We start from the raw sequence: 143,640 nt of genomic DNA on the forward strand, positions 1-143,640 counted from the left end.
ATGTGCAGATTGCCAAGCACTTTTCAAATATGTCAGACTGTATGAAATGGTCCTTGAGTACCACTGAACGAAATTGGTCTTTAGAGGCCTCACTGTTTCTTTAATGCCTTGTTTGTATATTGGATACCTGGGTATCCATGTGCCATCCTGGATGCTAGGCTACAGTGATGGACAGGGCAGATAAAGGAACCAGGAGGAAACAAGAAGATAAATGTTTCGCTTGGGAAGAACGTTAACATGGAAAACTGATGCTGAAAACTGACTTGCAGGTTCAGTTTATCTGGAGAAAGACACAGGCCTCTAGACAGGCCTGCAGTTGCTAGCAGGGGTGTTGGAAAGCCATTGGAGAGTCTGGTGCAGATCCTGTGCAAAAGGCCATGGACTGCTTTCCTTCTCCATAGCCAGAGCAGTGTGCTTGGTGACTTGGGTATGGGAGCCAGTGCTCTCTTCCAGAGAAGCTGGTGGCTAAGACTGGGGACAAGGAGATAGAGAGGATATTTGAGATGTATTACAGTGGGAGAATGAATTTGTTGATGATTCTAATAGGATATGGGGGAAAAAAATACCCAGACTTTTGGCTTGGATCCTTTAGTGGGGAGAAGATGGTGGGTGGTGCCTCCTATTAAGATCTGGCAAATAGCAAGTTTAGCGGGTAGGACTAGCCCCTCTCCCTTCCTGGAACTTCCGTGAAAATTGCTAAGGGAATATCTATATACAGGAACATTGTTTTGGGGTCTGCCTCACAAACACTTAGAGCCTTTTCTCCCAGATTGCTTGTTCTTCTGGGGTCACCCTAAGAGGCTTTTTAATGTGGTTCCACATTATTTGTAAGTGTTCTCTTTGGATAGTAATCAAGCATTTCCTGTTTCGTGTTATTCCACCCATCTAAACATACAAAACAGTTCTGAGAGTCATCTTAAAATCCAGACGTCTGCCATTAAATCTCGTGACCACTCAGACTGGGTTTGTCTAAAACCGTCACTAAAACCTTCAAAAATCGCTTGAGCCTAATAGCACACTATTTCAGTTTCAGGCTGGTAGGAAAACACTTCGTATTCATGTGCTTGGCAGCCTTGGAAAAAAACACAAGGAAAATTGCCAGATCCTGATGCCCGTTTCCCAAGCTGACCAGGTACCAGGGGTCATTTCTAACCCTGTCATGGGGACTGTGGTAGATGGAGCAGCACAGCATGGTGCCGCCCCAGGAAGGACAAAGGCCCTCATGTTATCATCCTAGAGGTTCGTGCCCAAATTCAAAGTTCTTATAATGTCACACCCTGAACTTTTGAAACCCTCTTGCATTGAAGAAGTATAGGAAATGTATCCGCGATGGAAAAGTAAGACAACAGCAAATAGAGTAACTTCCTTTTTGTTCTCAGGAATCCCAGTGTGAGTGTTTTGTAGTTCAGGGTAAGGTGGTCTGCTGTGGAGACACCTCGGAGAATGAATCGTCTCTGTGGTGGTCGTGGTGATAAACAGTAGTGCTGGCCGAAGCCAGCTTTCATTATAGGCCTTGAGGACTGGCCTACGCTGGAGAGATGGCCCAGTAGTTAAGTGTATAGGCTGTTCTTCCAGAGAATGTGGGTTTTATTCCCAGCACTGACATAGCAGCTCATAACCACCCGTAACTCCAGGTCCAGAGCATCCGATGCCTTCTTTTGGCCTCTGTGGGAACCAGACATCCAAGGAGAGCACAGATATGTATGCAGGCAAAACATCCATACATATAAAATAAAAATAAAACTTAATTTTATTAAAAAAAAAAAAAAAGAGCTAGCCTGTGAACCCAAGACACATTGTTCCCTAATTACTACCATATCTCATAAACCTTTACCAGGTATATGCAAAACTGATACTTTGCATAACAACAGAGCAACAGTGTAACCAGCAAACTGGCATTGATATGTGCCATCTACGAACCTCATCCATATTATATCAGTTTTCTCCTGTTTTTTTTTTTTTTTTTTTTTAATTATTATTATTCTTTTTACAGATAGGTCTGTGTGTATGTGTAGGCCAGAGGTCAACCGCAGGTGTCATTCCTCAGGAGCTTGTATTTTACTGGTCTGGGGCTCACTACATGGGCTAGGCTAACTGGGGGGCCAACAAACACAGTATGATTACAAGCCCACGCCATCATACCCAGCTTTTTATGGGAAGCTAGGGAGCCAACTCAGGTCCTTATGTTTTCGCAGCCGAGCTACCTCCCAGCATCTTTACAGGATCTTTTTTTTTTTTTTTCCAGAACAAAAGTTTTTGATATTGATTAATTTTTCAGTTTATCAGTTTTATCTTTTATTGATAATGGATAGTTTTAGTGTGGACTCTGAGGAAGACTGGGATTCTGGGTCCTCCTGCTTACAATGTGCAATGGCAGATGACCGTGAAAGGGCGCTACAGGAAGGTGGACACCAGGATGAGAGGTTCTTTCAGCTCCCCTCTGCTTTGGGCTCTGGGGTGTGCTGCCTGGGAACTGCCTGTTCAGCAGGGTTTCTGCCCCAGGGTCGCCTGTCCCTAGTAAAGACAGAGAAATGATGACGGCACGAAACGAGAAGAAACAAAAACTTCCTAAACCATGGAAGGCATTTTACCCTCTGGCCGTCTTAAATGGATGACTTTCCAACCTCTCCCGTGCCCCAAGCAGCTCATTCTCCAGTCTCAGTTTAGGAGGGCGGGGCTTTCCTCCGACTGCCACGCCCCCTTCTCTGCGTGAGTTTTGCCTTGGCTTCCTTTGCTGTACAACCTACTTGCTTTCAGCACAGTACCAGTATAGCACAGTGCCAAGGATAGGTAAGAATGAATTCAAGTATTGCCTCAGTAACATGATGGTTTGGTTAAAGTCTGTTTCTAAATGCTGCCCATCCCGGCCTCATTTCTACTGACAGACTGGACCGTGCAGTTCCTGATCGTCAGGGGAAAGGGACCTTTTCGCGGCCACCAGTGGCCCCCGCCTCCTCCCCGAGGAGGCCACGCCACTCCTCTCCCTACCCTTATACGTTTCCGGAAAGCACAAGTGTCTGTAACGAAGATGTCCAAGGGTCCAGACCACATGGGTTGAGAACAACGAGGGGAGATGCTAATTTTCCCCACTTGAGCAGCGATTTGGTATGCATGTTGAAGCAGCAACGGCGCCTCATTAGCGCCGTTATCACATGCTAATAAAGAGTGCTCACCCCAGGCAGCTCAGCACTGAGGGAACCTCCCCCAACTACCTTAGTATATATAGAATAGAGATGTAGATGGCTGTGCTTAATATCCAAAAAATTCTTATTTCTACCTGACTTTAGGGAAGCCAGGAGGCTTTAGCTGTGGAACTGAGCCCTAGCAGTCTGAGTTCCTCTCTGAAGAATGTCAGTTTCCTTGCCCACTACCCCCACAGACTGAAATAGGAGCACGAGGGCCTTCTTGTTCCTGACTGATTAAAGCCCACATCCTCTATTAGTGCCGTCAGAGCTGTGCCTCAGGGCCCAGTAAAAGTATCCCTATGCTCTGCAGGGCTCAGCTGTAACCTAGCCACGCACTGGTCTCTCCTTCTCCATTCCTCTCTGTGATGGACACCCCCCCCCAGAAAAAAAAAACCCTTCACTTTTTAGCATAATTTGGCACGAGGTCATCTTGAGACCTAATTCAGAACCTACTGGCCAAGTAGACTGCCTTTGCTGGCTAGCCCGACAGGTCCCCTCAGATAAGGAGGGAGGGAAGTAGGGTGTGGGGCTCAGCAGGTACTGGATAGAGGTGGTTCAGAAAGCACCAGGAACTAAGTCCCGAGGTGGGGAACAGAGCGTAGGGTATGTGTGGATGCTCAGGTTCTTCTCTCCTTCTCTCCGTGCTTGGCAGTTCCGATTCCCGAACTTGAATGATGAGAGTCGCTTTGGTTTAGTGAAAACAGGCAGCCATGGGGAGAGAACTGACAGTTGGTGGGCAGGAGGACAGAGTAAGGGCAGAAGAAGTGGTACCAGTTGGCTCCCTGCTGCTGCTCTTCGGAAATAACTGCCCAGTGACTCGCCCTGGTCTTACCACCTCCCGGTGCTTCTGGCTGGAAGCAGAAGCTCATTAGGACGCCTCTGCCCCTGCTTGCAGCCTCAGAGCTCCTCCACAGGCCTCGGCAAACTGAAGCTGACACACTGGATGGATAGGGTGAGCGGTCAGGCTTAAGCTGCAATAAGGTCCTAAGATGCCTTCCCTTCTAGGATGCTCAGAAGTAATTGGCTGGATTCTCTTCCTCTTCCAGTTGCAAGTTAGAAATTCCAGAGAGAGTCGTGATGTAACCTGGTTGTCAGCGCTGTCATGGCTTCTGCTGTGACTCTAGGTGACGGGAAGCCAGTGGCACCGTGCAGTGACCTGGGCAGAGGGGGAATGTGTGTTCTGTGCATCAGAGCATCCAGTTCTTTTGGAATCCTGAGGCGCGAGGAGCTGCCCCATGCCCTGAGACACCTATATCTCTAAGGAGCTGTATCCCTGCTCTCTACCCACTTACCCAAGTGTGACAACAGAGTGTTCCCAAATACCCCCTACGGACAGAGTCACCCCCACCCTGGATGGAGGCCACCGCTCTAGAGTAACAAACATTATGTTCAGGTTGGCACTCTTGAGAGCTGTGGTCACTTGTTTGCTCCAAGTGTTTGCTGAGTTAGGCTCAGGTAGAGGAACACAGTGTTTCTTCATCTTTTCCTCCATCGGCCTTTAAACTGCACCAAAGGAAGCAGTGTAGCCAAGAGCACAGGTTTTCCACCTCAGATCTCTTTACCGAGTATGAGCTGTGTACTCTAGTCATGGCATTCAGGTTTTTTGTTTTGTTTTGTTTTGTTTTGTTTTTTTCTGATCCCCAGTTTCCACCATTTGGTACTCAGGACAACTAATTCCTACTTCCTATGTGGAGGATTAAATTGCATTTTCAATACAGAGTACTGTGTCTGGCACTTAGTGGCTGTCTTGTATGTTTAATCTGCTGTAATTAAATGCCAATAACAGGAGAGCTTATAAACAACAGGAATTTGTTTCTTACAGTTCTAGAGTCAGGGGAAGTCTAAGATGAAGACACTGGCATATAGAGTGGCTAGTAAGGGCTTGCTTTTGGTTTGTGGAAGGTACCTTCTAGCTGTGTCCTCGTATGTCAAGCAGAATTAGCTATCTCTGAGGTCTCCTTTATAATGGTACTAATATTTGTGAAACTCTACTCTCAAGCTCTAATCATCTCTCAAAGATATAATCTTTTTAATAATAATAATGATTATCTCACTGTATATCCTTGGCTGACCTGGAACTCACCATGTACATGAGACTGGCCTTGAATTCATTAGAGAGATGTCTCTCCCGGGAGTGCTGGGACTAAAGGTGTGCACTACCATGCCTATCAAGAACCAACTCCCAATGACATCACATTGCAGGAGCTTCGATAAGTGAATTTTGGGAGGATACGAACATTCAGACCATAGCAGTCTGTATCCAGTTAATGATGGCTGTTATTCTCAAGTACTTTAAGAGTGTGTTCTATAGATTTTAAGCAAGTTAGAACTGGGGAGAAGAATTTAATTGCTGCTGTCACATAAAATAGGAATGGAACAGTTAACTTCTATTGAATTACAATTTGTTTCATAAGCATGTATTGAATTCCTTCTATAATCTAGGCACTGTACTAAATACATGGCATAAGATATTAATAAATAATCATCTCTGTCTTTAAATGTCTGATGTGGGGATAGAGAGGCAGATAGATCAAGCTGCTCATCAGAGCAGAGCCACTGTTTATTGACAGAAGAACATGAGCAGCCTGTGTGAGCATTCACCTTAGTGGATGAGAAAGAGGCTGGCTGTGTTATGTGCCCCACATTTCTCGTTCCTGTAGATAACACGTTATTACAGTTTTCATGGTCTTCTGACTTACTGTCCCTGTGCTCTGCAGCTTTCTATGCTCTCTTTCCACCCAGCTTTCACCATTCAGCTGAAATCCAAGCTCCTGTCATGCATGCCTTTATAAACAGAAAAAAAGATCCTGTATTTTAAAAGATCCTGTTTCTTTCCTGAAACTTTTCAAAATACTCAACAGCATGCAGAGTAAAATTGTCATCAAAACAGTTGAATAATGCTAACTCAGTATAATGCTCATTAGTCTTTTTGCATGTAAGTATAATTTTTGCACAGCTGATATCTCATGAATAGTTTTTGTTGTTAGTTGAAGTATGTCTCTTCCAACATTAGGAAGGCTGAGCCTCAGGATTGAGCATTTTGAATCTAGCCTCGGCTGTTAAGCAAAAGTGTCTCAACAACAAAAATAAACAGAATCAATTACTGCTGATATATTACTACTTAGTTTTCTTCACAGTGAGTGACACGGTTGGGTGGATGCCATTAACTATCACTCAGTGATAGTTCTCCCAGGTCATGTTCTCCCAGAAGCAACAAGATGGTTTGGTTGAAAAAAATAAAAAAATAAAAATTAAAAAAACCCTGCCAGGCAACCCCAGAAGCCAAATGGGACAAGAAGGTACTAGAAAAGGAAGAAGCTAAGCAAGAGATGGTTTCAGGGCCAAGTCCCACTACAGAGCTCATGGGCATTTTGGAGTCATTTACAGCGAGACCAGGAGTCAATGGCTATTAGCCTTCTGGGAGGAAATGGTGTCTGTAAACACTTAAGGCCCACTAAGAAAAGTGGGCTTTGCTTCCCCCTGGCAGTTGTCCAAAGGTAGCAGGTGCAAACAGTTAGCAACAGCTCACAAAAGCTAGAGGGCAAGTGTGCAGAGCTGCTAAAAGGCTACCCACAGTGCTGCTTCCATCGGAGATGCAGGTTGCAATTAAAATTGCCAGTATAGCTATTTATTGCAATGATTTTGCTTCTAGAAATAATCAGTTTTGGACCCAGATCTTCTTTTATTCTCTTCAGTTGGTTGATGGAGTTTGCTGTTTAACTGGTAAATGCTTTTTTTTTTTTTTAAGAATACATCTTTATTTCAGAAATATTTTTAAATCAATTTTTTCTTAAAGCCCTTGGCCTTCATAGTTTGTCAGGATCAACTTAAAGAGCACTGGTTTCTCATCAGTGGATAGCAGACCTATAGACAGCATCAGTATTATTTCAAAGGACCAGTGAAGTTATGTTCAACGTCTGGCTTTGAGTATAGACTAAATAAACAATGTCTCAGTAGGAGATGGGGCAGGGGGCAAAACAAACAAACAAACAAATGTGTTTTAGGCTCAGCCAGGCACTTGTCACCAAGTATGAGGACCTAAGTCCAACAGAACCACATGGCAGAAGGAAAAAACTGATTCTTGCAAATCGCCCTCTGATCTCCACTAGCTTGTCGTGCACACCCTTCTCACACAAATAATTGAAATGTAAAGCTTTTTTATTAAGGTATTCGTGAATCTATGATTATTTTGTATCTCCCAAAATATGGCATCTATTACACTTTTTTTTTTTTTACTTTATTTTTTTTATTTTCTTCTTATGAAACAAAGTTGTTTTACTGTTCGTTAAAGACTGTGAGTCACTGGTCTGTGTCGCTGTAGTACTAGAGTCCTCTCTTAGTTACTGCGGACCTCACCATCTAAAGCATTAGAGATTTAATGGCCTAAATCCACATATCCACATACTGAAAGGCATATCTTCCCAATATGATTGTTTCTTTTCAGTAGGGAGGGGAAAAGATACACCCCCTCCATCAACCCACCATTATCAACAACTCTATTCTTTTTTTATACCTCATTTAAAAATACGTCACCCAACTCTATTTCTTATGTTAAATCAACCAAGGAAGAGTGGGTATAAGGGCAAATCAATAAGGGAGCGTGTAGGTTTGAGGAAGCAACATGCTAGAAACAGAAGAATCCCAGAGCCTTCACGGTAGGCTGTTTGTCGGACTGAGAAGACATTATGGAGAGAAATGGAGGGCAGAGAGGCGGGACACCTTCAGGACTGTCAGCTGCTCAGTCCAGGCACCTGGCGTTGCTGTAACCGGCACAGTTAAAGAGACTCATTGATTCTACCCATCAGTGGTATACTTTGATCAGTTCACCAATTTTTAATATCAGCTGATTCCCCAGCCTGGCTTCATCCAATGACCTCCTATGGCTTTCTTAGCCGTGGGAGACAAGCCAATTTATGCGCAAGCGGTCTGCCTTTCAGGACTTAGATACACCCTAGAGAATGACATAAATAAACGTGGACTCTTCATTGTCTCTGTCTCCCAGTATTGCTGCAGTTTTCTTAGGATTTATGAGATGGGGCCATTCAGATGTGATCTTTCAATACTGTTTTACTCTAAAAGGAGCCAGAGAAGTAACTGGCTGTATGTGGTACAGGAATGTACAGATGAACCTAGGGACATCTTGTCAAATCAGAAGACAAGGAAGCCGAGGACACTACACAATTAAATTGAATGTTTCAAGAATCAACTTGAAGTGACTTGTTTTGCGTCTTAACAAGATTAATATTTACAGTGGATCAAGCCCCTGGAAGATGTTGTTTTAAGAACATGAATTTTTAATGACAAGAAAACAAAACAGAAAACTCTGGTAAACCCAGAATTGTATAACAAAGTCATCTAAAATTGAGGACTGTTCTGCATGTTTGTCCCAAATTTACCCCCCCCCCACACACACACACACTGAATTGCAGGGTAGTCAGCTACCTGAGATAGAAAAAAAGAGGTAGAAAACCTCTTTTTTTTATCTGTATTCCTACTAGTGAACGAAGGGAACTTAGTTATCTTAGTTATTACAGCACCTACCATGTTGGACCCCCTTATAAAAAAAGGGTACTTGTAGCCAGGGCAGTGATCCACACCTGTAATCCCAGTACTCAGGGAGGCAGATGCAGGCAGAGCTCTGTGAGTTCGAGGCCAGCCTGGTCTACAAACAAGTCCAGGACAGCCAGCTTTACACAAAGAAATACTGTCTTGAAAAACCAAAGGCCAAACAAACAAACAAAAACGTGCCCGTGCAACGATCATGATACAAAAGCAGAACGATTAACCAGTCTCCCGACCCTAATACTCTATACTGTGTCGTTACAACATGGTCTTCAGAAGAACTGACTCGGTAGAGCTGATCAGGGGTTGTTAATAACCTCCCAGGAAGTAATCTTTCTCTTCTTCAGGCCATACTGTCTGACTCTACCAACTTTCTCTGAGACAGAGGAATGCAGTTATCCAGTGGGTATCAGGACCAAAGTTAAAAATAAAGCAACTTAACAGTTTTTTTTTTTTTTTTTTTTTTTTTTTTAAAAAAAATAAGTAAATATTTTTTTTTTTTTTTTTTTTTTTTTTTTTCTGAAAAATCTGGAGCGCTATTAACTTGTAATTGCTGGAGCTCATGGCTATCTTGAACCAAATAAAATGGTACATATGACAGAATACAATTAGGACAGTGTGAACACTGGATAATTGGCAGAGTGAAGAGTTACTGATTTTTGCTAGTTGATAAGGATATTGTGGCTTTATATCCTACCTAGGATGTATATTAGAATGATCCTGGATGCTGTTATATGATGCCTATAATTTGTTTCAGAGTAATTTTTGACTTGCAAAAGACAAGCCACAAATTGTTGGTCATTCTCATTGCTAAATGTTGAATACTATGGACTTACATTTTCTATTTATTTTATGTCTATTCAGGATCTTCCATGATACGGTGTGTATACTTGTGTGTAGGCATACACACATGTAGCTTATATTGTTAGCTCTTCCAACATATTTTAGTGAGTGATGGCGGATAGACTAATATCCTTTCTTTAGACACTCTTGGGTCCCTCAGAGCAGATAAGAAACACCTGTAAAGTCTCACTCACAGCCTGTAGACTTGTGTCATGGTCCATTCACACCAAAGCATTTACATACAACTTGCAGTATTGAAGAGAGCATGTGGACATGGCATTTATCATCTTGTCTGTGCTGTAGATGAGGTATATTTTATATAAAAATAGTTTGTTAAGTAGGAAAAAAAATGTCGCTGTTTGCAGGGCTATTTCATTTTCTGTTATTTAGTCGGTTGGCAATGAGCCCTTCTAGGGGTCTGTTTGCAAGTCCTTATGCAGCGCAAACTAGTGATAGACATGAGCTTCTCAGGTGAGAGGCAGAGAGAGCTGCAGAGCTGCACATGACCAGCCCCCAGGGGGTCGGCACTGAAGCAGGACATGTGTGGTGAGACTGACGCCCAAAGCACCAGCACTTTTTTTTTCCACATTTCCTGTGAATAACTCTAAACCCAGACTTGCGTGTGCTCTTTCCTGAATTTCAGTTTCCTCAAGTATTTTTGGAACACAAAACCCTGAGCAGTGGGATTAGGCCCTCGCTTTCTGCCTCTGATATAGTGTGTACCCGTTGGTAAGGCTCTAAATAGACCCTGTGGGCTCCAGGGCTCTAAAGGCCCCTGGTTCTATTTTCTGTGAGCTTCCTGTCTAGTAGGAAGCGGGTGGGATAATTTGAAAACAAGCCAAATGAGAGGTGCAGAGAGGGATGATATCTTCAGAGAAGGGGGTGAAGAACCCATTGGAGGCAATCTGGAAAGGCGTAAGATGCTATCCAGAAGAGCTGGGAAAGCTCTGATGGTCACTAAGCGAACGATAGAAAAGCAAAGGGAAGGCCAGGGCCATCAATAGAAAACAGCCCTGAAGGAGGAGAACTGGGAAATCTTGTAGGCGAATGGTCTCCAAAGCCCACCAATGGAGAATTTTTTTTTTTTCTTTTTAAGACCAAAAGAGTGTCAGGAACAATCAGGTGGAAAGCCTGACAGTGAAATTAGCAGAAATTGCAGCTTTGCCCGTGTAAAAGTGACAGTTGAAGCCATTGGGTCTGTGGCATGTGTTTCTCTCCCGTCTGCCATCAGCAAGTGACACATTTTTGAGTATGCATTTTGAATTTGGCGTTTGCAAAACTAGCAGCCCATTATTTACTACGCTAAACCATGCTCAGCGCTCAGAGCAGTACCCAATTACTTCAGGAACATTCCCCTCGCTGGAAACTGAAAGGGCTTGGAGCTGGAGAAAGCCAACATTTGGAAGGCTGTGCCTGTGGCGGTAGCTTTATTGGTAGGCTTATGATCTCCCTCAATGATGGCCTAAAGCACGCGAATTGCTTTTTATTGTTGAAAAAAAAAAAAAACGTTATTCACGAAATTGAAACACTCGAACAGATTTATGAACCTGTATATCTACGTTCCCCAATACATTTGGGCCAAACACTTATTCTTTCTCTCATCCCAAAGTTTGAAGAGTGATTTCTTAAAAAAAGAAAAAAAGAAAGAGATGTTATATTCTTCCGATTGCAGGATTCTGCTTGTTCTAGAGACAAAGCATTTTAAAACCAGCCACACTTACTTCATGTAAAATACTATCTATTGGGGTATGAGTATATTTCATTATTTGGACTCACTCAAGCCTGAAGTGATTTATGGATCCACAGCTGTTCTTCATGCTCATGAGCTTATTCTTAGATGTGTGTACAAGCCAGGTGAGTTTATATTTGAGAGAATTTGGCCAAGCAGAAGTTAGCCCAAAACATCCATCAAAAATAGCCCTGATTCCAAGTTCCACAGAGCCTGGAGACAGCCCAGTGTGCTTTTATGAAGCCGAACATGGACATCTCTCAAAAACTTCCCCAGGCAAAGAAATCAGGAAAAACACTGCCTTTTTCTTTTTTGGGGGGGTGGGAGGGGTGGGGTGGGGGGGATGAGGGATTATAACTGAGCAACATTCTGGTAACTAAAGTAACTTTGGGAGACTGTCCATGCTGATGCAAGATATTAGGGCTGTTAAGGTTTTTACTTTCATTTGTCCTCCTCCTCTCTCTCTCTCCAGCTTTCAGCTACCATTGGCAAGACAACATGATGTCCTTTTGTGCCTTTTGAGTGTACAAATCCAGCTACTTATTCAAATATCCCCTCACCCAGCAGAGTTGCTGAGGAGTCATTAGCTGAAATTGATGAGGTCAATGGGTACATGGATTCTACACAATCTTTGTATTTTCAATCACTCTGTGGTGTGTTAAGTTTCAAAGGAGAAATGCATTTCCTAAGGGAGAAAGAGGAGGAGAATCAGAGCTCACTCGTAGGAGGACTGAGGAAAGCTCCCATGGTCAGGACTTGGAAGTCCTCCAAAGGTCCAACAGGCTCCAGGAAACTCGGGCAATTGTCATGGTATTAGAGGCAGTCCAAGGTGCCAGAGTCAAAATAAGGGCCACCACTGACCACAGCAAATGGCCACGTGGGAGTGTATGTAGGTCACTTACACATTTTGAATTTAGACGGGCTGAGTTTACACAATTATTTTACAACTAAGCTCTGGAGAAACCCCAAATGTTCTGAATTTTTTGAAGTCACCTATTTCACAATGTGTAAGGAAATCACAGCATCACAACATGTGCTTTAAAATGGTATGTCCTCAGTGGCTCTCATTGCACATGGATAGCCAGGTGGGGAATTCCATTTGTGCTGACCTTCCTTGCTTTACACGGATGCTGGCATTTTCTTGGGCAAATTTTGGAGTTCACTGTGACACCCAGGACACAAGCACTTCCTCAACCACATTCAGTAAACTCTAGTTTGATGCAATGAAAAATAATAAAATTGGAAATTGGAGCTTATAACCCCTGGGCCTCAGTCCCACAAGTAGTTTTTGAGCATCAGTCATGCATGCATGACCTGATGTGGGAAGTTCCCAAAACAGGGAAGGGTAGTCAGGAAGACACAGTTTGCCCAGTCCTGCCTACACTTCATTCTTTTCCCGTGTGGCCACGGATTTCCTCTCTCCAGGTCACCTGTCTCTTTCAATGCTTCCCTCTGTAACCTTCCACAGGTGACAAGGGGGTCAGATTGGCTCCCTGGGAGATTTGTGACTAGTGAGACCTCAGGCTTCTAAAGTAGGGACCAAATTAGTAACATCACAAATCCTGCCTTTGTTTTTGCTAAGTGCTGCTGTTGAGTTCTAACTTAATGGAAGTGTTTGCTTTCCCATAAATGCGTGTAAACTCCTACCTCTTGTCATAGCCAGAGAAAGCTCAGTCAGTGGCAATCAAGGACCGAAGCATATTTAAAGCAAATGGCTGTAATTGAAATTCTCAGTGTAAGCAATGCCACAGGCACGGTTTATGGATTTACCAATTGTTCTGCCCTGTTATAGTTTTAAAGCTGCCACTGAAATTTGTTTTAATTAACAGGCCTGTAATTTAAAAAAAAAAAAGTTGTATGTGGTACAGTAAAAGTCTGTGTGGTTATAAGAAAATCTCGACAACCTGACCCATTCCCTCTGTACTGCTGTCTTTTTGCTTGACATGCTCTTCCCTCATCCATGCAGGGCTGGTTCTTTCTTTAATCTTCAGTTGTCCTCGTCTATGTTCCTAACGCAGAGGTGACATTCCCTGTGATTCCCTCCCCTGGTCCCTCATTCACCCACATTGCTTTGCTTTATGATCCTGGCTTCTGGTCTTCTCTGAAGTTACCTAATAGTTTGCTGGCTTCTTTTCTCCATGTCTCTAGAAGGACACATTGAGAAGGCCAGGGTCATGCCCATCAGATTTACCCACAAGCTTTACAGTTGTCTGTCTAGTACTTATAAAGTGGCTTGGCGCACAGAAGACCCTCGGAGATGATGCTTTAAATGATTGACAGTTCATAAGAATTAAATAATGGTTGTAGCCCAATGTCTGGTATATACTAAGGACCTAGCAGATGGAAGTTTTACTTCTCTCCAGCCTTCTCCATGCTTTAGAGGCTGACTTAACACAGCATTCAGTGATCATGAGCACAAAAATTCAGGTCTAGTCGAGTACAGAGTACTCACCCCTTTGTGCTCACAGAAGAGTGATCTATTTCTGATTTTTTATTTTAAAATAGGCTGTCCTTGTTGGAAGGCATCATGAATTGGCATTTCCCCTTCTTCGTCCTGACCACAGTGACTTTGCCCTCCGTGTACTCCCAATTCAACTCTCTGTCGCTGGAGGAACTAGGCTCTGACACAGGGATCCAGGTTTTCAATCAGATCGTTAAGTCACGGCCTCATGAAAACATCGTTGTCTCCCCACATGGGATCGCATCCATCCTGGGCATGTTGCAGCTGGGGGCCGATGGCAGGACAAAGAAGCAGCTCACGACAGTGATGAGATACAGCGTGAACGGTGAGTGTGTGCTCTCTTCCCTCATTCGTGAGGCCTTGCCAGCCGTCCTGCATGCGAAGGGACATAGCTTGGTCTCTGCTTAATCTGAAAAGCAGGACAGCCAAGAGGAGTCATGCCATGCCATCTGGAACATAGAGCCAGGGCCTTCTAAAGGAAAGATGGCATGCCCGATGTTAGGTATTGCACTTTTGGTTCTGTAGCTGTTGGGTTTTGTGCTCCCTCTGTCCACTGGCACTACTGTTTTCTCATCCCTTGGGGGAAATCTTTTGTGTTATGAGCATTCCTTATGAAACAGGTCCACACTAGAGCATGGCAGTGTGGGACACTTTTGGTGGCAGAGCTGCCCTGTACTGGTGGTGATGGGGTGATGTGAGTCCTTATGTGTGATGGAAGTGCACAGAATTGCTCACACACATGCACGCACATGCAACAAGCATATATGAAAAGTGAGTCAAGTCAGAATGAGCTCTGTAAGGCTACATTACAGTTTCCTGATACGGTCACCATGACATTGGGGAAAAAACTTGATTAAGGGCACAAGGAATGTCCCTTTTCTGTGTTTTTTAATTTTTAAAAACTCATTAATTTTGGGGGGTGGCATGCATAAGTTCGTGTGTATGGGGGTGCAGAAATGTGTGGAAACTAGAGGTACATGTTGGGCGTCTTTCTCCATCATGTTTCTTATTTTTTGAGTTTGCCAATGCAGTGAGACGAGCTGGCCACTGAGCCCTGGGATTCCACCTGCCTCTGCCTCCCCAGTGCTAGGGTCACAGGTATTTACCACCTGGTTTTATATAGATGCTAAGGGTCTTGTGCTTATGTGAAGCACTTTAGTGACTGAGTCATCATCCCAAACTACCCTGTCTGCTGATCTAAAGCCACTTGTAAATCTGAAGTGGAAAGCTAAATGACTTTAAACAAAACACACAAACAAACAATCTAAGGCCCAGTCACTAGACACGGTAACTAACATATGCTTGTTATCATAGCACTTGGGAAGCAAAACAGAGGGATCAAGAGTTCAAGACCAGTCTGGCTATAGCCTATCTATCTCGAAACAGTGAAATGAACCTGGAAGTATAGCTCAGTGCTAGGGGGCCTGGTTTGATATTTAGTTCCACAAAAGCACAAACAAACAAACAAACAAAATATTAACAATATTAACAGATAAGGCACTGTGAGAAAGGCTTGGTGTTATTGAAAGAAAGCTTATTTTGAATCACCTGTTTAGCCGTGTTTGCAGGCAGTATTTCCCTGTAGGTTAGCTCTTACTAGCCTTCTCTCCCTTTCCATAGCTGTAGCACCCGAGGGAACAGGACTGACTGCTTCTGAGCTCTCCTTTGCTGTCAGGCACACTGAGTGAGAGCAAGCCATGTTTGACATGAAGGTGGCAGTTACCTCATTGGAAAGTGAGGGAGATTTCTCACCATATCCTTTCTCTCTCTTCTAGTGATGAAATTCTAAGGCTCTTGACTACATTGGCTCCTGTGGCCAAGATATGGCTAAATGGGTGGTGGAGGAAGACTTTTCCTTGCCTCTAGCTGTTCCCACTTCCTTTGTGTTTTAGTGTAACCCTCACCAGGGCTGAGGTCCCCATGTGCCCAGTGGTACCCTCTGTCAGCAGGGGTGAATTTTGCTTGCTTTTGTAGTTTGCCTCCCTGTTAGATGTGAGGAAGGGCTGAGTTCTTGGGACATAGTGTTCTGTCCCTGCCTGGGAAGTTCAGGGCTGTTGGTGATTTATACCACCTCTATGAGTCACTGCTTAAATTTATGTCCTTTCTTGCTGCCATCCAGGGCCTGTCAGCCAGCACAGTTCCAAAATAGCAACTGGGGTTGTGTCTTGTTGTTTGCCTGCTCTGTGTTAGTTTGGTTTTAATGTTGCTCCACTGTGATTTTAGATGTGCATCTTCATGACGTTGGCCTGTTGGCTTCCAATCCACCTCCACCTCTTCTCCAGAACTGCCAACAGTCATATGTAGAATGTGATGTCAGGCTTCATGATATACTCATTCAGGCTGGAGGCCATGTTTGGGGCTGTAAGGATTCGCTGTGGTGATGTTCACCTAGGAAGAAGTGAGCCTATTTGGGGTACATATGAGGGTGTGGGAGATGTGTAATGTAGTCATTACTCTTACTCATTGCTGGGATAAAACAGCCTGACAAGAGCAACTCAACGAAGGCAGGATTTATCTCAGTTCGCAATTTGGAGAGAAAACGATGGCAGCAGGAACTGGAGGCAGCTGAGCAGGAAGTAAAGAAGAAATACCTGGTGCTCAGGTCACTTTGTCCTGTTTTATTACGCCTGGGACCCCAGCTCCCATGACGGTACCTCCCAGGTGCAGGTATCTCCTGGGTATAGAGTGAGTCTTACCACCTCCGTTAACCTAATCTGGAAACTCCTCCACAAACAAGCCCTGAGGTGTGACTCTTAGGTAAATCTAGAATCTGCCAAGTTGGTAGTTGATTATCCCGAGGAGACACTGTACTTGTAGATGGAGTAGAAGCAAAAGTGCCAAGGCTGGCACTCGGCCTTGGAGGTGTCTTTTGGTACCCCAAAGCCTGCTGTTCTGCATAAAACGGCTTCCCTGTAGCATGGAGCGGAGCTGAGTGAAGGTTCTGAAGCCCCATCCACAATGTAAAGCCTTCCTTGTGAACCAGGGGCCGCCCTAGCCCTGGCACTCATGGAATCTGAGGGACGAGCACATTAAGAATGACAAGGCAGCCCTCTGGCACCATCAAGGTGACTCTGGCAGGGTGCTTTAGGGCAATATGATTTTGAAAAGACCCCAGCTAATTAGTATAGTCCTGGAATTCAGCTCCCTGAATGAGAAATCCATCTCATCCTTATGGCATTTTTTTTTTCTCTTTTTCGTGCCCCCAAACTAAATGGAGCATGAATGAATGGCCCATGTAAAATAAAGCTTATGTTGCCATAAAATTAATTTCTTTACTTTCCAAGCTCAATATCAAGTAAAAATCACAGTGTTCTGGTTGGCGGCACATGACAATTTGTAACAGTCTTCCTAATGCTTATTTTATTCATTTTCTTTTCTCCAAATAGAAAAAAAAAATCACATCGTTAAATCCTTGGCAAGAAAGGAAATAGTGCTTCAGAATGATAGGCAAAGGAGTCTGGATGAGGAGGCTGCCATTCATTTCTTCCATGGCTGCCAGTCCATGGAAGAAGGGAGTCCAGGGGAGACCAGCATTCATGCTGACCATAGAACAACATCATGACATACCTGCTTGGTTCTTAAAAGAACTTTCATGGCTTATTTTAACACTGTCCGAGCCTCCAGAGATAGAGGCCCCTTTCAAGGCAAATTAGTTTCTCATAACTCCTATCTTGTTGTTTTGTTTATGCTGTGGTACGAATGATAAGATTTTTTTTTTGGTGCATGCACTATGTCTACTTGTCTGTGTGAGTTTAAGAGCACACATGTCCTTGGCAGCTCAGTATCCAAGTGGATTTCCTAGTAAGGGGAACAGGGACTGTCTCTGACATGAACTCAGTGGCTGGCTCTTTGAATCACCTCCGCCTGACGGGGGAGCAGCCTTACCAGGCCACAGAGGAAGACAATGCAGCCAGTCCTGATGAGACCTGATAGGCTAGGGTCGGATGGAAGGAGAGGAGGACCTCCCCTATCAGTGTATCAATGGACTTGGAGGGGGACAAGGGAGGAGATGAGAGAGGGAGGGAGGGGGCTACAGCTGGGATACAAAGTGAATAAACTGTAATTAATGTAAAAAATAAAAATTTAATTAAAATAAAAAGCACACATGTGCATCCATGTGAGGATTAAGAGCTGATACGGAGTTTCTTCCTTGCTTGCTCCCAACTGTAAATATTGAGGCAGTGTCTCCACTTGAACCCGAAGCTCACCAAATTGGCCTGCTAGCCAGCCAGCTCTTCTTAGTGAATCTCCTGTCTCCACCTCTTTCCGGGTGCTGGAATTTTAGGTGGGCTGCCGAGCCTGGCCAGCATTTCTGTGGGTGCTGGGGATCTGAACGCTAGTCCTTATGGATTGCAGGACAAGCAGTTGACCTGCTAAACCATCTCCAAGGAGCCTTGTTATCTGAACAGGTCTTGCTTTGTAGCCTAGGGTGACCTCAACTTAAACTCATGCCTCGCCTCGTGCCTCAGCTCCCAATTCCTAGAATTACAAGTACGAGCCTCTATGCCCAACAAGAGGTTTGTTTGTTTGTTTTAATATGTAAATTGTCATAAAATATTGCCATGTTTTCTGATTTCTCCTTCAGGAGTTGGTAAAGTGCTGAAGAAGATCAACAAGGCCATTGTCTCCAAGAAGAATAAAGACATTGTGACTGTAGCCAATGCCGTGTTCGTCAAGAATGGCTTTAAAATGGAAGCGCCCTTTGCAGCAAGGAACAAAGAGGTGTTTCAGTGCGAAGTGCAGAATGTGAACTTCCAGGACCCCGTCTCTGCCTGTGATTCCATCAATTTTTGGGTTAAAAATGAAACCAGGGGTGAGTGGCTCTCCTATTTCATGTGGGTTCACATTTTGTGAATGAAAGGGTGAGACGCAGAGGTTGTGGCTGTAGTCCTCAAGACCAGCGGACCTCAGGAACCAGCTGGACCTAGGCAGGCTTTTACCATGGGCCAGGTCTCAGTCTGCCTGCCTTCCCCACTTCACAATTGCTGTTCACTCTCTAGGGGTTTTCTCCTGCAGGACGGACAGTGTATAAGAACACAGCCCTCAGCCTCTTTCCTTTGCCTGCCATACCCTGCCTCCAGAGCTGTTACCCATGGGTTCTTGTCTGTTCAACAGGTTTCACAACTTGTATCCCCTGTTTTTGCACCCAGTGTTCCCTTGACCTGGAACAGCCTTCTTTTTTTTTTTTTTATGTTTTTTTTTATGTTGTTTTTTTTTTTTAAGATTTTTTTTATTTGTCATGTATAGAGTGTTCTGCCTGCATGTATGCCTGCACACCAGAAGAGGGTACCAGATCTCATTATAGATGGTTGTGAGCCACCATGTGGGTGCTGGGAATTGAACTCAGGACCTCTGGAAGAGCAGGAAGCGCTCTTAATCTCTGAGCCATCTCTCCAGCCCCTGGAACAGCCTTCTTAGGCTTGGGCATTATTTCCTTGTGACCCCGGCCTTGTTTGCGATGGCTAAGCTGTAGGTGCCTCACTGGCTTTGTTAGGCCCGTGGTTACGTTGTTTTGAACCCCTCCATTTTCAATATCGCAAAATGACTACTTGTTTTTATGTCTCTTCTCATTAAATGGAGTTTTCCAGGATTTGGTGTTTCAAATCTGCTGACTTATTGGCCGGAAGTCTCAGGGACATCAAGCTGGAGCTTAGGGCCTATCACAACAAAACAAAGCTGTTCTGGCTTCGTTTCTGTTGCTGTGATAAAATATCCTGATAGAAAGCAGCTTAGGGAAGAAAGGATTTATTTTAGCTCACAATTCCAGATCACAGATCATCATTGCATGGATGGTGGGGCCAACATTTAAAGTAGCTAGTCATATCCCGGCCACTCTCTTGAGCAAAGAGAAATAAATGCACGCATGCTCAGTACTCAGCTCCCGCAGTCTGGAGCCATAAAACCAGGAAATGGCGCTGTTCTTTCACACTGGGTCCTCCTGCATCAATTAAAGCTGTCAAGACGGTCCTTTCTTGATTCATTCTTCCCAGATGATTCTATGATTCTATGTTGTGTTCAGCTGTCAGTTAAACTCACAGATGGTGAGAGAGGAAATGTGCTCTCGGAGTTAGAGTCATAAAAGAGTCAGAGACTCAGTAGGGTAAACTCTTGTCTTTGGGGAACAAACGTCTCTGAAGCTAGTTGCTGGAGCACCTGAACTAGCGTTACCCAAGGGCATGTTTAGAGTAGAGTTCCCTGGGCTCTGACTTCCTGGGGAAGAATCTCTGAGGGAGGGGCAGGGTGTTATGTTGTTGTGTAGGCAGTTCAACTGGCCTGCCCTCAGGGGCCTTTAGGGTCCTATGATATCATCTGGGCCAGGTACTTCAGGTATAACCAGTCTGGTCACTGCGACTCTGACTCTCTCTCTCTCTCTCTCACTCTCTCTCTCTCTCTCTCTCAGTCTGTCTCTCTCCTGTCTGCTCTCTCACTCACTCGCTATCTGTCTGTCTCTGCTCTCTCCTTTTTCTCTGTGGGGCATCCCTTCCCCCCCACCATGTCTCTCTCTCACTGTCTGTCTGTCTCTCTCCTCTCTGCGCTCTCCCCTTTCTCTGTCAGGGCGCCCTCTTCCCCCACATGTCTATCTGTCTGTCTCTCTCTCTCTCTCTCTCTCTCTCTCTCTCTCTCTCTCCATCCTCATTCAATAAACTGTTTAATATCATAACTGTTGCATATACGTGGCATCATTTTTTTAAAAAAATACCAACACAAGGTACCTCTAGTTGGGCTTGATCACCCATCATCCTACTTACATGTGTGTAACTGACCATCTCAGAGGAGCTAATGGAGAGTGGGAAGAAAGATGTGCAGGAAGTGGAGGAGAAGCAAAGACTTTCTCAACTGTTCTGCAACTGGAGTGTACTCCAAAACCCACGCTGCTGTCAGAAGAGCGATAGCATATGTGCCCAGGGCTGGTTTTGGGCTGCTGGATCCTGCACTTCTGGTGGCAGCAGCTGGCAACAGATACACACAGGAATGGCTCTTGGTCCTGATGCTAGCTATGTGACAACATGTCTTTGTATCCCATGGCCTTCTTTACTTGTGAAAAGATAATGTTGCATCCTATGGGTGTACCATCTGACGGGGCCCCTGACCACCTGTTCTGGGAACCTCAAGCAGGGTTTTTCATCTCTATCAAAGCCAGATCCCTATAGTAGTTTGTTCATTGTTTATTGGCAGTACTCTGATGGAAAACAGGCTTTGCACCAGGCTAAACAAATGCTCAACCAATATGTGATGTCCTTAGCCTTTGACTCCCTCCTAGCTTGAAATGAATTTCATAGATTTTATATACATGTATACACACATGTATATATGTGAATATATATATATATTCACATTACACACATAAACAAATTTTTTGTTAACAAATTAAAAAGTAATATAAGGGAAAACAAAATTTATAGTTGTGGTTAAATAGCTATACATTAGGGTTCAAGTTCACATGAATGCATGATACATATTTTTTATTTTGCTATTTTTGCCGAGTTCTCAGGGTAAGTGTGAACTGGCAATAATGGACTAAGTCAGGTTATGTTATACCATGACACAAGAAACACAAGTTGTCACCATTGCTGAAGCAATTTTTAAAGAATTAGGCAAAGCAAGAGACTTTATGTATCTCACAGTTATAATAAGCCCAAACAGGCTGTTTCCCGGACTTTTCTGCTTTAATAACAAACAGACCGATCTTTCACTTCTTGTCATTAGCAATTATCATGACATAATTGAGAATCGGTGAACCACACAGGGCTCAGCGAAGACAGTGGCTCCCGGCTCTTAGCTACCACTGTCATCATTACCTGATGCAATTTTTTAAAATAATGGTGTAAAATTCTTGGTAGATTTCCGAACTTGTCTCATAGCAAACAAAAATGGAAATAGTTAGAGGTGGGAGCTGGAAAGATGGCTCAGCTCTCCACTTGCAGAGGGCCAGAGTTCAGCAACCATGTTGGGCGGCTCACAATTGCCTGTGACTTCAGGTCCAGGGCAATCCAACAGCCACAGGCTACCACAGGTATCTACATGCATATGCACGTTCCTGTACAGACACATAAACGTGTAGACGTAATTTAAAATAGTAAAAGTCCGTCTTTTCTCTGAGTGAGGCGTTCCTCGTTACTCAGGGCTGTTTGGAACAGCACAAAACATGTGGCATGCCTGGCCACTCAAAACACTCCCACAGAGCCCCAGACAAACAACCTCTGTCTTCAAATTGCCCAGCTCATCTGAGAAGGTGAGCTTTCTGCAGAGAGAGAGAGAGAGAGAGCTAGCACCAGGGTCCTCTGCTCACTCTGTGACAGGTCTGATATGGGTGTCTGTGCAGCCTCGGCTTCTCCCTGCCACAAAGGCTCCTCTCATCCAGCCATCACAGACCTTCTCCCCACTCCACCATGCGAACAGCAGTCTGGAATGCTTCCCATCCTGGTTCCATACATAGCCCCTGTACGCGTCTGTGCTGCAGGCTCTGCTCCGTTCATTCTCAACCGATGTTCTGTTTCGCCATTTACGAATCAGCGGTATAACCTTGGCAAGGTGTCTTCACACCCCGTGTCCCCTCAACCCCATGCCCCAGCTCCTGATTTTGTGGCCGTTGATATATTAGTTATAAGTGCCAGGAGGAAAGTTCCGTGACGGCTTTTTTGAGTGAGACATAGGAAGCATTGAGCATAGGGTCTGGCCCCCTCACAAAGCGTGAGCTGTTTTCACAGTGGCTGGCTCAGTGGTTCTCAACCTTCCTGATGCTGTGACCTCTTAATATACAGCTCCTCATGCTGTGGTGACCCCCAACCATAAAATTATTTTGTTTGCTACCTCATAACTGTAATTTTGCTACTGTTACGAATCATAGTGTTTTCCGATGGTCGTAGGTGATCCCTGTGAATGGGTAGTTTCACCCCCGTGGGGTCTGGGAAGTCCTGCTTGCTGGAGGCCCTATCTGTCAGTTCAGATGTAACTTGTATTTGTTGCCACAGACTTCAGTGCTTTCACTGCAGGGAGTCTGTTAAAATCGAAGCTTTATGCTTTTCCAAATCCTTTTGGCATCTAGTTGTGATACTGAGGTCTTTGAGGGAGAAATTTGTTTACTTATTAAGGAGCAGACCTGGTGCATGCTGAGTAGATGGATGGAGGATAATCAATATACATTTATGGCAACACCAACAAGTCTCTCATGTGCCCTCTTACCTCTACCCTATTTCTTGCTGCTTTTTCTTTGTCGTTTCTCTTTTTATTTCATCTTTCATCACCTTGCAAGTGGTGATGTAAGGCAATATATTTCTGTGTTTGTTTTTTACTTTTTCTCAAGACAAGGTATTATGTACCCTAGGGTGGTATTGAACTTGTTATCTAGCAGAGGCTTGCCTTGAACTCCTGATTTCTTTTGCCTCCAATTCCTGAGAGTGCCTGGGTTACAGGTTTGTACTGTGATACCCAACACCCAGCCCTGAATCACTACTTATCTCTGTAAAATGGGCTGAGGTTTCTTCTGCCTCTTGAGCCCCTGACTACATGTGTTAGGAGAAAAAGAAGTACAGTTTGGGGGGGGGGGGTACAGACATATTCTAACTGGCTAGAATAAATACCATCATGATGACTGGTGACACTAGCCCTCAGGTTCTGTGGAAAGTGAGGGGCAAGATGGAGAGGAAGAGGAGGGGCAAGGGGCATGGGTTAGAAAAGAGAGGGATGGATTCAGTTGTGTAGTGTTCTCTGCATGGGGCAGAAACAGCACCCTAAGTCCTGAGTGTTAGCTCCAAGGAGTGCTGGTGGAGGAGCCTTTTTGCAGAATCCAGCCTTGTACTGAACTGAATGAATGATGGCTATTTATAGCGTGTAGATTTGTTCCAGGACCAGGCTTAGGTGGCTTTGATGCCCTCTTGTGGAAGAGTACTGAAGACACTACATGTCGGGTACCCAAAACTTCCCCTGTGCTGATTACCAGCTTCAGAGGTTTTCAGAGTATTAGGTAAGGAACCCTTTTTAAACACACACACACACACACACACACACACACACACACCTTTAAACCATCCAAGACCAAACACAAAGGACCCTGAGCTTCATGCACAGATGGCTTTTGGAGGATCCCTCCAATACTCTGAAGTGAGAAGAGCCTATTTGTTCCTTCACTACTGATGTGAATGAGATGGAGCATCCTGGCATTCCAGCAAGGGAACACTGCCTTCAAAGCAATTTCCTGTAGGCTAACTCCATTTCTTCTCATCTCTGTGTTCTTGGAGCCTAGCTTGGTGCCTGGGTCTTAAATGAGGACATGCTATTCAGTCCCCGATCTTGTTAGAGTCAGTAGGAGGCTTACGATGCCCAGGGATTGATTCCAAGTGTTTCTCAAGCCTTAGAAGAAACGAAGTTTAGCTCTGACATTTCACAAGCTGGAGTGTGCACTTTGATGGAGACTGCATGAACCTAGTGGTGTAAAAACAGACAAAAGCAAAAACTGCTCATCTCGTGAGCACCAAGGACCCGCAGCAGCAGCAGCCACATGACAGTGTCAGTTAAAAAAAAAAAAAATCTAAGACAGCTTTTAATTAAATATAGCTTATTTTAGATGTATAAAAGTTTTTTAAAACAAGGGGTTTACATGATCATTGGTAGGGTGTTTGCTTCCAGTGCCATACAAAGTGGATGTGGTGCCACACACTGAAATCCCACCACTTAGGAGGTGGAGGCAGGAGAGTCAAAAGATAGGCAGTCTCAGCTACGTAGGGAGTTTGAGGCTAGACTGAAGCTACAGGAGTCCAGATGTCTGATTTAAGTTTGTTTGTTTATTTGTGTTTTTTTTTGCATTCGATGAAAACATTAATCTATTTTAGTTTTTTACATTTATTATAATTATAAAACTGAAGTACTTTTTTTAAAATTTAATTTTTTTAAAAAAATTATTCACTTTATATCCTGGTCATAACTCCCTCCCATCTCCCCTCCCAGTCCCACTCTCCCTCCTTGTTTCCTTATCACCTTCTCCTAGTTTTCAGAAAGAGGGAGCCCTCCTGCCCTACCAACTGACCCCAGCCTATCAAGCATCGTCAGGACTGCCTGCATTCTCTTCTTTTGTAGCCTGGCAAGGCCACCCTGCCAGAGGGGAAAGTAATCAAAGAGCAGGGAACAGAGTCTATGTCAGAGACAGCTCGTGTTCCCCTTACTAGGGTACGCACATGACTAGGGTACGCACATGGAGAGTGAGCTGCTTATCTGAGCTGCTACATCTGAGAAGGGGGCCTAGGTCCTCCCCAAGCGTGGACCTTGGTTGGTGCATCAGTCTCCACTGAACCCCCCGCCCCAGGCCCAGATTTGTTGGCTCTGTTGGTCTCCTTATGGAGCTCCCTCTGGGTCCTTCTCTCTCCCCCTTCTTCTATAAGACTCCCTGCACTCTGCCCAAAGTTGGGCTATGAGTCTCAGCATCTGCTTCAATCCCCTGCTGGGTGGAGTCTTTCAGAGGCCCTCTGTGGTAGGCTCCTGTCCTGTTCCTTCTTTGCAACACTGCCAGTGTCTGTTCTGTTTGCCCTTCTGAATGATTTAAGTCTCTTTAAAAAAAAATTTTTTTTTTCTCCATGACTCTGCAGCTAGCAGCCATTTGCCTTCAATGCATTTCCATTGTTGATATTTTCCCGTGTTCTTCACAGGCATGATTGACAACCTGCTTTCCCCGAATCTGATCGATAGTGCCCTTACCAGACTGGTCCTCATCAATGCGGTGTATTTCAAGGGTTTGTGGAAATCCCGTTTTCAACCCGAGAGCACGAAGAAACGGACATTCGTGGCAGGTGATGGGAAGCCCTACCAAGTGCCCATGCTGGCCCAGCTCTCTGTGTTCCGCTCTGGTGAGTGTGCACTGGGTGAAGTCTGTTCTAGAACGTGCTAGTAGCAGAAAGGCAAGACTCTCAAGTGTTCTCTCCTCAAAAGCAGATCTATGCTGGGGGAAAAATAAAAGCTGCTAGAGGTGACTCACGCCTGGAATGCCAGGATGCCAGAGCATGGGAGGCTTCTAGGAGGCAAGAGTTCTTAAAGCATGTGATAAGTCTTTGTACCATTCAAAAAAAGAAAGAAAGGAAAGAAAAAATTATTAACATGTGACTTACATAGGATTCTGGGATAAAAATGTAACATGAAAAGATAATTAACAAAAACCAATACAAAATGGACATTAAACATATGAAGGGACCTGTCAAGTTACCATTGGCAAACTTACATTACTAAGTAAAAATTATTTCTTTTTCACTTCTCATGTTATCAGAAATTAGGAAGGCTAATAAAACCCACTTATGGCCACTCATGGGATGGTCATGCCCCTTGAGCAGTGCTGGTGGGGTGGACCTGTTATCTGAAGGACTCTGTCTACGTCATTATCCCAGCAGCCCCACTCCAGAGAACTTACTTTGCGAAGATAATCACACACTGGCAAATCAACACAAGCCCGACACAAAGCTACTTTCAGAGCCCTTGGTTCTGCATCTTCAGATTTAAGCTACCTCAGATGGAAAAATACTAAAAAGAGAAAAGTTTGCTGCAAATCAAACATACAGATATTTTTTCTTGTCATTGTCCCTAAACAGTTGAACAAAGCAGCAGTTCACATTGCATTGAGTATTTTAAGTAACAGATGGTTTAAAATATTCAGTAGAATTCATATAGGCTACATGGAAAGACTACATTGAATATGAGGGGGTTTTGGCATGTCAAACACTGTAGACCTTGAAACCTCTCTATGCTCTGGAACACAGGTGATAATTAGATTTAGATCAACATAAATAGAAAGATTATGTGGAGTGTGTCTGATTTCCAAAGGCAGGTTATAAAACAGTAGATGCTGATGAACAATGGTTACCCAAATACTTTCTGTCCATTTGTCTATACAGATATGTCTTGGAAAATGTTCAGTAAATGTTCTCAGTGGTAGGACTTCACATTGATTTTTCCTTACTTAAAATTGAAATTTCCTGTGTATGGATGTATGCATGTCAGTATGGTGTGTGTGTGAACAGGTGTGCCTACCTGTGGATGGCAGAGGAGGACAGCAAGGGCTGCTCTGTCACATTCCACTTCATTCTTTTGAAACAAGATCTCTCACTGAGCCTGGAGCTAATGGTCGAAAAACTCCAACAAACTTCCTGTCTCCCAGTTTTTATATGGTTGCTGGGGATTGGAACTTAGGTCCTCATGTTCTCCTCCCCTCGCTCCAGCCCCTGAATTTTCTTTTTAGTGAGCACGTATTATCAACCTTAAAGCCAGAGTGAAGAGTCAGTCTCACATATATAGCATTGTTTCCTCGGCGCAGATAACTATGACTGTTGTTAACATTTCACTTCATCAGCGCTTTCTTGATCCACCTTAAATCTCTTTTTCCTGTCTGTATGTCAGGCTTCAAGTCTCCAGGGAGCTGGAGACTTTTATTTCTTTTTAAATTCTGTGTATGCCGGTGTGCAGGTGCCCACAGAGGCCGGAAGAGGGCATCAGATACCCTGGAGCTGGAATGTCTGAGCTCCCATCCTCTCCTAGGACAGGAGACACTCTGAACCACTGAGCCATCTCTCCAGCCCCTAAATACCCCCTTTTCAGATTCAGTCACCTGTTTAGATGTGATCCTCTAGACAGGAGACCCTGTTGTAGTTCAGTCATGGCACCTGAATGTCCCATCAGAACACTTTTTCATCTTGTCAGTCACCAGTCTTCTAGGAGCAAATTTTCCAAATTTACTATTCGATAAATATTCACTGAGAAGTAGTGTGTACTTAGAACACCACAGGGAGTCCTTGCAAGTGCCTGAGCATGGTAAATAGCTCCTTTCGCCTGAGAGTCATTCCAGTCCCACTGACCTCCCCCTCCTGGGCTGTGCTGCTCGGGAACACCCTTGAGATGCTGGCAGCACCTCCAAAGCGTATTCAGACAGAAATGTTTTAGTTTAGATGGATCTTTATACAGTCTGCATTCTATTAGAAACAAAACAGAAGGTTAAGATGCAAAGATTCTTTAGATACCCCTCTGGAAGACTCAGACATGCAAGGTTTTATAGGCGTATCGTAGGCTCTTCCTGAGAATATAGTGTGTCCTCAGAGAGAAACACCTGAGGGCCTGTTCTGAGTTCAGAACTGGTTTGTCCAAGAACATACATGTGTGCTTTACCTCAGGTGCCTACTTTTTGTGCATTTTTTGTGGTGCTGAGGATCAAACCCAGGGCCTTGGGCAGATTTGACAAACAGTCTACTATTGTACTGCATCCTTGATATAAATGCATTTTTTATTAGTGAGGTTAGAGGGGGGGGAGACAAGACAGACAGACACACACACACACACACACACACACACAGACACACACACACACAGACTGACAGACTATGAGAATCGCGTAAAGAATGAAAGAAGGCTGGGAGAACATCCCCCTCTGCCTTCCCTAATTCACTCTCTCCTTTCCCACCTCCTTCACCCTGTCTGCAACGGGCGGGCGGTGCCTTCTTATGGAGGCCCCTTGCTCCCTGGCTTTCTAAGGGAGTGGCCAGTGAAGAAACAGCAGGTGAGGGAGGAGAGAAGGACTGGGACATTAATCCCTCCCCCGTCTCTGACAGTGACACCACAGCTGCAGCTTTCTTACCCCTACAGAGTCTCAGCTCCTCCCAGTGTGTGATCATGTGATCAGGTGCACTTTCTCTCCAGGTCACCCTACCCCCTAAGGCTGGGGATGGTGACCACTGTTCACATCCTATCTGTACCAGTTTCCCTGTGTTCCTCCCATGCTTTCTATGCCTTCATTAAGCTCTGCTTCGATGACCAGCCTGATGGCACGTCTGCTTCGTGCGCACTCTGACTGCTGTGCTGAGCTCAGGACAGAGCATGTAAGTGTTCCTCGTTCCTCTATCCCATTTCCTTACAAGTCAGTACAGCCAGCAGCATGCACGCATCCTTCTCATCCTCCTTTCCGTGCCCGTCATCGGGTCTACCTGGAATCCCGCAGCCTGGCGTCTGGCTTCTTTCTAGATTATGTGGCATCTCTGGAATGTTATGTCATTGGCATCTCTGAGGAGACCCGCTTGGTCACATCAAAGCAAGATAGTGGAAAATAAAGAGGGAGAGAAATGCTTCTGACTTGTGCCTCCTAAAGAATAAGCCTGAAGCCAGGCATGGTGGTGCACAACTTTAATCCAGAACTCATGGAGGCAGACACAGGTGGATCTCTGTGAGTTCGAGGCCTGCCTGGTCTAGCCTTCAAGGCTAGACTTATTTATTTACTTATTTAGGAAGAGCTTTGAAGTGTTCTTTAGTAGAATAGTAAATTTGGAAAATTTGCTCCTAGACCTCAATTTGCACTTGAGGTCAGCCTGGAATCTACGGAATCTCAGGTTCACTGCAAAGCCAGCTGCCACATATAAAAGCAGAAAGAAAACACATTCCAGTAATCCGACTTCCTGGGATAAAAACCGCTATTAAGTGCTAGACATATAATTTTTGACCTATTCTATGAATATATAGAATATATTTGAAGCCTTTTGCATACATAGGATTACACTGCAATGTTTATTCCATAAACTGTTTTATTCATTATTCATATCAAGGAACATTTTTTTCATCAATTTGCTAGAATTTACAAGACCTTTTTTTAGCTACACGTTATTTCATAATATAAACTTACATAATATTTTCCGGCTAGTCGGTTACTTTTTTTTCCCTCTAATAAATAATCACTGAGTTTTCTTATGCATAAATTTGTGAAAGCTTTTATCACTATTCCTAGAGGAAATCTGCTTAAATAGGAATTGCTGATCAAAGTTGCTATAAATGTTCAGAGTAAATGTTGGAATTTATACTGTAGAGACTTTACCCTGGTGGGGGAGGGGCCCAACAGATAACCAGACTGCTGTGTGTATATGTGTGTACATACTCATATGTATGCAGGAGCATCTGTGTCCAAGGGTGTGTATGGAATCCAGAAGTCCCCGTTGGCAATAATCCTCAGTTACTCTCCACCTTATTTTTTGAGGCAGGGTCTTTCACTGAACCTGGTGCTCACTGATTCGTCTAGGATGGCTGGCCACTGAACCTCCAGGAACTCCCCCACCCCGCCCCCCGCCTCTGCTTCCGCAGAGTGCAAGTTTGCCACCATATCTGGATTTGTATATGGGTACTGGGAATTGAGCCTGGGGTCCCCATGCCTGTGTAGCATAGTCCACCTGTCTCTAGTTTCCTTTCTTCTCTGTGTCCAACTCCTATTTATTCAATACTATTCTTCCCCTTTGGCTGTCTACTTGGTTGTAGTTCCCAAGGCTACTTTTATTCTTGTCCTTGCCTGCCAGTTCTCCAGACACAGAAGTTTTATTGACTCACCCAGTTGTTTAGGCCTCCTTTCTTCCCCACCAGTTGTCTCCAAGCCTACTTTGGACTTTAGTCTGTAATATAGACAACCAAACTCAAGAGGATCTATTTGTTGTTTCCACACACATTTTTTTGGTTTCGATTCAAGTGGGATCAGGAAATCCTCTTTGACTGTTAGCTAAAGGTCATTACAAGGATGGCTGTCTATAACACTTTCCTGATAGTATTTAGAATATTCTCCTTGGTTTTACAGACCATAAAGCATTTGTAGCGTTTTGGTGAGTTTAGTGAGGTCCTTCCTTGTAGGACTTACCCCAGGAGGAATCAGATTATTACAAAGGCCTTTCCAGAATAAAAGCTCTCACTCTAAAAGGTCTCCAATCTTCACATTTTCTTTCATACTTGACTCTTGACTAATTATGTCATTCATCTAAGAGAAAAGGCTTCCTGCTTCCTGTGTTACACACTGCAGATAGCTTCCTCACAGAAGAGCACACAATGTACTTTGCAGGCGCTGAGTTTTAGGTGGCTTAAATAGGATATGACAGTTAAAAGGAAGACCTTTGGGACAACCAGAGGCCCCATGCCCTGACCCCAGCTCCCGAATGTCCTTTCCTGTGTGACTTGTCCTAATGGGCAGGTGTCATACCCACTCCCTCAGGTGTGGTTTCTCATGTAACTCAGCTCTGTGTCTAAGCTCTGAGGAGAAACCAGTTGTTAAAGAAGTAAGGCAGCTGGGTATCACCCCGGCTTGTGGTCTGCGATCCCTGTATCTGGCTGAGACAGAAGGATCTTGCACTTGAGGTCAGCCTGGAATCTACGGCAAGATCTTGCTTCAAAAGTAGGTTGGGCGGTTACAAAGCTGCCCCCATCAGTATGAACGTTTGTGCCGTCTGCCAACTTGCGCTGAGTATTAGGTATGTATACTGTCTCGCAGGGTTTTACTGAAGTCATTGACTGAGTGAGCTATTCGGATTGGCTTTGAATCCAGGTTCTAGGACTCCAGCCTGTGTTCTCAAACCTCACATTTGCCCTGAGTAAAAGGCTGTAGGGGGTGGGGTGGTGGCAGTAAGGAAGTCCCTGGGAGGAAAGAGAGAACAGAAGTGTCCATCTGTCTCCCGACTTCTCAAGCTGCCAAGTACAGCGTGGGTATGGACAGATGCAGCCTGCCTACCGGCCATGATTACCCAGTCCTGGGGTCCTGTGCACAGGTGGAAAGAGGTCAGACCTCCAGCAGATGTGTGACTACACAGAATGGTTAAGGCGTTCTGGTTCTACTGGTTGATAGTGGTGTATCCAGTCAAGGTTGGGTTAACCTGCAAGCCTGCCTACCTCCCCACTTCCCACACACTCCAGCTCATATTTCTCATCATTCATAGCTTCAGCCCTCTTTAGCTGAATTATACCCACCTCTGTAGCAATTAATCTCTCCAGGTCTTTGTTTTCGGCCCCAGAGCAGTAATTTAGTAACCGTTTCCTGCATTTCACAGTTTCTAAAAATTAGCCCCATTAGAGCTAGAGACTTCATGTTTTCTTCAAGGATTAAAGGGTTCATTAGGAAGTGATTTTTTTTTTTCTCACTTTCTCGTTGATTTTTCAGTTTCTACTGAGACCGTTTTATTACTCGGGCTAAAAATAAAGAATATTAACTTTGATTCATGGGTAGTCCCAACCTAGAATCCAGGCTGCTGTGAGCTTATAGCAATTCCAAGCTGAGTTGGACCACACTGGATTCCTAGGCTATATCCTGCCATATCCGCTGCAATTTCTATGGTATCAGGTATCCTAGCACCTTTAACTGTTTATATTTTATGGATGAAAGTGCTTGTGACAGAACAAAGCTTGCTCTCTTTCTGTCTTTTTTTTTTTCGTTGACCTCCTGTCCTCCTTCTCTGGAGCTGTGGCCTGTTCAACCCCGTGGGGTTGCATGCCCTTAAATCCCAGCACTTGGGAGGCAGAGTCAAGTGGATCTCTGTGAGTTCGAGGCCAGCTGGGTCTACAGCATGAGTTCCAGGAAAGCCAGGGCTCCACAGAGAAACCCTGTCTAGAAAACAAACAAACAAAGGCCATCCACCAAGAAAGATCCAGTGAAAACCACAGGAGCTTTTTTCCTCTTTTTTCTTATGTTGTGCTTCATGTAGAGGAGGAAGCAGAGGACCCTATAGGTATCCTCCTTGCTACTGCATAGGTTATATTTTTTTTCTCATTTTGTCATCCCCACAACATTGCAAGGTCCATACTTTAATATGCTGATATTTCCATGTATATGGAGGAATGGCACAGGGATGCCGTGACCCCTCATCAGACTCAGGGTTTCTCTTTAAAGGTTTGGTGTTCAACCAACACTTTCAAAACCCCCATCAATTTAAAAATGCAAGCAGAGACCTTTTCACTGCTCAGTTATGCTGTGCAGTTGCTGCCTTAATCCATTGTCTGTTGCTGTATTAGTTACTTTTCTTGTTGTTCTTTAAAAAAAAAAAAAAAAAAAACAACAAAAAAAAAAAAAAAAACACCTGACAAAGGCAGCTGAAGATAGGAAGGGCTTATTTCAGCTCACGGATTAAGGGTATAGTCCATTATAGTGGGACATTAACAGTGGCAGGAGCATGAGGCAGCCGGTCATACTGCGTTTGCACTTGGGAAACAGAGGTGAAATCTGATGAAGTCAGCTAGCTTGCTCCTTTTTTATTTTAAAATCAGTAACTATGTGAAATGATGGATGTGCTAACTGGCTTCACTACAGAAATGATTTTGCTGTGTCTTGCCTATGCCATTGTATTGCACACCTTAAACACAATATAACATATTTTCTAAAACGAGGTAACATGTAAAAAAATTTTAAAAAACACCTCAAAAAGTACCTTTAATTTATTCTTTTACCCACATAAAGGTTAACTTCTTCTAAAGCACTGCTGAGTACCTAATGATCTACTTACATTCTATTCAGCAGAGTTAAAGTGAGTCTCCCGATGCCCAGAGGCATTCTGTCTAGACTGGAGACTGAGAATTCAGCCCCAGGGAAGAAAGAAGTCATTGTCCTTATCTTCGTCCTTCTGAGGAAGCTATTTGTAGTAAAGGGAGCATTACAGGCTGAATTACTGTCCCCCCTTTCCCGTGGCTTCCCTGGTGACCGCCAGCTACTTGTGCCCCATCGTCAGGAATACACTAAGTCTGCCTCTGATTTCTTTAGGGTCTACCAGCACCCCGAATGGCTTATGGTACAACTTCATTGAGCTGCCCTACCATGGCGAAAGCATCAGCATGCTGATCGCCCTGCCAACGGAGAGCTCCACCCCACTGTCTGCCATCATCCCCCACATCAGCACCAAGACCATTGATAGCTGGATGAACACCATGGTGCCCAAGAGGATGCAGCTGGTCCTGCCCAAGTAAGTGCACCTTTTCTTAAAAGAAAGGATGCACTGCTCAAGGGATATCAGTCAGACTGCATAGTAAAAACAAGGCACTAGGATGGTTTCCTAGGAAGTGCGTTTTGGAGAAAACGAGGCAGTGTTTCCTGAAAGCCTTCTCTGAGACCCTGCAGTGCCTGTTTGTGTGGGATGATCTTAAATGCATCCAAACACACTCTTATAAAAAGTTGTTAGGCTTAGAAGTCAGGCTACAGTTCAGAGTGGTGAAGGGGTCTTTTGTATCAGAGTGTAATCCCAATACTCAGGGAGGCAGAGACAGGTGGATCTCTGTGAGTTCGAAGCCAGCCAAAACAGCCAAGTCTACATAAAGAAACCCCATCTCGGGAAAAAAAAAAAAATCTATTTGTAAATATGTACTATTTTTGTCACATTTGAGTCATTTGCAGCATTTTGATCCTCTCCTATATTTTCTGTTTTCATGTAGGTTCACAGCTGTGGCACAAACCGATTTGAAGGAGCCACTGAAAGCCCTTGGCATTACTGAGATGTTTGAGCCATCAAAGGCAAATTTTGCAAAAATAACAAGTATGTCGAGTTTAAAACTTCAACTTCAAGAAAATGTTCCAGGTCTTTATTTGCTCAAAAAGAAAAGTCAAAATCAGGAGTATGTTGCCCTAAACCTATGCAAAGTTTAGCTCAATGTATGGCCGAAGGATGCTGTTGATTGCGAACATGTCAATCAATCAGCTTTCATCATTTGCTCCCACATTTCATATGAGGCCCGAGAGACTGCAAGGGAAATGACTTCCTACGTGATTGCCTGTTACCCAAAAACTTGTGTTTTGTTTTTTTTTTTGTTTTTTTTTTTCCCTTCCTCCATCCTGGGACTTGAACTCACATCTGTGTGCTTGCTAGACAAGTGCTCTACTGCCAAGCAACACTTGTGATCACAGGGTTTGCTCTTAGTTAGGACTTAGTTGCTCTTTATTTTCAAATACAAATTTTCTCTTAGGTTTGAAAAAGAAAAGTGAAGATTTTTGAATTCTCAAACTTTAGCTTACTTCTACGGGGCAACTGTGGGCTTGCCTTGTATCCAGAAATGTATTTTGCCATGTCTGAAATAACTACTTCAATACGTCTGAATAAGACTGTCCTTCACCCATGAGTAAGCATGACTAAGACATGCTTAGTATCATGTCCCTGTATTTGCCATCTGATGCAACTCTTCCTGGAGTTGTTTGAATGGGTCAGATCTCTGGCTTCTACATTTAGAACACAATTTCCAATGAAAAGCTATAGCGTGGATACGCAAAGTACTCCAGTGTGTATTTTATCCAGGGGTAGAGAATTTGTTTCGTTACCAGCTCCAGTTGCATGCTCAAGAATATCTGAGTATCTCCTATGGGCTAGGCACCTTCTACATTATCGTGACCCCTCCCCCCCACATACACATGCATACACCTTCACTGGAACCGTAGCTCCTCTGATCTCCCCGTTCCCCTTTCCTTCCTGGTCCCCAGCATGACCTGTTAGAAATGGATATCGTGGTTCAGATCCAGACCTCCTGAATCACACCTTTATTTTAATGGGATCCTTGGCCTCCTAAAGTTTGAGAAAGATGCACTTCTTGTTCAGAATCAGCTACTATAGTCTGAATGCTAAACAGGAGGCACAGGGGCCCTGAATCTCTGCAAGCTATTCTCTTTTACCTCGAGAGTGACCCGAGCCGTATTAGCATGCACCTGGTCACAACTAGCCATATTAGAGCTGGGTATTTGCACAGACAGGGCAAAATCAGGTGACCCCCAAAAGCTCTCTCGATCTCTTCATCCGGACCTGTGTCCCATGCTGACTAGAGCTGGTGTACTCTTAGACAGTGCCTTCCACTGAGAATTGTCTGGTTTTTTTTGGACTCTGATGAGAAGGGGAATGAGTTCACTGGAGGATCCCCAAGCTACAGCTGCAGTTCTGTGCCTTGCCCTTCCCAGCAGTTTCTCTCTCCTTCTGCTGTGCTGGCGGATGAGTGGCTGGGGCTATGAAAGCCAGCGCTTCCCTGTGCCCAGCTAACCATGTAACTACGGGCAGATTTCTTATCCTTGTGAGCAGCAGTTTTCCCACCTGAGATCCTCTCTAGGGTGGACAGTCTAAAATTGACAATATTATTGTCTTTTTTCTTCTGGAAAAAAAATGACATCTTTACAAATTTCTGTTCTTTTCATTTTTGGAATAAAATTAATAGTGGTCTGAATTGAAGGAGTAGAGGTTCTAACACATTTGGGCTCTGAGAATCCCTCCCAGAAGTAACAACTGCAGATCATTTGGCAGAAATTGAAATCTACTGCAAGTGACAGCCACCCGCAGCCTTCAATCGGCAGGACTACCAGGGGTTATGTCTGACCCTTTATATAAACTAGAATTTGCCATGGCTTTGAGGTCACTTCCAACACTGTAGATGGCATGCCCGTCGAAGAAGTGCTAATTTTGTGTTTTCTGGGAACAGGGTCAGAAAGCCTTCACGTCTCTCACATCTTGCAAAAAGCAAAAATTGAAGTCAGTGAAGACGGGACCAAAGCTTCAGCAGCAACAAGTAAGTGGTGGGCCGCGTGGCAAGACCACTTCCAGTAGGAAAGCAGACACACTCCAGTTCACTCATCATCTTAGCGTAATCCTAGGGAGTCTTGTTCCTCACTGGGGAGGTGGGAAGGGAGGAATGACCCTTGGGATACAACAATGAATATAGGTAGATGAAGTATTTCATGATGGTGATGACGCAGAAAGTCGGGTATGACCCTTGGGAGCAGTGAGTATGGGTAAATGAAGTATTTCATGATGATAAGGATGATGATGATGATTGATTGATTGATGGTGATGATTGATGATGATGATGACAACAATGATAATGATGACAACAATGTTAATAACAGAGGTATAGCTCAGTAGGAAAGTACTTGTCTAGCAGGCACAAGGCCTTGTGTTTGAACACTAATACCGAGAAAGGAAAACTCATGTTAGTGTAGGAATTTCATATAGGAAGGGAGTCAGCATTCCCCACAGCCAGATAGCATGGATTTCAGCCTTGCGGGCCTCACCGTCTTCAGCATAACTCCTCAATTCTGCATATACAACAAGAAAGCAAGCACAGGTGTGCAACCGAGTGGGTATGACTCCTTCAGTCTTCCGACAAAGCTTTGTTTATCAAACCAGACTTCATCCAGGCATCTTTGTGTGCTAGTCACTGCTCTCAGGGGACAGAGCACATCTGGCTGATTTACCAGCAGTAAAGTCTCAACTATAGATTGAGACATGTCAGCAAATCCAGAAGCATAGCTCCTCGGGTCTCCCCAGCACAGGGTGAAGAGTCAGCATCATGGACAGGACTGCACCAGGATTGTTGTGCAGCCTTCCGTGATTGTTAGAACATCTGCAGCTGTCCTCTGGGCAGCTTACAAGGAAAAAGAGTTAAGTTTGTCCCCACCAGCACCGTCACGGCCATCAGTCATCCATACACAATGAGATAAGGAGATTGGGCTAGGACATTGTAAGCTCATAGAATAACTTTCACCGCACATCCTGCTCGTTGCTCAACTATTTCTAGTCATGAAACAAAGTTGTCATTTATTCTAGAGAATCAACACCTATAACCTCTCAAATAAATGTTTTTTTTTTTTTTCCTGTCCACTTGAAAATAGCACTTAAGATAAAGACCTAGAATACAAGGTTTGATAGTTTTTAAAATATTGTTTGTCCTCTTTGGGTGATTGCTATATGCTAAATTTGACCAAAGTGATTTGTCTGTTTTGCCAACTAGCAGTGTGTCCAGTCAGGGCCAGCAACGTGATCCGTAGAGGAGCCCTGTGTGAATGCAAATATATACTCCGTTGTTCTAAGTTGTACTAGGGATTTCAAAACCACTACGCAGGGCACTAAGCCAAGTCTGAGGCTCTCTGTCACCAACCTGTGACTGCGTAATTAGTCAGCATAGGCTCCCATGACAATGCCAGAGACTGGCAGGAGAACTTAAACAAGAGATGTTTATTTTCCTACAGTTCGTAAGGCCAGAAGTCCAGGGTCAGAGTGTCAATAGGCCTGGCTTCTCTCGAGGTCTTTGTGTGCTCATGAGGCTTGTGTGCGCATGGTTTTGTGACATCCCTGGTACTCTTTCCCATCTTAATAAAGATGTCAGTCCTATTGGGTAAGGCCTCACCTGTATGTTTTTTTTGTGTGTGTGTGTGTGTCCTTAACAGCCCCCCCCCCAAAAGGGCCTATCTCCAAGTGTAATCATATTAGGAGCTTAGTGCCCCAACATAGTTATTTCAGGGGTACCTAAGTTGATTTATACTGCCTGCTGTCTAATTATAATTCTGGATGAAGTGGTTTTCCCAGTATAACTTTCCAGTATTCCCTTTCTAAGAGCAAGCCTACGTCATTCATGTCTTTCAGAAGACTGAGGAAAGTGCTGAGGCATTGTACCAGACGCTGGGAGTTAAACCACTCCCTTCCCCTAGCTTTTCCATGGTCTTGTTAAAGGGGCCAGTCATTAGTCAAAGTAGGCAGATCTAAGACCTATGTGTCTAAAGAAGTTTTCTTTGAGGCTAGGGTGTAGTTCAGTGGCAAAGGACTTGTTTAGCTGTCCTGGGTTTTATCCCCAGCATTACAAGAATAACAAAAGGTTGTTTTCTAAGTCAGATATCTGCAGCTAATGAGTTGAGCAGCCGCATACTATAGCAGGTGCAGATGAGCAGCCCATGTTGCCGTGGCAAAGGGCATCTAAATGATATACCAAAAGGGAAGGCACAGAACCAACAGTTAAGTCTTGTGAGCTGGCCTCTGAGCTGTGGGAAGGGATGAGGGTAGGTTAAAGAGGTCCATAGGCTTCACCAGCACAGCAGATGGCGTGCATAAAAATAGCTTATAATAACAGCAAATATGCACTGTGTGCTCATTTGGTGGTAGTCTCTGTCCTGAGAGCTATAGTGTGTTTTATGTCATCCAATCCTCATAAATCTACGAGGACTAAGTTGTTTTATTGCCAAGATGGGGCTTCTACAGAATAAACAGGACAGTAACTGTGAAAAGCCTGGCCCAGTGTTCAATAAATGGTGATTGTTGAGACCACTATCGTGTGCCAATGTACAAAACAAAGCAACTGTAGCCTCAGACAGCAGCCTCTGGGAGTGCTGTCATTGGCTGGCCTGGTACTGAGTGGATAACACATCACTTCTTCTGTCCATAGCTGCAATCCTAATTGCAAGGTCATCGCCTCCATGGTTCATAGTAGACAGGCCTTTCCTGTTTTTCATCCGACATAATCCCACAGGTGAGTGGTTCTTCCATTTCATCGCTGGCTGTTCATGTTCAGAAAGGTGCCCTCCAGCCAGAATTGTACCCATCAGTGTGGCCCTCAATCCGTTTTCTTCACTGTTAACTATAGGAGACACTACGGATACTATAAGCACCCACTTTAAAGAGGAAGGAAAATCGAGTCTGTGTTATGGAGTTTGATGGGAGCTTTTAAATATTACCCCGATTGTAGTTGGGAGGGAGGTGGTAGTTTTTAACATATGAAAAGGTTCAGCATGCCCTTTGAAACTCTTAACATCTATTGATTTTTTTTTTATAGTTTTAAAAGTACCTTAAATTTTGCAACAGGTTTTATTTTTGCTATTATTTTAATCAGAAGGCATAGTTCCTTATTCTCTTACCTCTTGTTTTATACGTCCTCCTTAGTGTATCAGAGATGATCCGCCCAACACTTAAGCTTCTAGTCACTTGTGGCTATTTAACTGAAACTTTGTTAAAATGATATGTGATTAAAATTTCAACTCCTTAGTCACACTGTCCTCAACTCAGCTGCCACATTTGAGTAGTAGATACCATATTGATTGCCCAGTGAAGGTGGGGACAGTTTCTGCCTTTGGAGAGAGTTCTGCAGAATGGCACAGCTGAGCAAGAGGTTAACGATGGCTGCTTCCCTCCTCACCTCACAGCACCTTCCGTCTTGCACCATGAATTCATTTTATGAAGTCCAACATTATCTCTCTTTCTCCTCTAGGTGCTGTCTTGTTCCTGGGGCAGATAAACAAGCCCTGAAGAAGAGAGGAAAGAAACCCATGCAAAGCAAAGCAGACTTTGCTGTAAAGAAAGACCCCTTTCCCCACATCTTTCATAGTTCTGTTAAATATTTTTGTACACTGCTTTCTTTTTTGAAACTGGTTCATAGCAACAGTTCAGTGACGCAAGTGTTTCTGGTCAGGGCTGTGTCAGAAGAAAGGGCAGGAAGGCTGGGCTGCTGTACTGAAGGCTGAACAGGAGGGCTTCAAGATGTCTAAAAGATTTCTTTAAACTACTGATCAGTTACCTAGGTTAACAACCCTCTTGAGTATTTGCTGTCTGTCCAGTTCAGGATTTTTGTTTCATTCTCGTTTATACATGTGACTTTCCAGGAGAAGTTTAATCAGTGTGACAGGAGAAAAAAAATATGACCTTTTATAGTAGTTTTATGGGAAAAATATTATTTGCCTTTTTAATTCTTTTTCTCTCACTTCCACCCAAAGGCTTGAAGGTGATGAGGGGTGGAGCTAGCAAAAGCTGTAGCCTCTTCGTGTGTTGTTTTTGTTGTTGTTGCTATTGTTGTTTTATATAATGCATGTATTCACTAAAATAAAGTTTGAGAACTAACATCTTGCTGGACACAATTTGCTGTCAAGCCACGTTCCTGTCACTACTGGTCTGTACTCTTTGGATCGGCATTTTTGTATTTTGTATAAAGTAAAAAAAATAAATAAATAAAGTGTTACAAGTAGTAAAAATTTAAAAGAAAGCCATTTCTTTGTTTGAAAAAAAAAAAGTGACATCAAAAGAACCAGCCTTTTCTAAAGCCTTACCTCAACCTCTTAGGGTAAGCCTTTGTACTTAGGCAGCTTCAAAGCCCCTGAAAATTTTCTGTTCTTTTTCTTGCAACCTGACAAGCAATTGCTGTTTCTTGCCTCAGCGCTTCTTAGTTTACAGAGCTCTTCCAGCAGTGACTGTTATGGTAATCACAGCTCTAATCTCAGCTTCAGTTCACTTGAGCAGTAGCTAAGGATTCTCCACAGACTTTACTCTCCATAAAGTACAGAAAGAAATTTCTGGAGACTTGTGTATTTTGAAAATCCAAGCCACAGTGATCAGTTTGTCTCTGGTGACTGGCTAGAACGGTTGTTCTTGAACTGATAATTTTTGATTCTTGTAGGGGGATAATTTTTCACATAGGATTTAAACATGGCGTTTATGTTGCCATTTACGGGGCATTTTAAAATTAGTTTCTGGAAGATTTGTATCGCCTTACCATCAGAATAGTTGAAAACATTGGAACAGCAAGATGGCTCAACTGCCAAGCCTGATGACCTGAGTTCAATCTCCAGGACCCACCTGGGGGAAAGAGACTTGATTTCCACAGGTTGTTCCCTGACCTTCACACACACACACACACACACAAGTGCACATGCATGCACCGATTAACAAGGGTCATTTTTTTTTAAATTAAGATCATTTAAGCACTTCTTGTCAAAACCTAAGAATTTGTTATTTTTTAAACCCAGAAGCTTCACCCTTTGTGCTACATCAAAAATGTCAATATTCAGCACTATCTGACCTTGTCGGTTACTGTAACTGTTGCTTGTAAAGTGGACTAAACCCTGTTGTTTGCAACTACTGAATTATGTGTACTCACAACCACAGAGGAGAGGAGAGGCCAAAGCCTGTTTTGAATGGTTCCCTCACACCACATACATTCTAGCAAACATGCCCCTTGTTAGTAATGCCTATTAGAGCCAGTCTTGGTGGGTTTTATTCTGCCCTAAGTCAGGAATGTATTGTGATTTACTTACAACTACAGTGCCAGTGGCTGTGAAGTGAGAATTAGTTACCTGACTTCAGCCACGTGCCATTAATTGCTGAACTGTTTGGAGCTTCTGGGGGAAAGAACGAATGTGATGCCGGGAGAGACACATGAGAGGGAGTTTATGTGCAGGAATTGTCTCCTATGATGATGGAGGCCAGGACTCCTGCAAAGCACCACCATCTGTAAGCTGGGAAACCAAACAGAAAAGCAACACAGCTCAGTCTGAATCCTGAGGTCTGAGCAGCGGAGGAACCATGATGTAACTTTATCAGAGGCCAAGGCCTCGGGAACCTGGGGCTCGAACAGTCAGGAGATGGGGGTCTCACCTCCAGTAGAGAGGAAATGTTGCCTTTCCTATATTGCTCTAGCTTGCTCTCAGTGGATGGGATGATGATACACCTACACACCCAAGTGAAGATACCCAAGTGAAGGTATCTTTCTTTGTCCACTAATGCAAGTGCCAGTCCTCTGGAAGAACCCTCAGAGACAAACCCAGAAGCAATGCTTCACAACCTACATGGGCGTCCATCCTTTCTTCCAGGCATGGTGACACCTAAAATCAAACCTCACAAGTGTCTACCAGGTGTCAAATGCTGGGGGGTAGGGGTTAATGAATCTGCGAATGGGCAGACACAGTCTTGGCAAAGCAATGTACTTGCCTGTTTCAAGTGCCTTTATGAGATACAGAAGCAGGACAATATGGAAATGAGTCCAAGAGAGAAGATGGTCAGGTGTCTGCAGAGTCAAACAGTCCTTGGGCTCCCAACTCTCCCTATCCGTGCTCCCTCCAAAAAGGATCGGAGAGTTTGTTGGATGATGGAGTGGTCCTGATGCGTAGTATAGAGATGGGATGTTCTCCAAGAGTGTGCTGGCCACAGTTCACTGGTTATATTTAAAATTTGAAGTGTCTGGTAAATTTCAACATTCAGTGATACACAGAACTTGGAAAGTCATGGTATCAAGGTACCAGGCTATTCTCCTCTCTCCTTGTTCTCCCAACCCCACCATCTCTACCGTTCCTTTACTCAACACCCACACTCTGCTCCTAGCTGGTTTTTGGAATCACATCTGCAATCCCTGGGCCAGAGGGGAAATGTTCCTCTCATCTTTTTTTAATGTGTAACCTTTTCCCTTGTGATGTATTTAAGCCAATGAGTCTGCATGCCTTGCCTTCAAAAATATCGATTTTCTGAAAGCTCTTTTCCTGGTGGGAAACTGGGATGAATGTAAGATATGGAGACTGCTAGGAAAATTACAGGCCTGTGGGAGCCTACTTTCACTCTGTAGACATGGATGGGCAAATTATTTGCCACAGATTAGATGCCACACTGAGTTTGAGCAGGAGGCAGGCTGCAATTTTCTTAAAGTAACAAAATGGTGGACCTATGGGGAAAATGGAGACAACTACCAGTGAAATCATCTTCTGTCAAATAATGAGATGGGTACTTTCAATTTTGCCCGAGACACTGGAAAATGAGAGCAGACACTGACCCAGATATGTTACATGCTCTGATATCTTATCAAGTGTTTGTCCCATAAAGGAAGCACTGATAGGTGACCCAGAAAAAAAAAATTCTAATCATCCAGAACTTTACAAAAGGGGTCAAAGGAGCGTCCTTTATGTCTGTCAGTGTGTGTGTGTGTGTGTGTTCTGAAAATGAAGAACTGAGTGGCTCCTGAGCTTCATATGAAGGGGTCTGAAGAACTGCAGGGACTAGGTAGTCAACAGAGCACTGAACACTGCCTTTAAGGACCCACCATGTGCCTTCTGGGAGGGATGAGACCTGGCTAAGCTGTGGGTGATGAGTGTGTCCTCAGTTTCCTGTGAGGGTTGACAGAGTGTGTCCCCGACCTGCTGAGAATCTGCTAGAAGATGCCACAGAGTGAATAGCCCCATTGCTGTTTCTTTTGAGGCAGGATCTCATGTAGCCTCAAAATCTATTGTAGTTGAGGATAACTTTGAACTTCTGGCCCTATTGCCTCTACCTCACAAGTGCTGGGATTATAAACCCATGTCATCTTGCTCAACTTATGTGGTATGAGGGGCTTTGTGCACACTGGGAGACATTCTCCAGTTACATTTCCAGCCCACAAAGCCTTCTCTGAAGACTCCTAAACTACTGTTCTTTTAAAACTATTTTTAAAGTTTTGATGGTATAATTATGTCATTTCCTCCTTCCTTTCCTCCCTTTAAACCACCGACCATCCTTGCTGTCATCTTTCAAATTTATTACCTCTTTTTCTTTAAGTGTCTGTGAGTGTGTGTGTATATTCCTACATATGTAAATACAACCTGTTTGGTCTGTATAATATTATGTGCATGTATGTTTCAGTACTGACTGGATGGTATTGGATAACCAGTTGGTGTGGTGTTTCTTCAAGAAGACGTGCTCCCACTCTCAGCATTCCTTCTGATGCCTGTAAGTCTTTGTATGCAATTGAGACCTTATTAGCTTTCCTCCTACATTAGCAGGTCTATTGATGTTTTCCTTGTTCAGGTCATGTTTAGGCAACCACGGTGTTGAATCTTCACCTCTAAGAGACACACTGTCATAGCAAACTTCCTGTTCCTCTGGTTCTTAATCTTTCTGCTCTATCTTCCACAGTGGTCTTGGCATCTTAGGTGCAGGAGTTGTATCGTAGATATATCAGTTGTGATTAGGTTCCATGGCTCTGCATTTTGTTTGGTTGTGGGTTTTTTTCTGTAGTGGGCTCCCTCTGCTGCAAAGAGAAGTTCCCTTGACGAGGGGTGAGGTGCCTCCTTGTCTGTGGGTATTAGGATAATATTTAGAGTATAGTTGTGGATTGTGATGGTTTAGTAAAGTGGCAGTTGTTGGTTCTCCAAGATCCACAACTTCACTAACCCTAGGTAGTTGGCTAAGCTTCCAGAACCAGGCATAATATGCCTCTTATTGGGTGGGTCTTAAGTCCAATTAGAGAACCACTGACCATTGCCAAGGAATGCCTACCTGGGAACATTTTATTTAAACTATGTATGTAGCTGGCTGGAGTGGCGCAGGGCTTTAATCCCAGCACTTGGGAGGCAGATGCAGATGGATCTCCGAGTTTGAGGCCAGCCTGGTGTGCAGAGAGAACTCCAGGACAGCCAAAGCTACACAGAGAAACACTGTCTCGAAAATACATAAGTAAATAAATAAATGTGTATATGTACATATGGATGTACGTATGTACATATATGTAGACTTAGATGTGCTATAGGTATTTTTAGGCAGATAGATAACACTATGACCCCTCATAACCTTCTCAGACCGTTATTTTACCCTCCTCCCTCTGTACTCATCTCCCTCCTCTGTCCCTAACTACCCTGCTACCCCATTTTCCCCATTTCCCACTTTAGGTCACATATCCCTGCTATTCTCCCTCTCCATTGCTCCCCCTACCCACACAATGATCTCGTTTTACTTTCCTGGTTTCTGCAGTTACTCCAGGTTCTATATTCACGTCTCAATAGTTGGACCTACGAGCCCCAGATGAGAGAGAACATGCAATGTTCTCTCTGTGTTTCCTCAATCGGTCTGACTTTCTGGTTCCATCCATTTACATGCAGTTTCCTGTCCAGGAGTTCATTTTCTTTATAGCTGCATGGTATTCACCGTGTCCATAGTGTGTCTGTACCACATTTTAACTATCTGTTCATTGGGTGAAGGCCATTGTCTTAATTTCTTAGCTATTATGGACAGAGCAGCAGTGAATGTGGCTGAGCAAGAGTCTGTGGAGTAAGGCATTGAGTCTTTTGGGCATGTGTCCAAGAATGGTCTGACTCAGTCATGTAGTAAATTTATGTTTAAGTTTTTGAGAATTCATTTGCAATCTCACTGACCCACATCCTCTCCAGCATTTCCCAAGCTACTTTTGTCTTCTCTCTTGAATCTTGGGGAGAGATACAGATATGTTTTAAATGAGAAGCATGCCAAATAGAAATCAAAGTTCTCCAACACACCAAGAATGCTGTTGATTGATGCTTGCAAATGTGATTAACTGAATATCTTGCTGCAAAATAGACATGAACTTTTAAACTTAGCAGCCCGGTCTCCATCTGGAGTCAGTGAGCCCAGCCCTAAGGTAAGAGGCATGGCAAGCTTAGGAGCAGCCCTTCCTGGGTGTGGTGACTGTCTTAGAGTCAAGAATGGAATCCTAGTGGTCACCCACCAGGCTCCCCAGAAACATCTCTATCCAGTCAGTTCACAGGAGGCAGTCACCTGAACACTTGCTACCTTTTTCTTATAAGCTGTCCACCTCTGTTAAATGCCTTCAGGCCCTTGGTGATGTGCTGTCTTGGGGTGTAGGTGCTTGTGTAGGGGAATCAACTTCACCAAGCTGTTCTCAGGTTTAGGAAAAAAAAAAAAAACTTTCTCTATGTGTGGATGACCTCTTCCTCAGAGAGAGAATGATGACTCATCTCTTCTTCAAAGAGAAGATGAGAATAGATTAAACTTATTAGAACATTTTTCCATTAATGTGTATGACCCAGAGAACAATCAAGCCATGTAGGTCTTTCCTCAGTGCTGGTGACAGTGAGTTTAGGGCTTTTAGTATGCTCAATTATTTTTTTCTCCAAGAATATATATTTTTTCTTTCTTTTCTTCTTTCTTTCTTTTGTTTTTTGAAGGCCACTGACTTTATCTAAATATTTTTATAATGACAGTGACTGTTTTTGCCAAAAAAGAAAGAAAGGAAGGAAGGAAGGAAAGAAAGAAAGAAAAGAAAGAGAGAGAGAGAGAAAGAAAGAAAGAAAGAAGAAAGAAAGAAAGGAAGGAAGGAAGGAAGGAAGGAAGGAAGGAAGGAAGAAAGAAAGAAAGAAAGAAAGAAAGAAAGAAAGAAAGAAAGAAAGAAGAGTCAAAGGGCACCCAACAGATCTTGGAGGGAGAAGGGGCCAGGAATCCATTAAGGAAAGCTGGTAACTGCTGCCATGAAACTGCAGTGAGAGGAGAAAGCACAAGGCCTGCAAGGACAAAAATTCCAAAAAGGTTAAAACGCTGAGGGGAGTGAACTCCCGAAAGACCCTGGAGCGTGGGAGGCAAGTGTGGCAACAGCAATCTCTCCTGTCATGGAGGACAGGGAGGAGCCCACTCGGCTGCAGACTCTGGAGACTATGACGTAGCTGGGGGCTTCGGATCCCCAGAGAACGTACAAGAAAGCAGCACACCGTTGTTGAAGGCACCCAGAGCAGTCCTGGAACTCCTTGGCATTGGCAACAAATGGGTCTTTCAGCCATTTTTGTGAGAGGTCTTCATCTTTCTTTAGAACCAGAAACTGGCCAAGGACCACATAAGCATTATCAATGCCCCAAGGACCACATAAGCATTATCAATGCCTTTCTTCCAGCTTCTTGCCCAGGACATCACCAATCCTGGCCAGGATCCTCACTGGCTTTTCCCTTATGGCCTCTGCCATGAAGCTGGTGCTTTTGAGAGGCTGTCATCTTGATCAGGCTTAACCGGATGGAAACAGTAGCTTGCTCTAACAGATGGCACACATAGGGCGATGGGAAGATTCCTAGACTCCTGTGACCCTGAAGCTGTCGCTCTCAGTGACCTTGGCTAGGCAGACACTGACCGAGAACATGTTTCTTAAATCTTTAGTTTTGTATCATTGTTAGTGAGTGACAGACAGCTGAATATACAAGTGTTGGAAGAAATGCAAATACCAATTAAGCATTCCTTTTTCAGAAGTCTGTGCCTGCATCTGTGATTGTTTAATTTAGTTGTCGTTTTGTATTTTGAAATGTGGTCTCACTAAGTAGCCCAGGTGGCCTTGAACTTGTGATCTTCTGGCCTCAGCATTTCTCATTCTCAGGGTTGAGATTACATTCACCACACGAAGTTCGTGGTCTGTGACTGAGACTTTGGAAGTGGGGCAGGAAAAGGAATGGGGAGGGAGTCCTCCAACTTGTGTTGCCATTGCTGGCCTTGAACTCTGATCCTTTTCCTCCCAGATACTGTGGTGATAGTCATACACTACCATTCCTGGCTTGAAGCTTTTGATTGCATGGATTTTCTTCTGGTGGTTGGCGGGGTTTGGAAGAAGGGGTGAGAGGTGGTTTGAGTTTGCAAGATGAGCCTAAATCAAGCCATCCTCCCTAATCTACTGAGAACCATGGACTTCCTGTGTCCTCATACCCACAGTCAAGAGCTCAGGTCTGCAGCTACAAACTGCAGATTAGACAGATGGCACAGGCTATCTGAAAGGGACTGGAAAGAGTGGACATCAGTGCCTGGATGGCACGCTGCAAGCTGCAGGAGGTTTGAGTGGGTTTTCAAGTAGAACAATAAATAGAAAATCTTTCGTTTTCTTTTTAAAATTTTCAGCATCCGTGCTTTTTTTTTTCCCTAGTGAAAGAGGGAATGAAAAACCAAACACTCGTATCAGAGACGAAGCTGAAGTATGCACACATCAGATTCCCAGCTACAGCATCCTGATGGGAAGCAGGAAGTGGGCAGCTCGGGCAGACACTTTCATCGAACTGCAAAGCTGCGTGGAGACTGGAGAAGCCACATCACATAATCAAGTGCGTGTACACACACATCTCCCCGTCCTAGGAGGAAGACAGTGGTCTCCACTAGGTTTGGTACATCCTAGGCTGTGCCATAGGGCTGGAGCGCCATCTTGTGGTCAGAATCAGGCCAGGACTACAAAAGTGCCTTTCTTTTTCTTCTTTCTTTCTTTCTTTCTTTCTTTCTTTCTTTCTTTCTTTCTTTCTTCCTTCCTTCCTTCCTTCCTTCCTTCCTTCCTTCCTTCTTCCTTTCTTTCCTTCCTTTCTTTCAAAATTTTTATGTATTTATATTCTTCTTTATTTTCTTCACAATTTATTCGTTATATATCCCGATTGAAGCCCCCTCCCTTAACTCCCCCCAGTCCCACCCTCCCTCCTCCTTCCCCTCATCCCTTTCCCCTAGTCCACTGAAAGGGGGAGTTGTCCACTATTGACATCTGCCCCTAGCTTCTTAACCAGAACTGTAATTCCTAGTACATTTTCTTGTGGCCACATAAGATTTTGAGAGAATTTTTCTCCCTTTTATGTACACATATAGTAAAACATAGGTTAAATTTAAAATAGCATGACTTATGCTATCCTTAAATGTTCAGTCTTCTATTTTTGGTGTAGGACCTTTGGAACTTACAAAATAGAATGAGAAAAGACAGGAAAAAGAGTCAAGCCAAACTAGCAATGGCTGTTATAGCTCAATAATTCCATTACATTCTTATCTATCTATCTATCTATCTATCTATCTATCTATCTATCTATCTATCTACCTATCTATTCAGGTTTTTCAAGACAGGGTTTCTCAGGGCAGCTCTGGCTGTTCTCACTCTGTAGACCAGGCTAACTTCAAACTCAAAGAGGTCACCCTGCCTCTCCCTCCCAAGTGCTGGAATTAAAGACATGGTACCACCGCCCTGCTTCCCTTACGTTCTTATGATTGCCTATACAACGTGGATAAAGCATACGTCAAATAGCTAGCACTCCAGATGACCATTGGATTAGTTTAGTCTCACGTTCAGTTGAACATGTGGGCTGCATGGATAACGGTTATTTTTATGGGACCAGTAAGAGTTGTGCAGAGATTGATTCCAAATTTTAAGCTATTACATATAGAACCATAGAAATATGCTGATTTTCCTACATTCCAGCCCATCATCACATTTCAGTGGGTTTTTCAAAAAAAGACTTAAAATAAATATAGCCTAACAATTTGAGTTCAAAGATTTACTTAGAAGTGTGTTGAACGTATATTCCTTATGAAAAAATATGGATCTTTTAAATTGCAGGCTAGTTTATGTACTAAATCTACATTTGTTCTTAGGTAAATCTATCCATATACACGGTTTAGAAGCTTGAAAGCTGAAGGGAAGTGTCACAAGCCAGTTTTTGCCCCCAAACTGGTTCCTTTTGTCTTTTTCTGAATTCAGGCAATAGCAAGCAAGTGGAAGTAAACTAGAAAATGAACTTTTCATCCCTAGGGGCCTGGAAGGTTACAGACCAAGTGATTCTCAATCCTCCTAATACTGTGACACTTTGATGTAGTTCCTGATGTTGTGGTGACCCCAACTATAAAATTATTTTCATTGCTACTTCATAACAGTGATTATGATACCATTATAAATTGTAATATAAATATTTTTGGAGATAGAGGTTTGCCAAAAGGGTCGTGACCCACTGGAAGGCATGCTGTTTAGTACGCAGATGAGGTTATAATGGAGTTAAGAGACAGGTAGTCATTCCAGCCTAAGTAAACAGGGATCCTATTCTCAAAGATAATCAAGGTGAGCGTGGGTAGACATTCAGCTAGGTCACTAGGCACTGCTGTAGGTAACAGAAGGAGAGTTCCCAATCAGCCTTGCAGGCTAAAGTCTTGCAAACTGCTCGAAACAAGAAGTCAGAGAGTGCTTTTTCCACAGAATTCTGGGAGGGAGAAAAGGATTACTGAGTTTGCCAGTGAGTTCACCAAAGACTAGAAGGAATGCTCACCTAAAACATGCAACAGATTCTAGCCAGAGTCTGGCATTTTACACATGCTGGGCGGGTTCTTGAGTTTCATTATCTGAGTCCACAGTATTACTGGAATCCTTACACAAGGCTTACTCATGAAGAACAAGCACATGGCATTTGCGTTGCTGTTATCTTTGTGGTTAATTGAAACTGAAGTTAAATCTCAAAAAAACTAAAAATTAAAGGAAAACAGAAACAGTGAAGTAGGAAGATGAGTTCCAGGCTAGCCTCACCTACTAAGGAGAGTCAACCAGTAAAAAAGAAAGGTTTTTATTAAACTTACTGATATAGCCAACCAGATACTTCTCAAACGCTCTCTGGAAACAGTCTTGTTACCTGTTACACAAGACACAAGTTCCACCTTTCTGGCCAGTCTTAGCATGAGGCTTGTTTTCTGGGTGGGCTAAGCTGTGACTGGGCGGAGGGTGAAGCTGCTGAGGTAGCTTCCTTCTGCACTCATTTTGAGAGCTCTCTTACTCTAAACAGACCAAGGGTTTAGGATATAGTCTCTCTCATCTCAGAGTATCTTGGGCCTCATAGAGGTGTTTATCTTTCTAGCTTCAAAATGAATGCTATGTAGACTGTTTGTCACAGGCCTGGGGACTCTTGCTTTTGTTTTCGAAGGGTGGGGGCAGACCTTTAGAGACCAGAAACAAACAAACTTAAAGCTTTATGACTCAGGGTCCAAATGGTAGTACAGTCTGGCACTGGCCTGCAGTTATTCCCTACCCTTGTGATCTGTCAAATTAACTCAGAAGAAACACAGGGCTTCATGTAGAAGACTGACAGGGATCATTACAGAATGACATGAGACACTGTCAAGGGTGAAAGTGACCAAAGAGGCTCCTGTGGAGGAAAGTACTGTCACAGACGGTTGCCTAATTAGACCGCTATGCTGACCTTCATGCCTAAGTTGCTAGATACTGTATTTTCTAGAGTCAGGAACAGTTTTCCTGAGGCATATCTTCCAGTCCACATCATTAACAGGCCCCTTTGAATTAACTCTTAAGGGGGCAGAAGGGTCAGGAATGGGAAATATGGTGTCTTTGTCCTTGGATAGTTCCCTGATAGACATTTAGGACAGTTCAGAAAGTCATGTCTCCACACAGACTGATTCCAACAGTTAAGTAACAGGGCAGATTAAAACAAAAGGTTCTAAAGCTACTAGACTTTGTCAGGGAGAAATGGATTTCCCTCCGTGGTCTCCAACAAAGCACCAAAACTTCAACCTTCCTCCCTTCCTTTCCTCTAGAGCACTTGAAAGCTATTATTTCCTTCCCTCTTCACCTCTCAGATTTTCCCACACAAACCTTGTACTGCTGGAGATGGGCCCGGAAGCTGGTGATGAAGCAGGGGTCCTGCTGTAAATCACCCCACCCTTACTGTGCAAAAGTTGCAAAGCCTGCCAGGTCTTGAGAGACTCGATTGTTTCAAAAGATTTATTCATTTATTCACTCGTGTATGAAGACATGCACATGTGCACACGATGCAGTGCTCAAGGAGGCCGGAAGAGGGTGTCAGACCCCCCGGAATTGGAGTTTCAGAAGGCTGCGAGCCACTACCTGGGTGCTGGGACCCAGCATGGGTCCTCTACAAGAGCAGTAAGTGCGCTTAACTGCAGAGCCATCTCTCCAGCTCCCGAGAGACTATTTCACCATCAGATTTTGGCTCCATTTTGAGGATGGAGTATGACTGTACTCCTGTGTGAACACATGAATGGCACCATCTCTCTGGTACCTCCAAGCACACAGAAGTTTATTCCTGTGAACAGAAGTCACCACTGTGTAATTTATTGGGAGTGAATTAAGACAACAGGGGCACATTGGCACATTAAAATCCCATCAGGGAAACCAGACCCAGGAACTTACTGGACACGAGATAGAAAGGCAACCTGGGGCTCCACTTAGGTGGGTCATGAAGAACTTTCTCTCCTAACAGTGCACTTCAATGTCTAGCCCCTTTACCTACACGTACTGTGTATACCCACCCCTCTCCATACAATATGCATAAGCATGCCCCTTAGCAAGTCAGCTCCTCCTTCTCTTGGGCCCCTTAATGGGAAACCCCAAGCAATAATCATGACCTCCGAGTGTCTTCCCTCATGTGGCCTGCTGCTCCCTACAGGGTATTTTGGTCTTTTTTATTGTTTTAAGTAAAATTGTTTTAGAACTTTGCGATCAGGGTGGGGTTTTATTTCATTAGTGAACACTAGAACCAGGAAACAGCCAGTCCAAACAACAACCTGGACTACTGATAACACACTAGACCGAGGAAAACGGCCAGCCGGCAGGATTTACTACCTTGGGTAAAGGCAGCTAGCTTATGATGCATAGGCAAGGAGGTCAGCAGGCAAAGAAAAACCTCATCTCGTTACTCTTCTGCTCTTCTAGGGCTCCACATGCCAAAATCAACTTCAAGCCCAAAAGCACTCACCTGGATACTAGAAGAGGCAGACACTTAGTGCTACAGTGATCCCCAGACCTGGCACCTGATTGTACTTTAAAGCTGGAGGGAAACAAATACACCTAGGTATACAAATTATACACAATAATACACCAATATATGAGAAACAGAAAAAATGAAACCAATGCCTGTCATCTGATAAACTTGTTTAATTGCAGGAACACAGTAAGGACAATGAGACATGTTTGTTCACCCAGGGATGCCTGTGACACTGTCTCACTGCTTTTCTCACAGATGTGAGCTGTCTAGCTGGCGATGCTGGTTTTCTCTGCTCTTGCGCTCTCTTTGGGCTTGGAATAGTCCCAGGGCCGTCTGTTCTCGGTGAATCCATAGAGTTTCCTAAGTGCTACTCGCGCAGCTTCTTCCTCTGCAACTAGTATTGTTTCCCCAGGTCCTTCTCCAATCAGCTTTTTATCACTAGAAAGAAAACCGACAGTGGTCCTCAATGACAGAAAGACAGTATGTGATTCCATTCCACTACTTTCCTTTCCATGCTCTATAAATATAAAAACCTATGAGGCCCAGTATTTTCCAAGTCAAAGCACCAAGTGACAAAAGGATCAGGAATTCAGAGATTAAAGCTGGGTGTGGTGGTGCACTCCTTCATACCAGCATTTGGGAGGCAAAGGGAGGCAGATCTCTGAGTCTGAACCAGCTAGGTTTACATGGCAAGTTCCTTAGATTAGAAAATCTTCATACAAAGATTGGAAAAATTTTGCAGAAAACTTAATCTAGTTATCTTATGCTACTCAATGTTCACAACTAGTCCTCTGACTGAACACACACACTCTCTGCTAAAAAAGCATTCTAGCACTGAGCTCCACCTCTCTACCACTTTACACTTAAAACCTGAAATCAGTTTCAGTCAGGTCCATTTCTAAAAAGACTAAAAGGCACTAAATGGGTTGACACTTTGGTAAGACGTCAAAGCTCCTTTCTTCCACTCACTCTGAGGCTCAATTGAAGCTCTGCCAAGAGTAAATTAAGGGAGAACCTCGACCAGATAGAAATAAACTGTTTCCTTGCAGAGAGCCAGGTTTGGTTCCTAGCACCAACACGGCAGCTAACAACCATCTCTAACTCCAGTTCTGGAACTGACACTTTCTTGCAGCCTCCACATGCATGTGGTGCAGACATACATGCAGGTGAGCACTCACACATACAAACTCTTCAAAAGTTAGCATTAGCAAAAGACAAATAAACTTGTCTTCCACTAATAGCGGGGGGCGGGGGGGCTTCTGATAATTAGAGAGCAGCCCACTGAACTCCCTCTCACCCCAGGGTCTCACTGTGTAGCTCTGGCTGGCCTGGCTTTGAGTCTTGCCTCAAACCTACAGAGATCAGCTAGGATTAAAGGCATGCACCAACCATGGCCAGCTCAGAGACACAATTTTAATGCTGTTAGAAGTAACACTTGAAAACTGGAAGTCTATCTTGAAGGCTTCAGTTCAGAAGCCTTCAGTTCAGAAGTGAAGAGTAAGTCTTTACTAACCAGTATAAGCCGACAAAGTACACAGGCAAAGCAGTTGTGCTTCCGGACTGCCTGGTGAGTCTCGACTCAGGAGCTGGAATGTTTCTCTTCTTCAGTTCCTCTACAAGCAGTCCCATGGGGTTTATGACGGTCCACATCTCGAAGAGCTCTTTCCCGGTCATTTGCGTTATTAAAAAGTCCTGTGCATAATATTTATACATTTAAATCAGAATAGAACAAAGAGTATTACAACCAGAATTCAAAATCCATTTCTTTACCATAAAAACTGATAGGAAATGAATGGCAAATGGACATGGTAATCATCTATAGGCTGAAAATCTGAAATCCTCCAAAATCTGAAACTTTCTGCACCAAAGCGTTGGTTACAAAAGTTAAGATTATGGAGCATTTTCACCTTAGGCTTTGGAATTTCAGTTTGATCCTCTCCCCTTGGGGCTCACACATGCAAGGCAGGCAAACACTCTACCTGATTTAAACCCTCATGTTCCCATAGGCTGCTGTTTGTTTGTGTTTTTAACTTTTTATCACAAATTTAAGTTTTTTCAATTTTAAACCCCGAAGAAACAATATGAAGCAATATAACCTACCAAAATTATATGAAAGATAAACTCCTACCTTACAATTCAATTACCAAATTACTGAAATTCAAAGTAGAAGACAAGCATGTGTCTGTCTACTTACTAAGGACACACCCATAGGCCACGGCTTTCCATCATGGGGGACAACATCCCTTTTTAGATCTTGATTTAAATATAAACTTTTCCTTTTAAAAAACAAACAAGGAAGCAACCCTAAAAGCTTAAAAAATAAGTTAAATCTTCAGAACTTGTAACCAAGCATTTATTATTTGCTTTTCATGAGATCCGAAAAAGAAAAAAAAACAAAAACAAAAACAAAAACAAAAAAACTGAAATTGGGCTGGAGAGATGGCTCAGAGGTTAAGAGCATTGTCTGCTCTTCCAGAGTTCCTGAGTTCAATTCCCAGCAACCACATAGTGGCTCCCAAGTATCTATAATTGGGCCCTTTTCTGGCATACAGGCCCATAACTCGGACAGAATATTGCACCATAATAAATATAAATAAACAAACAAACAAACAAATAAATAAAATTTAAAAAAACAAACCTGAAATCATTACAACAAAATGACCATAAAAATAGTTTAAGTCTGTCATTTGGGGGGCGGCAGTTCTACAAAGCTGTATCAAAAGAATGACTGAGAAAGAGAAATGTTTCCTCCTGTCCACACTGAGCATGTTTGAACAAGGGTAACAGTTACCCACCCTGATGAAAAGTGCAGCCCTTTCTGGTCCACTGCTTTGCAGCAGGGCTCCAATCACTGCGAAGAAAGTCCGATGTAATACGGGTGGCGGGACAGGAAATTCCGCACTGAGGGTCAGCTGCTCCACCGCCAAGTTCCGAGCCACGTGACAGACAACTGCCTCACCAGTAAGAAAGTTAACTAGACCTTCAGTGCCTTCCGTGGGCAATTCTGGGAACTCATCTTCAAGACATTTTGTGAGGCACTTGTGTGAAAAAGACAGCCCTTGCTCACACAGTTCTTGATTGTCCTTAATATTCAGAAGAACAGCTTCTTTCTCTACCCCAAGTTTCTCACGTTTTGCCTCTTCACTTTTAATATAGCAGCTATTGACAAAGGCAGTTTTGAGAAGGTCCAACGAAAAGGTTTCTTGTAACCGAGATCCAAAGGCTTGTACTTCTGCATGGTAATCCCAGTTTGGCTTCTCTGAGCTGAGGATGTAGAGATAGTAAGGAGAATAGCATGTCACCATGTATAAAAGTGTTCGAACTTTATTATTATAAAGGAACTTACATAAAGGATCAAAATAAAGTGTTTCTTTTAACGTCCGGGTCTAACAGTTTAAATACAAAAACTAATGCAGATGGACACTGGCAGTCCTGTGCTACATTCTCCATATAGGGTTAGGATTAATTTTTTCCCTTTGGCTTAACTGCCATATTAAAGAGATGGTTTACATCAGATCAGGATATTGTTCTAGGTTAAGTTCCTTCTTTCTGCTTTTACAATGAAATTATACTTTCTACCTAAATATGATCAAATTATAGCTATGTAGTGTCAGGCCACCAACTAAAAGTATATTATATTTAGTTTGTATCCAATTTATTTAAAGTTCAGAAATGTTCCCTTAAAGTACCAGCTACATAGGCTAGTATCAGTATTATGGGCACGTTAAAATTTCATAACCATAGGTGAGGGTTGAAGTTGTTGTAATTCAGTAACAGAGTGCCTGCCTGCCTGCCAGACACAAGGGACAACTGGTGAATAAAAAACACAATTCCAAGAATTAAAATGTCTTTTCCTGGAGAAAGATAATGCCAGAATCAAACCCTTTTAAGTGAAAACAAAAACAAAACAAACAAACAAAAAACACAATCTAGGTTGAAACTCATAAATCTACATTTGTAATCCATAGTTTTTTCCAATTTTAATTCATAAATCTTAAAATGTGCACCTGTCCAATAAGCAAGAAAATGTAAATTAAGGCACGAGTTCTTATTTTTGCTTATCATGACAAAAAAAAATTGTAATAGAAGGCGTATTAGTGCATCACCGGTATTAAGTGTAAACGGGATCAATATTCTCCTGGACAGCAATATTAAAGTGATAATCAAAATTTCATATCAGGAATAAGTTCCCAAAGAATTAACTACAGGCAGTTCCCACTTCTTGGGCTGTACTAACAATCTGGAGGAGGCCAAATGTCAGTGCAACTGTAAGAATGAAGTCCAATTACGTGTATCTTTGTTCACAAAGACACAGTAAACAGAAAATGTAACGTACAGGATTACACATAAGCACGATGCACTTTATAAAAACTTGTGGTTTCTTTGTTGTTGATGATTTTGTTACCAGACAGCAACAGATTAATTAGATTAAAAACAACAACAACTAAACTTTCCCCCTCTTACTCTGGACAGTGGACACCCAGGTCTACAGGGAACTGAAATTTTCTGCCCTGGTTCGCAATTCTATAGGGCTCCTACCCCTCTTAAAGGTGCCCAAACAATTTCGGGACAACCAACCCTGACACAGGGCAGAAACAAACTTGGGTCAATCCCAAATCCCAAGCGGTCAGCCTCTAGCAGGTCCCACGTGTCCATTTTCGGCTAGTGAGATTCTGCAGGGGACAGCACGGCCTCTGTTGTCCTTTTACCCTGTCTCGGGCCACGTGTGGCCATGTCCCCACCCGTGCTGGCAGGCAGCTGCAGCCCGAAATCCTCACGGCCACCTCGGCCGCTCGTCTACGCAGAGACGCCTACCGTCGCACGGGCGGCGGCGGGCAGCGCAGCAGGCGCCAGCGCTCCAGCTCCTTCTGGAAGCGGAAGGCGGCACGGAATCCCTTCTTCACTCCCCGAACCGGAGGAGCCAGCGTCGGGGCGGCCGGAGCCAACAGGCGGCCGGAGCCCTGCTGCAGCAGCCGGAACACAGCAGAAGCCATGGTAGGAACCGGGCAGTGGAGGGCGGAAGAAGGTCAGCCGGACCGGTGTATCCGGAACACAGTTCCCCGGGAACTGTGCAGCAGAGGGAGGGCTGAGTGTGCTGCGCATGCGTAAGTGCTCGTAGCTGCACCTTCTGCGAGTGTGAGTGCCGAAATTAGTGGAAAGAAGTTGGGTCGCCCTTTCAGTCTCATTTGTATTTATTTCTCACTGAAGTAAAGCAAAAGTTAGTTTCACTTTCGGCTTAAAGAAAACCCTTAAGTTCTCAAAAGGAGGGTTGGAGAGATGGCTAAGAGGTCTAGAGGTTCTGAGTTCAATTCTCAGCTACCACATGGTGGCTCATAACCATCTATACCGAGATCTGGTGCCGTCTTCTGGCCGGTAGGCACAAATGCAGGCAGAATACTGAAAACATAATCTTTTTTTAAAAAATTCTCAAAAGGGAAAACATTTCTTGTTTACATTTAGCCTTAAAATTACTTGTCCCTGGCAATGTGGCCTTGTCAAACCACGGAGGAAGAGGATCCAGGCCCTCGTAATGAGACTTGATAAGCCATGGGCAGATGGCAGATGAGAACTCCTTTCGGGGGACTGGGGAAAGGAATAGTGGGGGAGAGAGAGGGAGGAAGGGACTGGGAAGAGCTGAGGGAGGGGGCTTCAACCGGGATATATAATGAGTAAGTTATAAAATAAATAAAAATAAAGTCACAGAACATCAATCCAGCTACTACTGAGTAAATGTTTATGAAGTTCAAGATTTCACCCCACCCTTTTCCAAAAAAGTCTGGTTCTCAAAAGCCCTATGTGCTTAAAGCAAATTCTATAAAAATAGATCCAGTTGGTTTTAAAAGTATTGAAAATCCGTGGACCATCAGATAAGTGGATTTAAAGAAATTACAGGGAATTTTCTTTTCTGCAATATTTCATTTATTGGGAGGATTAACCTAAATCTGTTTGATGTAACTGATAAACCAACCTGCTTCCATCTTGGCCTTGAAAGACATAGTAAAAATAGTCACATATCTGTTTATGATTAAATCTCTGTTTTGGGCTATCCCCCACCTGTAACCTTAACTACAAATGGTTCTCTACTGCCTCTTCTAGGAAATGATAACCGTGCCTTTGTTTGAATAGGTTATTATGACCGCCTGTTGTTAAGACTACCTTGTTATGATCACTTTGCTTTTAGGAGGTTATTATGACCAACTTGTGCCTGTGCTCTGCTTTTGTAACCCTGTCTATTTGCCTGTCAAATACTTCATTTGGAAACCCCCTACTCCTAGACTTAAAAGACCATTTTTCCTGTCTAATGCTGATCTCCTTAATCCCACCTTTAGGAGGAGACAGCCAATGTACACAGAAAAAGAGTTTGCTTTAATAAATTGCTTTCTTTAATTAATGATGATTTGGGTCAGTGGTCTTTCTCCTGACATCTTGTGGGATTAACAGTAACCTCAAGCTTAGTAAAGCTAAAGTAATGTGCAGAGGCTCCCAGCAAAAACAACTAAAACATGGTTTTCAAATTTAAAAAAACCTGTAAGGTCTCAAGCAACTTTTCCCACTAATAGGCCTACATAGACCTCAAGAGTTATGTTTATGTTCTGCTTTCTGATGTTCTGATGGTATAATCACTTCAAAACAATGAAAGGTTTATTTGGTGTGGTAGCTATTCTTGGTTGTCAACTTGAATACATCTGGAATTAACCAAAACCCAAATGACTAGGCACATCTGTGAGGTTTTTTTTTTTTTTCCTTAATCAAATTATTTGAAATTGGAAGATCCACCTTCAATCTGGGCCATAACTTCTGCTGGCAGCCTATATAAAGAACATGGAAGAAGGAAGGAAACATCCTCTCTTTGCTTGCTGTAGCTCTTGCTTACAAGTCGTACTTTCACTGGAATAAGAGCCTACTTCTTCAGGATTTCAGCATATGCTGAAGACAAGATGAGACATCTGGCCTTGTGGATTGAGCACAAGGGTTCTTGTGGGGTTCTTGGACCTTCTGTTTGTAGGCCGCCATTGCTGGACTAGCTGGACTAGTTGGACGAGCCTGTAAGCCACTCTAATAATCCCCTGCTCTCTATATATAGATAGATTCATATGAAGTTCTGTTCTCATAGAGAACCTTGAGAAATACATTTGGGTTCATAACAGTTTTCGTTTTTGTTGTTGTTTTGTTTTTAAGATTTCAGTTCACGATCACATGCAACCATTGCTCTTGAGCCCATGGTAAGGCAGTAATACATTATGGCAGGGTATATAAAACCACAAAGCCTGTTCATTTCATGCTTAGGACATAAGAGAGAGTTAACTGGGAACCAGAATCCCCTCAAGGGCTCATCCCCAACGACTGACAACCTCTAACTAGGCCACAAGTAATAAAGGTTGCACTCTTTCCTAGTAGGGCAGTGGGCTGGGGGCCAAACTTTTACCACGTAGGCTTTGAAAGGATATTACAAATTTCAGTATAGGAAACTTGCTGTTTTTAAGTTATGTTTCAATGAACATAGTAAGAAGATGAATACTTGGATGCAGGATCCAGGCCCAAAAACTCGAAGGAAGGAAAAATCATTTTTGTTGTATTTTTCTCTTAAGAACTTTATTTTCCTTTAATCTACTGTTATTCCTAATTCTTTTAAAGATATATATATATATATATATATATTTACTTATGTACTATATATATAATATATATATGAGTGTTTTGTCTGTATGTACATTTGCACATCAGAAGAGGGAGTTGGATCCCATGGGACTATAGTTATAGATGGTTGTGAGCCACCATGTAGGTACTGGGAATTGAATTTAGGACCTCCAGAAGAATTTAACTGCTGAGCCATACCAATTTGATCAAAGCTCTACAAGTGTGAACATTCTGGTTTCCAATTGGTCAACATCCGGTAAACAGTGGGCAGAGTCATATTTAGAAAGAAGAGAAGGTGAGGTAATAAAAGTTCACTTTAACTATTGGTGAATACTTTAACCTTTGATGTTTTTATATTGGGGACCTGGCTTAACGCAATCCTTTAGGGATGGTATGGGCAGTTGGAACACAGTGCACAAAAAGATGAACAATAACAAAGGTGGTGAGGTCTGGAATAACCTTGTCTACACACCAGCAATCTCAATCATTTGAAGTTAGTCAATAGCATGTATTACCTAAAGAATTAGATCCAGTTTTAACTACTTTAATGTTCTTTAAGCTACTACATGAAGAAAACAGCAGACAGATATAATTGTCATAAAATAAAACTTTTAGAGTTAAAACTGTTTAAAAACTGGAGTACCTAAGTCTTGATAGATAAAGAATTAAGTCCACTCTACTGAAGTTTTATTTGTAAAATCTAGTTTTGGGAGAGTTGACTGTAAATAGTCAAAGTTAAAACTAATAAAGCTCACAAACCATTGGAAACTCCATTTCTAGGAGATCGGATGCCCTCTTCTGGCCTCTGCAGGCAGAAGTGTAAGTATACAATGCACATAAAATAATAAGTAAATCTTTAAAAACCTATAAATGTCAGTATAAATCTGATGTAAGCACTTTAATATATAATTATACTACAGAAGTCTTGATGTGGAAGTAGTCATGAACAGAGACCTTCTGCCTGAAACAGCTCTGTTGCCTTTCTAGAAGTGGGGTGAACAGTACCAGGCATTTTACCTTGAGTGCAATCCCAGGAACAGATACTCTGCTTTCGTATCCTAGGCTTTTGGAGGCTATGCTTTCAGACACTGAGTTTTAAAATAATTTGTTACTTGGGGATCAAATCAATTGGGTGGAATGGCAACATAACAAATATTCCACAATCCAGAAATATATTGAAAGGCGGGGTCTAGATGGATACGGGTTTGCTAAATGTGGAGGAGATGAGAAAATAAACTAATGCTTTGCAGTTTGTACAAAATCACAAAGGCAAGAACTATTAAGACTTTGTACGGCTGAAAGGAGTGTTCACTAAAGTTCACTAAACCCTGATAGTAGGAATTCAGAAGTTGAGATGACATGCAGATTTATTATGTTCACAGAAGCAAATGATGAAGCATGGTTCCCCATTATCATGAGTCAGACTGTACTTACCTCTCACATATAGGGGAATATAGACAGCTTTAGGGAAGTATAGGTGTTTTGTAGGGGAATTTACTGGGCTTAGAGAAGCATGACGGCACAGGGCGAAGTTTCCTGGGCAGGAAATGCAGATGAGAGATTGCAAGTGGCTCTCTGGAGAAGAATGGGTGATGCCCTCAAAGACAATGACCTACAAGATATGACTGTCCAGGTGTGTTATCAAACTTCAGCTTCCCCCAGAGGTAGGAGGTCAGCTAATAGAAGCTCATCAAAGGGATAAAAGGTAATTATTTACGTCACTGGAGGTTGAGATTTTAGCTAGACAAGCATTTATTCAAGCAGTCTCTCCCACCATGTATTGGCTGCACTCTCTTGCTCTCTTGGTATTGCAGAGTGGATTTTGAGATGACAGCCCTTGGATTATTAGTAAATTTCCCTCCATCTAGTGATATTAGTCCTGTCCTTCAATCCCCATAGTTACAGATTCTATTTCTTATTATTAGAAACATTCAAGAAACAAACTCTAAAGACAGAGAAATAGGGATGTTTCGTGCAGTGTCTCCACCTTCTTAAAACTTTTAAAAATTGAGTAGGACTTGTACTTGAGTAAGAAGGATGACCATGGTGGGAACAGGAATATTAGCAAGAAGCAAAATCAGGTGGATGGTGAGAGAGGCATGGAGATGTCAAACCACGTTGACTATAATCTCAAAACTCCCAACTCCAAGTGTGTTGTTTCAGTTTTGTGTAAATAAGCATGTAGTGGTGGTTTGAGCTTTATTCAGAGAACAGTTCATGAACAGGCAAAACGGGCGGAAGAAACCAAGGCTAAGAGGAGCTAGCCCAGGGACAAGATGATATTGAGATTCTATTTTCAATCTATCCCACAGATTTAGCATGCTTTGGACAGATAAGCGTTTATTAGTATATATAAGAACTGCAGAGAGATGTTAAACATTTTCCCTTAGTTAACCAGATTTTAGCCACTAAAATTGTAAACAACCTCAATGCTTTATGCAAATAAGCTTTCCTTTAGATGCTTATCATTTATATGAATTATATTGTTTGTACAGACTTTAATATTTAATGTATTAAATGTCAATATATGCTGTCATAGTTCAGTGGTTTTACCACAGAGTCCCCATGATGCTATTGGTAATTCATTAGTATCACACTGTTGATTTTTGTTGTTTTGTTTTTGGTCTGTCCATCCTTCCCCCTACAGTGTGTTTTGTGTTTTCTTGAGCTTACTTTCTAACTCCAGTTGGCCTCAAACTCATGGCTTTCCTCGTGCCTCAGTTTCCCTGTGCTGATATTACTGTGTGAACTACTATGCCCATACCATCACAGTAACTGTATCAGTTGATGCTAGTCATGAAAATGGGACCCATATCAGATGGCTCCTTGGAGGAAGTAAATAAAAGGAACTGGTTTCAAGGCATTGGAACCACTGAAAGGTCTGCAGGGTGTCACGGAGGAAAACTAGAGATTAAATAAGATAGGACTGGAAAGATGGCATCTCAGTAGGGAGCCCAGAAACCTAGCCAAGACTGCCTGCCAAGAGCTGCCACAAAAGAGGGAATTGGAGATGCTAGGGAATGACTTTGTTCCCTGAACAGAGAAAGCTGGTGAAATATTCTGGTTTCCCTTTTCTTCCCGCCGTCTAGTCTTCTACACCTGCTTGCCACTGTACAAACATATCAGGAAGCAAATTAGTAAGAGCCTAGGATGGCTGTTTGCAGAACTAAGCCTGTTACAACAGAGTAAGCCGGGAAACGGTGGATGGCAAACAGGAGAATAACCAGCAGGGTTTTACATTCAAGAAGCAAAGATGTGAAGAGTGAAAGTTCAACCCCAAATTAGAATGCTGACCTATTAAGCTAACATACTTTTAATTCATCCAAATGTTAAATGTAGAAACTCTTTAAAAGTAGCAATTAGTAATAATTATACCCATTACTATTATCGTTTCAGTAAAACTATAAAGGCATTCCCACAGGAAATCCAGTGTTAGACACAAGGAGTTAGAAGAGAAATTACACAAAAAAGTAGGAAAAGTGATGACAAAATGAATGATAAATGGTGAGGTCCAGTGTCAGGAACCTGGGTTAATCGTCATGACTTCTGTTCCCTACATCACCAAAAAAAAAGAGTTAATACTGTTTCACTGCAGAGATGTGATTCCGAGAAAGGCTATCTTGCTTGCGAAGATGTCTTTCCACTTAACAGCAGATCTGATTCTAAAGATATCGCTCTTTTGTCTCTGGGATAAATCAACAGCTGAGAGCTCATGGCTGGCCATCAATAATGGAATATTATTAACAGACTCTGCTAACTCATCAGGGCAACTGAGAAATCAATTCTCCTTGTGTATCTGGAGTCTGTCAATTTCAAGAGCCTGTTAATTATTGCCTATTGCCACCACTTGGATCCATTTTCTTCAGGTTTTGCCTCAACGTTTCCAGAGGCTTCCAGCTACCTTCTTTATGTAATCATCATTTGCCACGGCTGACCATCCCCTCCTCCTTAAACTAAATATCTTCTCCCATGGGCTCCAAAACAGCACATGCTTAGCCTAGTTTTCTCCTAACTCATGGGGCTCCCTCCTCTGTCCTCTTATTGGGATGTCTTTCTCTTGATAACCTATAAATGTTGACATATACAAGGACTCTGTCTTCCTCAGTGGTTCTCACTCAGCCTTCCTAATGCTGCTGCCCTTTAATACAGTTCCTCACAGTGCAGTGACCTCCAACCATAAAATCATTTTTGTTGATTGTTCAGAACTGTAATTTTTCCACTGTAATGAACCCTAATGGAAATATCTGACATGCAAGATGTCTCCTATGTGACCCCTGTGAGAGGGTTGTTTGACACTCCAATTGGTTGGGACTCACAAGGTGAGAACCATTGACTTACACATATATAAAACATAATTTTTTTCTGAACTTAATTATATTCTCATATTTTTAGGAACAAGATACATACTTAAAAATTAGTGTGCAGTTGAACACTGATTTTTATAAAGAGGAGCTAAAATTAGAACTTATTTTGTTTACATAAACTGCCTTCAAGGTATAGCTAAAACGGCTTAAGGACATATAAAGAGTACATCTGAGGAAACAAAAATAAATCAGGGAGCTTTGGACCCAAAGTGGTTTGGAGGCATCCACTGAAGAGAGGCTTTTAAAGTGTGAGTGCCAACAAATCATTAAAAAAAAAAAAAAGTTTAGTCACAGCTCTTAAGTGGCCTTGTTTGATCTGTCCCACTGGGAAAATTCTAGTTGTATAATTAAGCTCTTGCTGACGGCTTCTGATTGGCTGAGCTTAAGTTTTGTTTTCCTTTACTACAGACATTTACAAGAAATGGGTCAAGTTAGGTTTCAGTCATGTTTACAAATCCAGAAGGGTTAAGGTCTCTGATGTGGGTGAGCTGGCTTTGTGTGCTCCAGTATCCTTCAGGCTCTAGTAGACACTGGTCTCATGTAGCCCAGGCAGGATTCAGACTCACGATGTAGCTAAGAATGATCTTGAACTTCTAACCCTTCTTTCTCTACAGCTGGCATTACAGGTGTGTTCGCCACCACACTCATTCTGTGTGGTCCTGGGCCTCATGCACACTACTCAAGAACTCTATTACCCAAACTACATTCCCAGACCAGAATTTCTGAACAACTCTATAGATTACCTTTCTTGCTTATTTTCAACCACCTTGCTGCCCTCAGAACAAGAATGAACTTGGTTCCTCTCTTTTGCTGCCAGCGTCTGCAAGACACACTCCATCGGCACGCCTTGACCTTCTGCAGTGACATCTACAGTGCAGGGACTGCTGCCGCCCTTCCACACTGTGTGAAGGGCTCCTGTCGGTCTACTTGTCACCTTCATTTGAAGACCCAATAGACAGCTTCAGACATTTTCCTGTTGAAAACTGAATCCCACACCTGTCTCTTCTTCATGTTCCCAGCTTAGGAAGTAGTCACCCTGGTCTTCTAATTGCCCAGCCCTCATCTTTATCTTTCTTTCATGGTCCATGTCTGTCCTAGTTTGCTGTCTGTTGCCGTGATAAACACCACGACCGAAAGCAACTTGAAAAAGAAAGGGTTTAACCTTCACTTCCACATCACAGTCTATCATTGAAGGAAATCAATGCAGGAAGTGAAGGCAGGAACCCAGAGGCAGAAACTGAAGCAGATCCCGTGGAGAAATACTGCTTACTGGATTGTTCCACGTGGCTCCCTCAGCTGTTGTTTTAAAAGAAATGAAAATCCCAACCAATTTGTTTTACCAATAAAGACTCAGGAGCCAGATGCTCGGGTGAAAACCTGCTAGCTCAGAGAGGCAGAGGAAGAATCCAGCTGACCTTCCTTCTCAGCTCAGGTCCAGATGGAAAAATCCCAAAAGGCTAGCGAGCTCAGCTAACAGCCCAGGAGGAAAATGCCCAAAATCCCAAGACCTAAGCTAAAACCAAAGAGCCAAAGCCAAAAAGCCCGTCCCCCTACCCTCTCTTCCCTTTCCTTCCCTTTCCTTTTCCTTCCTTTCTCTCCCTTCTCCCTCTCCCTCCTTCACCTCCTCCTTCTCCATGCTGTCTTAAGTACCCCTCAACTCAAAGTCCCTCCTACTCTTTAATCCCCGTCAGCTGGTTTCTTGTTCTGCCTCTTGACCTAGGTAGGGTTAACTTTATTAAATCCTGTGTACAGAAAGCTCTTGGATGAAAAGTGTGTGCTAGAGTTGGCAGAACCACACCTTAATCACCTGTTTACAATAAACAGAAACTTCTTGGAGTTAAGGTGTGTCTAGTTAGGGCTCAACCAAGCCAAACCATAAACAGGGGTTTACAGTTCACAGTGCCGGGAGTCACAGTGGGATCAAATATACTGCAACACTCACCCGTGTTTCCTGTACAAGCCAGGACCACTTGCCAAGGGGTGGCACCATCTACAGTAGGCTGGGCCCTCCCGCATCAACCGTTAGTTAGGAAAAACAGAGCTGTGTACAGGTCAGTTCAACGGGGGCAATTCCTCACTTGATGCTCCCTCTTTTCACATCTCTAGCTTACATCAACTTGACTAGAAACTAACCATCATAGTGTCTAAGGAATCTCACTGGCTCTTACTTCTAGATATGCAGAGCGTCTGGTGTCTGCTCATCATTGGAACCCTTAGAGGCTACCACCACCTCCCAGCTATTTTCACTCACTTTCTGTGGGACAGCCTTGCTACCTCTTTTTAAGATTTGAAGTAGCCAGGCTTGGTAGTGGTGGCCTGTAATCCCGGCTACTGAGACAGGAGGATCACTAAATTGAAGACTTTCTTGAGCTATGGGGCAAGTTCAAAGGCAACCTAGGACACTTATGGAGCCCCTGTCTCCAAATAGAAAACAAAAATAAAGAGGCTGAGGATGAAGCTGAGTGGCAGCACACTTGGCTAACATCCACCCTCAGCCAGCATAAAACCAATCAATCAAATTAGAAGTAGCTGATAATGATAGCACACACCTATAATTCCAGCACTAGGGGACCTGTAGTAGGAGGATTTTGAGTACAAGACTATCTAGGCTATATTGGAAGAGCATCCTCAAACCAAAGCCAAAACCTAAGAGCAGATTGGTCCAGTCTCCCCCAAATCTTTCATCAGCCTCCTGACACATATGAAAAACAAACAAACAAAACCCCAAAATCTTGCCAAGTTCTCCTGGCTGAGGATTATCTATTTTGTCTGTCTTATCTCTCTTCTTCCTACCCCATCTTCCCCCAGCATCACTGGTTGCTGTCCTGTTCCCATAGAACCCCAGCTCTGCTCACCCCTGGGCCACAGTATGTGCTATTTTCTTGTCCAGGATAGCAGTTTGCCCACATTCCACAGGGCTTACTTCCTGACTGGCTCAAATGTCTTTGCAAGGAAGCCTTTACTAGTCACCTGTCTCAGGTTGTATTCTCTACAAGCAGAAACTGAGCCAGAAGTTTGCACCCAGGATATAATTAGAGCTTAACACCTGTGGAGATGAGGGTGCTGGCAAGATTAGATAGCAATAGTCGTTAGTAGCACTGGGCTGATGAATCTCGGCTCAGGCCAAGAGGGAGCTCTGGAGCCAGTATTGCTTAGCAATGTGTCCTAATGGTTAGTTGGGTCTGGATGCTCCTGACTAATTGATTAGTTGTAAAATGCAAGGTACCATACAAAACGTATGGCTGCTACCCTGGGCCTCTCAGCAGCTAAAGCAGATGCTGAAGCACCTGAAGGCTAGAGACTGTGGCCATACCTTTTCCTTCAAGGTGGCTCTCTGCAGTCAACTATGTTCTCCATACCGCCCGAGTTAGAACGGTAACACCCTTACAGTCTGTGCTACCCCTCATTGCTTTACTTAATTGCATCCAACATTATCTAATGTAGCATATGATTTAATTTATTTCACTTATTTGTTTCCCACAGTGGAATGTCTGCCCTTTCTCTTTTCTGTCTCTGTCTCTCCGTTATTAGCGTAGTTGGAGCTCTGTGTCGTATGACACTATTCGTGGGGAAACATGAACAGATGTCTACATATACTAGGTAGGGAGCCAACAACGTATCAAAATATAGATATCACTAAAGTCCAATTTGGTGGGACAATGACTTTTATTGGGTTAACTTACAAGAGGATGTGAGTGAGGGCCTACTTATGGGCACAGGCTAGGAGTGCTCCGATGATGGTACCAGCCCCAGCTCCCAGCGGTTAGGGCTGCTTGTGTTTTTCTTAAAGCTATTGCCACGTTAAGTCCACCGGGTGGACTTCTGTTGTTCGATTTTGAGACAAAAACATTTACCACCTCCATCTCTTAAACTGATCGGTACTGAGATCATCTGTGTGAGAAACCATTGGTGAAGAGATCATCTGTGTGAGAAACCAAGTGCCATCTCCTGCAACGCAAATAGTCTAAGAGACACTATTTTCTTACCTTTTAACATGCCTGAAATTGGGGTGTGTCTTTCAGACAATGGCTTCTTAGAGTGGATGCAGTGTGGTATTGTTTGAGGGGCAAGTGCCTGTGCTCTGCCGCTGCTCAGCTCAATTCGTTTCCGGGAGAACGGTTTGGCTTTTTAACCTTTGTCAAGGTCCAGGCTTTTCTGGGCTTCTCTCCGGCATCACGACATTACAGCTGCGCGACTTCCCTGGGCAATACGGGAAACTGCGGCGGTGCTCGCGAACTTACAGCAGCGCGGCGCACACGCGGCCGGGTTGCCCTGAGCAACCGGCGCGTCCCCGCCCGGCGGTCAGCTGATGGGCCGCCCGCCGGGGAGGCCGCGGCGCGAACATGGCGGCCGAGATCCACTCCAGGCCGCAGAGCAGCCGCCCGGTGCTGCTGAGCAAGATAGAGGGCCACCAGGACGCCGTCACCGCCGCGCTGCTCATCCCCAAGGAGGACGGAGTGATCACCGCGAGCGAGGACAGGTAGGGTCCGGGAGCGCGCGGGGGCCGGGGCGCGAGGTGGGGGCGGCCACGAGGCACGGCGGGGTCCGCGGCCCCGCCTCCCCTCCTGTGGTCACCCCGGATCGCGGGGCCACCCCCGTCTCCCGCGTCCCTGCGGTCCCCCGAGATCCGGGTGCCGTCAGGCGGATCTGCCTCACGCCCCCAGTCTGGGATCTTTCCCTCCGCGCGTCTTTAGTCCCGGGAACCCCAACATGCTCCATCAGCCCCGGACCGTCTCACTGCCCCGTTTCAGTCCGGGACTGCCTCCGCAGCACCTCCTCTATCACGGGACCCCGACTCACAGCCTCTCCCATTCCTGGACCCTGTCCTACAGCTCCCCTCCAGTCCCGGGACCCCGTCGTCCCACAATTCCTGTCTAGCCCGGGACCCTGACCCACAGGGCCCATCCAACTCGGGACCCTGATATACAACACCCCTCCATCCTGGGATCTTGGGTCTCACAGGGCCTCTCCAGTTCTGGGCCTTCCTCCCTGCGGTCTTCAGTTAAGGACCCCTGCCACACCCTTCCAGCCTGGGACCTACCCTCTCCCTGTCCCCTCTAGAAACAAACCCTTGCTCCCACCGCAGCCTCCAGTCCGGGGTTCCCAATTCGCCCCTGAAACTTGGGACGCCAGCCAATTTCCCCCTGCCGCTGGAACCCTGTCTCATAGTGCTGCCCCAACCTTTGCCTCCTGTGTCTTCCTCGTCGGAGTTCGCCTAGTGCTCCAGAGTTTCTGGGTTCTCCTGGGTCCGTTCCAAGTCCCAGAGGGCTAGTGGCTGATTACCTTGGGACCTGGTGCAGGTGTTTATTCCTTACAAGGAACTCCAGGGGCATTCACCTTTTCCTTCTAGTTTGTTTGGTCGTTGGGGTTGGGGCTCTGAACCTTTCAGTGCTTCACCCTGGCCTCAGAATCAGTTTTTCTTTTGTTTTTTAAACCACAGTTGCTAGAACTATCTGAACTCTTCATTGGCCAAATAGTCTTAAAATTTTAAATAAAGGTGATTCATTCTTTAAAAGACCAGATGCAGGTATTTCAGAAGGAAAATTTATTTACAGGTAATTTATCACCACAAATAAGGAACAGAATGTCATTTACCACAAGACTGAAACAGCCTTGCTGTCAGTGCCGGTTACTCGCTACAGTTCAGAAAAGACTCACTTGGTCCATGATTTCATTTTACCCAAGAGGGAACTGAAGCTACAAAGATGTTACTAGTTTCTCTGAGTCAAGGAGATACTGAGGAAGCCCTGAATGGAACTGGGAACTTGTCATCTGCCCTCGGGTTTTCAGGACAGTGTAAAGTGACTGGGGGAATCACCCTTGTTTTAGAATTGTAGCAAGTTTGAAACTTTTAAAGGTTTAAAAAGCCGTTGAGGGAAATGTTTCCTCGGAGTCTCAAGCAGTGATAGGCCCAAGCTGGAAGGGCTTCAGGGAGAGTATTCTCTTCTCCCGGTGCTGCAGGCAGAGCCCAGCTTTTTGTCTTCATAGCTTTTGAAGTGAGTGAAATTGAGGGCCTGCCCTGAATGGGAAAACGAAACTTGAAGCCCACAGCTCCTACTGAACCTTTGTATTTGGTTTTTACACGAGCTCAGTTAGAGCTTTTTTTCCTCAGGTAGTGAGCGTGTTTTCCCTCCAGTTTACAGGTAATCGACCTCAAACAAGGGGGTATGTGATTGGTAGGCTCTTTGTGTAGGTGTGTGAAACAGGAATGGTGTGGGGAGAGTCGGAACATGAGACTAGAGAGAAGGGAATGTAAACAAGGCAAATGGCAGAACAGGGGTGTTTGTGTGATACAGAAGTTCAGACAACAGTTTATTAAACTCAGCCGGCTTTATCTGGTGAAATATTTTATTTGTGACTCATGTGTGTTGGGTAAGTTGCTGAATATCTGAGATTGCTGGGTAGGAACGGTCCTAATAAAGATTTTTATGGAAAGTGATTACTAAGCTGCTTCTCACATATTCAAGGGAGTCTTGGATCAGCTCATTTTTTTTTTTTTCACTCCTGCTCAAATGTCTTGCAGCAAATGACAGGACCACCAAGGAGTCACTACTGAAGGTTTCTGATGTGTATTTTAAGCCTTTTTGTAGGTACCACAATTCATGGCATTCAGTGAGAACGTGGGCTTTGTTTTGTTGGTTGGTCTTAGTTTTTTTCTCGAAACCATCATTTGTCATACTTGTCGTTCACTCATCCATTCATCCATCCAGGAATGCTGTATCGATTGAATGAGAGGTCCTGGGGATAAAAGAGGGGTCAAAAACCACAGTGCTTATACTCATACACTTTTGATTTATGGACCCTCATGGCCTTTGATCCACTGAAGCCTGTATAGAATATGCCCGAGGACTTAGAACACTGGCCTTTCTTATTCAGCCAAGACCATGTCAGACATACCTGTTCCTTCATCTCCACCGTAACTATAAAGGCAGCTGACATTAAAATAGCTCTTTCCAAGTGCTGAGCAGTTTACGGGGGACATGGTCCTGTGTCTCAGCTCCCCAGATGGCCGGAAAACACAGAAGGAAGAAACTCCTTGGGCTGGGTCCAAGAGTCATGTGTAGAGGAGGGCCTCATGGATGAAGGACTGGATTATGGAAAGGAGGGTGCACGGCCTGGTTCCAGGCAGAGGGAAAGGACTGAAGGGAGTGTGAAGTGGTAAGGAATTCTAGCTATTTTAAAGTGACCAGAGCAGAAGGTGGATGGGAGGCCATGGCAGCAAAGGCTGAGGCCTTGAAAGGGCAGTGCCCAGTTTTGGAGAAGATTTATGGTGTGACTCTAGGAACTGGATTTTATTTTGCAGTCAGGGATAAACACTAAAAAAAAAAAAAAAAAAAAAAAAAAAGCAAATGATATGATTTGAATGCATGTTTTAGAAATGGCAATAGTTAATCCTTAGAAAGTCCCTTCTCTACCAACCAGCGCAAATTTGGTGTGTGTGTTACTGCATCCAAGCTCATATCTTCCATGAGAACAGTGCACTCCATTTTCCTCAACAGCAGTTCCAAAACTCAATACATTTTCAGAGTAGGAAGTTCCTGTGTGTGGAAGTTTTTGCAAAGCTCATTGGTGCTAAAACTTGACCTGAATAGATGAATTGTTTGCAGTCTTTATTCATTGAGTACAGTGTGAATGTCTGTTTTACTGCAAAGGCGGCAGCAGCTGAGGATGCTCTGTCAGGTCTTGCCAAGAGTCTATCAAACATAAGGTAAACATACTGTATTCTGATGGCCATTTGACAGGTCAGAAAACTGAGGCACAAACCACACTGAAGTACTTACCAAGACCACAAAACTCTTTAATTGGTAGGACTGAGATTTGAACCTAGTTCTGTTACTTTAGGTCCAAGTTCTTTTAGTCATACATCTCTGCATTAGGAAAAACAGGCTATGTTAGTCAGCAATTGACTGCAAGCAGCAAATACAAAATGACAGGATTCACTTTATTATTATTATTATTATTTACAATTTATTTACTCTGTATCCCAGCTGTGACCCCCTCCCTCGTCTCCTCCCAATCCCACCCTTCCTCTTTCTTCTCCCCTCCCCTGGTCCACTGATAGGAGAGGCCCACCTCCCCTTCCACAGGATTTACTTCTTGCCTTGATCAGTGACCCTTCCTTTTTACTAATTTTCAGGATTTAAAAAAAAAAAATGGATTGCACCTTTTTAATACAACTTTGCAACTTGTTCTTTAATTCTTACAAAAGTAACTTTATAGACTGTTATTTGTGTGTGTGTGTAAAATAATCTATGTATGAGTGTAGATGCATGCTTACTGACGTGTTCCTTGGAAGACAGGCTGAACTTTCTTATCAGCTCTTTTTCAGTTTGCTTTTTACTCAGGATTTCCTGTAACCCAGCCTGGCCTTGAGTATACTGTGCAGCCAAGGGTGATTTTAAACTCCCAACTCTCCGGCCTCTATCGCCTGATTGCTAGAACTCTGGGTGTGTGCCACCACATTGTTTATTTATTTTTTTGTTTTGTTTTGTTTTTGAGACAAGGTCTCACTATGTGTCCCAGGCTGGCCTGGCACTGGTGATCATTCTGTCTCAGCCTCCTGAGTGCTGGGATTGTAGGTGTGTACTGCCACAAATCTTCTTCGCAGAAAAGAAAGTTTGAGTGTTTGTAGCAGGATCCAGCTGAAGTTAATGTATTACAGAAAGGCCACAGAGAACAAGGATGTCCTGAAAGGAAAAGCTAAAGAATCTGGGGGCTTCCTGAAGCCAGGGCCCACTTTTCAAACATCCGTGCCAGCAGTTCCTCCATCGACCGTGGCCCCCAGGGAACATTTGAGACTATCTGCAGTCACATTGGCAGGGCAGAAGATACTGTTGGCATATGGATCCTTGCCAAGCCCAGAGCTCAGCATCCTTTAATGCCAGGGCGACTGCTCAACGTCCCGTGGTACACAGACCCTAGTCACTAGCCTTTCTGCTCTTCAGAAAGTGGTTCTCAAACCGGAGTGTTAGTCAGCATCACTTGGAACTCTTGTGAACCAGTAACTATTGAGCCTCACCCCCGGAGATTCTGATTAGGAAAGTTGAGTTTGTGGGGGCAGTCCCTGAGAGAACTAGCATTTCTATCAAGTTCCTGAGGGATGCTGCTGATCCAAGGATCACACGCTAAGCACCAGTGATGGGCAAGAAAGGAGGGTTGTACCTCAATCAGAGGAGAAAGCTCTTTACACCTCTCTTCAAAGAAAACTTATTTTTAGATTGTGTGTATATCTGCATCTGTGCGCTGTGAGTGCAGATGCCCTCGGAGTTCCAAAGATGTTGGATGCTGTGCTGCTGGAGCTACAGGAGGGTTTGGGTTTTAGGAACCGTACTCTGTTCCTCAGTATGTGCTCTTAACTGCTGAGCCATTTCCCCAGCCCTCCTCCCCATTTCAGCATTTTGGATATATTTCCTTAGAGTGATTTTACAGATACCCACACACTAACAGGTATTCTGTCTTTGTGACAGAATGCCTGAGGTAGGCAGCTTGAAAGAAGAAAAGGTTATTTTGGCTCATGGTTTCAAGCTGTGGTCACTCAGTGTTGTTGCCTTTGGACCTTTGGCAGGGCGATGAGTCATTGCATGGCAGAGGAAACTGAGAACTCCAGTGCAGACTGGAAGCTGGAGAAGAGGCAGGGCCAGGGTTTCAATATGCTCTTCAAGGGCATAGCCCCCACCTCCAATCACTTTCTCCAACGACTTCCTGAGTTTTCCAACACCTCCAGTTGGGGACTAAACCTTTTAGAAAAAGTACCTTTTGGAGGACATGTAAGATATAAAACGTGGAGCTGGGGAGATGGCTTAGTGGGTAAGAGTAGTTAACTTCTCTGCAAGCAGGAGGATCTCAGCTCACATCCCTAATCCCAAATACAATGCTGGACATGACTGTGCGTGCCTGTAACCCCTTGGTGGGGGGCGCAGACAGGTGGGTCTTGTACGTTCACATGTGCAGCACACAAACACACATTTAAAGCATAACACCACCTCCTTCTCAATAAAATCAGACCACACATAGCATCTGAATATAATCCAAAGACTGTTAAGTCAATGTGTATAATAAGGCTTAATTGGGGTCCTAAACTTTGGAACTAAGAATTATTTCAGCTGTGAGTCAGTAATGTAGTGCTGACTTCCAGTTGAGGAAATGAAATGAAGACCACCATCAAAGGACGTTCAGTGGTAAATTGAAGAATTGGAGTCACAGCAATTACTGTCTCTGGCAGGGGCTGGGTGGGGGGCAGGGAGAAGAGAGAAGCTGAGATTGCATGCCAGGCAGACCTGAGCTGTCTGAGGCTGCAGGGCCTGATTCCCTAGACACATGGCCGTTTTTGGACTCTGCTTGGACTGCACAAAAACTTAGATAGTCAGCTCATGAAATGATAGAAGTTTTCAAAGATGCAGACTCTTGTTATAAAGCTTTCTAGCTAAGTAAAGGCTACAGTCCTGCTGTCTTCGTTTTGACAATGTTAGAGATGAGCGGGCTTCATCTGCTGCTGCTCCAGGAGCCTGCAAGGCCAGCATTGATTTCTACAGGGAACTCGGTTTCCCTAGGCCTAAGACAAACAATGACAGATCTGTGTTTTCAGGTGCTGTATAGAAGCTGGTTTAAAAAAGAGAAAAAAAAAAAAAAAGAGTCAAAAGCCAAAACCATCCCCCCCACCAACTTTTAGATATATTTTGTAGCCTTTTTCTTTTTTAATCTACCAACTCTCTTAGAGTATTTGTTGCCTCTTATAAACACTTCAAGGTTTTGGTTTTTGTTTGACAGCCTCATGTAGCCCAGCTGGCCTGTAGCTTGTTATTTAGCTGAGGGACTAGTTCCTCTTGCCTTCACCTGCATTCTGGGATTACAGGCATGTGCCACCAAGCCAGGTTTATGCAGTGCTGGGGATCAAACCCAGGGTTTTGTGCACGTTTGGCATTTCCAGATTATATATGGGGACTGACTCTAAATCTAATTTTTAGATAAAATGCTTAGAAGGGAAATCTGTTGTAGCCAGAAGCTGTTCATTTGTCCAAGGTGGTTGTCATTCAAGGCCTAAAAGCAGATTCTTCAATTTGTGTTACAGAATAAATTGAAGAGTGAGGCAGCAGGAAGCCTGCAGAGAAGTGAGTTCAGTGACTATCCAGTGTAGCATGACCCCTCACTGGTACACATTTTCTTTCCAGAGTGTAACTAAGAGCAGAGGCTCCAGAGAGGGTTTGACATGACAGAGTTTGACTGCAAGTCATGTGACCTTGGACATGTCACTTAGCCCCTTTGCATCATGGTCTTCTCAGCTGCCAAGTGCAGATACGGTGGAGTATCTGCCTCATCGGGTTTATGCAGAGCAGACAAATCAATAGCATAGGTGGAGGGCACTTAGAATTGAGCCTGGCACAGGGGCCAGCAGTGGTGATTTCATTCCCATTTGTTTTCCATTTAATTTCCTTTATGTCTTTAAAAGCTAAAGCTATTTCTGCCCCATGTGTGTGTGAAAAAAATTTCTTGCCCTAAATAAAGCACTAGCAATTGGGAGTCAATTATAAGGGTACACTTTTATAACTGACTCTTGAGTTATGCCTTTTCTTATTTCCTTATTTGGCCAGTCCCAAGTCATTTCAGTCATATTCATGTCTCTCCTGGGTCTCTCCCCTGTTGTGTCAGAGGACCCTGAGATCAGGTCCTTTGGTTCACTAGTAGGGCTCACACCTTACAACTGTACACACAGCCATGTCACGTTGTAGTCCCAAGACACAGCCTAAACCCAACACATGCAGGGAAGACAGAACGGCAGGAGACAGAGCCTCCGAGAGTCCTGTCTGGAGTCACACAATGCGCTACATCCCACCATTGTGGAATTATGTGACCCCTTGTGTTCAATACTGTTTAACAGGGGAGTTCAGCAGAGACATCATGTCAAATGTTGGTTGGGGCCTAGTTATATGAGCACACTCTCTTAGCATGTACCCAAACTCCGGAGTCTTGAAAAGAGAAACATGTGTGGAGTATAAATCATATATTTTGTACAAACAGTAAATGGGGTGAACCAGTCTTCTGAGTTAGGGAATGTTGGGAACCTGCCGGAAATCTAAGGTCAGAGATGCCAGCCCAGGGCCAGCCTCGAAGGCAGGACAGCTGTCTCAGGCCTGGCTGCTGTGCCTTCAAGTCTATTTTCACTCCCAGGCTTGTCCTTATCTCTTCTTTATTTTTTGTTTGTTTGTCTTTGTTTTTTTTCTTCGAGACAGTGTTTCTCCTTGTAGCCTTGACTGTCCTGGACTTGCTTTGTAACAGACTGGCCTTGAACTCACCGAGATCTGCTTGCCTTTGCCTCCCCGAGTGCAGGGATTATAGGTGTGTGCCACCACACCCAGCTTTCGTCCTAACTACTGTTAAACCGTGGTCACTACAGCTGCCTTCTCGAGGAGTTCCCAAGCCCTGGCATGTCCTACTCAAATCTGTCTTGCCATACTCTTATCTTCAAAATGGCTTTTACGATATCTTTTCCCTGCTCATGACCTCTCATTAATGCTGTGTGTCATTACTGCAACAGGATTTGGGGAGACTGTAATAGGATTCGGGGGGGGGGGAATGTATAGCTATTCTGTAACAAACTTTCTTTCTACATCTATTTCTCACTTCTTAGTGGTTCTTGCCTACGTGTTCTCTGTCCCATCAACATCCAACACTTTCCCTCACATAGACGTAGTGACTCCTGTGCACCGTCCTCGAAACATTTTCCCTCCTCACCTCCCACATCCTAGCCTTTCAGGGCTGCATCTACTTCTCTTTCCACTATGATGTAATTAATTCTTCCCTGTCTGCCATTGTCAGCCTTTCTCAGCTTCCCCCAACTTAGAGCTAGGTGTTAGTTGCTGTTGTCTGGATTTGTTCATTTGATCCCCCCCTATAGCTGGTACCTCCAGAGAGCAGGTCATATAGCAGGCCCTCCTCCATTGCTAGCAACTAACCAGCACCATTGGGTCGACTGAATGGCAGAGACTCACATTGCTGTGTAGTAGGCCTTTCCTCCTCTGGTTAACTTTAGACACCTGCAAGGTTCCTCATAGGAACAAAGTTGAGTGTTAGTCAATATTGGTTTCTAGAATACAGCCATTTATCTTATCTTCTCAATGTAAAATGCACTTAGCAAATTGTTCAGAAAGTTAAGGGAACATGAACATGTACTTACTTTATTGAGTATTTTTTATACTTCATGATAAAATATTTTCTATTTCTTGAGACAGGGTTTCACTTATATAGGCTAGGCTGGCCTCAGACTCACTATCTACCCAAGGATGGTCTTGAGCTTTTAATTGCCCTGGTTCAACCTCTGCAGTGTTGGAATTACATGTATGAGCCATTACCCAGTGTATGTGATGCTGCCTGCGGCTGGAACTCAGGGATTGCTGCATGCTAGGCCAGCGCTCTACTGTCTGAGCTCAAAGCCATCTTTCTAATTATTCATATTCCCCATAGACCACATACAACTTTACTCAAAACGGTTCCCTTTAAGATCAAAGTGAACCTGCAGCCACCATTCCTGTACAGATTTGGGGTGAGAGGTCACCTCTGAGGATATTTTCCTCTTATCTCATTCTCTTTCTGTTTGCCTGCAGGCAGGGAGCAGCCATCTGGAGCAGCATCTGGGGAAACTGGGGGGTGCTTGAAGTCACTGCTGATAGGGAACCTTTTGGAGTACTAGGTTATGGTTGGTGTGTAGAAAATACCACTTGGCCTGGGGTTCCGGGGTACCCCACAGGCTTCCTTACTGCTGTGTTTCCCCTGGCATGTCCTAGCTTGTGTGCTTAACTCATTTCTTCATACCCACCAGGGAAACTGTGGAGGACTGAACTTGGAGGGGTGCTGTTTTTGTCCCATCCATCATCCTCCTACCTGTGTTTCTAGATGTCAGCCTACCTTTTCAGCATCTGCAGAGATTTGGCCTCATTCCATCGTTCCCAGCTAACACGCCTGTCTTTAGTCACTGAATGCTGGCCTCTTAAATTCTCCCCGTGTTTAAAACAGTGTAAGCTCAGAGCAGTATGTCCAGTGTTGGCCTGATTGAATCACGAAACAAACTAATAAAGGAACAGAGAGCAGAATTTAAAACTAGCTCAGACCTGGCTTCCTCTGGGTTAGTTTCTAGGTTTCTGGACAGATCTGCTGGGCGATGGGTAGAGCTGAAGTTTTTTTGTTGGGTTTGTTGATTTGTTTTTTACCTTAAGAAAGAGTGTTCCATGGGCTTCCTGCTGACCCCAGCCTGTCTAGATTATTCCTGTCCTCTTGAGTTTTCCTTAGCCTTCTTGTTTACACAGGAGTCACACAAAATCATTTTCACGCCAGTAGCAGAAGATTACGTCTGGACTGGTCTCTCCCAGAGAACCTGCAGGAGGAGCCATTTCAGCCACATGTCTATGGATCCTTGGGAGGAGGTGTTACTGGCTGGGATGGTGCACGAGCCTGGGTCCCCAAGAGCCTTCTTCTCTGGATGAGATCATCAAGCTTTGAGACTGTCCCTGCGGATCCCTGAGCTGCCCAGTGTTCCCCCCCATAATACAGTCTCAATTCACCCAACCAGGCTAAGTCCTCTGAAAACCGAGGCCAGTGTCTAGTCTTTTGGTTTAGGAAACCACTCAGCAACTGTTCGCTGTTTTGCCTCCCCATCACCAAAGGACACACTTTGTTCTCCAGCGGAAACGAACAGGTCAGAGTTCCAGTGACTTGACTGGAAGGAAATTGCCACTTATTTGATAAAGACAGACTGAAGTGTTGATGGTATCTTTCCCTCTTCCTTTCAGGCTAACAGCTTAGGATTCCAGAAGCCATCTTAGGTGCCAGAACTCAACATTTTTATCTGTATCTTCCGGAGGTACAGTCAGACGAGGAAACAGTCCTCTTTGTTGTGAGTGATAGAAGTGTTGAGAGTCCCAAGTCTAAGAGTTTCAGCATCCCTGGAAGAGGTCACAAAAATCATCTTTCTTCACAATTACTATTTATCCAGAGGTTAAGCTATATTAGGACCTTGGACTTATTTTGTTGCATACTGTATATTCTTAAAGTCGCTTTTTAATCAATTGGTTGAACAATACCTATATATCAGCATAAAATTAGAAAATGCTTAAGTTGCTTTATTCCTCTTGTCTTAGGAGGAAAATTGGTAAAAGATATGAAGTTTTAAGTGTTGCTGTTGGAGGTGGGGCAGGCCTGACCTTGGACTTCTTCAGAAATACTTGAGTGCTTTTGGACATCACAAATGGGCACTCGGTCTTCAAGGTTATTAGGCAGGTATAATGTGTTCTGAAAAATATATAACACATCCAAATGTTTGTCCTCAAAGGGTTGCCGAGTGAAAACTAGTCCTCATTAGTTCTACTAGATTCTTTATGGCTTGAGAGTCAGTGCCTTGAAGAAGAGAACCATGCTGTGCATTCATCTTTGTTCTTACTCCATCGTGGCTTAAAAGGATGAGACTTTATGGGCTTGGTAATCCCATAATGTATATTTGACCTTAGTTTAATTAACTTTTTGAGAGATTGGAGGAAAGAAGAGTGAACCCTCCTCTGAGCCTCAGGTATGCCTTTCTATAGATCATTAATCTCTGTGGAATAAGTGTTTCCTGCTGCCTCAGAGTTGTGTCATTGAATCTACTGTTCACAGACCACTGTAGGAAAGTAACAGAGCACACCAAAGCCTTCCCCTGAATGACAGGTGACAGGTTTTATGCCAGGATTTCTCAAGAGCTTTTCAGATTTTAGAGAATTCACTTAGGGTATGTGCAGAGTAGGGCCTCTGTATTCCAGTAAAGGTTAGCTCACGCTGTCACCCAAGGTACATAGCAGTCCTGTTTGATTTTCAGTTTTGAAGTCTGGTTTCTAAGTATTTTAAAATGTATTCTATCTATTTGTATTAGTTAGCCTTTGCTATGCTCAGACCACCTCAACACAGGGACTTAAAGCTGTAGGAGTTCCATTGTCATGAGCTGTGGGTCAGCAGCATAGTTCCTCTGACTCAGACTCACTCATGCTTGTGACCAGTCCTGTGTCTCAGCCACTGGCGTGGTAGCTAGTTCCAGGCATGTCAAGGGAACTAGGACACCCCCTACCCCCGCTCCACACACACTCTTCCTGTCACCTGTCATAGCTCCTCCCCCACGGGCTAGCCCTCCCCCTCCGCAGGACAGGCCTTTCTCAGAAGAGCCCCATCATCTATCACTTCAGACACACAGTTGGCCTTAAAGCCACTAGGCAGCTACCATCCGGAGTCAGAGGGAAAGGCTGTGAAGTCAGGTAGTAAAGGCATGGAGCAGGAAGGGGTGAAGAATGGCGCATACTTCACACAGTTATCTGCCACAAACTGACACATTTCATGCTAGGTCCAGCGCAGTCTACAGCGTGAGGTAGTGAGAGGTTTTATTACGGTTGCCTTTCCTGTTTATCTCAGAGGTCAGATTTTCTTTGAGATTTGGTTCTCAAGTCTAGTTCAACCTAGTTTTTTTATGCTTTGAATATCTTTTAAAGGGGACCCCCCCACACACACACACTATTTAATGCTTCTTTTTTTTGTTGTTGTTTAGGAGCTACTGCCTTAGTGGAAAATGTATAGACTTGGAAAGGCACTTTTACCTGTGTTTTTAGCCATACAAAGCAAAGTATCTGGGTAGAGTCAGGCAGTGTGTTGCAGCAGCCATGTTGGTGTGTGTGGGGTGTGGTGGTGTGTGTGTGTGTGTGTGTGTGTTTAAGATGGCTTTCTGTTCATTTCTGTCCCCTGAAGCATAAACTGGAAATAAAAATGTCCATCCTGTTTGCCACAGGGTAGCGTGCTCTCTGCAGAGCATGAGATCCCTGCATGTGTCTAGAATGAACCCCTGTGTGGATCTAGAACACAGGTAGCCTATACCCCCCGCATTTCAGTGCTGCGAACTTACAGAGACTCATCAGGGACACACTCTGAGGGCAACAGCTGAGCCTAGTTATCTTTTGGGAGACTCTTCTCTTTCCCAGCCTTCTTGCGTCTGGTTTGTTAGTTTCTCTCTGCAGGCATTGTGCTCTGCTCCCTTGGGAGTGATCCCATCTGGGTCTAGTCATCTAAGAATCTCTCTAATTGTGCCTTCCATCCATGTCTCTTTATGGAGGCCAGAGCCCCTTCCCTGCTCTGCAGTGGCCTGCAGAGAAACGCTGTGACCCCTTATAGGCTTGCAGATACTCCTGACTCCCACGCCTGTCCCAGGCACAAGTTCACATTGATGGCCAGCAGACCACAGAGCAGGAGTCCTGGGTGAGGCACCAGAAGCCTCTAGCGGCTGTCTAAGGAAGGGAACCGGGGCATCATCTATTTGAAGCTGCCTCAGGTTTCTGTGCCTGAGGCTACAGGACAGCTTACTGCTTCGCCACGTTTGAACTCCTCAGCCTTGCAGTGACGCTGACAGACACATTCCTAAGGAGTGGAATATTTTTACATTTTTTATTTTATATACACTTGACCACTAGGCAGAATCCATCGCTGAGCACCTAGAACTCATTGCAGAGTGTACTTGTGGGTTTGCCACAGGGTGCCCATGGGCCTGTTGTTGTTGTCCTCAGATTCTAACAAGGATCTGCAGTCAGTGTTTGAACCACAAGTGGCCCCGCCCCTCACTGTCCACCTGATACCCTCAGAGCTAGAGTGTGCTTATACAATTTAGTTATGTAACTTTTCTTTAGGAAAACTCAGTATTTTTGGCCCAAAAGATAGGTCAGTAGGTACAAGCACTTGGCACAAAGCCTGAGGCCCCACTTCGGGTCCCCAGAACTCACATGGTAGAAGGAGAGAACTGACTCCCATAGTTGTCTTCTGACTCCCACCTCCGTGCTGCGTGCATGTACACATAAGCATATACTCTCTCTCTCTCTCTCCAAATAAAAGTCTTAAAAAAGAAAACCACATTTCATACACAATTTCACACACCACTTCGTAACTATTTTTAGTGGCTAAGGTATTAAGCTACTAATGCCATGTGCTAACATTTCATTATTTACTCTTTTCTTCAAATCCTTGACTCTTACTCTTTAACTTTTAGATGGGAAGTTCTCTTTTTTCCTATTTAATAATTTCTTCAAAACCAGATCCAAGGCCTGAAACCCCTAAATTCAACAAAGTATGTCATCTTCTTAGGAACAGTACACATTCAATTTGTACAGGTTGGTTCTGTTCTCCCGCAGTGTGAATTCTGAGGATCAAACTCAGGCCATGAGGCTCCTTTACCTGGACAACACATGCCAACCCAAAACACCAACAACTCCCAAAATAAGCAAAAACCTAAACAGTCATATAATTACAACTTTTATACCTAAAGAAAGATATAATAATTTTAATATCAGCAAATATCTACTGTTGTTTATGATTCTGGTTACTTTTATTTTTAGTTTTTTTTTTTTTTAAGATCAGAATTCAAATAAGATTCATACATTGTATTATTTGATCTATTTCTTAAGCTTGCCCTCCATCTTGTTCTTCTCCCTTCCAAATTATTTGTAGAAGGAATCAGGTCTTTTGTGTGTGGACTTCCCCACAGTCTTGCTCTTGTTGAAGTACTTTTGACGTTCCTCTGTCCTGTCCTCCCCAGATGCTGACCAGTAGCTGGATCTAGCAACCTGGTCAGGTTCCACTGGCCTCAAGACATACATAAAATAGGGTTATGTGCTGTGCCGTCATGTTATCTATTTAGTAAGGGTCACCCTCCAGTTTGAGTCTCCTCTTGACCACACACAGGAGTTTGTGCAGCTCTGGAGAGGAGTGGGGTGTGTTCTACTGCTGACCAACCCCAGAGCCTTGCCATTTTCCTTGATGAAAGCTCCCTTACGTCTCTACAGTCTGCCCGCTTCCCCACAGTCAGTCAGCCATTCTTGAGTTTTGTCCCTATGAAACAGTTTTACTTGTCTTGAACTTCAAAAATAAATAACTAGTTAAGCAGATGGAAATATAAGTCAACATTTAGTTTTCATATCTTTTAGTGTAAACTAATCAACATTTGTGGACTGTTGGGTTGCTATTAGAAATACACTTTTTACTCATGTGTTTATGTGCGCATAGATGTAGGTGTGTGAATGGCATGCTGCAGGGGTGGAGGTCGGAGGACAACCCATGAAAGTCAGTTCTCTCCTTCTACTATGTAGTAAGGATTGGATTCAGGTCCTCATTTTTGGTGGCAAACACCTTTATCCAGTGAGTCACCTTGCCAGCCCATGATTAGAAATAGAAGCCTGATTGTCCGAGAATGACAGTGGGTGATGAGAAACTTGTGAGCAAGGCAGACACCACTAGAATGCAGTACCCAGAGGAAACCAGGGATGAAGAGCCTGGCTTAGAGGCTCTGCAGAGACAGGAGTGGCCCATGCTGGTCCTGCTGCATTCTTCTGCAGTAAACACACACGCTGCCCTTTGGCTCGGCTGCTCACTTGTCACTTTCCTGTACACACAGGATTTCCTCATAGCCCTGTGTGTGCTCTGATGAAAGAGAGGCCAGGGACACAGTGTGGGACAGTTTCCTCTAGGGCAGGAGGCTGAGAATTGTTGGTGGAAAAGCCAAGCCTCTCACTGACTGAGGCACTCAAACCTCTGTTCCTCCCCCAGGACCTCCTACACACTGACTTTCCATAAACAGGATACTTTACTATTTGCTTCTGTGGGAGAGGCTTTTGCTAGGCTGGCCTCTGCCTCACGATGATCATTGTCCTGCTTTAGCCTTCCACACGTTGGGGTTGTAAACGTGTGTCCCTGTGCCCAGCTTTTCTTTCTTTGTTTACCCGCTGCTTTCCTCACTGTCACCTGGTGAGACAGACGTGAATATGTTGACACAATTTGTTGGACCCAGAAAAGTAGTTGATAGTTCTCAATTCCTTTGTATGTCATTATACAATGAACATGTCCAGGCTATTAAACTTATTTGAAATCTTGACTTCTAGGTATTATATAACTTAAAATGGTCATACAGTGCGTAATATGTATTATATAAAAGTTTGCACACCATATATAATATACTAAATTTTATCTGTATATGTATTTCTCTGAATAACTTTGTAAGATCAATTAGATATTCAATTATTTTATTTATTTATTTATTTATTTATTTATTTATTTAGAGGCAGCGTTTCTCTGTGTAGCCTTGGCTGTCCTGTACTCACTTTGCAGACCAGGCTGGCCTCAAACTCACAGCAATCCACCTGCCTTTGCCTCCCAGAGTGCTGGGATCAAAGGTGTGCGACACCACACCAGGCTTATTGAATTTTTTTAATTAAAAACAAAATTGCCCTGAAACACAAAAGACAACCTAGTTGCATGTCTAAGTATGATTGTTTCTCTCTCTCTGTCTCCACAGAACCATCCGAGTATGGCTGAAAAGAGACAGTGGCCAGTACTGGCCCAGCATCTACCACACAATGGCCTGTAAGTCATGGACTTTTCCACTTAAGAACATTGTTTCTGATGCCTTTGATGATTTAAATTTCAAAAGACCTGGCTAAAAATTGCCACTGGATTTCAGAAGGAGTTCCTTTGTTACCCAAGACCTCTGACAGGCTATAATAAACCACAGGAAAAACTCTTACAGAGACTGTTGGTCTAACAGCCTAACTGAAACAGGACCAAAACTGAAAAAGAAAGGGGGGAAAATAAACAAGACAAGGAAAGGGGCCATTTTCCTTTATCCTGATTTGTCCAGCTTTAACTCAGTAGTGACTTTATGAAAATCACTTTTGTAGTTTCTTAGTGTGTGTAAGTGCTCATACCTTGGCAGACATGGGAGGCCAAAGGAAAACTTGAGTTGATTCCTTTCCCTCCTGTACTATGTACTGAACTTGGGCTTTTTAGCCTATGCCTTTAAAGGCTGAGCCTTATCAGTGGTCCCAGAAGTAGCCGTTTGCGCAGTGGTTATCGGCTGATACAGCACTGTAAAACACCTGCGTATTCCATATCTGTGGTTTGACCTGTGATTATGACCAGCCTTTTGCCTGCTTCTTTCCCTGTCTCCAAGTTTGCACAAAGGTACAGACCAAGGAGCAACACTTTGTAAATGGAGCGTCTTCTCAGAAGCCAGGCTCGTAGCTCAGTTGGTGGAGTGCTTGCCTAACATGCTCGAAGCTCCAAGTTCAGTACCCAGCACAGCATAGACCTGGGTGTGGTAAGTAGCCCATGGCTACACAGCAAGGTTCAAGGCTCAAGGTTCAAGGTTCAAGGCCTGGGCTGTGTGAGACCCTGTCCTGACAGAATTACCCATACATCCTCAAGGCAATCTACTCACCATTACATTGCCGTGTTTCTGTCCTACTTCTTCAGCTTTTCTCAGAGTCAAAGTCCTGAAGAAAATGCCTGGATGCCGCCCAGTGCCAAGTGGGAGGCGACTCCTTCTGTCCCAGACAGCCACAGAGGAAACTGTTAGACTCCCAGCTTCAGAGGAGATTCTCTGTTTACAAAGTGTTGCATCTTGGCTGGGGGTAGATAGGGTAGGAGTAGGACTAGTAAAAAGAGCAGGCAAAAGGCTAGTCACCCTCATAGGAGTATATGGAGTACAATAGGCCTTTTTTATATGGGGTCCTAGCTGCTAACTGCTGAGTGGGGCTCCTAATGAAGGATTTCCTTGAATTAAGGGCTTCCATTATCAGATGACCCTAGGGGAAAAAAGGATTTATTGTGAGCTTAATGCCTTGTTACTGAAGGTCCTTGTGAAGTTCCCCCAGAAGAGGGCTTATGACAGTTGTCCTGGGTCCTGTTGACACTGGCCACAGCTTTCCTGAGAAGCATTCTAAGACTGCAAAGTTTGGTATCAATATGGATCAGCAGTTACTCGGCCTGTCACATATAGTGTGCTTTCTGCATTTTCTCACTTATTCCTTATGAAAGTAGTGTTTGGATCCTGTGAGAATTTCTGCCAAAAGTCTGTGGTTTATCAGTGTCAGACTTTCTAAAGGCTTTGAACAGCTAGTCAACTTCTTTATGTTTATAATACCACTCAATGAAAATAGACTTTTGGAATCCCACTTAAAGGTAAGTGGAATACAGTGGAACAGAGCATATTGGAAGACTCCATGAAAGGCTGCTCAGAGTATGCCGAGCCTCAGGGTAGCAGAACCTTCTCATTGCCTGTCTGCACATATTGTGGCTGCACAGCCTTGGCAATTGAAATATGAAGTGACTGGTGTCTTATGGAGCCTGTTTAAGCAGCAGAGCATCAGGAGGTGATATCCTCTGGGCCTCATTAGTTACAACAGCCACACAATAGGCTTCTTCTGGATTGATAGCTTCTTACTTCCCAGTGGCCCAGCCACAGATACGATGGCTGGAGGGGAAAAACAGTCCGGGAACTCACGCCAATGCTGGCAGTGCTGTGTCATCACAGCGGAACACCTCCAGTGCCCTTGGTGCTGCTCCTCACACAGACCCGCCCCTGCTTTCCTCCTTAGTTCATATTTTGGTCATGGGTCCTGAACACTGGGACTCATGCTCCTTAGAGACATAGACTGAGGTGATTATGTCCCACATTTAATTGTTACTCTTTAAACTGCTCCCCAACCCTGCCACAGCCACAGCTGTTTATCTCTTGGTGCTTGGAAGCTCTGTCTCCAGGCCTCTGTCCAGATAGTTTGTGTGGAGGAAGGTGCTGCAGGTGGAGGTCGGAGGACAGCCTGTGGGAATCTATTTTTCTCCTTCTACCGTATGGCTCCTGGGAATCAAACTCAGGCCATAAGGCTTGATAGCAAGTGACTTTAACCACTGTGCCTTCTTGCCCGCTCCTGTCGTGGCTGAGTATTTTTCCTTTAAGCCATCAACACCCAGCATGGCTGTTAAATCTTGAGCATGTGACTATTTGCGGTCCTCTCTAGCCCCATCCATCTTTTACTCCGCTTCACTGGCTTTCCTGAGGTAGTTCCCAGTTTCAGATGGAAGGGCTGGAAAGAGTCACACTGGGGCTCTGCCAAGGCTGCCTAACACCTGCATGCCAAGTTTGTTTCTGTACATAATCAGCTTGTTTTTTTCCATCTGAGGCTGCTGCATTTTGTTGTTGCTGTTACTGTTTGAGTACCAAGGTATTACTCTGTAGCCTCGGCTGGCCTCGAATTCACTGGGACCTTCTGTTCTTCCACGTACTGAAGTCACAGTGGTGCGCCTCCATGCACAGTGCAAACGCTTCCTTATTGCCCATGCTGCATTAACATGACTGAGAAAATAAGGCAAATGAGTCGGAAAAGTAACCATTTTCAAATGACATTTTAAAAATTTATTTATTTTTATTTATTATAATTTATTCACTTTGTATCCCAACTGCAGCCCCCTCACTGGCCCCGTCCCAATCCCGCTCTCCCTCCCTCTTCTCCTCCCATGCCCCTCCCCCAGTCCAATGATAGGGGAGGTCCTCCTCCTCTTCCATCCAACCCTATCAGGTCTCATCAGGACTGGCTGCATTGTCTTCCTCTGTGGCCTAGTAAGGCTGCTCCCCACTCAGGGGGAGATGATCAAAGAGCCAGCCACTGAGTTCATGTCAGAGGCAGTCCCTGTTCCCATTACTAGGGAACCAACTTGGAGACTGAGCTGCTATGGGCTACATCTGAGCAGGGGGTTCTAGGTTGTCTAGGTTACCTCCATGCATGGTTTTTGGTTGGAGTATCGGTCTAACAAAAGACCCCTGGGTCCAGATTTTTTGATTCTGTTGCTCTTTTTTGTGGAGCTCCTGTCCTCTCCAGGTCTTTCTATCTCCCCCTTCTTTCATAAGATTCTCTGTACTCTGCCCAAAGTTTGGCTATGAGTCTCAGCATCTGCTTCCATACCCTGCTGGGTATATTCAAAATACAAGAAATGTTCTTTCAACAAATTATCTGTAGATTTGAGATGTTTAGTGGCCATCTCCCAATTTCAACTTCCTGTGTGCAAGGTGACCTTTTATGTATTGCCATCGGTGCCCAGTCTTGCTCTGTGACCTTACTTCCCTAGCAAGAGTCACTTTCCGAATCTGCTATGGCTGAAGAAAGCCGATGACTCAGTTTCTATGTTACCTTATGTCCTTTGCCTTTTTTTCTTGGAAAATATAATTTGATGATGTCATCACAATTTATGGCTAAGGAAATTGAGGCTGAAGAGATTTAAGTGAACTACTTTGTGGCTGTAATGCTAGTCCTCCTCTGTTTATGACTGCAGAACTGTTAGGACCAGATGGCAGTGCTGAGATTTCATTGGCCAGTCTATGGCAGCTGCTCACTCAGCTCTACCACTGTAGTATGAAAGCAATAGTGAGCAGTGAGAGGGTCTGGCTGGGCTCCAGCACCAAAGACTGTCAACAGAACCTGCAGCGGGTGGGTCTGACAGTCTGCTCAGAGTTTTACATATGTGGTCTCAGGCCTTTTTGTGTATGTATTGCATAAACTTGAAAGATGGTCTTTGTTTTTCCTGTTTGTAGGGCTGTGTGAGTCCTGGAGCCTTCCACCCGTGGTTTTAAACCGTATGTTGCTTACCCTGGCAGAAAGCTCTTTTCTAAGGGGGTAGAAAAGGCCAGGGTATCACTACATCCACATCAAACTAGGGAAGCTTTTTAATTCAAAAACCCTGTGTCTGCGAGATGACTCGGTAGATAGAAGAGCCACAGGAGCCTGACAACCTGAGTTTGGTCTCTGGAGCCCACAGTGGGAAGAGAAAACTCCTGAAACTTGTCTTCAGATCTCCACACATTCACTGTGGCACGCATGTATGTGCCCCATCTCACACACAAGACAACAACAGCAACAACAACCGCAATGATAAATGCTGTGAATTTCTAGCATCGTAAAATTACTCAGCACGTTGACATTTTTACAGAAATGAGGGATTTTGTATATTTATGTGGCTTTATGATAGCATCAGGCATCGGAGGAATTGAAAACTTAAAGCCAACATCAAAATTTACCATCAGCTGATAAGAAAACAAAAATGGTAACAGAATCTTTTAAATCCTCATAGCAACTGCTGTTTGTTTTAATAGTAGAATGTGTGCCTGTCTGTGTTCACAACAATGTGTCTTTGTGATTATGTCATCTCTTGATTCAGGCAGCCTCACCTTGTACATGTAGCTGGCCTCAAGCTCCCTATGTAGACCAAGCAGGCCTCAAGCTCAGAACTTCTCCTACCTCTGCCTCCTGGTTGCTGGGATTAAAGTCATGTGCCACTATGCCTGGTAGAGACTATGATTCTTATACGTGATAAAACATCATAATCTCAAGCATAAATATAAGAGTGTGCAGACTTGAAGCCAATTAAAGTCACACACATCTGGTGGGTTGTGTACAGTATCAGTGTCTACCTTCATCTACAGAGTTCTTGGATGCACTAAAACTCTCCTTTCCTTTGGGTAAATTCTGTGTTAGATTTTCTTTGGCAGAGTGTGAACCCAGGTGCCGAGGAGATGGCTCAGTCTGTAAAGTGCTTGCCACATGGGTACAAGGACCTGAGTCCCGATCCCCAGAACCCACATAAAAGGCCGGGCCTAATGTTGATTGCCTGTGATGCCAGCACTGAGGGCAGGGGATAGGAAAGCTGGTGGAAACAGGCAGATGCCTGAAGCTCATCGGCCAGCTAGCCCAGCGGAATTGATAAGATACAGGTTCAGTGAGAGACTATGTCTCAAAACGTAAAGGTAGTGGAGGAAAGATACTGATGTGTACATGCGTGCACATACATCAAGAGGTGTAGCTCCCCACCCGTACACACCAGAGGGGGATGGATAGCTAGATATGGGTGCATACGTAAATAAATAAATAAATAAATGCTGGAAAGACACCGCATAAGCCTATTAGATTGAGAAATTCTGAAGTTATTCCAAGAAGTAACTTCCTTTGAAGACTTTTTTTTTTTCTTTCTGACCTTTTCTTTTGGCAGTGTGTCACTCTACATGACCCCAGGCAGGTATGTCACTTGCTGTGTAGGCCAGTTGGCCTTGAACTTGTGATCTTTCTCCCTTTGCATTCTGAGTGCTCAGTTACAAACTTGAACTGAACTTGTAACCGAGCCCAGCTTTCTTTGATTGTTTTTGATAAGCAGTTTTAATTCAAAGTAACACACATCTGGTTTATTTCCCCTGACATTCATTTTCGTGTATGCGTCTTTCATTGTTAGTTAAAATTATTTATGCTGAGCTAACCCAAACAGTTCTGTCTCCAAACATTCATTTTCAGAAGTCTCATTCCTTCTGATTTGTAGAAGACAGTTTGAAGTTTCTCTGTTTGGAAAACTTATTCTGTTACCCATGATTCCTAGAAGAGGGATGGGTTGGCCATAATGAGTGAGTGTGTACATGAAAGAGGTTGATGTGCTAGGTAGTGATTGCCTTTAATCACAGCACCTGGAGGCAAAGGCAGATGAATCTCTGTGAGTTTGAGGCCAGCCTGGTCTACAGAGAGAGTTCCAGGACAGCCAAGGCTGTTAGAAAAAAGTAATACCATGGTAGGTTTCCTGGTTGGCTCACATAAGCCACAGGGTTGGAGTTCTCAGGCCACTCCCCTTCGTTTTCAGAGTCCACTTAACCATTGATATTTTCTGGGGAAGAATGGCAGGGCAGTGTGAGCCTCAATATCAAGAGCATGCCCAGATGCACTGGTTCCCAAAGACATCTGTGCCGCAGTAGGAGTTCCACCCGGACAAGACGTCAGGCTGGCTCACACCACCCACAATTCTAAAAATAACTGTAAGAAGACCTAAATCATAGGGAACTTCAATTATATTTTTAATGTGCATAATTTATTTTTCATAAAGCATTTTTTTGGTCTTTTTTTTTTAACCTAACCCTTGAGCGTTTTTAACATAACTCTTCTTAATAATAATGTGCTTTAAACAATGGCTTCCTTAGTGCTTAGCTTTTCTCACACTGTGGTCTCCATCTTCTTGGCAGCTCCTTGTTCTGCTATGGCATACCATCACGACAGCAGGCGGATATTCGTGGGCCAGGATAATGGGGCTGTAATGGTAAGAAGTGTCTGTGATGTATGTATTGAGTATGTCCTTTGTGAGACTACCCGTGTTTGTCATGAGAAGTGTCTAATTCTTTGTAGATGTGAGACCAAAAGTGAGTTCCACGGAATAGTGCTTACAAACCAATTTCCGTGGGTCTCAGAATACTCTCGAGATTAGTGTCTCGGTGCTCAGGTCACCCACACAGCACAGCCTTTTTACAGTGGACTTGAGACTGGTAGATGCTGCCATCTTTGGCACGGTGGTGGGTGAACCGATGTGTATGTGTCTGTTTCTGTGTAAGACAGAGCTGAGGAGAAGGGACCAGCTACTCCTCCAGGAACTCCTGTGACCCTGGAAAGAAAGCAGGGTACCTTGAACCACCTTTGGTGAAGGATGTAATATTTAAAATTTCGGTTATTGACTGGTGTGTTTTGAGCTTAATTGTGTGTGCATACCTGTTTGTTTCCTTAATAAACATGTAACCCATGTATGATAACAGTCATCATTCTACATGTACATTTTAGTGGTTTGTAGTGTTATGTATTCATTAGCTCATGTCACCATCATAACTTTCTAATTGCAGAGCATTTTCACATTTCCCCAAGGAAAGCTTGAATCCATTGGCAGTCTCTTCATGTACACCCCCGACCCAAGCTGGCTGGCTCTAATTTACTTTCTCAGAATGGGGAGTTGTTTATCCTACACATTTTATACGAATAGAATCATGTTGCATGTGTAGCTCCTTCTGTGTGTCCTGAGAGGGCTTTCCTGTTGCAGTTTGGGTTAGGTAGTTACTTCATCCTTTTTGTGGTGGACTAGTGTTCTAGGTGGAGGAATCTCACTTTGGCCATTGCTGAGCTGATTGCCGTTGGGATTATTTTCACGTGAGGCTGCTGTGAGCACTGCTACTGTAGCGTTGCAAATAAGTCTCTGTGTAAATCTATATTTTTCAATTTGTTGAATATATAGGATTGGTGACTATCATCATACGGTGACTATTAACATTTCAGGAAACCCTTTGTCCAGTTTTGCATAATTTTTTGAAAGAGAGAGAAGAGAAGAGAGAGCCTTGCTTTAGCAGCCAGGCTACCCAAGAATCATCATCTTTGTGCCTTTGCCTCAAAAGCATTGATGTTAGAAGTGTGTGCCACCATCCCATCCCCTGGGTTGGGTTTGTAAATTCTTGCTTAGTGCTAGATACCAGACTCCAGTCAGATACACAATTTGCAGAAATCACTTCTATTCTAATGATTGTCTTTTCAATCATTTTCAAGTTTTATAAAGTCTAATATATCTTCATCTCCCACCCCTCCCCACCCCCTCTTTTTCTCTCATTGCTTGTACTTTGGCTACAACACCCACTAAACTATTAATTACCTGGTCCGAGGTCATTTATTCTGTTTTTATAGGAATGAAGTAATCTGTGGCCACATCACTCTGAATGTGCTTAATCCTGTCAAACAGATGCTTCTTACTCATCTTTTCTTCTAAGAGTTCTACCTTGAGGCTGTACAGGTCTGTGTACTCATCTTGGCTGGGTGGTACTGAATGACAGAGGAAGGACCCCACCATAACTGAGCCAATGGCAGGGGCCACGTTATACATGGCCTGTGGCTAAGATTTTACATTTTATTGTAAATTCAGTGAGACGCTATCAAAAGGTTTTTGACAAGCACATGATATGATGTAATTCACATCCCCCTCCACCTCTTTCAGATAGGACTTTACTACATTTTTCAGGCTGGCCCTAGTATGTAGCCCCCATTGACCTCAAACCTATTATCTTCCACCTTCCACTCTTCTAGAGTGATGGGATTGTAGGTGCCACCCATATTCTTGTGCCTGGCTGTATTCTTAAAAAACTAACTCTATGGATATTGTATTGGAGACCAAGAGGAGTAGAAGGGAGTCAAGTTACTGTAGCAACCAGAAATCTGGGCTCAAAGACAGGGTTGTCAGAAGTGGACAGAGTGGATGATAAGATGGCTCCGGGCATGTTTGTTATAGGTTGAGTTTGAGAGGACAAAGGAAGAGATCAGTTGACACCACATTTGGAGTTTGAACTAAGTGGGCTATGGTGCCAGTTACAGAGGATAGAAAGCCATGGGCAGTGATTGGAGAAGGCAATGGGAAGGTGTGTGACAGAGCGACAGAGAGAGGCTGAGATCCAGCTGTAATCAGAAGGCAACATGTATTTATATAGGAACTGATGTAAGAGTGGATAAACTTAAAAAGCTAGAAAGGAAACCAAGACAGGCAACAGGGAAGGGTAGGGGGTGGGTACGAAGACACAAAGGTCATGAAAGAAGAAAAAGAGACCTAGGGTGAGGTGCTACAAAGGAGGTTAGGGGTGACAGAAGGGTGGAGAAATGGTGGAGGGGAAGATCCATCAAAACAACGTGTTTGAAAATTTCCTCAAGTTATCTGGTATTTTACATGCTAATTAAAAAACAAGTAAGTGAGTAAATAAAAGAAGATAGTCAGGGATAAGAGGGAGCACACGCTCCTTGCTGACACAGAAGCCTGGAGCACAGTGATAAGATAGGAACCATGGTGGGAAAGCCCAAGGGATGGATAGTGAGGGCTGACCATAAGAAAAGGGTTTTACTGAGAAGGGGATCGAAGAGTCTTGTGTGGGTCAAAGAGCTTCATTGTTTTTGCTGATCCACCTTAGAGTGTAAAGATGCCTTGATTATGTTTAAGAACTAAGAAAAAAGAGCTAAAAGGAAGGGTGGTTGCTGCCCTAGCATTCACACAGCATTGACAGGTGACCAGACCTCTCCACACACAGTGTAGTACAGACTGGCAAAGCTTTGCCCCTCTCCTTCCGAAGACTTCCTAGGGATATGGTGATGCGCACGCTCCTGTGGAAACCCTCACGTGTAAACGGCACGCACCTTCCCCAGGTGGCAGTGTGTGCATATCTTGGAGGAGGGTTCTTCTCTGGCTTTTGTTGGAAGAACAGGCTGCAGTTACAGCACCGGAAAAGCTGTGGCTCCAGCAGAAAGGGGCAGGGCGAATCTAATTCGGCAGTGGTCAGCTGTTGATCTCTGGATTGGCCGACCACGTTGTCTAGAGTCTCACTTACAGTGCTGAGGAATTCTGGTACCCAGGAAAGCCATATGGAGGACAGGAATTCTGTCTTTCTTTCTGTGCGTTTTTCTCACTTTCCGTCCACAGTTTGTAATGTCTGTGTTTCATAGCACCTTACCAATTTAACATTGGTCCGTAGGACTCTGTCTTAAGGCGTATCCTTTTGACTTTCATTCATTCTTGTCATTACAAAAGTGTGTGCTTTTCTTTTCTCCTAGTTATTTGGAAAATATAAGAGTATCTAAAGACCCCCCCCACAATCTCTAAATTGTATATTTTAGAGGGAATGTTTATGCACACAGCATGCATATTTTCTTCACTAAATTGCTGAGCCATCCCCATGTCTTTCCTGTAAGTCATTGATCCTTTTGATAACAGATCTTTAATGTTTTGCTCCTTATGCATTGTCCTGAGGGGTTTATTAATGTATCTTTGTACAGCCAAAGGAGCAAAATTAACAAAGTTTTTTAGTTAGCATGAGGATGGCTTGTGGAGGAAGCGCTGGTCTCAGGTGCCGAGCTAGCCAGCAGCAGTATCTTTGTAGGTGTTTGGAGTTTCTAGATGTTCGAGGCCTCCTTAAGGGAATGGTGGTCCCAGGACAGGTCTGCTGGGAGGAGCAACTTACATCCCCTCTGTAGCTCATCTTGAGCGCTCTGCCTCTTTGGACTTTGCTTCATTTTTCAAGTCAAGCTGCTGTCGTTTTAAGAACTGTAACTGTTTTTTATTGTGTATGCTTGCTTTTAGGAATTTCACGTTTCTGAAGATTTTAATAAAATGAATTTTATCAAGACCTACCCAGGTAATGACACACTCTTGCACGTGTACACATTTAGCTACACACACATAGAGCTAGACTGTCCTCTCCTATGATTGAAGGTAGGTTTCATGTTCACATTTCCATTTTATTACACCAGTTGTATGAGAGAATATTAAGTGATTTACTGTCCTTCCCTGCTTCCTGGCATTTCAATTGTTTTATATTGGGTAAGTGTACAAGACTTAATCTCACCATTCTTCTTTTATTGGAAGAAGATGTACCCTGTTTCTAGTTCTTGATTAATGTACAGTACAATAGACCTCTCTGTGTTTGTGTGTACATGCACGTGTCTGTGGGTGTAATTGATAGTTACGTGTATAAATGTGTGCGTTCTTGACCATGACACTGACTTTAGATGTTTAATTTTGATGACTTCTACTTAAGACAAATGCCTGCAATTGGAGTAGCCAATTGCAAGTAGCCAAGTCAAACACTAAAAAGTTATCTTAATGCTATGGATCGATTTTGGCAAACTGCTTCCCAAACAAATGTGCAGTTCCTGGCAGCTCCGGGACCAGCAAGCAAGTGAGGCTCCCTCCTGCTGGATCTTCCTCACATTGCTGCCCTGTTATTTGCTACCAACGCAATAGAAAAGTTCACAGCTTTAAAATGGCTTCAGTGCTCTTTAGTTTGGCCGTTTGTCTCTCATGAACGTCCATTCATGGACTGTGCCTCTACTTCCAGGGAGTTGCAGTGTGTTTTAACTGAGTTAAACGGTGTCCTCTGGAACATCTATGACATACACACTTTATAAAATCTGTATTTTAAGTTGCCAGAGTTTTCTTTGTGCTATAAGACAATATAGTTTTGTAGTGGTTTCTGGAGTTTACATGTCATTGGTGACTTACGACATCTTAAGTACCATGTAGAAGTCTGAATAGAGTCTGCTGCCTTTTAAGTTTTATCCCAAGGAAGATTTTAGGAACTGCGAGTCCAGCAGGCTATCCTCCGTTCCTAAAAGAAAACATTGAAAACGATAACAACAAAAAGGATCCAATCCCACAAAAAGGACAGCTCTTTCAGAGAAAAGTAATTGACTGTCATCCTGAGGTCTTTACCATGATCTGGGATAAGCTTTGTCGTATCTCACTTTGACAGCCATGGATTCAGTAGGAAAAAGTGTTTGGAGTCAGACAGACCAAATTCATCTTTTACTTAAAAGATTTATTCTATGAGTAAAAGCTATGTCCCTCAGGTTTTGTTTTTTTTTTTTTTTTTATCTGAAATTACTATGTATCCTGTGTTTGCGGAAGTTAGAAATATCATTAAAGCAGAAAAAAAATGAAGCAAAAAGCTCACTGAGACTGCTATCACTCAGTCCCTCAGTCACCATCCAGGGTTTGGTTTGCTTATACTTACGTCCGAGAGCTGTTCGAGCGCCCTTGCAGTTTCGGGGCTTTCAGGAGCGTGTTTCAGGAGCGTGTGATTTTTAGCATTGCCTCCTTGCAGTTTGTGGACATGACAGTTCCACTGACTCTCTGAGACTCAGTTCTTCTGGAGCAAGGTCACACAGCTGAGGGCTAAGGCAGCCTTTCTCTGTCTGGCCTCTGACTTCATTCATCACATGGAGCATTCATTAGACACCAGCTTGTGCCAGATAAAGTGGAGTCATGCCACCACCTTGGCGTAGCCCGGAATCAACAGGAAAGATTTCAGAGGTTAATTGAGGTGATTGAAAAGCCTCCTTTTTTTTCTGAGCTACTATTTCAGAGAACTTGACGGATACTCTGCCTTTTTAAATAATAATAAAAGTTATACACAAAAACTATTCCAAAAATTTTTAAATTTCACAAAATTGTGTTTCTTCTTATACACAATGCCAATATTTTTAAAAACCTTATTGCTGATGATTTGTTTAAAAATGGGCACATCTTCTATTAGGTAAGTACAAAAGATATCAGCCAGGTCTGCTACTTACATTTCTGGTTGCACTGACCGGTGGCCTAAAAAAGCGCCAATGAAGAGAGGAAAGGGGGTTTATTTTATCTTTAAGTGTGCGGTTACATCCATTCATCATGGCAGGAAAGGCATGGCCAGTGACGACATCCATGGAAGGGTCAAACATTGCTGTAATCAGCAACTAAAACACACCTTACTCTGTTGAGAAAACCCTGCCACAGTCCATATAGACAGCATATTAAGGTCTTCAGAACAAAAATAAAAATGGTCCTTTGAACATAGGCAGACATAATTTTTTCTGTTGTCGGAATCCTTCTTGAGCATGGATATCTCGTCAGAGGCACCTGGCTTCTGACAGTCAAAGAGCCTGGGCCAGCACACTGGGGAGTGGGGAGAAGCAGGCCGTCAGGAATCTCCTGGGCTCAGGCCTGCACACTGGCACTCATGCCGTGGACATTGAGTGTCAGCTCTAGGTGTGTCTGTCCTGAAGGGCACTGACCCACCCTATGTCCCCCTGCAGCCCATCAGAACCGGGTGTCTGCGATCATCTTCAGCTTGGCCGCCGAGTGGGTGATCAGCACTGGCCACGACAAGTGTGTGAGCTGGATGTGCACACGCAGTGGGAACATGCTCGGCCGCCACTTCTTCTCCTCCTGGGCATCCTGCTTGCAGTATCCTTCAGCGCGCCCAGGCACTCCTCCCCGCCTCTCACCTCTGCTTCATTTGGAATGAATCAGTAGTTGTTCTGGAGACAGAATGACTCCTGTGGATGCAACCTAAAATCCAAGAACTTCTGCATCTACTTTTCTTTGGTATAGAGCATGTCTGTGAAAAGTAATGGCATGAATGTGTTCTCGGTGGGTGGCATTAATTCTTCTGAGAGCCCGGTTGTAGAGCCCGCGTGATGCAAGCGCTGTCCGTCATTCCTTCCATTACAAAATGAAAGACTTCGCCTTGCCTTGGGTGGGCTGCCGGGAGCATCATATGAAACTTCACTTCATGCTTTTTTGTTTTTCTTAATGGATGTGAAATGGACCTGTAAGGCTTACAGTGCTCTCACAGGTGCCTCAGGTTCCCCAGATGGTAACAATCCCAGCTTTAACTTCCCAGCTTTGCACACAGCTCACCTCTGCTTCAGGTGACTTCTGGTTGCTCTGTGTACCAGTGACAACAGGATGTAGACCATGAACACCCTGGGATAGTTCTTTCTTACAGTTGAATAGTACAGCGCAAGCTTACATTAAAAATATTACAAATATTTGTTATAGCCAGGTACAGTTGCGTATGCCTGCAATCCCAGTACTCAAGGAGACAGAGGCAAGTGGATCTCTGAATTTGAGGCCATCCTGGTCTACAAAGTGAGTCAGGACAGCCAAGGCTACACAGAGAAACAAAAATAAAAACAACAACAAAAAAACGAAAAGTACAAAAAGGATTTGTTAGGAGCCAACAAGATGGCTCAGCAGAACAGGTCTTTACTGCCAAGCCTGAAAACCCAAGTTTGATCCTTGGAACCAACATGGTGGGAGAAGAGAACCAACTTCCAAATGTAGTCCTCTTTCCTCTGCACATGCATTATGGATGGTTCCGTGGTACACCTCTCCCACAAACAAATGTGAAATTACTTTCTTAAATTTTGTTACAAATGGATGCATAACATGAGATAATTAAAATAAACTTTTACAATAGTACCATAGAATTTAGGCTCAAACAAGGGAGAAGTACTGATACGTTATCTTCTAAGTAAACTTTTTTTAAGACCTCTCATAATGGCTTTGCAGAACATGACACAAAATCACAGCCATGGCTTGGCTTGTAGTTCTCCTGACCTATGCTCAAGCATACTAGTAGCCACTCTGTTTTGTGGACAGTATGGTATTCTCTAGATGCCTGTGGTTGCAGAGTAAAAGAGGAATAAATTGCTACTCGTAGTTAATATACTTTAAGATGGCTAACATCACAGATATCTAGATTATGGAACTACCCACTGTAAATTAAAGTAAGCCATTGTCTTCATTTAAAGTTAGATTATGTAGACCAAAAGGAAGATGAGTTCATGTCCTGCACTTGCTGTCAGTGTGACATCATTTTTATAGGTATTTCATAAAACAACACCCTGACTCATTGTGTGTGTGATTGCTGTTTTCAGTGTTTCCTATTTTATTCCCTAATGTTTGATTACAGCTTGACTGTAACTGCCTGTCTGTTCTCTCTATCTGCTCTCATGATTTTTATTGCTGGTTCCTATGATACTGCCCTTGACATAATAACCATTGGCTGCTACTAGCTTTCCTTATGAACCTAGCTGCTTTAGTTCTTCTTTCAGGGTATACCTATCACCTAATTGCCATTTGCTCATTGCCACCATGATTTCAGGTTTGTGTCGTTGTTATAGAATATCTGAGTTCCATGTTAAGCTTTGATTATGGCTTGCATTGCCTACTCTATGGGAATGGGTTGAGATGGATCCTGTTATCTGGCCTTGACTGCTCCTCCTCAGGTATGATCTAGACACCCAACACGCCTTTGTTGGCGATTACTCGGGACAGATCACCCTGCTGAAGCTGGAGCAGAACAGCTGTTCAGTTATCACGACCCTCAAGGGACATGAAGGTAGGCTCCAGTCACAAGTTTTTCACCTAGGTCAGGCATCCAGATTCAGTCCTCAACTCTGGTTTTGGGAGTGTTCAACTCCTTGTGATCTGCTAAATTTCAGTTTGAATTCAGTTTGATGGGATTAAAAAGAAAATAAAGTGACGGTCAGCTGTCAGGTCAGTTTCATGCATCAGAAATTCTGTCTAAATTGCTCAAATGGATGCTTTGTGTGGCTTACCCTGTTTATTGATTGACCGATGGGTTTTTGAGGTGGGTCTGACACTAACCCAGGCTGACCAGAAACTTAGCATGCGGCTCAGGCCGGCCTCACCTCATAGTAATCCTCCCCTATCAGTCTCCTAGGTTCCGGGATTGTAGTTGTGAGCCACCATGCCCAACAACCTTTGAAAAGTATAGTTTCTATAAGAACTTCTCAGTGGTGAGGAATTGCACTGGTTTTGAACCCAGGGCCTGGGGCATGCCAAGTGAGAACTCTACCACTCCCCTCCACCTCCCTCCCCAGAACATTTCTTTTTACACAGAACTTTGGAGAGATTCTCATTACTCTTGTTCTTCTCTCAGTTTCTGGTACCATTAGCGAAACTCCATGGGCTGGCCAGCCTCCAGCTTGGTCATTGTTCTCTGGGTCATGACTCAGGGGAGTGGATCACTAGACAAAGCTCCCATGTTTCTGTGGTACAGTGTGGTGGCAGGGCTCTGTGGAGAAATGTAAAATTCCGTTGGCCTAGTTGGGTAAACTTTTTATGTACCTATGGATGATAAGCTGACCACTGAGCTGACCACTGAGATGAAATGCAGTGTGGTTTTCATATAGATTGTTGGATCCCATTTCTGTGTGAGTCACATACTGGAACTTTGAGGTCCTCTAGCTTAGACTACAGAATTGATAATTTGTTGAGCAGATTGATACTGTATTTACTTCAGATGGTACTTAGGCCTTCAAGTGCAACAAGTTGGCTGTATTCACTTTCTAGCTAAGTTGTTTAGGTGAGATAGACTGTCCAAGATCTGGACTCTGTGGGAAAGGTCTCAAGGAGAATGGATGGGGCTTTAGAAGGTGTTTGCAGAGAAGCAAGGCTCCCGATGCAGCCATGTCCCAAGTTTGGACCCCTGTACATGTCTCACGACCCCTGTACCTTTCAGAGTTCTTGGGCTTCTGAGGGCAGAATGGGTTCTGAGACTATGTAGTGATTTTCAGTGTCAGACCACGTTAATCCATTGTTTAGGCCACTAACAGACACACGAAGAGCCATAGGATTCAACAGAATTCATTTAAAAGGGGGCGGAGGGGGTTTCCTAAGCTGGTTTCACTGAGTACTTTTTTGTTTTGTCTTTCACTTTTGTTTTCTTTAGAGAAAGTTTCTGAGAGAACCTGCCTTTTCTTGCTGGCGAAGGAGAGCTCGTTAGTTCCCATCCACCCTTAGGAGCATTTTTACCATGTGCCACTAGCTCAGGGTTACTGTTTGTTGGTAGCTGTGTCCTAGACCAGTAGTAACAACTGAAGACACCCCTGGAAGAGGAAATCTCTAGAAACAAAAGATTTCCCCACGGGCATCCAGTTTGATAAGCTAGCAAAGTGTGAAATGTAAGGGCTTGATTTATTTATTTATTTTTTAGCTGAATTTCTTTGGAGTATTTATTTGGTGCAATTGCTCCACTATTTTTTCTTGAGACATTAATTTTCACAGATAAAAAAGCATCTTAGGGTAAATGTCTATCAAATCTCATGGGTCTAGAGTAACCTAGATTTGCATCGTGTGTAAAATATCACATGTTTAGTTCATGATATGTTGGAGGGATTTTTCTCCAGAAGTTTTCTGAACTGATGTTTTATATTTTATATCTAGCTACTTTATGAATTATTGGCACAGAACAAGGAAAAACTTTGAAAGCCTTTGTATTCAGAGCTGTGTGGCTCACGGTCAGAAACTCTCATCTTCCAAGTTTGGATAATGAATATCCAGTGTTTTCTCCATGACTCATGAGAACGTGGTTTGAATGACCCTTTGTATGACAAAGATAGATGTTTTACTCAAAGGCTCAGCTAGTAGTTGGGTTCCCACGGTCGTGCATGGTCTCAATGCTGAGTTGTGTTTTATTTCTCTTAAACCCCCCTCCCGCCAGGTAGTATCGCCTGCCTTTGGTGGGACCCTATTCAACGGTTACTCTTCTCGGGAGCATCCGACAACAGCATCATCATGTGGGACATCGGGGGAAGAAAAGGCCGGACTCTCCTCCTTCAGGGCCACCAGTATGTGACCATTTGGGGAGGGGGTGGGAGGCAGGCGGGGAGGGCAGTGGTACTCTGTCCTGTCTTGTAAGACAACAACCTGAGGGGGCTGAATGCCCTTTAACTGTTTCTGTCAATCCTAAGTAAAAGCAGAACGGAGGGCCAGATATTCTTCCTTGTGAGTCCGAACAGGTCACTGCTCCTTTCTCCCGAGGAACAGCCCTGTTGAAATATCTACTTAAAGCACGCATAGGTTAGAGACCAGAAGCGAGTTCATTGACCATGGCAGATTGTGTGTACTGAAGTACCGGGCTACTCCTGCACTGGGGACATACACGCTTCCTTAAACCCTAGGATACATTTGATCAAAAAGTACTGGGTGCATGAGCACCCTCCGTCTCCTAAGCTGGACACTTGGGGCTGGTCTTGGAGCCTTTGAAAAGGAGTGCCTTCTTTTTCCCCTTCCTGCTTTCCTTTCTTCCCTGTGCTGGTCACACTGGAGCTGTTTGCCGTCATTACAATCAAGTTGAAATTTAGCCAGGAAAAAAAATTAGATGCCAAAGTTAACAGGTCAGGAAATTGCTTGCCTGGCATCCGGGTCTGAGAGACCTCGGGAGGAGGGCAGAGTTCTGCTACCCATGTGCGCGTGAGTCACCTGTGGCTGCATGTGCAGATGCTGTTCATGGTCCAAGTGACCTGACTACTTCTTCATATGAACTGTGTTCCAGTAAGAGTAACACCCTGTTTTGTTTTTAAAGAAGTAAATAAACTATGTGAAAGAGAGATCGTGCTGACAGACACACCGACTATAGTTCTCATCCCTGTCTGACTTGTTGCTTAAATGACACATTCAGAAGGACTAGCTTTTATTTTGTAAAGACTATGATCTGGATTCTTGTCACCGCTCGAAAGGAGATAACACCCGGCAGTGGAAGGAAAGGGGGCTCCCGTGAAGAGCTTCTGGGTTTTACCATGTTGACACAAGTTGACACATGTTGTCCCATTTGCAGTGACAGGGTGCAGTCACTGTGCTACCTGCAGCTCACGAGGCAGCTGGTCTCCTGCTCGTCAGATGGGGGGATTGCAGTGTGGAACATGGATGTCAGCCGAGAAGAGGTAAGAGGCAGGAACGGGGAGGCGGGTCAGGGCTGAGCCACACTCCGGCTTTCCAGTTGTTCACCTTGCAGAGATGTGGACAGTCCCGGCTTTCCGCTGCTCCAGCTGTGGCTCATTATCTAACAAAGTTCAGCCTGTCTTTTCAAGTTTTTAAATTAACTTATTTTATTTATATGTGTGTATGTATGGAAGTATGACATGTGTGTATTGTGTTCATGTATATATGTGCATGGGTGCAGGCTTCATAAGCATGTGAAGGCCAGAGGTCAAACTTGGGCATCTTTGTCTCTTGCTGTCCATCTTAATGTTTGAGACACCAAGTGTAGTACTCACTGATTTGACTAGACTGGCAAGGCCCAGGGACCCACCTGTCTCCCTCCCCACCACTAGGATTACAGGCATTTGCTACCATGCCTGGCTTTTTGTGTGAATGCCTGGGATCTCAAAAGCACGTTGCTGATTCCACCATCTCGCTGCTGTGCCGTATTCTGTACTGGGTGAGAGTTTCTGCCATTGATTAGCAGTCAGAACAGATGGGCAGCATTTAGGATGACTATCAGCGTGGAGGACTCTTTGCAACCAGCAAGTCTTCTGGCTCCTCCAAGGATTTGGACTCAGGGAGGCCATCTGAGGTATTCATGTAGCCCCAAAGTGTTTCAGTTTTGAAGCCCTGAGAAGGAAGGATGTCACAGAGCTAAGCTAGGCAGTTGTCATTACAGGGAGAGTGTACCTCTGTTCTCTGAGTCCATGCTGATAAAGTTTTCTTTTCAGGCAACCTGATTTTTAAATTTCATTGAGCCATTAGCTAGGAGTGAGACCTTACTTAGACAAGTGTTTTAATCTCTGAATGTCTGTTTCCTCTTCTACAAAGTGAAGTTACGGCTTGAGGTGATGCCTAATGTGTCCTCCATTTCTTTAGAGTCTAATCGTCTGCTCATTTGAGTGACACTGCAGTGACTATTCTTGACCTTGTCATCATATGGGTCTTTAATTATTCATCCCAACCATTCATCTGCAAATAGATTCTAGTAAGAAGGATGTGTACATCCATAGGCTTTTTATAGCTGTCATCAGACGGCTTCCAGGCAGGATTTCCTGCTCATCTCTGCTGGCACCAGTGATAGCTGTCTTTGCTTAGTGGCATCTGTGGCTTGTGGTGATGATATAGCAAAGGTGTACTCCCACGAGGAGTGGTGGATGGTGAAGACGGAAGCTTCAGAAGCTTTCATCAGGCACCTCTATGGTGACCACACTGTCTGGCAACTCAGGGGAAGCACACGGTAAATGCCTTGGTGTTATGTGGTTTTTAAATGTGTATGTGTTTGTGTGTGTACAGGTATGTATGTATATGCATGTATGTGTTTGTCTGTGTCCCTTGTGTGTGTGCATACAGATGCACGTGCAGAGGCCAGAGGATGACATTAAGTGCCCTTCTGTATCCCCTCTGCGTTATCCCCTGAGACAGGTCTCTCACTGAACCTAGAATTCATGGTTTTTGGCTAGGCCGGCCAGACACCAGATCCAGGCAATCCTGTCTCTTTGTTGACCATCTCTCACTGTGTCTGGCATTCATGAGAACTCTGGGGGTCTGAACTCAGGTCTTCATGCTGGTACAGCAAGGCTCCTGTTTACTGGGCCATCTCTCCAATCCCTGTGATTTTTTTTTAAATGCTTCATTGTGACAGGTGTTGGGTTGCCTGGTGGTGTGCCTTTTCCCCGTCCTACCCTGTAGTCATTGTGTAGTTTAGCGTGCCGTATTATGTCATTTCTGTGGGTGCCGTGTTATTTCAAAGTCACCCCCACCCCCAAAAGTTTCTGTGTGTGCATGGCTCCACTCCGTGTTGCTTCATAATATCTTATGATTCTCACTGAGTAAGCTTTAGTTTTTAATAAATCCCATAAGAACTAATCAGGGACTTCAGTCTATAGGAAACAGTTTTCAGCTTCTTACCCACAAGAAAGTTGCCATCCTGTGAAGAAAGTAGACTGCCCCTAAACGGATAAAATGTGGTGTCTAGTGCAGAGGTGTGCTAATTCTCAGGTTTCCTGGCGGCTTTGGGTGGCAGACCAAACCGGAAACTCTGGTTACATGACTGATGATTAACTTCTGGTTTTGCACATTCTAAGACTCTTTTGGTAAGTCTTGGGGTGGTGTGTTGCACAACATGCTTAGCATCAGTTCTGTGTTGCTGCGTGATAGGGCTTTCCCTGCAAAGGTCTATTAGGACTGTGTTCTGTGTTCCCTGGCTGCTAGCTGTATCCACCAAGAAGAGCCGGTGTGCCGTTCTGTTTCCTGGGTTCCCATCATTTCCCAGTCTTCTGAGAGAGCAGACATGTGAGAAGGTGGACAAGTTTCCTGCGTAGTCACTGTTGGGATTCTCTCATGGGTTTAACCACTCTGATTTCACCCCGCCCTTGTTATCCTTGGTACATTCTTTCAGAAGATGCAGTCAGGCACTGGGAGCAGCACCCTTCCTTCAAGTGACACGATTGTGAACTGCAATTGCACGTGTAGAAAAAGATAAATATAGTCCTGTCAAGGTGCTTCCCGTGTGGCATAAACTACTTCCTGTTTGTCATCTCTGCAACATGAAAGCAAATTCTATCAAAAGAGGTGTTATTTTTAGTAGCCATTAATTTTTCCTAGCTGGGGGAATGCAGCACAAAGGTGAACAGCCATCTGTGAGGTCTGACCCTGTCAGGGATTCGTCCAGTGCTGGGTCTTCCTTAGCCAGGGCCTAGAGGAGAAAATATGGGTTCCCAGTTCTGCACTGCTCACCTGGAGTGTCCCTGGAGGTTACCTGCCCATACTGACTGGACTGTTTCTAGTCTACCACGGCTGTCAGCCCCCTCCCAGAAGAGAGCACATTTGCTTCCCTGACAGTTTGTCATTAGGGCTTTTTGTGTGGTGTGTGTGTGTGGGGGGGAGTATGTATATCAAGTGTGAATGAACAGGTGACAGTAGTTACGGAGACTGTTTAAACCAGCCGACTTCAGAATGCATAATATTGTCCCTGTCTATTGGTATAATATATAGCTACTTCTGTACTATATATAGATATGTAAATAGTATAAATGAGGTAGCAGCTCGTGGCAGTAATTAAGTAGGATTATTCTTGTATTCCCTTTGTTCGGATTAGACAGGTGGAGCAGGCTATGGAAAAGAGATAAAAAGTCACCATGCTTGGTAAACATCCTCTCTTCTGGGCTGAGGGGGCTGAGGATGTCGCTGAGTGGTGGAGCGTTTTTGCTCAGTGTAGGTGGCTAGGCCCTGGCTCACACACACACCCCTCCCGGTGTGCTCTCTTTCTGAAAACAAGGTCTCTTATAACCCACTCTAGCCTGGGACTCTGTGTGGCCTGAGCATGACCTTGGCATCTGGTCTTCCTTGGCTTCACTGCCTGAGCCCTGGGATTATAGGCATACACCACCACAGCTGACCTCTGTAGTGCTGGGCTTCAAACTCAGGGCTGCCTCCATCCTGGACAGGCACTCAACAACTGAGCTTTGTCTTGGGCTCCGCTTCGCTGTTCTAAGTGCAAACAACCCTTTATCTCCATAGACAGCTCTCATAGAGCCAAATGGCTAGTAATAACTTGGGATTTAACACCAACTTCTGAGCATTAAAATACAACTATGGATGTTCTTGTGTTAACATTTGTTCCAGGGCTGGAGAGATGGCTCAGAGGTTATGAGCACTGGCTGAGTTCAAGTCCCAGCAACCACATGGTGGCTCACAACCATCTATAGTGAGATCTGGTGCCCTCTTCTGGCCTGCAGGCACACATGCAGGCAGAATGCTGTATAAATAAATAAATCTTAAAAAAAAAAAAAACATTTGTTCCAAAACACATGTCTATTTCTGCACTGATTATAGCTTGCTATCTCAAGGTATTAAAAGCATATTTTTTCTTCCCTTGTGTTCTTCTGCCCTCTAGTTCAGCAAAATAATACTTTGTCTTGATCCGTGGCTCTCTGAAGCCAGAACTTAGCTGTCACTCCTCAGAACCATGTTTTGAGACCCATGTCATAAAGGGAATAGAGCCCTTTTGTAGAGGCTGTGGGGATTATGGTGGACAAGCAGGAGAGAAATAGAAATAATTTTAGTGCTATATCTGAAATAAGAACTGAGAAGGCCCAAAGTTTTGAGAAAGTAGTAAGAAAGATGCAGAAGGCAACCTTTGTTTGTGTCACCTTTCTCTAGAGGCTTCATTTTCACTGCATGTCTCCAGCAGTTGATGTGACTCAGGTGGCCTGTGGTTCTGTCAGCCCCCTCCTCTTCATATGTATTTTTTTTTTGGGTTGTAACATTAGGATCAAGCAAATGATCTTTTATTCCATGACCTCTGGAGTAACTTATAGGAAAGAGTCATCACTACTGCCCCTGTTATACCCTATATCATTAAGTTCGTATTAGAGCACATGTACCTTGCCCATTTGTTTGTTTAGAGACATGTTTATTCTGTTCCTAATAAGTATCTTTGACATTTAGATTTCTGTTTCAACAAAAATGCACTGAAAAAGTGTCTGTGGCAGGTGGCTGTATGTGAAGAGAACACAGTTCTCAGTGGTCAGCTTGCAGGAGGGTCTACCATAGCTCACTGCCCAGTGGAGGACACAGGACTCACATGACGAGTGGACCTGTTCCTGAGAACTGGACAGGACAGAGAGGGGTGGGGAGTCTGCCTGGCACGCTGCCCACACAGAACAACCAGACTTTTGTATTTTATCTATGTCCCCTACAGTGGTTTTGCAAGGAGTTCTAAGAGGTAGTTCAGGCGAAACAAGAAATGGGTTCTTATTTAAGGTGATACAGATTACAGATAACTCGAGCATAAAGAAAGAAACGTAAGACAATCCTAGATTCTAGCTCTTCTCTTTTTGTAGATAACAAATTGAACAACTGGAAAAGTACTGCTAAAATTGTCATGATTAGTCAGAACATAAGCATGAGTCAGGTATGGTGGCCTGCACCTGTAATTGTAGCCCTTGAGAGGCTGAGGCAGAAGGATTGCTATGAATTCCAAGCCAGCCAGACTGTATAGTGAGATTGCCTCCTAAAACCAACCAACATAAAAACAACAGAAATCTACACACCATGTTCTTGACCATGGCAATCTCAGCTAAGATACATTGTGGAATTTAAAAGAAACATTAACTCCAGAAAGTTCTAGAACTCTGTACTAATGTCTGAAATGCAAGTGTAAACACATAGATATTGGCTTTGCCTTCCTCCTGCCCCCAGGCTCCTCAGTGGTTGGAAAGTGATTCCTGTCAGAAGTGTGAGCAGCCCTTCTTCTGGAACATAAAGCAGATGTGGGACACCAAGACCCTGGGCTTGAGACAGGTGAGTAGCCAGCACTTACTCATTCTGTGAAAATTTTGTATCTCATCATTTTTGTCATTAATTTGAATTTTTAAAAAATTATATTTTGTTCTTACAAATGGGGTTAATTCCTCTACTGTTCTATGTCACTGCCATGTGACTGGTACGACCATGTGGCCTGTTCTGGGCCCATGAGACCATTTCCCTAACTGCTGCATTGCTTGCCCTGCATTAAAAAACTAGGGGTGCCTGGAGGAACTGTAGAATCCCTTGTTAAACTGTGGAAATTACTTGTGTTTTGGACTCTTTCTTATTAAAGTCAGTGTTTTGTACTAGCCAAGAATAAATGAGGAATTTCAGTGATATGCCTTAAGCTGTCACTAACCAAGTAGGTAGCGGCCCTCCCCAGGCTGCTCTCTGACCCTGTGACTGTTAGTTCATTTCAGGTTGTGTTACTATAAATATACCTGGGGACTGGAAAGGTGGCTCTGAGGTTAAGAGCAATCTTACCTGCTATTCCAGAGGTCCTGAGTTCAGTTCCAGGAACCACGTGACTCATAGCCATCTATACTGATGCCCTCCTCTGGCATGCAGACGTACATGCAGATAGAGCAATTCTTTTTAAAAAGGGCGTCTGGAACATTTTCATTAAGACTTTCTCAAATTTCTTTCTTTCTCTCTTTCTCTTCTTTTTTCTTTCTTTCTCTCTTTCTTTTTTCTTTATTCCTCTCTCTTTCTCTCTCTCCTTTCCTCCCTCCCCCTTCCCTTCCTCCCTCCTTCCCTCCCTTCCTTCCTTCCTTCCTTCCTTTTTGAATTAAGAAACATGTCCCAGGGCTGGCAGATGGCTCCAAGGTTAAGAGCACTGGGTGTCCTTCCAAAGGTCCTGAGTTCAACTCCCAGCAAACAGCTGTGCTCATAACCATCTATAATGAGATCTGGTGCCCTCTTCTGGCAGTAGGCACACATGCAGGCAGAAATAATAAATCTTTTAAAAAAAGGAAAAACATGCCCCATAGCCAGGCATGGTGGCACACCCCTTTAATCCCAGGAGGCAGAGGCAGGTGAATTGCTGTGAGATCCAGGCAAGCCTGGTCTACAAATCAAGTCTGGGACAGCCAAGACTACACAGAGAAACCCTGTCTCTCACCTCCCCCCCCCAAAAAAAAATGCCCCAGTAGCCTATTTCCGAGTTAGTGGTAGCACTAGGTACTCCCATGGTCCCTATGTCCTGCAGTAAAGTGCGTTCCTGCACTGCCTCGAGGGTGGCCGCTCACTTAGGTGGGGTATGAATTTGGGCAACTAAGTGAGAGTGTGGTGATTTTGTTCACTGTTGGTGAGGGATTTGCCTGGCATTTGTTTGTGTTAATAACTTTTCTCTGCCTCCACTCAAAGAACGACTCCTCATAAGGCTCCATGCAGACTGTTAGCCAACGCTGGGCTTCTTTTTCCCAACACCCTGAAATGCCCTGAAATAGCTGAGTCTGTGCGGTGCTTGTGTAGTGGTGAACAGCACTTTATAGTTGGTGGAGTGTTTCTTCCACAGAAAACACCTCAGAGTGAATGTTACTCTAATGCATTCATAACTAACAGAAGAGCGAGAAAGAAATGCTCATGAAGGGTTAGTGGTTACAGTGTGTTATAGTCAGTAGTAATAACTGGAGGGTTTTGGAATGTCCTGGAGACTCATTTCCTGAATCAGAGTTCAAAAGGTCAAAAGAACATTATTCCCCTGAGCAGATTATTTAAAACTTACTTCAAAACTCTTCTTTGATGAAGGATTAGGTTTCTCTGTGTAACCTTGGCTGTCCTGGTGGTCACTATCTCCACCTCCCAAGGGTGGCGCAGCCACCACCCAGCAGGAATAGCTTTTTTTTTTTTTTGCCAGAATCTCCAGAGATTGTTTCTAAAAGAGTTGAGTCTGGCTTGAATACTGGTGCAGACACAGCTGTTGTCCAGCAAGTAAGGAAGGGTTTTTTTGTTTTGTCTTGTTTTGTTTTGTTTTGTTTTGTTTTGTTTGGAGGACCCTTGCCTATTAGTAAAATCGAGTCCCCTGTCCATTGATGCTGCAGTGAATGCTGGGGTTGTAGCAAGCATATTCTCCCCTGCCCTGTTTTCCCTGCTTTTACATGAGTGCAAAGCTAACTCCTGTCTCCCTCCACCACCCCGGAAGCATCACTGCAGGAAGTGTGGGCAGGCGGTCTGCGGGAAGTGCAGCAGCAAGCGGTCCAGTTACCCAGTCATGGGCTTTGAGTTCCAGGTCCGAGTGTGTGACTCCTGTTACGACTCCATCAAAGATGAAGAGTGAGTCCTTGCTGGTCTGTGTCTTACTGCCCCTCGCCCCCTCCATCTAATGGCCGTGTAAATATGGGCAGCTGGAGGAAGGCTGCTAGACAGATTTCTACCCATGTGCTTATTCCCTCTGGCATGTCATTTCTATTCATTTGTTTATTTGAGGGGTGTGTGTGTGTGTGTGTGTGTGTCACAGCTTGGATGTGGAGGTTCAAGGACGATTTGTGGAATCTCTCTTCCTACCATATGATTCCTAAGTATCAAACTGGCGGGAAAAGTGCCTTACCACACTAAGCCAGCTCATCCATTCACAGGAGTCACTTTTGAAGAGAAATTCCTGCCCTAGCTTTGTGACTTTGAGCCACTACTATTTATCTCAAGCTGCTCCACTGGCTGGGACATATTTTTTTCTGAGTACCATGAGGATGGCTAGGGGCGGTCTAGCAGCTGACCGGCTCTTCTCAGAGCACTCTGTGCAGAGACATGCTCTTGTATCAGTGGACAGCAGTGGCTGAGTTGGCTGACTTTTGTCTACTCCTGCCAACTTAGTTACTAGAAGACTGTAAAGACCTAAGCTTGCTCTTCAGATGTTCTTAAATGACTTCATCAGACTTTCCCTGATGTGGACAGATCCTTTAGGAGAAAGTTACCATTGTTTTTCCTTTCTCCTTGAGGCATCGCTGCAGCATCCCAGGGGCCTACATCCCCACTCATGATGGTCAGTGAGCAGACAGTGGGAAGGGTACTGCAGAGCAGAGTGCGGCATCGTGGCTCTCAGGGGTGGCAGGTGTTCCGGCACTCCTTACTGAAGAATTGTACCCAGGAGCTCCTCCAGTGCTATTCTTCCTTAGTGCTTGAGGCTCATAGTTTATGTTTACATGCCAGTCTTTGGAATGAAAACAGTCAGTTCTATTCTGTGTCTTAACCCCTTCTTCACCTTTTTGAGGTCCGAGCATTGGAACCAAAGCTTCGTTAAATCTATGCACAGCCTCTACCGTTGAACCTCACCCTTAGGCCTTATGAAACCTTTTGTATGGCCTTGTTATTATCTTGGTTTCTGTACCCCTTTCATTGTAAAACCATTGCTGTATTTTCAGAAGACATTGTTAACACTGTTACTGTGTGCAAGCCACCTGCTTGCTAAAAGATTGTGTCTTTCTTAGCTTTGGGTACAGTCTGTATGTTTCAGCTGTCTTTCTCTTTATTAGTCGGACTTCTCTAGCAACATTTCATGAAGGAAAACATAACATTTCTCATATGTCCATGGACATTGCGAGGGGGCTCATGGTGACCTGTGGGACAGATCGTGTTGTAAAGGTGAGTTGGCCTGTTAGCGTCTCAGTTGAGATAAGTCATCCTCACACTGTGAGTGAGCTTCAAGACATTTCCCATACCATTGCCATTTGCCTTTGCTTTTTGTAATCAACTAATTGCCTGTTCAAAGCCCCAGTGGCGAAGCAGATGCCTGTGATTTCCTGCATCCTGACAGGGAGTCACTCTGGCTGTCATTTGGTCGTGAGGGTGAGGGCTAGGTGCCTCTTAAAACCTGTGGATTCTGAGCTGGCTGCAGTGTTTGCCATCTGACTTGAGTCTTTGCCAGTCCTCGTCTGTAGCGTTTTTTTTTGTTGTTGTTGTTGTTGTTTTGTTTTGTTTTAATTCTTTGCTAATGTTCCTTTACATTGTATCCTAGTTATAAGGAATAATCATGTTTTTTTTTAATTAAATCCCTAGATCACAAACAAAAGTTGAAAGTTGAAACAAAAGAAGTTGAGTTGTAAAACAAATGTTCTCTATTCCTAGACATAATAGTAAAATATTACTGCATTGTGTTTAGGTTTTAAGCTGCTACGTGAAGTGTTTTTTGTTTGTTTGTTTTGTGGGGAGGTTGGTGTTTTATTTTCAGTGTCGTTAAAAACTACATGTATGTAAGTCCTAAGGAGGTTTCTAGCCAAAAAAGACAAGACTGTCAGTACTGACTGAGTGTTCCTTCTCCATGTGCCTTCCTTGTAGATATGGGATATGACCCCTGTGGTGGGCTGCAGCCTGGCGACTGGATTTTCTCCACACTGATCCTGGAACTCGGTGATAAGCCGCTCCAATCTGCGCACAGCGACCTCCATGAAACGAAACCCTTCATGTAGCTCAGCAGCCACTGTCATGTAAATGGACAGTAGCCACCTGAAAAACAAATCAATATTTTTAAAAAGAAAAAAAAATTATAAAGGTGTATTTGGGGTATTTGTGGAAATTATCTGTGGGGACTAACACCAGTAAGGTCTGTCCATAATGGTCTCCTAAGGAATGGAATTTCCTCAGCAAAACTGCCTCGTGAACACTGAACCAGTGGGTAAGGGAAGACTACCCCAGCAAATGAAGGTTTTAGAGGGAAATTTTCTGAACAAAAAAGGTTAATGCTTAGAACGTCTTAAATGCAAACCTATGAGCACACATGGGGTCTACTAAGAGGGTCCTTTGAGGCCCCCGAGGGCACTCTGCTGTCCAATCAGGAGTTGGAGGAAGGGCTGTCTGTCTTCGGGGGAGGTGACCTGGTATAAGAAATGCAAGCTTGCCACATGGCTGTGCTCCACACTGAGTTGCTGATAAACTTCTTTAAGGTACCTGTTCTGTCAGGGCGTGCCACGATCTGCTCTTGGATTTGGCTCACTACAGTTGTTTCTGTCCCAGCCAGTGTCCCATGGGTGAACCTGTACAGCTGTCATATAACAAGGCAGCCCACATTCGTCCCTCTCTCCCAATCCTGCTCCGTGGACAAAGCTTCTTTTATGGTGCTGTTGTACGACCCTCCTGACATTTTTTTTTTTCTTTGTAGCTAATCATAACACATGGCACACTCAGCTGCCACCTTGGTGGATGTGACGCCATTAGCCTGGTCCACTCAACAGCCCAGTCCTGCCAACTGATACATTTGTTTGCAGTCCTGAGACAAGCCCTTGTGATATGGTGGCAATTTATGCCCCTCAGAGGAAGTTCTCTGAAGCTTTTGTATTCTGTTATGTTGTAGTTGTGACTAGTGTTATTCATACTGCATAGGAAGAAATTGGTGGCCCATTCCTGGTTATCAATCAGGTCTTGTATAGTAATCCCTAACTTGTAAATCACTTTCATAACAGTTAAAAAAGCTGTTGTATGAAATGCATTGTCCAAGTGTTTGACCAGATTATCAGGATGAGGCACAGAAGGGGGATGGAAAGCCTGTTCAGATGTTTATGTATGTTTGTGTTGACAATAAGTAGCTCATGAACTATTCCAGTAGAATTGGGAGAGCCAGTGGGAAAGGGCTGACTGCCTTAAAGGATAAATAATGAATACCGACAGCATCTTTGTGACTTTTGCTAATGGGTATCAATTAAAAATCTCACTGCTGCACTGTGTCGGATAACATCAAGATAATGGCCATTCTATCTGATAGGACTAAGGGACTAAATATGCTATTAATATGGTTTACAAGGAGAGAAAAGTTTACAACGGGCAGTAAAACTGATGTCCTAATGGCCATGACACAAATAATGAAGAAAGGAAAGGAAAAACAGCCAGGCATACTAGGTTGGAGATTTGTACTGAAAGCTCTTGTCTTCAAAAGTAAGATGAAAGGGTTTTGTTGACCTTTTTAATTTTTATGTTATCTCACCTTAACTGATGATCCTTCCCCAGAGTTGCCCTGCACTCTGCAAGATAGGCATTGCTAATGTGCTTTGGACAGGGACTGAGTGGCACTTGAAACGACAGTGGAGATGTTCTGCTTCTGCTTGGTTTAGTCCAGTCCGTGGTTCTGCCCAGGCAAAGGGGAATAGAACACAATGGAGTCATTGCCCTGTGGAGTAGTGCTGAGCCATGCACGGTTTTGTTTTCTTAAAAGCATCTGTAAAATGTGACTTTTGGACATTTGTGGTAGATTGAACTCAATACTCTATTTTTCAAGCTTTTTTTTTCTTTTTTCTTTTTTTTTTTTTTTTTTTGAAAACCTCTTGATGCAAAACTCTGTGTGGCATAGAGAGCATGAGGTTGGTTCAAGCCTTTTAAGGGGCTAAGCGAAATCAATGAAGAAATTTATATTTAAGGAAGAATTGGGGCAAGGGACCTTAGGAAGGAATGCAGACTGTTTGAAGGCAGTTTGCTCCCCACTTGGGCCTGTGATCACATCACCTTTCAAAAATGTGCATGTCAGGCTCACCTCATGTGTCACATGTCAGGTAGCAAATGGGGTCATATTTTTTATAGAGGGTGAAAATTATAGTCTCAAGTTTACTGACTGAAGGGACAGCAAGGCTCAAGCTTTGCCTTATTTGGACTCTGTTACTAAATGAGTCACTTAAGATAGTTCCTCGAGTAACAGTTACTGTCCTTTCCATCCCAGAGTTCTCAAGCTAATTTGTACAGACAAGGATTAAGAAGTATAGAATGTTCGAGAAGAGCCTTGCGCTTAGGTCTAGGATGTAATAAAGTGATGCCAAGTCTTTATTCTCAAAATGTCCTTCAGTGGTCCTTCATTAGTGGGTCCCAGGGAGAGGAACAGGTCTGTATATTGGTAGAAACCATTTCTATTCACTAGGTTGTAATTGTTTGCCACAGCTTAGTCTTAACTTTCTGCCTAGAGGACATCAACAAACACTCTTGCCGTAGAGTCTATCACTTTGTTCTCCCCCACAATGACTCAGTTTGTTAATATCTATATTTATTAAGCAGTCAAAATTTGATAAATAGAATAGCGGCTCAGACACAAGATTTTTTTTTTTTTTTTTTAAGATTAGGATTTCATGAAAAGTACTTTTTGATCTCTTTCTCTCTCTCTTTCTCTCTCTTGGTTTTTCAAGACAGGTTTTTTTTTCTGTGTAGGCCCTGACTGTCCTAGCCTTGCTTTATAGACCAGGCTGGCTTTGACCTCACAGAGATCTGCTTGTTGGACCCTCCCCCAAGTGCTGGAATTACAGGCGTGCGCCACCATACCCAGCTCTGATATCTCTTACATGACAAAAATCAAGTCACTATTAATGAAAATGATCTGCTCATTATAGATGGGAGGCTTAACAAATAAGTGATACATGCTAATTTCTGCCAGTGTCTATTGCTTAATTGTTAATTGTGAGCAGATTACTGAATGCCTCGTCTATTTTCTACATTTTATTTTACAATAACTCTTTGAGTAAGTTGAAGTTTAATTGTGTAGCAAATTTCTATCAGAGAACAATTTAAAGTGTTTTATTCTGTAGCCTTTTTTTGACTGGGAAGCAGAAGGTGACATGAAGTAATTCAATTTGTCCTTGTACAGCTGTGTTTCCATATAAAACAGTGCGCTGTGTATCCCAGCAAGGCTGGAAATTTTTGTCCTTTCTATTTGTGGGTTCCATTTTTGTGGGGCTTTTGTCTTTTGTTTTTTGTTTTGAGAATATGCATATAATAAAATATCCCTTGCTTGTTCTCATGCTGCTTGTTTTGTGTTTATCTTGTTTGCTCTGGTCATGGTCCAGGACATGTCTAATTTTACCTCACTTACTTGGCATCCTGTGTGCTCTGGGCAGGTTACCTGTGCTACCATTTTGAATGATAGCATCACCCCTCAAGTTTATCTTCCATCTGCATTTTACAGATGTCAAAATGAAGGCGCCTCTCTCCGTCTCTCTGCCTGTCCATCTGTCTGACTTAGAAGCAGGCACCTTCTCCATATACCCTGTCTTATAGTGCCAGCATGTCATGCTGTCGCATGGGAGAGTGGCAGGGTAGTGTGGTCTGTACTGAAGTTCAGGAAACTGTCCTGAGTCACCAGCTAGTGTTGCTCAGGGTGACTCTGAACAGAGCTGCATACAGAAGAGACATCCTGGTCCCAGCTCCTCTGTGCTCACAGCTCAGCCTTCTGAGGTGACACATGGTGGCTCAGACCCAGGAGAGCTGCGTCCTCAGCTAAGGCAGGAAAATGTCGTCCTAACCAGCCAAGTTACTGTGTGTTTCTCAAAACTAGATGTGACCCTTTCCTCTCAGCATCAAAATATTTTCATGATAGAGAAGGAAGTGGGTGTGGTGACACACACCAGGAATTCCAACATCTGGAGGATGTAACCTGGGCTGCTTTTTGTCTCAAAAGCAAACAGTAAAATAAGGTTCTACCAAATTATATGAAACACAAGCTTTTAAAACAGTCTAATCCCATAACTCAGAGAAAGCACCAGTAAACTTACATTGTCTATCTTTCCAACATTTTGATACAAGGCTGTTTTTTTGTTGCTGTGAAGAAGCTTCACGTTGTCAGTGAGGGATCCCCTGTCATGGCCATTTCTCCCACGATAGTCATAGGAGCACGTGGAGAAAGGAGTGTGACACTTAGCCATCCCATAGGACACAACTGCTCAGGACCCGAGGTGAGACACACCGTGAACAAGAAATATAAAATAGAGCTTCATTGTTTGTATTCGCCAAGGTCGAGGTGTGTGTACGTTGGGGCAGGGGAGGTGAGCAGGGGAGTGTGTATTTCAGCTGCAGCATAATCTAACTTGTATAGCAGTGTTCCATTTTTGCATTGTGAAATTATGTTTCTCCTTTCTGATAAGCATATTAGAGGAGAAGGATTGGCTGGAGAGGTGGCTCTGCGGTTAAGAACAGATACCGCTCTTGCAGAGGACCTGAGTTTGCTTCTCAGCACCACATCAAGCTGCTCGTAACAACTGTAACTCTGGCTCTGAGGGATCCAGTGCCCTCCTTTGGCCTCCAAGTGTGCTTGCACTCATGTGTACCCATACTACACAGACATAACCACACACACTCATACACCCCAACACACACAGTTAAACAAAATAATATTAAAAGATAAAAAGAGAAGGGAATTGCATATTTAGAGAAGGGAGGATTTCTCCTGCGTCTGTGTTTCAGGGAATGGGTCATGTCGAGGCGGGCAAGGCAGCAGAAGCTCGTGCTCAGCCTGCAAATCAAGGCAGTAGACTGGAAGCAGAGATGCTGGCTTATAGACTTCCTTTCTCTTCTTAGTGCTCACCATCTTTAGCATTTCGGGAAAGACACATTAAAACTTTGAGATGTCATCGTATGCCGGTCAGAGAAAAGAAGGAATGACAAATGCTAGTGAGGATGTAGGAAAGATGAAATTCTTACTGCTGATGGCGAATTGATGCAGCCACAAGGGAAACCCTTATGGAGGTTCCTTAAAAAGCTAGAACTAGATCTTCTATGTGATCCATGGTTTCTGGTTGTAGTGGTGATTGTGGTTGTTTTCAGTGCTTCAACGGAAGCCCACAACATGCTAAGTTCATCTCAGCCACTGAACTACACCCCAGTATCTTACTGGATGCTTGAAACAGTGCCCTGAGACTTAACGCATGCGTGGTAACAAGTAGCACACACACATGTTCCTTCCATTGCGTGAAAACTTCTTGAAGTAGGGGCCAGCCTGTGTCTCAGTGTCCATCCCACAAAGCCTTCTCTACCCTGGAAGCCTTTAACCCTTTCACTTCCTAGGTCTTTTAAATGTCATCCCCTGTTCACAGGACTAAGTGTCTTCATGTTCTTTGAGAATGCTGAGTCTGCAGAAAGTTCTGGTGGGCAGCCCTCCCCAGGCTGTTGGAGTTAGAGACCCCAGCGAGCAGCTTCTAAAAGGTGGGGTGTCTCAGCAGAACTGTGGGACACTAAAGGGGGAAGAAAGGGAAAAGACAACGCATGATCAGGCAGAAATGTGTTTGTTTCTGGATTTACTTGTATGAAAACGGTTGTCACCCCCTTGTTATTGTTGAGACAGGGCTTCATGTAGTCTAGACTGTCCTCAAACTCTATGTATCCTCAGTGTGACCCTTAACTTGGGATCCTCCTGCCTCCACCTCCCGGTGCTGGGATTACAGGTAGTGTCTCAGGTGACTTGGTGTTTACTAGTAAATTCTTCCTGTGCTGTCATATATTTTTATTTTAGGGTCATGTGGAAGATCTAATACATTTTCTCTAGGAGTCCTGCTCAGGTCTGTGGTGAATCCCAAATTGCAATTATATGCTGAAAGTGTGGTGTGTGCCTTTTTATGCCCACGGTGTGGTGATATTTACATATGAAAATGTCATAACAGGCCTGGAGAGATGGCTCAGAGGTTAAGAGCACTAGCTGCTCTTCCAACAGTCCTGAGTTCGATTTCCAGCAACCATATAATGGCTCACAATGAGATCTGGTGCCCTCTTCTGGCCTGCAGGCATACAAGCAGGCAGAACACTGTATACTTAATAAATAAATAAATCTTAAAAAAGAAAGAAAAAGAAAATGTCATAACAAAACCCACCATTTTGCACCCTAAATTAGATAATATTATTTAATTTAAATAAATAAAAAAATAAATATGCCTTTGCCTTCTCTTTTTATCTTTTAATATTATTTAAACTAACTAAAAAGGTAATAATTACTGATAAGTAAAAATGGTCAGGTTTGCAGACAGATACCTCAGCACAAGGCCTGTCCGCTGTTCCTTCAAGAAATATCCCGGTAACAGTCACCATGCTCCAGGCCACCATCTTCATGACTCTTCTAACCAGCCAGTCTCCCTTCTCCTGTCAGCCTGCCGTCAACACAGCTGGTCCTGCATACTCAAGCATGCTCTTCCTCCATAAACCCACTCACAACGCTTGTCCCATTCCAGCAGAAGTTCTAAAATAGTCTCATTCTCCTCATCCCTCACCCCTATCATGGCCTCGTATTCTAATCCAACTACACCTTTGTCATCATCTCTCTAACTCGTATAAATGTTTTCATAATTATTTATGTATTGGCAGGGGAGACATGGGTGACAGTCTTGGCCCCAGGGGCAGGTTCCTTCCCCCTGTCATGTGAGGTCTTAGGGACTGAACTCTGGTCTTCAGGCTTGGCAGCAACTGCCTTTACCCCCTGAGCCACCTTGTCAGCCCCTCCAGCTTCTTTTAATAGAGAACTTGTGGATAACTTCACAGGTGTGTTGTTAGGCATGGCGATGGTATTTGTATGATGCTCAGTGGTAGAGCACTCGCATGGCATGTGCAGAGCTGAGTTCAGTCCACACTAGCAGGCAGAGTGGATGGAGAGAAACACTTGTCACGCATCTACCCTTCACTACTTCATAAGTTAATCATTAAAGCATGACAGCCCATCTTGTTTGAGATAACAGTCATGCTTCAGTTTGTACAAATGAGATGCTCTGTGTTGGGGGGCAGATAAGAGATGTGAGTTCTCTCAGAAAGTGAGCCTGTAGCGGGACAGTTGGGTTGACGCTTTCCTCACAGCCTTTTGCTGGCAAGCTGCTGACACGTTTCCCAAAGGCTACAAGTGGTATGAGATGGTGGTACAGGAGAGATAATAAAGGTGGAGCCATGAAGGCCGTGGTGAGGTGTTTCTGGTCTTCCTAAAAGAAGCAGATCTAGTTGGGGGCTGGGGAATGGGGTGCTGCTTATCATGGGACTGTAAGAACCCTGCCCCCACCGTTATGCTCACGCGGGTGCTGTTGTATTTCTTAAGCTTTTTCCACAGTTTCAGACCTGCCTCCTATGAAGTTCTGGTATCTCTCTTCTTTCCCTTAAAACTGAGCCAACTTCAGTGACTTACCAGGACAGCCTTGGTAACTGCCTGGGAAACTGGTAAAAGGAACTAGTAAAAGCCACATAGCTCACATCTGTCTGTGGGAGACCAGATAGTTCCAGTTGGCAGCACCCAGCCTGGCGAGAGTCACATCTTAGACATCTAGCATGGCTGAGCTCTTCGGTTACCGCAGATGCAGCCAAAAACATCATGAGATACCAGAAATGGGCACTGCTGTGGGACCCTGCTCTCAGATTCCTGACCCACAAAATTGTGGACAATAAAATGGTCTTTGAAAGTCAGAGTGTTAGTGTGCTCTGTCACACAGCCGTGGTGTCCTGACATGAAGAAGCTCACCAGAGGTTCTGCAGAGCTGTCTGTCCCAAGCGAAGAAAAGCTATGGCCCCAGAATGGTAGAAGGCAGGCGAGGGGCTCCTGCAGAAGCCAGCTGCTTTTCCACCAGGCCTGCTAAAAACAACTTGCCATTTTCTCTTTCAGACTTCTTCCCTCTGCCGTCCCAAGATTTTGAAGGTTTTTTACAGTGTTTATTGTGATTAGAACATTCAGAAACGCTTTGAGTCACTGAATTTTCCACAGTGAAACAACTGTATACTGCGCACTTTTCCATAAAGGGTTTTTGTCTTTCAAGCGTCGTTTTTGTAGGCACACAGTTGTTGTCTTGTTGAGCAGGATGGGACGCTCCCCGCTGGGATGCTCTTCCCTTCCGGCAGAGGGAAAACAGTGGCCCAGCAAATAGCTAACTTGTACAGCGTGCCAGGAAGAAAGCAAAGAAAAGGAACAGGTTTCTGGAGATGGAAGGCAGAGGGTGGGTGTGGTAGGAGGGCAACTTGCCAAATTAAACCATGATCAGAGTGACATGTGCAAAGAATTCAAAGGGGGAGGAGGGACTAAGGAGATTGCAAAGCCGAAACAAGGATGGAGGTCTAAGGGAGAGAAAGCAGATCTCATGTGCTCAGCCCACACGTGACCACTGTGCTGTGAGTTAAGCCCAGCACAAGGTTGTAAACTTACTGAAAACACTGAAGGTCTTTCTTTTTTTTTCTTAAAAAAAAAAAAAAAAAAAAAAAAAAAAAAAAAAAAAAAAAAAAAAACTTTAAAAAACTTGATTGCAAAGTTCTCAGGCATGAACTTTGGATATGACAGTGTTGTGCTGTGATGTCAAAAGGCTAGACATGCCTGGTAGAGCAAGGGATCCAAGCCCCACAGCAAGCTTCATGAAAAGCAATGAACTAGAGTGTTTTTAGTGGAGCAAGTGAAAAGGAACCTCTCCAGAGCCGGCGGAAGCTCAGGGCAGCACTGTGTGTGTGTGGTGGGGGGTGAGAGGGGATGTCCCATCATTCAGGGACGTCGCAAAGCCCCTGGCCTTTTCCTGAGACTAGGAAAGGTATTGTGTGTCAGAAGTCTTGGGTGGCAGGCTGACATGGTTTCCCTGGTGCATTGTGGGGAGGTCACTCTGGCAATGCTCCAGCCAGTTAGTAAAGGGTAAGTATACAAACGGAAGTTGCTAGAGGCTGAGGGGTGAGTCAAGGTTGGAGTGGCAGGGGAAACAGGCGGGAATCAGGTGGTGGATGTATTTTGGTGGAAGCCTATGCCCAGCTTCCTGATGGAATGGGTAAAAAGTGGAGAAGAAATCAAGAGTCAAAGACAACTACAAGATTTGACCTGAGAAACAGCAAGGTGAGTTGGAGAAACAGAGTGAAGCTATAGCTTTCAGCCCATCCACAAAGAGCAGGGCTATAGAGACAGGCGTAGGACCAGGCCTAGATGGAAAACTGGGTGGACAGAAACACTGATGAGTCACTGGATCTCTTGAGGAAATGGAAATTATGCGGAACTGAAGCCCAAGGGTCTTCTGTTTGTCAATTACTTGATACACACATAGTACCTTCACAGTGTTAGGTGTCCTCTTCATGGGATACAGGAGAGGGTATTGCACCTTCCCTCCGTCTGGTGTGTTTCATGATTCCTTGGGCCTGGTTTTTCTTATGGTCCCAGTCTACCTTCATAACTTATAGGTTTAGGAATCAGCTAACAGTCTGTGTTTTATGGGTGATACTGGCCAGGGGAAGTGTCTACATGCATAATGCAGAGTCCTGTTGCACTAATCATTTATGCTTACAATGGAGGCAAATGCTGTTTTTTTGTAAAACAGTTACCCAGGTGCTGCTGAAGTTGTTGGGTCCAAATCTGAGCTCAAGGAGTCTTGGCCACTGTTAGACCCATTAAAAAGAGACAAGAGACAGTGAAAAGAAGAAAACAGAACTTACTCAATGTGGTTAAATTGTGAACAGTAAAAAAATGGGAGTCAAATCCAGGTGTGGAGGCACACACCTTTAATCCCAGTACTGGGGAGGCAGAGACAGGTGTATATCTGTGAGTTTGAGGCCAGCCATATCTAAGAAATGAGTTCCAGGAGAGCCACGGCTGTTACAACCCTGGCTCAAAAATGAAAGGGGGAAAAAAAAGGATGGTGGAGATGTGGTAGTGTCCAGGAACTCCCCAAGTATGGCTTTCCAGTACTAAGGTGAGGTTTAGGTTTAAACAGAGCACAAGAGGCTATGCATAGTTAAGCAGTCCTGGCCATACCGTGGTCTGGCACTGATCCCTCATCTCTGCTCCAGTTCATCCTGCAAGGTGGTCATCAGGCAAGTTGTCAGAACTGTGTGAAGTCTTCCTGGGCAACAAGTTTATCGTTTAGCTGTCACAAGAGCTTCGGCCCTTTTTACTTTCCCTTACAGAGATTCCTTGGGAGATTTTAGTTGTTAGGGGTTCATTGTTTCAACAGCAGGACAGCACAATTGTCTCTTTTTTAAAATCTCTTTGCTTCTGCCTGGGTGGTGACAAGGTCACAGCACAGCTTGAAAGACATTAACACACAGGGAGTAGCTTATCTCCGTGCTCCCTGACTGGGTTCTTTTGTTGAGCTTGGGGGTGCTACAATAGTTGCATTTCTCTTGCTGTGATGAAGCATGATGTCTAAGAGGAACTTATGAAGGGCTTTGTTTCTTTTCCCTTAATCGTAACTCTCCTAATCACAGGGAGTGCACGGCATGGTGATGGGAATAGGAAACTGTTTGGGTACGTTTTCAACCTCACAGCAGAAGCAGAGAATAGGAAAGTGCGACTTGCTGACCCTCCAATTCTGCCTCCAGTGATGCACCTCCTCTGGCAAGGCTCTACTCTCTAAAGGTTCCATAACTTCCACAACCAGAAACACCAACTGGGGACCCAGTGTTCAGTGTACCCTATGGAGGGGCACAGTTCCCTATTGGCGCTTTTCAATAGTCCCATCCCTTATCCCAGAGTAAACTAAAGCTTGGATGTCTGTGCCATGGTTTCAGTGAATTGAAGTTTCTGTGTTTTGTGTTATTGTTATTAACTGCCACATTTCAAATATAACTTGTGAAAATCAACAAATGAAAATTATCAAGCGTATATTCTAGCCAGGAGTCAGAGTGCCTATTTACATTCCTAGCGTGCAAGACACCAAAGCATGAAGATCATGAGCTCCTATCTCAAGAAAATAAAATTAAACAAAGGGCTTTTTTTTTTTTCAACTTAGTGTCTTTTTAAATCCTTATACACAATTATATATAACCAAATTGAAATTTCTAATTACTCAATAGTGTCTGTGCCTGGTATCTGGAAATGTAAGGTATGTACCTTTCACAGTGTTGGCAGTAAAACAGTGCCAGATTCAAGAGACTTCTGCAAATGTAGCCGTTTTTAATACATAGTCCTGCGGGAGGGGTGGCCAGCCTAAAGAAAAGGCAAACATGCTTGCTCATGCATCATTTGTTACAAGATTGGTCTTTAAAGTGCCCCGATGGTGAGAAATTCCTGTCCTCCCATTCGCTGGGACCTTACTGATTTAGGATTCAGTAGGTAATGATAATTATTCATTACTTAATGAATAATCTGGAGCTTGAGACACCCCCCTCCTTTTCCAATTGTGGCCTCTGTCGCTTAGCAGACTGCCTGTAACTTACCATTGCTCTGTCTTCTGAGCCCAGCTAGGGGAGAGGTGCTAGTACCTCTTGTTCATCTCTAACTCTGAAAAACTCAAAGTACACCTCATACTGAACATGGACCATCGCAATGTATTTCTTACATCATAGATTCTCGGAAAACTTTAAGATAACATTTAAATGTTTCTTGTTTAATTAAGCAGACTATAGTTAAGTGACTTTGAAACATTCTTCCCATGATGGGGAGGTAGGAGAAAGAAACTTTACTTTTCAGATTTCCAAAAGGCAGTGGAGGAAGATGGCCTTCTGGGAAGTCTACTGGTTTCTGCACTTAGCTGTATTAATGAAGGACAGCATCCAATTAAGCATCTAAGTATGTCACAAATGCAATTGCATATTTACAAATGCTCTTGCTGGTCACAAAGTTGCTTCTGAGCCCCACAGTCATTTCAGTTACTCTTGGATCTCTCCATTTTAAACCATCTGCCGTGTCCTTGTGAGTGCGGTAAGGCTCTTGGTAAGCAGTGAATGATTTAGTTACACCTCTTGCCAATATCTCATAACTCAAAGGCACAGACAGATCCAGAGGTGAGTGGTATTCAGAAGGCAAAATACCGTTACAGATGCTTACTTGTGCTTGCTCCTAGTATCTGGAAGTTGAAGCGTAATGGAATAGAAGTGTAATGGAATGGCAATGTACCTACTTCTAGTGAGTCTTGAAGCCAAGCTGCTTTTTTTTTTTTTTCTGGTATCAGGGGCCTTATGAAAGTTAATTCAGTGAAAATAAAGAAATATTCTACTTAGGCATATCTGGTGAAGTGGAGGAAAATTGAATGTTACCTAAACTGGTTGGAAAATCTTGTAACTAGAGATTTTAGGGTCAAACCCTGTGCCCTGGCAGCCCCAACAAACTAAGCTTGGTCATCCATCCTCAACAGGCCAATTAAAAAGATGAGTAACTGTGAAAAGTACAGAAAGAGGGGGTTAGTTATGTGGCCACGTTGGGAAGAAGAACAAATAAAGAGTGAGCTCACAAGCCCATCTTGGGGTCCTGATAAAGGCTGAGTTTTAGATAGAGAGTAAGAGTATTCATAACAGGACAGTCAAAGGCAAGTATGGTTCTGTCCATCACTGAGCCATCCCCATCAAAGCCTAGCCAAGGTGGTCTACAAGTTGTCAGCACTGCCTGAGGTGAATTCCTAGGATACATGTTCCTCCTCGGGCTGGCACCAGCGCTTTGGCTTTTCCTTTCACCAGCAGGAGATTCCATGCTCCATCGTGGAAGAAGTTTGACCAAGTTTTTAGTGTGACACAAGAAAGAAACTCATAAATCAAGGCCCTTTTCAGATAACATTGGGGGAAGGGTGCAGCAGAGCAAGAAACCTTCAGTATTGCCTCAGGTGCTGCCTGATGACACTTAGCTTTTGGTTGACAGATGCTAGTGGCAGGCTAAGTTAATACAGTCAAGAGGAAAGCCTTTATACATTCCAAGGGATTTACCGAAGAGTCACAAAGCTGATATGTCAGGTATAGAGGAGAGCAGTAAATAGCTATTAAGAGAGCTAAAGACAGCCCAAGATAATTTGGCTCTGGCTTTGCAACATTCTAAACAAACCTTCCACCATCATTGTTGTAATTGGTTGATTAGCCTTGCAAAAGGATCACCTTGGAGGTGTAGCTTCTTCCTGGAAATGTTCGTTCACACAAGCTAGGCTGGGCTAGCTTTGATAAGCCAAGTAACAACAGTTTGACCACACTGAGAGAATGAACAAATACAGAGGCCCAGTGACAGTGCCTGCACCCCCTTTTCAGGGTCCTGAGGTAAGGTTTAGGTTTACATAGAGGAAAAGAAGTTCGCATACCTACACAGACTTGGTTGAGGCGTGGTCCTGCCCACCACTAATTTGTCATTGTCCAGGCTCCAATCTCTCATGTAAGATAGTCTAACAAGACCTCAGAACTGTGTAAAACTTTTTGGAGAGACAAGCTCCCCTCTGGCTGGCACCAGTCTTAAGTCTTTTCCTTCTGCCAGCATGGGATGCCTAGAGAAACTCCAGCTTATCAGGGCACTTGTGAGATAGTCTGCTAACCAATGGGAGGGTTTTAAACATTCTTTTAAGATATCTTCATGCCAAATCAGACGTGGTGGCTCATGATGGTAATCCCAGTACTCGGAGGCAGAGGCAGGTGGAGCTCTGTGAGCTCAAGGCATAACTGGTCTGTACAGTGAGTGCCAGCCAGCCAGAGAGGCCAGAGAGACACTATCTCAAAGCAAGCAAGCAAACCAACCAAACCAAACCAAACCGAAATTCAACTATATTTATACTTCTGAAATCAAGAAATCTTCACCTACTACTTAAGCGTTACTTAAATCCTATGAGGGATTTAAGATGGGAGATAATGGCTTTTGAGAGGCCAAGGCTAGCATCTGTCAAACCATGAACATCAGAAAAATATTTTTATTGTTCACTAATATTTAAATGATACTTTCATTATGTTATTATATATTTTCTCAACATGCTGAAGGATCATCTTTTGGGTTCTCATTAAAAAGAACTTAAACCATTCTGATTTTGATTTCTTTCCCTGCTTTTTTTTTTTTGAGAAAAGGTTTTTCTGGAGCCCTGGCTTTTCTAGAACTCACTCTGTAGACCAGGCTGGCCTCAAACTCCACCTACCTCTGCCTCTTGAATGCTGGGACTAAAGGTACTGGTCATCCACAGGATGGTTTGTTTTATTCTTATCCTACTCTGGTTTCTATTGCTGTGAAAGTTCATGACCAAAAGCAACCTGCCAGAAAGGGCTTTATTTCAGCTTGTAGTTGTAGTCCATCACAAAGGAGAGTCGTGGTTTGTACTGCCCACAGTGACCAGGGCCCTCCCATGTCAATCATTAAGCAAGAAAATGCCTCACAGACTTGCCTACAGGCCAATTTGATGGAGGCAATTCCTCAACTGAGATTCTCTCTTTCCTGATATCTCTAAGTTTGTGTCAAGCTGACAAAAAACAACTAGTAAGATTTTGTTTATTGTATCACATAATAACTGCTGTGGTGGGTTGAAGAGATATGACCCCCCCCAACCCCCATGGACTCATGTGTTTGAATGCTTGGCTATAGGAAGTCACACTATTAGGAGGCGTGGCCTTGTTGGAGTAGGTATGGCTTTGTTGGAGGAAGCGTGTCACTGTGGTTATATGTGCTCAAGTTATGCCTAGTGTGGTCCACAGTCTTCTGCTGTGTGAGGATGAAGATGCAGAAATCTCAGCTCTTTTTCCAGTACCAAGTCCACCCACCTACTGCCATGTTTCCTGCCGTGATGATAACGGACTAAACCTCTGAAACCATAAGCCAGCTCCAATTAAATGTTTTTCTTTAGAAGAGCTGGCATGGTCACGGTGTCTCACAGCAATAAAACCCTAACTAAGACAACTAGCAAAATAAGATTTTAGGGTCTTCTCTTTACCCTTACTGTTCCTCAGTGTGCACTCAGAAGAATCCCAGATTCTGACAATTTATGTCTTTCCATTCTGGGAAATTTCCCTAAATTACATCCACTTATGGTGTCTCCAACACATTTTCTTTGTTCTTTTGTCTCCCCATGAGTCTTCCAGTTTTCCCCTCATTTCCTGCTTTCCATCTCTTTGTCATCAGTTCTATTTTCTGTATGATTTCTTCAGCTTTCTGCTACAATTTTTCAATAGGAACATTTCGTTTCTGCTTTTAGATATGCAGTTTCCAAGAACATTTTTTTATTCCATGAACTTCCAGAACAGCCTCATTCATTGTACTTGGCCCATAAACGCAAAACCCCTGCTGTCTTCCTGCAGAATCGGAGGGCAGCTTCAGATTATTTTGTCTTTGCTTCTGTTCCCATCAGCCCACTCAAAGAACCCTGCTTGTTTCAGCCTGTCATTCACGTTAAGAGCTTATCTGTGTGAGGATTGATTATATTACCCAGGGTCCTCCTTCTTGTTTAGCTTCTTTAGGTATACAGATTTTAGTATGATTATCCTATATTTATATCTAATATCCACTTATAAGTGATTATATACCCTGTGGGTCTTTCTGCTTCTGTGATACCTCACTTGGGATGATCTTTTCCAGTTCCCAACATTTGCTTGCAAATTTCATGATTTTCTTGTTTTAAATTGTTGAGTAGTATTCCATTGTGTAAATGTACCACAATTTGTATCCATTCTTCAGTTGACAATAGCCTGAGTTGTTTCCAGGTTCTGGCTATGACAAATAAAGCTGCTACAAACATGGTTGGGCAAATGCCCTTTTTGTGTGCTTGAACATATTTTGGATATGTGCCTAGGAGTGGTATAGCGGGATCTTGAGGAAGCACTATTCCTAGTTGCCTGAGAAAGCGCAAGATTGATTTCCAAAGTGGTTGTACAAGTTTACATTCCCAACAGCAATGGAGTAGGGTTCCCCTTTCTCCACATCCTCTCCAGCATGTATTGTCACTTGAGTTTTTGATCTTGGCCATTCTGATGGGTGTAAGGTGAAATCTCGGTTGTTTTGATTTGCATTTCCCTGATGAGTAAGGATGTTGAACATTTCTTTAAGTGTTTCTCTGCCATTTGATATTCCTCTACAGAGAATTCTCTGTTTAGCTCTGTACCCCATTTTTTAATTGGATTACTTGTTTTGATGCTTTTTAACTTCTTTACTCAGAAAGGCAAATGGAATGGACATCGGAAGAGGGGAAAAATAGGGAACAGAACAGGAGTGTACCACAGAGGGCCTCTGAAAGTCTTTACCCAATAGGGTATCAAAGCAGATGCTAAGACACATAGCCAAACTTTGGGCAGAGTGCAGGGAAACTTATGAAAGAAGGAGGAGATAAGAAGGCCTGGAGGGGATAGGAGATCCACAAGGAGAGCAACAGATCCAAGAAATCTGGGCACAGGGGACTTTTCTGAGACTGATACTCCAACCAAGGACCATGCATGGAGATAACCTAGAACCCCTGCACAGATGTAGCCCATGGCAGCTCAGTATCCAACTGGGTTTCCTAGTAAGGGGAACAGGGACTGTCTCTGACATGAACTCAGTGGCTGGCTCTTTGATCACCTCCCCCTGAGTGGGGAGCAGCCTTACTAGGCCACAGAGGAAGACAATGCAGCCAGTCCTAATGAGACTTGATAGGGTAGGGTCAGAAGGAGGGGGAGGAGGACCTCCCCTCTCAGTGGACTTGGAGAGGGTCATAGGAGGAGATGAGGGAGGGAGTGTGGGATTTGGAAGGATTGAGAGAAGGGGCTACAGCTGGAATACAAAACAAATAAACTGTAATTAATATGAAAAATAAAAAAATTAAATTAAAAAAAAAAAGCTTATCTGCAGTGTCCGGAGACCACTGGCTATCTGCTCATATTTCAAAACAGCACTAAGAAGCTAAGGTCCTTGCACTTTGCAAGGACATCTGTCTGGACTGCTTCCTGGGGAACTCCCAGTGCTCCTAGTCTGTGGATCTGGAGTTTCTCTGTCTGGGGCTTATGAATCCCAGCCCTCTGTGGGCTGAGTTAGTGAAGCAGGTAAGAAGGTGGTGCCTCACATTTCCAGATACCAAAATGCACAGAACCTCTGCTTTCTGGGTCCTAAGACAGGACAGGAATAAATAAATACAAAAATAAGTAAATAATTAGTAGGGCCAATTCCTTCTCCTTTCTCCCCATTGTTCACCCCACAGACACCGGGTAATATTAAGGTTAAGGAAGAGTATCCATGTTCTGTGCCCTGGAACAAAGAAGTGGATAGACGCATATGTAGCAGCTAGTGAATACAAAATTTAAGGCAGAGTGCATGTCCAGGGTTTTACACAGGCTCTCTAGACCTCAGTCTGTCCCACTCTCTTGCCCCCTACTGTAGTCACACCTCTACCCTAGTCTTCAGAGATAACTCCGGCTCAGACTCCAGAGCCCTCTAGGGGTTCTGATTGTAGATGTAGCTGGCCTCGTCACCCTCTGACCTAGTCAGCTAACAAACAGCTCCTACGTTTGCCTGTGGTCACCAACTGTCCTTTTCAAAAAAAAAAAAAAAAAAAGCTTTTATTTTAATTATTCAAAAACTATTTTAAATTAATTTTACATACAATACAATAGGTTCCATTATAACATTCCCCTCCTGGTATGTTATTGTACTTTGTTCATATTTCATACACTGAGAGTAAATTTTTATTTTTAAAACCTCTTTCAGAAATTTTAGAAAAAATTCAAGAAGAGGAATGGGAAGGAAAATGAATATTTTGACTGCTTTGCCCACATGCTTATTTACACACATACCTCTAAGAATGCACTAATGCAGATAGAAGAATGTGAGTTGGAAACTACGCAAACCACATTGTGGCCCAAAGATCTTGTTTTATTAATGCAAATATAAGCAATAGCGTATTTTTTTATTTCTAATTTATAACTTTGGTTATATTGGTTCCTTATAAATACAAGTCTTTAAAAAAAACCAGAAAGAATATTTCTTTCCAGTTTCCCATATTTACATAAAAATAAAGTTGAAATTGTGTGCCCTCACTGGATTGCTTTTTATTTTCCAAGAATAAAGAAGCACATAATACATATCTTCTTGTATGCTGTTTTTCGATTCGATACTAGCACGTTAGCGGGGGAAGAATTAGGGCATTCGCTTGGATACACAGTGAATTCAATGTTCTGTATCCTTGCAAGTTGTTATTCCTTTGCAACACCTTTATTTGATTTTAGGCAGTTCATTTAAAAATTTGAACCAGAGCTGAACTAATCTCCTTATTGAAAAAACTATTTGCCTTCGGCCTATGATTTTATCACTTTGAGTCTCGGCCTGACTGGACACGAAGTTATGTAAATATTTTCTGTCAGTGTATGAACTGAGACTGCATACTTGAGGCCAAACCTGTGTGGATGGGTGCAGAGGTATGTACCATTTCTTTCCCCCCCTCAGTACTCCTGCTGCCCAGCATTTTTTAAAATGAGTTGATATTATCAGTTCTTCGAGTCCCAGAGTTGGGTCATCTGAGTCCAGAGTTGAAAGGAATGGAGTAGCAGTTGCTATTATGTGTTATCATTATTTTCCAATTCCAGTGCTAACTTAATTTACCTGGACTATTTTATTTAATCCATTCAAGAAGGCCCCAAGTTAGGAATTATTTTTATTCCCATCTCACAGATAGAAAAGCACTTCCTAAAGTCCACCTTTTCTGACCCCAAAGTATATGTTCTTACTTTGCCTGGGGATTCTGGGATGCAGAACTATCCAAGAAGAAGTGTTAAGGAGCATCTTCAGGTTGGCATAGGGTAGAAATATCTTGAGCTTGGGCTTTGGCCCCAGACTCAACTGCCTTTAAACTCCATCGCTGGGTATCCCTGGCTATGTTAACATTTACAAGCATTGTGGGCAACTGGCCGCTCTCATCACCTGCAGAATGTGTACATAATGAAGACTGAAGGCAGGGAGGCCAGGCTCTGTGGGAGAAGACTGAGATGTGTCGCCTAGCCTTATCCTGAGTTCCATGCTCATGGCCTTGAAAGACCACAGGGTGCTTCCTGGGCAGGGTCATGCAGACATTTTCAGATGCAGCCCTTGTTAGTCTTGTTATCTAGTTTCTTGAAAAAGGGACCCATGAAGACTAAACAAGGCCGGAGTTGGGGTGAGGTTGTTCCCCAAAGGTAGCCAAGAATGCACTGTGGGAGAGAAACCCTCCAAGAACCAGGGGTGGAGTTGTAAGTCTGAGGCTGAAAATACTGTAGCCCAAAGAGCATTGCAAGGCGTTAGAAGTGGAGAATGGTGGTGATGGTGGTGGAGCATTTTCTCAGTGAGGTCTTGATGTGAATTTCATCTTGGTTCAGTCAAAATGCACCCATGAGCCCAAATGCCGTAGGACATCCAGGGCTTGGGGAAGGAGTTGGAAGGCACAAAGACTGGGTTTCTTGTTGATTCCCCAGAGCACTGTCTTCTGATCACGTGTCTATCAGGTGGAGAGAAAACTTACCTCCAAAGAATGCTGTAGCAAGGATGATTATAATGAGCTGTTGCCCACTGGGCGCTTTTAGCCCTGTCTGCCTGCCCCACAGACCCTCCAAGGAAATCTTGTTTATTCTAACAGGCTGGACTGGGCCAGAGCGGCAGTTTATAGCTCAATAGGCTATCCCACTGTGATGGGTTCAGAGCTTTGCTCCGCGGCAGCTAATCAAGGTAAGGATGCTACTGAGTGGAGCCCAGATTCAGTCACCAGCCCAGAGGAATGGACTTTGAGAATCCCACATTACCCCTCTCGGGGCTTCATGTTTGAATCAGTCTTTGATTTCCCCCTCATCTTTTTCCTTATGCCTTTTCATTTGAGGACAGCCCGCACTGTAATGGAAATGACCCCAGACTCACAAACAGAAATGCATAAGATCATGGGCTTGGAGAAATTGCAGTGAGGAGATCTTGAAAATAAACCTGAAATTTACAATAGATGGATTGCATCAGAAGTGCCCAGGCAGTCACCAAATCCTGCTGTTCTTATTTGGAAAGGCACTAACCGTGTGTACGAAGTCAGAGAAGATGCTCTTGAGTAGCTCTGGTATGGAAAGAATACTTCCCACATAGACAACTTATAACTTGATTTAGATAAAATGTGAGTTGGGGAGTAAGGGGAGAGACAGGAAGAGAGGGAGAAAAAGAAAAAAGAAAATTAAAAAGCAAGAGGAAGCAACGTCTTACTGGTAGCTATTACTAATAATGAACAGTAGATGGCGCCACGGACATGTTTTGGCCTAAAAAAAAAAAAAAATTCTTGGTCTTAAACTCTTTCAAGAGCATTAAAACCCATTTTTTAAAGTCGAAGACAAACCCAGAACATGATTCTTCGCTGCTCTGAGCTTCATTGACGAGGCATCCAACCCTAAGCTAATATCCTGATGGCATTATTTTGCCAAGAAGTGTAGGCTTGCAGCAGGACCATCTAAGTCAAGGTGACTGGATGGCTGGATGGCAGCAATGAAAAATGTAGGGTCTCCGCATAACCACCTCCCAACACAAAAGCATTCCTCAGGCTGCGTACTGAGTCGTGGGCTCAGTCCCTGATGACAAGGGCAGGGACCTAAGGACACAATTTCATATGAGTTGAAAGAGAAATGGCAGGAGAGGTGGGCCGGGAAATCAGTTCATAATCAGAAAGGGAAAAGGAGGTTCTTTTTCCACAAAACCCCGGCTTTTTACCAGAATCGGGCTTACCTAGGACCAAGATCTTCCACTCCCTTCCCCCTTCTGCACTCCAGCCCCACCTACCTTCATTCAGCTCCCCCCTGCTAACATCCCACCTGGTTGGCCCCCTTCAGATTTCAGGTTAAACGTCCCCTTTCCAGAGTTTCTTTCTGAATTCCCTAGCCAAGTATGTTTCCGTTCTTCCCTATCCTTGCCCCTGGCTGTGTCAATACTGGACCTTACCCATTTGCCAGGTGTGCCATTTCTGTGACGGATTGCTTGCCTGTTAGCCCCACCACAAGTGCATGGTGGAAAGACCCGTCCCACCCCAGACCTGGGCATGTGTGACTTGCACTAGACTAGACTTGTGCTAGACTAGAGAAGGGACTGGAGAGAACTCCGGAGGGTTCAACGAGGAAATAAATAATGATGAGTGGATGCCTGTGAGCAGGGAAGCCACTTCTTGTATTCTAATAATTAACTGCTTATTAATTAATAAATAATCCAAAGTCTGCAGTCGTTTACGCTAAAAAGTGGAACATATTAATTAATGCCTTGAATCTGGTATTTTCAACCTGGGCAGGCAGGCCTTCTTCTTGGGAATTGACTAGAAGCAAATCACTGGGTATCTGAGACAAAATGAACTGGAAAATAGCTCACACAGGAGCTTACTGAATGAGTTGGAGAAGGAAAGTCAGAACCTGAGCTCTGCTATGGTTCTATTGAGCAGACAGGGTCCAAGAGAGAGCTATGTCGTGCTGGCTCTGGACAGAACTCCATGAACTGTGGTATCAGCCAGAGCTGTTAACTCTTTTTTTTTAAAGATTTATTTATTTATTTTATGTGCATTGGTGTTAGGTCTGCATGTACATCTGTGTGAGGCTGTCAGATCCTCTGGACCTGGAGTGATAGACCGTTACAAATGAACATGAGGGTACTGGGGATTGAACTCAGGTCTTCTGGAGGAACAGCCAGTGTTGTTAAGTACTGAGCTATCTCTTCAGCTCCCTGAGCTGTTAACTCTTCCTCAGTGTGTACTAGATCCCGGCATCTTAGCAAGCACTTTCCGGGTATCTGTGGTTAAGCTCTCACAATGATGCTGAGCCAGCCACTGCTGTGGCCTCCATGGACAGATGAGAGAGCTTGGACAGAAGCCAACACATAGCGAGACAAAAACTGAAACCAGAGCTTTTCAGTAGTCTGAGGCCACCGCCACGTCACCATGAGCCTTTGGACTGACCTGTGTTCCTCTGGGCTGTGAAGATGTTGAGTGGGCCCTCTATGGTTCTCTACAGTGCAAAGTTTGGGGCTCATTGGCTCTGGGGAGAGAGGCCTGGGTCTTATGGCATCTCCTAAGCCTTCTCAGAATGTTTGGGTTCTACCTTGTAGTCAGAGAGACCCTTACCTATGCATGGGGTATCAACTCCTTGACTCAAGGTGGAGAAAGAGGTCTGGATACAGTGTGAAGGACAGGGGAACCTCTTCAGAACAGTCTTCCAAGGGACTGGGGGTGTACTTCTGAGGCAGAGCACTTATCTAGCATGTGAAGGTCTGTATTCAAGTCATAGGAAAAACCAAGCCCCCTGCCTACACGCTGTTCCACAAACATGACATATTAGTGCCATGATTAGCGTGTTGGATGCCCCTCAAAGATGATCCCGTTAAAGGCACAGTACACAGGGTGGGTCTACTGGGAGAATGATAGAATTTTTAGGAGATGGGGACCAGTTAATCTCCTTAGTCCCCGGGGACATGCCCTTGGAAGGAATTGTGTGATACTGTCTCTTTCAGTTTTGCTCATATTCTGTGCCACATATGTCTGCTGTGACGGACCCCCTCCTCAGAGGCCAAAGCAACGGGGTTGCTGAATCGTAGACTAGATCTTCCAAGGCAGTAAGCAAAAATAAACCTCATTCCTATGTAGGTTATTTGCCTCTGTTTCTTTGGTGTGTTTCATTTTGTTTTGAGATAGGGTCTCAACTGTGCAACCTAAGCTTTTTAAAATTTGCCATCCTCCTGCCTTCCAGAGCGTTGCATTACAGATGTGAGCTACCATATCCACGCTATCAGAAGGCTTTTGTCGTTACTGTTCGTTTGTTTGTTTGAGGCAGCCTCTGACACTGTAGCCCAGGCTGTCCTAGAACTGACTACGTAGCACAGCCAGGCTTTGAGTCTGTGGCTGTCCTCCTGCTTTGGCTTCCGGAGTGCTGGGATTATAGACATGCATACAATCTCAGCACAGTGAGAGATCGTAATATATCTCACCAGCCTGAGTCTCAGTTCCCCCAAATACAAGCGGAATCGTGATGCATACATAGCATCTGGGATAATCTCAGCTATGTAATATGTGACGTGAGAAGAAACAAGGGGGGGGGGGTCGAAGAATGTGGTTAAGCAAGGAAAATTCTTCATCAGGCTCAAGCTAACGTCGGTCTACTACTGGTGGTAACAGCCGTAACTACTGAGCACAGACTATTTAATGCCACCAGAATCTTTAGACATGTAGGAATTATAATCTCTATTTCATAGATGAGGAGACAGTCGCTTGGCTGGTAGGGGAGACCAAATGGTCACTGAAGGCATCTGGCTACCTTTCCTCTTGAGAGGCCAGCTCAGAGCCAGGACAAGTTCTGTGGAGCTGCATGTATTATCTTGGACAGAGATTTGTTCTCAACCTTTCTCCTGTCGCAAGTTACCTGAGGCTCAGTCACTCGGCCTGGCCCCACTTCCAGCTCTGCTCTAGATTTTGAACTGCTGCCCTGAGGTTCAGTCAACTGTCCAGCGCATGAATTTTTACCCAGGGACTCTGCCCTTCATGCCCAGCCTTCATGGGGCCATAAGATTGCAAGGGGAATGGATCTCAAAGCTTCCAAAACAAAGAGTGTCACCAGGACTGACAATTCTACTTACTGCTGAGTTTAAATATTACCAGCCAGTTCTGGTGGCACATGCCTGTACTCCCAGCTACTTGAACTGAAGCTGATGCAGGGGGATTGTCAATCTGGGCTACTTAGCAAGACCTATGTCAAAACAAGCAAGCAAGCAAGAAACAAACAAACAAACAAACCCAAAACAAAAAACATGCCACACAAGCTGAAAGAGTCAGACACCAATGACCAGTGCAGCAACAATGTTGAGGCCAAACTTAAAGCCTTTATGTACGTATGAGTGTGTCTCTCCTCCATACTCCTGGTCCTGGCCCCCAGTTCTTCTGTGTCGAAGGAGATTAATCCACATCACCACAGCTTTGAATTGTAGTTTTTAAAACTGCTCAGTAACTACTAGGCATTCCAGAGGGTGGCCCTTGTTTGAATATTCAGAATTCCAAAGTAGGGTTGCTGTGGGGGAGGGCGGAGTGAACGTAGAAATCATAGCAAAATGGGATCCTGACGGTAGGAGTACTGCTTGCTCCCTGAAACCAAAATCTCGAGTGAAGAAAAGACTACCAGCAGTGACTTCGACATCAAATCACAGCTGTTTCACGGGTTTTGGAGGCTCCCCATCTGGGCACTCATGACTCTGGCCTGATGGGGTTTTCTCTGTGGTTATTGTCAGCAGCTGAGTCCTCAGGTGCACCTGCACGCCACTTTGTGTCTTCCTTTCGGCGTAGTGGTGATAACCATCAGCGAGCATTTTTGAGGTAATTTGGAGTTAATAAGGCTAAACGGATGAGAAAGTAGGTAGCTGCTCCTCCGAAGGCCCACTTATCTTCAGCGTAGCTAACCTTTAACCAGTCTCCCACAATGGGCTCTGCTCTAAAGCAAAGACCTGTTTATTTTCCAACAAGTCCTGTTTGATGACTCCAGGTGAGCCTATTTGAAGATTCCAAAGATTATCGGTGAGAATTCATTAGGTTTCAGGAATAGCCTGAAGACAGAGATGGCTATCCACCTTTGGCTGTTCTGCATCCTTTTTCTTTAAGACAATCAGAGATTTATAGTGTTGATAAAGCTGTATGTATATTCCCAGTGTGTAGGGATCTACTAGATTAAGATAGCCCTAGGCCTCTTAGGCAAAGATAAACGTAGCCGTGGGATTATTGTGCCATTCCCTAATAATGTCCCATTCTGACTGGTCTGTAATGTTTATACTAAAAAATATGAAGGATTGGCTCACTCTCAGGAGTTTGTGTGAAGCTAGGTCTCAAGGGAGTTGGTGTTGTCCACAATGGACAAAGCTAACATATGAACTGTCCAGCCTTGTTTTTTTCCCTGAAATGGATCCACCATGGAGAACATGCCCGGTGATGATCAACCTATGACATCTTTCTTTCTGACTCTGCCACCTTCCTCAAAAACCTCTGAAGGCCCCACCACGGCTCTAGCTCTGGGGGTTCGCTTCCTTTTTCCTGTAAACCTAGAGTGCAAGGAAAGCATATTGTTAATTACACTCGTGTAAAAGTGAAAACAACTCAAGAGCTGGTGTACTGCTTTTCTTGTTGATTAATTTCTAGGGACAATACGAGCATCAGCCGGCTGAAATGAGCCTCCATAGAACACTGTGACGCTGTTTGTTTTGTATGCATAAGTGTGCATACTTAGGTCTTACATTACAAAAATATGTGAATCTCTGTTTCCAACTAGTTACTAGGTGCTTCTCAAGCCTTAAAAATACATCTAAATTTTCACCATGGACATTTAGTAGTTTTAACAGTTCTTTCTGCCATTATGTCCCTATGCCCTGCAGCTGAATTTCTTCCAAATTAACCTTCAAGCACAGCTCTGTTCCCGCAACACTAACTTCTAGCCTACTTCCTCACCCTCTTCATCCTTCTCTTGACTCAACGTCCTTCACTACATCCTGTTTGTCTAATTACTCAGCTGGCCTCTGTGTTCCTTAAGGACCCAAAAGCTACATTAGCAGCTTCGGAACGCTACTATCATACCTACCTTCGCATACCAGGAAGGCAGGAGTAGGTCAGAGACCCAGCTGGAACGCAATATGGCTTAGAGGTCTGGATGAGGGACTTTAGCAAAGGCAGAAGGATCAGGGCAAGGAAGCAGGAGGACCCAGTGCCTGCTGGACAGTAGTGCTTCCTAGTTGGGGCAGTTTAGATGCAATGAAATGAATAGTGGGTGATGATGCCTATCAAGGAGGGATAGCTGCAGAAGCCTCATGAAAGAGGGTTGATCAGAATACAAGGAAGTATAAGGGTAGCAGAAAATGAGGGAGCCTGTCAGAAGTTACGAGGCCAAGGAAGTTCCCCTCCTCCCCACAACCCCAGAAGATAAGAGGATTGCTGTCTGTTTGAATAATCCTCAAAATGGGAAAAATGATGATAAAAGTGAAAAGTGCTGAGTTAGGTCTTTGTGTGAGGGACAGAAAAACACTGCTCAGAGGGGGACCCCTGCAGACTTTGTTTATTATTGTGACAGGGATGGCACATGAAAGATCCCCAAACTGTGGCAGGGCTGGACTGAAGTGCTTGATGCTTTAATGATGAGGAAGTACTCTGTGATTGCTTCTGTTTTCTGAAGAAAAGTGAAGAAGGGAGAATGATGAGAAGATACTGAAGCAGTCCTTCAGAGGAGAGACACAATCAGAGTGGGGAAAGGAGTGAGGGTGCTAGAAAGCCTCTGGCCACTGAGTTTCATGGTCAGGACTTAAATGAGTCCCACTACCACTGGGGACAATTCCCTTAGTTATGAAGACATAAGCTCCAGGAATTGCATAGCTTTTTCAGTTATAGTGCCTGCATATAGCATTTATAAAGCTGGGAATAATCTGTGTTGAGTTCTAATGATACAGAGATAGCAAATCATATTACTCAATTTTTCAGAAGCAAATATGAAAGTCCAAGAATGGACTATTTTATATCCTTGAAGTATTATTTTTCAAACTAGAAGTTGACCACAGGAAATTCCACAAAGGAACAGTAGGTGAAGTATCCATTGTAATCCCCTTTCTGCAGCCACCACAGCACTTTTAACTGGAAATCATTTCGAACTCTTAGCCACGGTCCTGTATCTTTTCTTATCCACCATCCTTTTTGTTCCCTTTTGTTCAGCTTGCCAGGTTACATCAAACAGAATGGTTGCTAAATAATATTTCTAAAACTCATTCTTGAAGATTTTCTGTTATGTGAGCTCTTATGGCCTCCTTTTGCTTAGATTCTGATTCTGAGCAATAGATGACGTATCTCCACTTCCAGGGAACCTTTTGTAACAAGAATCAATAACATGCAATCTAGCAAACTGTTTCAAGTAACCAAAAAGTTTGGTACTTGAGCCAGGGCTTAGGAAATGTTAGCGGTGCTTGGTCAAGTCTCTATTAGTTAATCCAATATTCTTTTTTACAAAATATATTTTGCTTACTCTTTGTCAGTGACATATATGTGTAATGCACCTCAATCATCTTACCCAACTCTCCCCAGACACTCCCTAACACCCCTGCCTGCCCCACCCCAACACCATGGTCAGGTACTCTCCTTTATTTCAGATTGATTTTAATTCAGTATTTCTATCTCTGTTGACTTCTTCTTTCATATCTTGCATTACCTTTTGTATTTCATCCAGCTGTTCATGTCCTCAATCAGGAGTTTATTTTCTTCTTTGAGTATACTTATAAATCATTCTTTTGTGTTCTCTGTCAAGGATTTCATCTAACCAGCTCCCTAGATGCTATTTGGTAGGATTAGTAATTTTTCGAGGAGTCTTTTTGTGTTCCATGTTTCTTGGGCCACACCATTGAGGTTTATACATCTGTTGATATTACTCTGCCACTCTACTTGAAGGTGGCTTCTTTGAGAAGTGAATCCTTCCTCTCTCTTAACAGCTACAGCAACACCAGCTTTCCCTTTCATATGTAACACAGCAGGAAGAAACAGGTGTTCTTCTCCCAGAGAAGTACCATTCTACTCTTCCCCAGCCTCCCATCCCCAGTATACCAGAATTTAGTTTTGTTAGTTTGGGCTTCTTGACTCTGGGCATGTGCCTATTTGAGGATTAATAATTATTACTATAGTTAATCAAAGTTCTGATTGAGATAGATTGGGTCTCCGCTCTAACAAATTAACACTAATAAAGTTAATGTGAGTGTTGGGTCCCCAAGCCCAAAGTAGGACTCACAGGGTGATGAGGGACTGGATCTTGGAAAAGTAAGCAGCAAACAGGTCATCTGGAAGAAATTTCTTTATTATGTGTCTGTATAGCTCCTGCTGCTTTCCTTTCAAGGTATTTGAGATAACTATATAAGCTATTATTTGCTGAATGTACGTCTTCTGTATCACAGTGACATCTATCTATCTATCTATCTATCTATCTATCTATCTATCTATCTATCTCTCATCTATCTCTCATCTATTTATTTATTTATCTTAGTAGTGAGACACTCACTTGTCATGTAAAGAGGAGTGTGGCGGTCAGAACACAACTTTTAAGTTTCTTCTCTCCATCCATCACTTGGGTCCTGGGGATCAAACTTAGGTCATCAGCATTGGCGGGAAGTCCCCTCCACCCTTTTCACCCAGTGAACCATCTTGCTGTCCCTGTGAGAGAGATCATGCCTCCCTTTTCCACTTTTTTTGTATCCAGTGCCCAGCACAGTTCTTTGTGTAGAGCCCATGTCCAATAAGTGTTTCTTCAGTAACCGTGACACTGAAAAATAAAACAGTAGACTGGAAGGCAGAACCTATGGTACTTGTTTCATTCCACTTGTGCTACTGTAACAAATGGTCCAAGACTCTATAGTGGATTTAAAAAAAAAAAAACAAAAAAACAAAAGAGTGTTTGTTTTTCACAGTTCCAGAAGTACAGGGTTAAGATGCCAGTAGCTCTGGTGAGGGTTCAGTATCTTTTCTAAGGTTAAGCCTGGAATGCTTCTTGCTCTGGACGGGGCTGATGTGTCCATATATGTCAGCTGGGACACAAGGACAAAAGGGGCCTAATCTAACTCCTACCATCTCTTTTATAAGTCCTGAGCCCTTATGATTTAATTATATCCCCAAAGATCCTTCTTCCTCTTTGTTTTGTTGACATAGGATCTTACTCTGCAGCCCATGTAGACCTGATACTCAAGGTGTAGCCAAGGCTGAACTTAATGTCTTGGCTATCTCCCTGCTTCAACCTCTGAAGTGCTAGGATCGCTGGTGTGCAGCACAAGGCCTAGCTAAATACCCTGCCTCTTTATATTCTGGCCAGGAAAGTTAAGTTTCAACATAAATTTGGAAGAGGACACATTTGAATCATAATATCAGGTCCAAAGGGAACCCTATAATGCCAGTCTTGGCTTGGCTCAGGCTGAGGGACAGCTGTTGGAGAGACAGAAACGTATAGCCAGTATGCCTCAGGAACCTGCAAAATGGGTTTCCCCCTGCCATTTTCCTTAGCTAGACCTGTGGTTACCTATCAAAGTCCATGCTAGCCTCTAGACAATTCCAGTCCCTATTCAGATGTACCACACTAGCCTCTTGGCCCTTCTTACCTCCTAGTCTACCCTAAACTCCCAGGCTGCTGTATTTCACAGGCATCCCTCCTGGTCCATACCTCGTTTATTTCGTCCTGGCCACATACAGTCTGCCTCTTTTTCTCTGTGCTCTAGACTTGTTCAGATGCCTGTGGCTACTCTCTCTCTTAACCAAAAGAAAAATGAAGCGACCAGTTCTGCACCCTTACTTACCCATAGGAATAGGTTTTGCATTTTTATAAAAAAAAAAAAAAAAAAAACCGAAACCTCTTAGCTGGGCATAGGGGCACTGTCTGCCATCCCAGTATTTAGGAAGTCACGGGAGGGGAATTGACAGTTCAAGGCTAGCCTGAGCTACACAGGGAGCTACACCAAAAAACTATTCAAAAATAAACACCTTTTCTCTTCCTAGTCTTCCTCTAGAGAACACAGACCTAGATGGAAAGGTTCTAAATGTAGCTGGTATGTCTTGAGGTGGAATTAAGGGTCAAGCGTCAATTGAGTAGCTGCATGTGTTTTCCACTTTTGCACAGAATCTCTAATATTTTATAACTGAGCAGTTTCTGAACATGTTCTCTAGAAATATATTGGTTATGGTTTTCTACTCCTAACTATTGTTGTGCAAAGTCAAGGGAGTCTCTAAAGCACATAAAGCCAGGAACTGAATGTTTCACCATGCTCAGATGAATTGAATTTCTTGATGCCCCGAGAGATTTCTGTAGATGCTGATTGCTCGTGACATTAATGGGAAGGCAGAGAAGAAAGAACAGCTGGACTGGGGCCCAATTAAACATGCCCGTTGCTGCAGGAGAATGTTATCGAATTCTCTCTGTTTCTTTGATTATCTCAAGGTTGAAACTCCTACATCAAGGTGTCTAATGGCCCAGCAAGTGTTGAATCACATGTGCTTGCCCAGAAATAGCCTAAGCTGATACACAGAATGGCTTCAGGCTCATACCACACAGTTTGAGCCCCAGAACCCCTGCGGGACCTGAGTAGGGTCTCATCTTAGCAGTGGGACATCTCTAGCTACTAGACTTTGAATCTTCTCTAAGATGAACGTGATGGTTGACAGCCTTTCTATAGAACCAGGAGTTAAAAAGGGAACAAGATAGGCTAGGGCATGGAAACTCAGCATGTCTGAGCTCAAGGTGAACCCACACACACTGACTGTCCTAATTAGGTCCCTATTGTTGTGATAAACATCATCATCAAAAGCAACTTGGGAAGGCAAGGGTTCCTTTGGCTTACGTTACAGTCAGTAATTAGGGGAAACCAAGGCGGGAACTCAAGGAAGAAACTTGGAGCCAGGAACTGAAGAGAGGCCATGGAGGGGTGCTGATTTCTGGCTTGCACTTCCTGGCTTGCTCAGTTGGCTTTCTTATACACCCCAGGACCATCTGACCAGGGGGCTGGACCATTACTCCTCAATCATCAATCAAGAAAACATCCCACAGACTTTTCTACAGGACAGTCTGATGGACAAATTTACTCAGTTGAAGTTCCTCTTTCCAAATGACCCTAGTTTGTTTCAAGTTACCGGGGTGGGGTGTGGGTAGGGACCCAAAACAAGCAAACAAACAAACAAATAAACAAACAAACCAAAACCTAACCAGGCTTTTTTTTTTTTTTTTTTTTTTCAAAATAAAAAGGAAAAAGAGGGCTGAGGACTTAGCTCAGTCTACGAACTCTTGCCTAGCATGTGTGAGGTCCCGGGTTCAATCCCTAGTACTGAAGGAAAGGAGGGAGAAAGGAAGGGGAGGAGGGAGGAAGAGAGGGAGGGCAGGAGGGAAGAAAAGACAACCTAAAAAAGTCAAATTGAAACTGTGATTTACTATTCCGGCTATTCTGGCATCTAAGAGCAAGCGTCCTTTCCCCCTACCAGGTGCCTGTCAGGAGTCAGCCT

The 143,640-nt window shown here is 43.8% G+C and overlaps 3 protein-coding genes and 1 pseudogene across 4 annotated transcripts in view; 2 read left to right on the top strand and 2 right to left on the bottom strand.

The window, feature by feature from the left end:
* The window catches only part of Serpine2 (serpin family E member 2), a 57,559-nt gene extending 17,287 nt beyond the window's left edge, over positions 1–40,272 (top strand). For both annotated transcript variants that reach the window (XM_055616884.1, XM_055616883.1), the window contains exons 2-9: positions 13,825–14,105; positions 18,366–18,593; positions 25,420–25,617; positions 33,288–33,486; positions 33,953–34,053; positions 35,969–36,055; positions 38,702–38,785; positions 39,521–40,272. In XM_055616884.1, the coding sequence (XP_055472859.1) occupies positions 13,847–14,105; positions 18,366–18,593; positions 25,420–25,617; positions 33,288–33,486; positions 33,953–34,053; positions 35,969–36,055; positions 38,702–38,785; positions 39,521–39,558 (1,194 nt within the window). In that variant the 5' untranslated portion in view covers positions 13,825–13,846 and the 3' untranslated portion in view covers positions 39,559–40,272. The remainder of the gene's footprint in view (positions 1–13,824; positions 14,106–18,365; positions 18,594–25,419; positions 25,618–33,287; positions 33,487–33,952; positions 34,054–35,968; positions 36,056–38,701; positions 38,786–39,520) is intronic.
* A 6,067-nt stretch (positions 40,273–46,339) lies between these two features.
* LOC129683658 (barrier-to-autointegration factor-like) lies at positions 46,340–46,793 on the bottom strand (annotated as a pseudogene).
* A 5,663-nt stretch (positions 46,794–52,456) lies between these two features.
* Mrpl44 (mitochondrial ribosomal protein L44) lies at positions 52,457–57,336 on the bottom strand. Its single transcript, XM_055616882.1, has 4 exons — positions 57,120–57,336; positions 55,100–55,568; positions 53,818–53,996; positions 52,457–52,742 (listed from the first exon to the last, which is right to left on the bottom strand). The coding sequence occupies exons 1-4, from the start codon at positions 57,296–57,298 to the stop codon at positions 52,571–52,573; spliced, it is 999 nt and encodes a 332-aa protein (XP_055472857.1). The 5' UTR covers positions 57,299–57,336; the 3' UTR covers positions 52,457–52,570.
* Positions 57,337–68,606: 11,270 nt separating this feature from the next.
* Wdfy1 (WD repeat and FYVE domain containing 1) lies at positions 68,607–116,057 on the top strand. The gene is made up of 12 exons (XM_055616881.1): positions 68,607–68,786; positions 84,642–84,709; positions 91,170–91,243; positions 95,069–95,123; positions 97,561–97,711; positions 99,541–99,653; positions 101,781–101,907; positions 102,897–103,002; positions 108,248–108,349; positions 110,499–110,629; positions 111,826–111,934; positions 112,628–116,057. The coding sequence occupies exons 1-12, from the start codon at positions 68,650–68,652 to the stop codon at positions 112,685–112,687; spliced, it is 1,233 nt and encodes a 410-aa protein (XP_055472856.1). The 5' UTR covers positions 68,607–68,649; the 3' UTR covers positions 112,688–116,057.
* The last annotated feature ends 27,583 nt before the right edge of the window (positions 116,058–143,640 follow it).

Source organism: Psammomys obesus, unplaced genomic scaffold (genome assembly GCF_907164565.1).
Source record: "Psammomys obesus unplaced genomic scaffold, mPsaObe1.curated_primary_1811, whole genome shotgun sequence".
Taxonomy (NCBI): Eukaryota; Metazoa; Chordata; class Mammalia; order Rodentia; family Muridae; genus Psammomys; species Psammomys obesus.

Bases quoted from the DNA above. Each gene is read 5' to 3' on its own strand.
- Mrpl44 (XM_055616882.1), bottom strand. From the start codon at position 57,298: ATGGCTTCTGCTGTGTTCCGGCTGCTGCAGCAGGGCTCCGGCCGCCTG. The intron at 53,997-55,099 runs GTGGGTAACTGT...TATTATGCACAG, and splicing joins GGGCTGCACTTTTCATCAGG to GACTTTTTAATAACGCAAAT. The intron at 52,743-53,817 runs GTTAGTAAAGAC...TTTTCTTTCTAG, and splicing joins TACTTTGTCGGCTTATACTG to TGATAAAAAGCTGATTGGAG.
- Wdfy1 (XM_055616881.1), top strand. From the start codon at position 68,650: ATGGCGGCCGAGATCCACTCCAGGCCGCAGAGCAGCCGCCCGGTGCTG. The intron at 95,124-97,560 runs GTAATGACACAC...GTCCCCCTGCAG, and splicing joins TTTTATCAAGACCTACCCAG to CCCATCAGAACCGGGTGTCT. The intron at 99,654-101,780 runs GTAGGCTCCAGT...CCCTCCCGCCAG, and splicing joins GACCCTCAAGGGACATGAAG to GTAGTATCGCCTGCCTTTGG.